The sequence below is a fragment of the Arachis stenosperma genome, chromosome 1, assembly GCF_014773155.1.
Source record: "Arachis stenosperma cultivar V10309 chromosome 1, arast.V10309.gnm1.PFL2, whole genome shotgun sequence".
In the NCBI taxonomy this organism is placed as follows: Eukaryota; Viridiplantae; Streptophyta; class Magnoliopsida; order Fabales; family Fabaceae; genus Arachis; species Arachis stenosperma.
This window is the reverse complement of record NC_080377.1, coordinates 120,821,905-120,933,509: the sequence shown is the minus strand read 5'-3', so window position 1 is coordinate 120,933,509 and position 111,605 is coordinate 120,821,905. Positions and strand designations below refer to the sequence as shown.

General features: G+C 31.7%; 6 protein-coding genes, 3 long non-coding RNA genes and 1 pseudogene across 19 annotated transcripts; 4 read left to right on the top strand and 6 right to left on the bottom strand.

The window, feature by feature from the left end:
* The first annotated feature begins 6,953 nt into the window (after positions 1 to 6,953).
* On the top strand, positions 6,954 to 17,158 carry LOC130969148 (uncharacterized). Of its 2 annotated transcripts, none has more exons than XR_009081801.1 (7): positions 6,954 to 7,788; positions 8,829 to 8,920; positions 9,014 to 9,182; positions 9,303 to 9,374; positions 9,512 to 9,579; positions 10,304 to 10,421; positions 11,891 to 17,158. It is a non-coding gene; the product is annotated as an uncharacterized LOC130969148 (long non-coding RNA). The 2 variants fall into 2 exon arrangements; XR_009081802.1 differs by having other exon boundaries at positions 9,264 to 9,374.
* A 26,290-nt stretch (positions 17,159 to 43,448) lies between these two features.
* Positions 43,449 to 43,938, bottom strand: LOC130932897 (uncharacterized). Its single transcript, XM_057862353.1, has 2 exons — positions 43,762 to 43,938; positions 43,449 to 43,673 (listed from the first exon to the last, which is right to left on the bottom strand). The coding sequence occupies exons 1-2, from the start codon at positions 43,936 to 43,938 to the stop codon at positions 43,449 to 43,451; spliced, it is 402 nt and encodes a 133-aa protein (XP_057718336.1).
* An 871-nt stretch (positions 43,939 to 44,809) lies between these two features.
* Positions 44,810 to 47,742, bottom strand: LOC130943433 (uncharacterized). Its single transcript, XR_009071816.1, has 3 exons — positions 47,360 to 47,742; positions 47,113 to 47,256; positions 44,810 to 45,204 (listed from the first exon to the last, which is right to left on the bottom strand). It is a non-coding gene; the product is annotated as an uncharacterized LOC130943433 (long non-coding RNA).
* Positions 47,743 to 54,553: 6,811 nt separating this feature from the next.
* Positions 54,554 to 57,072, top strand: LOC130932888 (uncharacterized). Its single transcript, XM_057862347.1, has 3 exons — positions 54,554 to 54,664; positions 56,415 to 56,642; positions 56,992 to 57,072. The coding sequence occupies exons 1-3, from the start codon at positions 54,554 to 54,556 to the stop codon at positions 57,070 to 57,072; spliced, it is 420 nt and encodes a 139-aa protein (XP_057718330.1).
* LOC130932878 (uncharacterized) lies at positions 56,016 to 60,568 on the top strand. The gene is made up of 4 exons (XM_057862339.1): positions 56,016 to 56,642; positions 57,744 to 57,987; positions 59,689 to 59,932; positions 60,204 to 60,568. The coding sequence occupies exons 2-4, from the start codon at positions 57,985 to 57,987 to the stop codon at positions 60,566 to 60,568; spliced, it is 612 nt and encodes a 203-aa protein (XP_057718322.1). The 5' UTR covers positions 56,016 to 56,642; positions 57,744 to 57,984.
* A 3,944-nt stretch (positions 60,569 to 64,512) lies between these two features.
* LOC130972608 (uncharacterized) lies at positions 64,513 to 73,932 on the bottom strand. Of its 8 annotated transcripts, XR_009083790.1 has the most exons (6): positions 73,531 to 73,932; positions 73,219 to 73,351; positions 72,985 to 73,135; positions 72,823 to 72,890; positions 72,055 to 72,153; positions 64,513 to 70,250 (listed from the first exon to the last, which is right to left on the bottom strand). It is a non-coding gene; the product is annotated as an uncharacterized LOC130972608 (long non-coding RNA). The 8 variants fall into 8 exon arrangements; XR_009083784.1 differs by having other exon boundaries at positions 64,513 to 64,719; positions 69,915 to 70,250; positions 72,055 to 73,135; XR_009083808.1 differs by having other exon boundaries at positions 64,513 to 70,005; positions 70,204 to 70,250; positions 72,055 to 73,135.
* Positions 73,933 to 77,236: 3,304 nt separating this feature from the next.
* LOC130932873 (uncharacterized) lies at positions 77,237 to 80,088 on the bottom strand (annotated as a pseudogene).
* Positions 80,089 to 86,869: 6,781 nt separating this feature from the next.
* On the top strand, positions 86,870 to 88,448 carry LOC130945656 (uncharacterized). Its single transcript, XM_057874360.1, has 3 exons — positions 86,870 to 87,442; positions 87,560 to 87,732; positions 88,020 to 88,448. The coding sequence occupies exons 1-3, from the start codon at positions 86,963 to 86,965 to the stop codon at positions 88,165 to 88,167; spliced, it is 801 nt and encodes a 266-aa protein (XP_057730343.1). The 5' UTR covers positions 86,870 to 86,962; the 3' UTR covers positions 88,168 to 88,448.
* Positions 88,449 to 88,672: 224 nt separating this feature from the next.
* Positions 88,673 to 91,110, bottom strand: LOC130981758 (equilibrative nucleotide transporter 8). 2 transcript variants are annotated; one of them, XM_057905555.1, is made up of 3 exons: positions 90,272 to 91,109; positions 89,433 to 89,769; positions 88,673 to 89,343 (listed from the first exon to the last, which is right to left on the bottom strand). In XM_057905555.1, exons 1-3 carry the CDS (start codon positions 90,765 to 90,767, stop codon positions 89,217 to 89,219), a joined length of 960 nt encoding a protein of 319 aa, XP_057761538.1. In that variant the 5' UTR covers positions 90,768 to 91,109; the 3' UTR covers positions 88,673 to 89,216. The 2 variants fall into 2 exon arrangements, with proteins under 2 accessions (XP_057761538.1, XP_057761462.1); XM_057905479.1 differs by having other exon boundaries at positions 88,673 to 89,769; positions 90,272 to 91,110.
* Positions 91,111 to 106,616: 15,506 nt separating this feature from the next.
* Positions 106,617 to 109,840, bottom strand: LOC130941286 (axial regulator YABBY 5). Of its 2 annotated transcripts, none has more exons than XM_057869731.1 (7): positions 109,421 to 109,840; positions 108,829 to 108,948; positions 107,991 to 108,147; positions 107,522 to 107,570; positions 107,316 to 107,391; positions 106,993 to 107,064; positions 106,617 to 106,894 (listed from the first exon to the last, which is right to left on the bottom strand). In XM_057869731.1, exons 1-7 carry the CDS (start codon positions 109,499 to 109,501, stop codon positions 106,841 to 106,843), a joined length of 609 nt encoding a protein of 202 aa, XP_057725714.1. In that variant the 5' UTR covers positions 109,502 to 109,840; the 3' UTR covers positions 106,617 to 106,840. The 2 variants fall into 2 exon arrangements, with proteins under 2 accessions (XP_057725714.1, XP_057725722.1); XM_057869739.1 differs by having other exon boundaries at positions 107,997 to 108,147.
* Between the last annotated feature and the right edge of the window lie 1,765 nt (positions 109,841 to 111,605).

Genomic DNA, 111,605 nt, shown 5'->3' with positions numbered 1-111,605 from the left:
CAGAACTATTCGCCTAGAAGGGTAAGAGCAGGGGAGCAATTTCCGTCTTTCGTCTTCTCCGGAGAGCTGGAGCGAACTAGGTCTCCGCCTTTGGTCAACCTGATTCAGAGATATCCTCTTTTTCTCAAGACGTTATCTATTGAACTTGCTTATGCTGGTTTAGTGCGTTAGGTGAGAGTGGTTGGTTGAGAGAGAGAGGTAATCTGTTGTTTGAATTAGGATAGTTAGGCGGGTCTGGGTCACAGTTCTGTTAGTGTGTGGACCGGGTATCCGGCCTACACCAGGTCCAAAAAATAAAACAAAACCAAAAAAATAACAACAACACGACTCGGCTACAAATGAAGGACCTAAGTTAGGAAAATCCACTACAGTAAAGCCTGCTCCCTCATGGGAGACACCACACGTGTCTCTGTACATCTATACAATGTTGCATCTTTACAGTAGAAATCATATCTTATATTTGTTAACATCTTGAATTTTTAACTAAATTAAGTTAGTCTAATAATTAATTTATTAGTCAATTTAAATAAGTGTTGGAAGTTCAAATCTTACCTTATGCATACAATAATTTATTAGCCAGTGATAAACTCCTAAACGGAGATCTGATCTACGATAGATTAGTCCTTGCCAACGACAAACTCTTAAATAAAAATCTGATCTGCAATAGATTAATCTTTGACTTACCAACTCAAAAAATACCATGAAAAACAAAAAAAAACATCCTGAAATTTTTTTTAAATAGTTTCATTTATTTAATAAATTTGTCAGTATTTTTATACTTTTATATAAAAATAATAGTTTTTTTTTCAGTTCTTACTAAATGTGATGTAAGGACATATTTTAAATATTCTAAAATAATTGATAAATTAAATTTTTTAAATTTCAATACTTTAAATTATATCCATTTTTTATTATTATACTATTAAAATATGTATCTAGCATGCTAAATCATTTTTTATTTGATAATTTTATTTTATTTTGTTTCGGATAATATTTTAAATTAGTTTTAAAAAATTTTTAAGTTGTTCAATTTAATTCTCAATTAATTTTAACTACCAAAATAATTTGACGTAAAAAGTAAATTATCTAACAAAATAAATTTTTGAAAATTAATTTAGTGATTAAAATTTATAGAGATTAAAATATATAACTAAAAATTTTTTAGAGATTAATTTGGAGTATTGATCTTTTGTATAAAAGAAAAACAGAAGTGGAGTTTGGACAATTACCAAACAAGTCATTGCATACATGAAAAAAGAATAATATTTTTTTAGTAAAGTGACAGATATGTTTTTGAAAATTTCAACCTCAAACTAATTAGTTTTTGAAGAATAAAAAATACTAAATTAGATCTTTCATATATGATAGTAAACAGTGGACATATTATGTAGGGTTGGCAAAATTTTTCAACAGGGTGGGGACCCGTGAAAAATTATCCACTAGGGGCGGATATGGGGACGGTTTTCTACTCGAAGGAGGAGGGGGCGGGGACCCGTTTAATAAACGGCGTGGTGCGAGGGTAGAGGTCTCTGTCCCGTGGAGAACCGTATATTACCGTATATATAAAATGACTGAAATACCATTGATATAAGTGTTACCAACTTCGTCGCATCAGAAGATTGGAGCTTCGCCATTAGAGCCTCTTCGCGTTAGAGCCTCGTCACCGTTTCATCGTCCCCTCTTCGTCATCGGAAAAGAATCCTGTTGCTGTAATTAATCTGTCACCATTTTCAACAAGATCAATAAGTCAGCCTATGTGATTTCTGTTATTTTCATCTATCTCGAAGCATTTATGTGAATATGATTTTTATGATTTCTTTCATTAATTATTATAATTTTGTTGAATGTATTTTCTCATTTTCTGTGAATGTATTATAACTTTGTTGAATGGACAAAATTGAAAAAACTTCAAATTTTATGAGTTACATACAATGTTGGTTGTTGTTTAAGCATTAAATATTTTGGATTATTTTTCTTTTTTTTTTCAATATTTTATAGTTTTTTCAATTTTTTGAATTTTTGTTTAAAATCTATAGATATTCGCGGATATCCAAATTTTCAGTAAATACGGTAGCAAAAATAGGATAGAGATCGGGGCGGATTATGGTGGTGGGGCGAGGGTGCCCTCATGGACCTGTTAATAATATGACATTCCATCCATTTATCATGTAAAGCTTAACAATATTGTTTATGTGTACTATTAATTATATTGACATGCGTGTTTGTGAAAAAATTGTCACAAAAATAACAACTTTTAGAATAAAATTTACTTATTTTGTTAAGATTTATAAATTGAGAGAAGTTGATGCGGGTTATATTAAAAGATGAGTGCTAGGAGGTCAGTAGATTTTGTAAATTGTAGTTATTAATTAATTATTATTAATATTTTTAATGGTGTTAGATTATTTTTTTTTTTTTGTTGGTTAAGTACTGACCAAATTTTAATAAAAGTACTAACCCATAAACCCTTAGATATAAAAATTTAGTAAATAACAAATATATTACTATCTAAAATGACATCATTCTTATATTCATGTGATAATAATAATAAGACATATCGCTATAGATAATAAAATACATGTAAAATTCAATTTATTTTATCCTATCCATAAATAAAAGGATATGACATGTCCAAGGTTTACTTTTCTGATTCTAAACTTTTAATTAGTATGTTTTTGTTTGAAAAGTTTATTAGTGTAAGGTTAAAATTTTTGAAGGTTTATTTGTTTTTGGAATAAAGGATAAATAGGTCTCTGACCTTTTTTTTTTGACATTTTTGTTCCTAATAATTGAAAAATACTTCTAAGTCCCTAATGTCTTTAAAAGTTAGCTGGATCAGTCCCTCCGTCCAAATGCTTCCGTCAGACCCGACGGAAAAGGCTAACGTGGCTCCCATAATGCTTGTCACGCGTACGCGTGGGTCATGCGTACGCATCGCCTAGTAGACTTCCCTCTCACGCGTAGTACGTGTGACACACGCGTACGTGTCGCAATGAATTCAGCAAATCCACGTTTCTTTATAAATTCTTCACTTTGCGTGTTTTTTTTTCTATTTCTTTCAAGTCATTCTTACCTTCAAAATTTTAAATCACTCGAACAAACATATCAAAGTATCGAATGGGAGAAAAGTAAATTAAATTTAGCCCTAACCCCATTACAACCCTTGAAAAGAACTCTTGATATGTGTATCCATGCATTGAATATATGTTGATTGGTAGAAGAAGAGCAAGCCTTAGAAAGTAAGATTAGTAGAGAATTTAGAGAATCGACCCTCAAACACTAGAGAGATTAGAGTGCAAATACTTCCGATAAGGGCTCGATGCTCAATCCCTTGTTTTTTGCTTTCACGAGATTTTTTCTTACAAGTATATTTATACTTCATTTTGATATTTGAATTAATGGAATTCATAAATAATCATACTATCTTAGCCCTACTTGTTCATATATGTTATCGGAGATTGATTCACTTTTAACCAAGTAGGTAGACGCATTTTGCATATTAGTTGATAAACCACAAGAGTTTAGCATGAGGACATGCTAATGTTTAAGTGTGAAAAAGTTGATGAACCACAATTTTATGGTTTATATTATATTGAATTTGGTGAATTTTATCAATTTTTTTCACATTTATTCACAAAAATAGCATGATTTTGTGAATTTCTCCTAAATGTGCTTAATGATTGAAAACATGCTTTTTAGGCTATTAAATTGCTAAATTTAATTTACTTTTCTCCTATTCGATGTCTTGATATGTTTGTTTGAGTAATTTAAAGTTTTGAAGGCAATAATGACTTGAAAGAAATGGAAAAAAGCATTGAAAGTGGAGAATTCATGAAGAAATGAGGATTTGCTGAATTCATGGCGACACGTACGCGTGATAAGCATTACGGGAGTCACATAAGACTTTTCCGTTGGGTTTGACGGAGGCATTTGGACAGAGGGACTGATTCGTCCAACTTTTAGGTAGTGTTTGGTGGAAAGACAGAGACAAAAAAACTGAGACTGAGAGACAGAGACTAAGAGACAGATATTGAAACAAATTTCAGTATTATATTTGGTGAAAAGTGGGAGACAGAAATTAAAACAAAAATGAAACTCTAATTTAATTTGTACAAAGGATAAAATTGGAATTAATTAATTGAAATGAAGGTAATTTAAGTATAAAATGTTATTAAAGTTTCAGTCTTCATCTCTAAAAGTCTTAGTCCCTTGTGTCTCCCACTTTTTAGAAGTACTGAAATACTTAAATTTTGAGGATAGAGACAGAAATTTTAGTACCAGCCTCTGAACCAATAAACATGATACTGAGTCTCAGTCTTCCCACCTCTAACTCAGTACCTCAAAACAAACACTATACGCCAGAAACTTAAAAATATTTTTTAATGGTCAAGACAAAAATATCTAGGCAAAAAAATGTTTGAAACCTATTTGTCCTTTATTCTTGTTTTTGTTTTTGTTTATGTTTCTGTTTCTTTTTTGTTTTCAAATAAGCCCTGTAAATTTCCATTACCAAAAGGATGACTTTGTTGTAATGCAAATTGTAGAGTGAGAGAAAGACACACATCATCATCGTTTCTGATCCCCTGTCCCTCACGGCCTCACCCTTCAATCTCTATACTCAAAACACACACTTCTCATTTCTCATTTCTCCTTCGTTAACGCACCCTTTTATAACTCCATCATCCACATTACATTCCTCACTCCTCAGATCACCATTCTCCCTGACAAGAACAAACACTAGAGTTCCTCTCTTTTTTCTTTTATTTGTTTTATTTTATTTCCGATATTGTCCCTTCATTGGAGCTGTTGAAACGCGGTCGTCTCGGGGCCATCACTGCTGAGTTTGAGATTGGAAATGGTGGGAAGAGGGGGCAGGAGGGAGGAGGCGCCGGTCATAAACAGCCCCAACGTGTTCGCAGCGCTCGGAAGCCTCAAGAAGAAGAAGAAGCCTGAGATTCTAAGAAGGAACATGCTTCATCCAAGGAGAGAGCCTCCTCGTCCTCTTCCACCGCCGCTTCCTCCGCCGCACAACAGTAGGAGAAAAATGAGGTTTTCTGGGCCCCGGCGCCACTCACGTCGAAGTCATGGGCTGACGTTGACGACGAAGATGATGACGACTACTACGTCATCACCGCTCCACCTCAATCCCTTTGGGGCGCTCTTGTTCGTTGCTGCTGCAGCTGAATCCGAGGCCCATGCTGAGGTGAATATAAAACTTTGAACATTATTTCTTTTTTAATTGGATTATTCTATTTATGTGTGTTGGATCACAACTGTTGAAACTTGATATGCAATGCTCTTGAATTGTTTATTTTTTAACTATGGATGGTGATGATCGTTGCCTTGATGCAGAGAGTGTGTAATTTTTTTCTTTTATTATTGTATTTTTTATTTTTGAATCCATTAGTCATGTGGCATGGATAGCGACTAGACTTGGAAAAGGTGGATTAGCTGAGCTGTTCATGTTCTCACATTTATTTGCCACGAGGTGAACCGAACTGGAATGGATGTTATTCAGTAGGTGTTCTGATTGTGTTGTCTGTGTTCTATTAGTTGGATGTGTTAGGCAATGCTGTTTTCAAGGTTGGATTGCGTTGAATGTTATTGCAAGCATGATTGGAAAGAAAGCTGAGTGTTGCTTGGAGAAAAAGGGTTTCCGATTTTCTTTGTATATTTTTTTGTTTTGTTTTCATGATTCTGTAGAGATTACTTGGGTTAGCACTACTTGGCTGATGAAAGCTACGATGAGTTTTAGTCAAATTCAGATTTGGTAAAAATCTGGATTTGTTTCAGATAGAATTGGGTAGATCCTATTCAAAACATTGGTATATGTAATTCAGCGAAAAAGCTAGTCAAATTCCATTAAGTTTGTGATGGAGACTGGATGTAGTTCATATTACATCTAGTAGTTGAATCAGGATATATCTTGGTGATATTTATACTGCTCTACTCCATTTCTGTTTCTGTAGCTCGAGAGACAAAAAAAAGTATCTCTCAACGCAACACAAGACAAAAATAAAAAATATCTTCCAACTTCCTTTGAAAATGCAACAAGTAAGATTAAGAAGAAATGGAGGCTAACATAAAGCCCCGCTTCTCTTAAGCACTGATAGCCATCAGAGTTTAATTTTAATACACTGATAATGTAAAATATTTTGTATAGTCGTTCAATTACATTCTTACATTTACATGACTATTCATACTATTAACGTAAAACGTAATTATTTTTCCTGACATATCGCTATATAATTGGATGCACATGTAAAACTATTAATCATAAAACACTACTATTTTAATCTTTTAGAATTAAATAAAAGATTATTTTAATATTGTTAATATTAAATTTGAATTCATAATTGTTAACACAATCAATAAACCTCAGTAATAATTTAGTATTTTTAAATTAATTCTTAACAGAATTTGTTAGTGCTTTAGGAATAAACTAAAAGCTATATTAATTTTTTAAAATTCAATCTTCGAATATTATTTTTGTATTTTCAAAAATAATTATCAAGGTGTTGTAATATTTTTAAAAAATAAAATTTAATATTTTTATAGGCATGTTTTTGAAATATGTTTCATGTGACATTTTCATATTGCCGGTTTTCTGTATTATTTGTTATCATGAGAAACTATATACGACAACATTTTTTCTATCATTGGAAAAGAATCAATTTTCTCAAAACAATTACCTAATTAGATCAATCTATTATTTTTTGGGGCCTATCCCTAACATTGAAATGGAAGTTTTGAGTTTAATATCCAATTTCGTCTCTTTTATTTCCGATTACAGTTCACTATATCAAAAAACCTAAGCAATCCAACAACTCACGGCCCAATAATAACATTTCAGGAATGAAACAAGGCCCAACAACGACAAGCCCATTCATCACATCCCTTCAACGGGATTCTCATGCTGATCTGGTCTCCCCATCCACCGGCTTAGCTACAATGTGGAGCCTTTGTAAACCAGTCCTGCAATCTCTGCAATCATCGGTGGTGACGACAGGTGGCAGAAAAGAGCAGTATTTCCTCCAGTGTGCCTTGAAGCGGGAATTTTCCCGCTCAAATCCATCTCAAACTCAAATTCTCTCTCTTCACTTTTACCTCAAAAAAAAAAAAAGCAAAGAAAACTAAGCTTCAGGGGTCTTCATCGTATCTTTTATGAGGGAGATTTGCTACTTGCAACTGAAGAAGAGGCTATTTTAGCACGAGATATCTCCACCATTTCAAATTCATTCCCTTTTCTCCTCTTTACTCTCAAGTCTCACCGGATTTCAACCCCCCAAAATCGTACCATCCACTTCAAAACAAACCCTAAACCCCTTGATACTCCAATTCTTGCTCCGCCATTTCACTCGGCACCTACAAACTCAACATCTTCCTCCGCCCTTTATCTTCCTGTGACCTTGATTGGTGACTCTATTCATGCTATGTAGCCAAACATGGGTCAAGGAGAAGCTGTACCTACATCTCATTGTTGCATAAAAATCTAATATAGGATCTGTACTCTGAGGCTCCTAGAAAGAAATCTGACTTTGGAGATCATTGGAAGCTGGTGCGAAGCCTCATGTGTACAATGAAGAGCATGAGAAGCTGTTATCTGCTGTGGCTGGGGTGGTAGACAGTCGCGGTGGTGGCGGCGCTGAACGGGTCGTTTTGGTTCATAGTGGTGCCACAGATTGTGTACATCCTGAGCAGCACAAACGGGGTTGTGTGGAGTGGGTTCTCAATAAAGGCCTTTGAGAATCTCTGGGGATTCGTTCGTCTCTCCCTTATTATGCTCTGGTATCAAAATTTAAATTTATGTTTTTTGTATTTTTGTAAAAAAACTCTCTTGGTGATCTGATGCATGATGCATATGAGGGACAACACTCATGTTTCGTATTAGTAGATCAGAGCCAAATTCTTTAAGAGGAGATAGTATTGTCTCTTCCTTAAGAAATTATGCTTTCTATATGTTAAGGAGATGCAACAGGATTCGGATCTTTTGATGTTTTAAGTTGTGTTTCAATCTTTACCATTAAAAGATAAACATTCAATTTTAATGGCAAAGATTGAAACATGACCAACAACATGGAAAGATAATAGCATGAGAAGATCCAAATGCAGCAACAAAGAAAGGAAAGGAAACAATAATGTGTACTAGAGTGTTCTGAGTGTAGCACCTGTGATGCACGAACATGATAGTTGCGAAATCATTGAAAACTTTTGAAATGGTTATCTGGTCATCTTTGACATTTGCTTGATTTCCAGCATTTTGATTATTATTCCTCCCACAATTTAGGACTAAAGAGGTGTCTTTTAGTGTTATTTTAATTATTACTCCAATGCATGTTGGCATGTGTGGATTAGAATGAAAAAAATGAGATACTATAATGGGGAAAATGGTAAACCCATAACCATTTATAAATTTTTTAACTGAAGCTTTGTTCTTTGCTTTAGAAATTAATGTAAAATGTTGTTGTCAAAGTTGTCTCCCCCTGTTCCAATTTGTTCTTTGTTATTTTTTTTTCGGTCTCATGTTAATGAATTTGAATTCTAAAACAATTTCAAGCATAGAAAACTCCATCTTTTATGAGCAGCAAGTGGAACATTGACTGTGCTACTTGAACTATTTGTAGTTGCAAAGAAGAATAGAGATAGAGCTTCTTTGATTACTTTGCTTTTTGGTGTTACTTTTAGTGCTAAGGTTTCACATGGATTAAGGGCTACTTTAGCTGTTTGCTTACACATTTACTCCCTCTGGAATGTTAATTTCCTAACCGAGGTTTTACTTTATTCGGAATTTGATGGAAAAATTTTCTTTTTATTTTTTTGAAAGTTAGGCTTGACAATGGGATTATCTGCAAAGATATCTATGAAGATGTGAAAAAGTGACAATGTTTTGGATGACTACAGTGATATGGAGCTTGACGAGGTAAGTATTGGTGATGCAAGATTTCTAAATGTTTTGCAAGTATAATGGTTTATTGTTTTCTATTTGTGATTGACTGTTGTTTTTGTGATGCAGATATGGAGCATGCAAAAGATGATTTTGATGTCAATGATTATGGTGAGGAGGATGAGAAAGAACAAGGAGAAGAGGAAGAAGATGGAGAGGAAAGAACAATTGAGGAAGACCAAAGTGGATGGAATAATGATGAGATGGAACAACTTGAGATACAAATGTTCCAAATCAGGTTAGATACAGATGTTTGTCTATCCTATATTTAGATTGAAATACCAATATAATTTTCTAACTTGCTTTAATGATTCTGTAGCTCACTATTTAATGTGAAATAGTTCATGTCAACTTACAGAGAGAGAAAGAGATGTACTTGACAAGTTTGGCCACACTTATCAGAATAGAGAACAGAATAATGAATATATAGGTAAAGTTTGATTTTTGCTATTATCTGAATTTGGTGGTTTATGGAAGGACTTAAAGCCAAGATCTATCTAATTGATTTCACCTCGAGGGATTCACCCTTGACTTAAAGCTAAGATCAAAGGTGTATTTGTGCTGCAGTTTAATGACAAGACTATTTTATGTTGTATTATCTGGCAAGGGTTTACACTATTGACACAATCTTAAAGGTGACTTTTCTATCTTTATTCTTTAATCTCTGATTCATTTTTAAATCTGTCTATAGGATTTGACTGAGAAATAAGGAAGAAGAAAAGGGTAGAATAGTACTATGAAAAAGAACTAAAAATCTATAACAATAACGATTAATTATTAGTCACACTTTGAGCTTAGAAGAGATGCATTTTCCAAGTAATTGATAGATTGGATAGTTGTGTTAAATAAGAAGTTTCTTCTATCCATAGGTTGGCTCATGTGATAGTGTCAATGCTGTCGAATTTGGAAAAGCTATAGCCAAAGACATTTCCTAACTGTTGAACTGTTATAAAAAAATTGTGGCAGATTACATAACCCTATTTTTTCATATTTGGAGACTTACGTGGCATCAAGTAGCTCATTGGACTTCAATCAATTCCATTAATCTGTTAATCCTTTTAAGTACTAATTGTATTTCTTGATTATCTTTAGATGAAAATATAATTGGAGATAAACTGTATTCAATCATCCTTATGCTTTGTGCCGCCGTTATGCTTTAGAAGAGGTGGATCTCAACAATGATGCTCAGTTAATTTATCTGTATACTTCGTCCCAAGTGTCATAATGTCATTCATGTTTTTCCTTTCATAAATCTTAAATAATAAGAGACAAAGAAGCAATAGATCTGTTTTTCTTGGTTTCACTAAAAGCGATTAGGAAAAAAAAACCTTTCTTAACGAATGTTTTTGCATTCTTTAGAGTGAGTCAACCTTATGGAAGTTGAAAAGGAGGCTTCAGAAGAATTCAAGAGGCACCGGTGGCAATGAAAACCATAACAACAAAAGCAAGCATAATGCATCCAAAAAAAGAAAAAGGGGTAAATAAATGAAAATTTTATTTTTTAAGAGATAGTATATATAATTAATCAGGTTTAAGCTCTTTTGGTTGAATTTTATATACTGATAGAACTAATAAATTTTTTAATGATAATTTTTGCTGCATTTTTTCCGAGGAAAATCAATTGGGTGTTCATTATTTGAATGCAAATTAAGATTTCAAAGATCAATAATTTGCTTATATATTTTTAGAGTAATTTAGTAAAAATTAGATATGCTCTTTTGCAGCAAAATATAGGCTCTTACTTTATTTTACTTTTTAAGTAGCTTAATCAGCACCTTATTGCTGAAGCTACAAATGCAAATGCTGAATGTGCATTGTTTATTATTTTTATTATGCATAACACTTTTAAATATGGGTAGCACTCTTGCATATGTTTTAGAAATAAACTCATTTGTACTACCTCATTATTGATTTCACAAATATTCTTACTTGATGAACCCAACTATTTTCTTGCTTGATGAACCAACCAATCACCTTGGCAATCCTTCTCTCCCTTATGAAAAGCCTTTTATTTGTTGAGCTGCTGTTTTATTTGATGGATTTCTCTATTGGCTCACCTATAATTTTGACTTAAAAGATATGTGTATCAATTATTAGGAAATCAAAGTTGAAATTGACCTCAAAGACCACAAGGTTCATTTATATTGCCTATTTGATATTTATCTTATGTGGTTGATGTTCTGATGGGTGAGTTATTCTTATAAAATAGTTGAACTTGAAATATTGTAATCTTAGTTTGATTTTCTTTTCAATGATTGATGTGGTTATGTTCTTAGTTAAACTATATTGTTATAAAATTAGTTTGCTATGGTCTTATTAGATTTCATTTGGTTGCTAAAGCTCATTGTTTTGTTTTAATGAAACATTAGATCACAACCTTCACATTTAAATATTTAACCGGCCAAGAAAGATAACCAAATGAGCACAATCAGTTAGCAGTTAATGCAATCTTTGCAAATAAGTCCAGTTGCTTTTTTGTTTTTAATTTTCGTTCTTATACATCCTTTTCTCTGAATAAGTTTATAGATCTTTAATTTTTTTTTCATGGTTCTTAGTTTTTTGCATTCTTGAGTTTCTTTCCCAATTTATTTTTTCTGAAAAATGAAGTATTGCTTTAGGAAGATTGATAATGAAGATGTTCAATTCTCTTAAGCTTCTCTTCGGTGCAAGTGTTATATATGCTAATACTATAATTTGCCATTTCTACGAATTTGCATCAATTCTGGCTGCAAAATAGTTTTTGTTAATAGGATAACTCTTAGTAGTAATTTCAGTGACTAAATAGTGGAGCTCCAAATGTAGAAGTGTTATAGTATGCAAGAGTTGTAATTGATGTAAATGTCATAATTCATTGTATTTTTTTTTTCACTATGACTTAAGTTTTGTGAATTTATCTGTTGGGTTCAACATTAACTTTTAAAAGTTGTGCTCTTGATTGTATTGCAGTGTGTCACTGCTGAGCCTGATAGCCGTAAGAGATCCCTTCTCATTGGAGTTTGCATTGCAAACTTTACTGTTTTATCCGCCACGTTTAGTGGAATTATTCGAGCCATGAAAGTGAAGGTTTGTTGTTTGTATGTGATCTTTTACAACAAGGCTTTTTGTTTCCTTTTTCAATTCAATAAAGTTGTTTTTTGTTTTAAATATTCTGACTATTATAGTCCTATTTAATTATTTAAATTTCATACAAGTTACTAATTACTCAATATACTTCTTGATACAAATATAAAAGAGAAAGTATTGTATATTTTCTATTTTAAAGTAAAAGTTTTTAATAACAAACATAAGATATAACTCCTGAATTGGTCTTTTATTACTTTTATTATTACTGATACTTTTTTTTTTGAATGTGTTAGTTTTTTCTATCTATATTTGCAATTTATCTACGTGTCTCCTTGAGTAAAACAAAAGAAAAATACAATTATAAAGTGAATGTAAACCATATTTAAATTGTTAATTAGTGTGAAAAATAAAAGAGCACTATTAATGTTTAGAAAAATAATATAATGTAATTTAATATAAATTACGTATTATTTTAATTTCTAATATTTGGGTTAAATAGTAGAAAATTTAAAACATCATTGAATCACTTATAAATAACAATGTAACATAATATTTTATAGCATATTTTTAATAGTTATCTTTTTTGCTTGCTTAAAAATTTTCATATACTTTTTCGACTAAAATCAATGCTTTTTTATTTTTGTACCAAATAATATCCCAAATATATTTTATATTCTTGTTATTATAGTCTTCATTTGTCTTGCCCGTGCATTGTGCGGATATCTTGCTAGTATCAATTAATTTGTGTGTTTTGTTGCTGAGCTCCACCCTCGTTTGTTCCGCATTTGCTGTGCTCTTCCTTCCTCTCCTGCATGCCACCTCTTGCCGCTCTTTTACCCCACCTCTGTACTCTAGAAGGTACTTTTTACTGTGATTATTGTTTTAATTCGTTTACTATTGCTAAGTTGTTATTACTTTGATTATTCTTGTTCAATTATTTTTGTTATTACTGTGGTTTAGGATTCTTGATCACGTTCTTGTTGATTCTATTATGATGTTGTTTTGTTGTCATTTTTTGGGTAAATTATATTCTTTGTCGTTAATGTTTTTCAAATATTTTGAAATTAATCTTAACGTTTAATTTGTTTTAACTAGAATTAGTATCAATGAAGAACTATAATTGTTAGGTTGTTATTACTGTGATTTTCCTCCTTCAATTATTGTTATTACTGTGTTTTAATATTCTTGATCATGTTCTTGTTGATTCTGTTATGTTGTTGTTCTGTTGTCCTTTTTTTTTGGGTAAATTATATTTTTTTGACATTAATATTTTTGAAATTTTTTAAAATTGATCGTTTAATTTGTTTCAACTGAAATTAGTATAAATAGAGAACTATAATTGGTATATTGATAAGGTTGAACTCAAAAGAGTAGAAAATGACGGTTGTTAAATGATTAAAATTTTGGAAGAGTTGAGAGACAGAAACGTAATTTTCAGACTTCTTTAATACTCTCATCGAAACTTTTTCTATAAAGACTTTTTTGTTTTTCCAAAAATAATTGGGAGATATGGATTTTTATTACAAGAATTATTACATAGATTTAGCAGATGTTTAGACTCAGAATTGGAACAAATTTCAAGGTTTATCTCAAATAATTTTTATGAGCTCAGTCAAATTTATACAAAGAAAAGAACATGTGTCATAGAAAAATAGGCTAATATAATTTTGTAATAAATGAGAATATAGTACTCGTTATCAAAGTCGAGAAAAATCTTTGGTCTGATTTCATGGAGAAGATGCCATTATTACGAATGACATGTGGCATTTACATAACATTTTATTTTTTTTTACTGAATCACGGTCTATTTCCGAAAGAATTCGGTATGTCTTTAAATTTTTTACTATAGTGAGTTAATCTATTCTTTTAATTAGTGTATGATTTTTATTTGACTTTTGTATATATTTTATAATTTATTTCTATTATCTTAGGTGTGGATAATAGAAGCGGGCGTTATGTCATTCGTTTTTTCTTAGATTTTCAATACATTATTTATTTTGCCCAACAGATATTTAAATGAATATTTAAGAAAATTTTGGCATGGCATCGATTTGAGAGACATAATTGAAAAACAACTTCAATACTAGATATATATGATAAATTGGTAAGATGGAATGAATAGAGTGAACTATCCAATAATGATACAAAATTTGAATAGTGTAAATGCAAATTATGGTTATTGTGCCAGAGAGTTTTTTTCGATTTGCAAGAAATGGTGCAGCTTACCTTAATATTTTAGTCAATTATTTTTTTATTTATACTTTTGAATTTAATTTAATTATAGTAATTTGATATTTTTACAAGAAGAAATATTATTTAAATATTATATTTTTAAAATTATATATTAAATATTTTATTTTTTATATATATTTTTTAACCGCTTAATGTTGACTGAAATTTTAGCGAAAATAATTACGTTAATTTTCCATATTCAGTGCATCGCAATACATCGTGTGTTTATCGCAGGAAAAATTATATTTTAGATATACCCCAATAGCTGAATCCAAGATTGTACGTTTTGGATTAGCATATCAAAATATTAATTTACTGCCACAAACGATGTAGTGCGACGTTCATATAGAAAAGTAGGGTAGGAATTCTCAATTATTCTCACTAAAGTTTCAGCTTGTTGATACACCTTAACATTAGGCTATTAATAAAGAATTATATAAAAAAAATAAAATAATATTTATTATATAATTTTAAAAAATATAATAATATTTAGATAATATTTATTCTTGTAAAAATATCAAAATACTATAATTAAATTAAATTCAAAAGTATAAATATAAAAAAAATTGATCACAATGTTAGGGTGAGGTGCACCGTTTTTTACAAATCGAAAAAACTCACCAAAATCATAACTATAATTTGCATTTACACCGTTTAAAATTTGCATCATTATCGGATAATTGTCAGTTCACTCTATCATGCCAATTTATTATATATCTGATAGTATCGAAGTTGCTTTTCAATTGCGTGTTTCAAATGGCACAGCAAAATTTTCTTAAATAGTCATTTAAAAATCAGTTGGCCAAAAGAAAATAATAACATGAGTGTTGAAAGTCTAAGAAAAACGGATGACAAAATAACAACTTCCATGATCAACATCTGAAATATTGGTAATAAATTATAAAATATATACGAAATTCAAATAATAATCATATACTAATTAAAAGAATGGATTAACTCAACATAGTAAAAAATCTAAGAACATATCGAGTTCTTTTAGAGATGGACCGAGATTCACCGCATCTCGTCCGTAACAATGGCATGTTTGCCCATGAAATCAGTAAAAATATTCTCAAGGTTTGTATAAGTTTTATTTTATAATAAACATTTAAAATTGGATTCATAGAGTTTGATGAGGTTGACTTAAATTTCAAACTATAAAGTTGGCAAGGCTGTACTAGGTAAGCATTCTCTAACTCATTGATTCACAAGAACGTTTTCATGTTCTTTTGAAGATTTTTTTTTCAAGTTTTTGAATATTAAGGATTTGGATCCTTTAAATTTTGAATTTTTACTTTAGAGGGTAAAGTATGATCTTCTACTTTTGAATGGTTTCTTTCTCATATTTACTCTTGGCTCCCATCTATAAAATAAATGGTGAGAGATCATACTTTATTCTCTAAGGTGAAATTCAAACTTTAGAGGATCTAAATTCGAATATTAATTATCTGGATTAAACTGTCCTTTTCCATTCCTTCTTTGAGTTTATGTTCATTTGAAGCATTAAAAGATTCAGTAGCAGTGTAGTGTGGCCAATTGTAGAGCTAAGATGTGATGTTTTTATTAATATTCTTAATTAAGGCCGCTATCATAAGAATAGTTATTATTGGAAGCTTTTAAGATTTTTCAAAAAGGATGCACATAAATGGAAGCTTTTTAGATCCTTTATGCATACAATTTCATTAATAACATGATCGGGGTCATGAATTATTTGTTAAAGTAATTGCAAAGATTTTTTTTATTTTGCTATAAAATACAAATTATTTGTTAAAGTAATAGAAATTTAAGCAATTATAATAATTTATTAGGTTTATAATTAAAAATATATATTTTAAAATATAGAATTTTATCTTCAGTTGGCCAAATCTACAAAGAAGTAGGAACAGTTAGCATTTTATTTATGAATTCTCTCATTTATTTTCTATTGTAATTCATTAGACATATTAGTTGGATGAGTTTAGTTGCAAGTCATACAATCTTCACTTCAATGGCTATTTTTTGTCAATTTCAAAGACTTTAGGAAATGTTACAATAGATCCAGAGTCAAAGTTGATAGGAGGGATTAATTTGACAGTTCACTTAGATCCTTGATTGATCTGTTTTTTTCATGTTAGACCAAGAAAAAAATTTTTGTTTAAGTAACATGATTGTTTACAAGTCGCAAAAATGAACTATTGGTTATTTTCAGGACTAAATTTATTGATAGAAAGTTATTGTTTAACTAAATCTTTTTAAAGTTAGGATTTTAAGTGATCGTCACAAAATTTAGGCACCAATTCATAAGCACCATAGAATTGGCCAAGACAAATATTCTTGTAAAAGAGCATTGTAATTCCTCTATGGCTCTATATCTTAGTAAAGGAGATTTTTCAAAGACTATAATTTTGGAGAAAGTTTAAGGAGAAATGTCCTTTTTCAGCATATGACACCAAAAGAAAATATATGAAGAATACTACCAAAAACGCGTCCTTTATACAAAAAAAATGTAAATGGATAGATATATCTTTTTATTAGTAGCTATGATTTTTTTTTTATTTTTAATTTAAATTTATTTTCTAGATGATGTATTTGTTTGAGATCATGGAAACACTTGATTTATTCTGGCCAAATCCTATTTCAAAAACAACAAGGCTTTTTGTTTCCTTTTTCAATTCAATAAAGTTGTTTTTTGTTTTAAATATTCTGTCTATTATAGTCCTATTTAATTATTTAAATTTCATACAAGTTACTAATTACTCAATATACTTCTTGATACAAATATAAAAGAGAAAGTATTGTATATTTTTTATTTTAAAGTAAAAGTTTTTAATAACAAACATAAGATATAACTGCTAAATTGGTCATTTTTATTACTTTTATTATTACTGATACTTTTTTTTTGAATGTGTTAGTTTTTTCTATCTATATTTGCAATTTATCTACGTGTCTCCTTGAGTAAAACAAAAGAAAAATGCAATTATAAAGTGAATGTAAACCATATTTAAATTGTTAATTGGTGTGAAAAATAAAAGAGCACTATTAATGTTTGGAAAAATAATATAATGTAATTTAATATAAATTACGTACTATTTTAATTTCTAATATTTGGGTTAAATAGCAGAAAATTTAAAACATCATTGAATCACTTATAAATAACAACGTAACATAATATTTTATAGCATATTTTTAATAGTTATCTTTTTTGCTTGCTTAAAAACTTTCATATACTTTTTTGACTAATATCAATGCTTTTTTATTTTTGTACCAAATAATATCCCAAATATATTTTATATTCTTGTTATTATAGTCTTCATTTGTCTTCCTGTGTATTGTGTGGATATCTTCCTAGTATCAATTAATTTTTGTGTTTTGTTGCTGAGCTCCACCCTCGTTTGTTCCGGTTTCGCTGTGCTCGTCCTTCCTCTCCTCTGCATGCCACCTCTTGCCGTCCTGTTACCCCACCTCTATACTCTAGAAGGTACCTTTTACTGTGATTATTGTTTTAATTCGTTTACTATTACTAAGTTGTTATTATTTTGATTATTCTTCTTCAATTATTTTTGTTATTACTGTGGTTTAGGATTTTTGATCACGCTCTTGTTGATTCTATTATGATGTTGTTATTACTGTGTTTTAAGATTCTTGATCATGTTGTTGTTCTGTTGTCCTTATTTTTTTGGATAAATTATATTTTTTTGACATTAATATTTTTGAAATTTTAAAAAATTGATCGTTTAATTTGTTTCAACTGAAATTAGTATAAATAGAGAACTATAATTGGTATATTGATAATGTTGAACTCAAAAGAGTAAAAAATAACGATTGTTATTTCGGATACATTATTGGCAGTACCAAAAAAAAGATTAAAATTTTAGAAGTATCAAGTAATAACAGTGAAAGAGTTGAGAGACAGAAACGCAATTTTCGGACTTCTTTAATACTCTCATCAAAACTTTTTCTACAAAGACTTTTTTGTTTTTCCGAAAATAATTGGGAGATATGGATTTTTATTACGAGAATTATCACATAGATTTAGCAGATGTTTAGGCTCAGGATTGGAACGAATTTTAAGGTCTATCTCAAACAATTTTTATGAGCTCAGTCAAATTTATTCAAAGAAAAAAACATGTGTCATGGGAAAATAGACTAATATAATTTTGTAATAAATAGGAATATAGCACTCATTATCAAAGTCGAGGAAAATCTTTGGTCTGATTTCAAGGAGAAGATGCCATTATTACGAATGACATGCGTCATTTACATAACATTTTATTTTCTGTACTGAATCTTGGTCTATTTTCGAAAGAATTCGGTATGTCTTTAGATTTTTTACTATAGTGAGTTAATCTATTCTTTTAATTAGTATATGATTTTTATTTGATTTTTGTATATATTTTATAATTTATTTCTATTATCTTAGGTGTGGATAATGGAAGCGGGCGTTATGTCATTCGTTTTTTCTTGGATTTTCAACACATTATTTTTTTGCTCAACAGATATTTAAATGAATATTTAAGAAAATTTTGGCATGGCATCGGTTTGAGAGACGCAATTGGAAAGCAACTTCAATGTTAGATATATATGATAAATTGACAAGATGGAATGGATAGAGTGAATCGTCCAATAATGATGCAAAATTTGAATAGTGTAAGTGCAAATTATGGTTAATGTACTGGTGAGTTTCTTCGATTTGCCAGAAATGGTGTAGCTCACCTTAACATTTTGGTTAATTATTTTTTTATTTATACTTTTGAATTTAATTTAACTATTGTATTTTAATATTTTTACAAGAATAAATATTATTTAAATATTATATTTTTAAAATTATATATTAAGTTTTATTTTATTTTTTTTATATATAATTTTTAACCGCTTAATGTTGAGGTGTGTTAACAAGCTGAAACTTTAGCGAAAATAATTACGTTGTTTTTCTACATTCAATGCATCGCAATACATCGTGTGTTTATCGCAGGAAAAAATTATATTTTAGATATACCCCAATGGCTGAATCCAAGATTTTACGTTTTGGATTAGCATATCAAAATATAAATTCACTGCCACACAAACGATGTAGTGCGACGTTCACATAGAAAAGTAGGGTAGGAATTCTCAATTATTTTCGTTAAAGTTTTAGTTTGTTGACACACCTTAATATTAGGCTGTTAATAAAAAATTATATAAATGAAAATAAAATAATACTTGGTATATAATTTTAAAAAATATAACAATATTTAGATAATATTTATTCTTGTAAAAATATCAAGATACCATAGTTAAATTAAATTCAATCGTATAAGTATAAAAAAAATTGATCACAATGTTAAGGTGAGCTACACAATTTTTTACAAATCGAAAAAAGTTACCAAAATCATAACTATAATTTGCACTTATACCGTTTAAAATTTGCATCATTATCGGATAGTTGTCAGTTCACTCTACTTTGCCAATTTATTATATATCTGATAGTATCGAAGTTGCTTTTCAATTGCGTGTTTCAAATGGCACATCAAAATTTTCTTAAATAGTCATTTAAATATCGGTTGGCCAAAAGAAAATGATAACATGAGTGTTGAAAGTCTAAGAAAAACGGATGACAAAATAACAACTTCCATGATCCACATCTGAAATATTGGTAATAAATCATAAAATATTTACGAAATTCAAATAAGAATGATATACTAATTAAAAGAATAGATTAACTCACCATAATAAAAAATCTAAGAACATATCGAGTTCTTTTAGAGATGGACCGAATTGAAGTGTTTGAATGTATTGTGTTATAAAATGTACAGGGAATCAGCCTCTTTACAGAGGAATTACAGAAATAGAAATAACTAGAAAATAGGAAAGAAAGGAAAAATACTAGCCTAAAATAAAGAAAAGATTTCTAATCATAAAATCCCTAAAATTAAGCTAAACCTAAAAAGGAAAAGATTTATAATTAATTCTATTTACATAAAAGATTCAAGAAAGGAATTAGCGATCTGATTTTGATTTGATCTAGTCAACACTCCCCCTCAAGCTGGCTTGAAGATATCATTCATTGACAGCTTGCTTATTATGCTATCAAAAGTCTTCTTGGGTAATCCTTTAGTTAGAACATCTGCTAATTGTTCCGTAGTTGGAACATAGGAGATGCAAATCTGTCCTCTCTCAATCTTTTCCCTGATAAAATGATTGTCAACTTCAACATGTTTAGTTCTATCATGCAACACTGGATTATGAGAAATGGAAATTGCAGATTTGTTGTCACAACACAACCCTTTCAAGTACCTTAGGATTCTAAAGACAGCATCCATGTGTTCTTGACCAGGTGAATGCATAAACTGGCTTACCATGCTCACAGCAAAGGCTATATCCGGGCGTGTATGGGATAAATAGATTAGCCTCCCTACCAACCGTTGATATCTCCCTTTGTCCATTACATTTTCTGGTTCAGCTGGCTTCAATTTTAAGTTGGGCTCTATAGGTGTTTCAGCAGCTTTACAACCAAGTAATCCCGTCTCTTTTAAAAGATCTAGGATGTACTTTCGTTGGTTCATAAAAATGCCTTCCTTAGACCTTGCAAATTCAATTCCAAGGAAGTATTTTAATGAGCCAAGTTCTTTGATTTCAAATGCTTTGGCAAGATTCTCCTTCAAGTCTTTTAGCTCCCAAAAATCACCTGTCAGAATAATGTCATCCACATATACAATTAAGATGGCAGTTTTATTAGCTGCTGAATACTTATAGAAAAGTGTATGGTCAGCTTGGCTTTGAGTATAACCAAGTCCCTTCACCACCATTCCAAGTCGTTCAAACCAAGCTCTTGGGGATTGTTTCAATCCATAGAGAGATTTCTTTAGTTTGCACACTTTGTTCCTCCCTAGTTCAGCTTCAAATCCAGGTGGAAGTTTCATGAACACCTCTTCCTCTAGTTCCCCATTCAGGAAAGCATTCTTTATATCAAATTGATGTAAAGGCCAATTGTAATTCGCAGCAAGAGATAAGAGAATCCGCACAGAACTGAGTTTGGCAACTGGAGCAAAAGTCTCTCGATAGTCTACTCCATATGTTTGTGTATATCCCCTAGCTACTAACCTAGCCTTATACCTCTCTATGCTTCCATCAGCATTGCACTTAACGGTAAAAACCCACCTGCAGCCAACCAATTTTGTATTCTGTGGCAGATCTACAATCTCCCAAGTTTCATTTTTCTTGAGTGCATGCCACTCTTCCATCACTGCTAATTTCCAGTTGGGATCATTTAATGCTTCCTCTTTATTCCTAGGCTCAAACAGATTTATAATTTTAGAAGTAAAAGCTCGATGTTTTTGAGAGAGATTTTGGTAAGAGACATAATTGGAAATAGGATAGTTGGTGCTGTTTTTGAGTACTTTTTTGGTGCAGGTTCTGGTTTCTTTCGTAAGGGCTATTGGCAAATTATTATTAGAAGTGACAATTTCAGATTTACCTGGAAGTTCCTGAAGTACTATAGTTGGGCCGTCTTCCGGGTTTTCAGATTGGGTTGGTACAGAGATGATGGGCTGTTCTCTAGTCTTCTTGGGATATTTCCGAACATAACACCGAAGCTCCTTTTCTTGTGGTATTTTTTTTCCTGTTTGGATTCCAACTAATTCTGGCACAATTTCAGAATTGGTTTTCACATCTTGTTTTGCAATTGTTTCAGAATTTACTTGATTAGTGGAAGTTGTATCCTCAATATGTAAGATAGGAGTGGGTAAAGGTTCATGCAAAAAATTTTCTTTCCTTAGACTCTCCCCCTGAAGAGAATTCTTTTGAAAAAAGGTTTCATGTTCCAAAAAAGTAACATCCATACTTACATGAAATTTCTTGGTGTGTGGATTGAAACATTTATAACCCTTTTGACTTGGGGAATAGCCAATAAAAATGCATTTTTCTGCCCTTGGATCAAGTTTACTTCGATATGAAGGTGTATGTAAAAACACAGTGCAACCAAATACTTTTAAAGGTAAGTCAGAATTCAACCTACATGCTGGAAAATTCTTTTTGAAAGTATCCAACGGTGTGCAGTAATTTAACACACGTGTGGGCATTCGATTTATGAGATAGGCTGCTGTTAGAACAGCATCTCCCCATAAATACTTTGGAACATTACCCTCAAACATAATGGCACGTGCTACTTCAAGAAGGTGTTTATTCTTCCTTTCAGCAATGCCATTTTGTTGGGGTGTATTGGGGCATGTAGATTGATGTTGAATACCTTTCTTTTGAAGAAATTCACCAAGATTTTTATTAAAGTATTCAGTGCCATTATCACTTCTTAATATTGAAATTTTTGTGTCAAATTGTGTTTCTACCATTGTTGAAAAATACTGAAAAATTTTAGAAACCTCAGATTTTTCATGCATGAGATAGATCCAACATAGTCGTGTGTGGTCATCGATAAAAGTTACAAACCATTTTTTTCCAAATTGAGTTGTTATTTTTGATGGACCCCATACATCACTATGAATCAAGTGGAAAGGTTTAGATGCATGATAAGGTTGAGAGTAATAAGGAGCTCTATGGCTTTTTGAACGAATACAACTTTCACATTTAAGTAAGGAAGAATCAATATTTTTAAACAAACTTGGAAACAAATGTTTGAGATATGAAAAACTAGGGTGTCCTAGTCTATTGTGCCAGAGAATTATTTAGTCCTTTATAGGCATAGAACTTATACCACTAAATCCTTGAGCTATTTTATCCTCCGAAATATCCTCAAAGTGATAAAGCCCATCCATCATCTTAGCACTGCCAATCATCTTCCCCGAAGTCCGGTCTTGAAAAATACCATGAGTGTCAAAGAATGTCACAGCACAATTGGAATCCTTGCAGATCTTACTAATAGAGAGAAGATTACAAGAAAGCTTTGGTACATGTAGGACATTTCTTAGGTCAATATTTTTGGACAGTTTAATTGTACCTTTTCCAGCAATAGATGAAAAACTACCATCAGCAACTCTAATTTTTTCATTTTCAAAGCAAGGAGAATAAGTTTTAAATATGGTCAGATGCACCTGAATCGACAATCCATGGTGCATTCAAGTTTGAGGTGCAGTTAAGGGACATAGGAATACTAAAATTACCTGTTTGAGCCAAAGAACCACTAGGAGTACTAGACACAGAACTGGAGTTTAACAGCCTTATGAGCTGCTCAACCTGTTCCTTACTCAATGATGATTTTTCAGCCTCATGAGCAGTTGGGGTAGAGCGTATTTTGGGACCAGGTTTGCTGCCTTTAAGATGTGCTTGTTTTCCATGAATCTTCCAGCAGGTTTCTCGGGTGTGACGAGGTTTATTGCAGTGGTCACACCAAAGATTGGAGGGGTGTTTCTGATTTGATGAACTTTTAAGTGCAGCAGGTGCCACTAAAAGTGCATTAGACTCCAAAGAGGTCTGTTCAGTCTTGCATTTTCCCATCATCACAGCTCTACGAGTTTCCTCTCTTCTAACTTCAGCAAATACTTCTCCAATTGAGGGTAGGATTGCTCTTCCAATAATTCTGCCACGAACTTCATCTAGCTCCACGTTGAGGCCTGCAAGAAACTGGAATATCCTCCCTTCTTCCACTGTTTGTTGGTGGTGTTTGGCATCAGCGGCTGAATTCCACTTGTAGTTATTGAAGTGGTCAAGATCCTGCCACACCCGCTTCAATGTGTGGAAATATTTGGTGACATTGTCACTCCCTTGTTGAATTTCTCTAGCTTTTAGAGTAAGTTCATAAATCTGGGATTTATTCCCAAGATCAGAGTACATCTCCTTGACACTATCCCACAATTCTTTGGCTGTGGTATAGTACATGTAGTTACTGCTGATATCCTCCTCCATTGAGTTCACTAGTGAGATATCCAATCTTCCCTCTTCCACGGATATACATCTGAACTGATTGAGACCACCTAAGGTAATTTGACCCATTGAGTCGAAATGTGGTGATCTGAACTGAATGGGAGTCACCACTAACTAGTACCCGTTGCTCAGATTTTAAATCTGATGGAGTAGGAGTGGTGTTCTCCTTCTGTTCAGGATTAATGATTGAGGAACTGTCAGCCATAGCTATAAATCAGAGGCACAGTGCAGAGATCCTGCTCTGATACCAAATTGAAGTGTTTGAATGTATTGTGTTATAAAATGTACAGGGAATTAGCCTCTTTATAGAGGAATTACAGAAATAGAAATAACTAGAAAATAGGAAAGAAAGGAAAAATACTAGCCTAAAATAAAGAAAAGATTTCTAATCATAAAATCCCTAAAATTAAGCTAAACCTAAAAAGGAAAAGATTTATAATTAATTCTATTTACATAAAAGATTCAAGAAAGGAATTAGGGATCTGATTTTGATTTGATCTAGTCAACAGACCGAGATTCACCGCATCTTGTCCGTAACAATGGCATCTTTGCCCATGAATTCAGTAAAAGATTTTTATGGGTAACGAGTGCTCTATCCCCATTTATTACAAAATTATATTGGCTTATTTTTCCATAACACATTTTCTTCTCTCCATATAAACTTGATAGAGCTCATCAAAATTGTTTGAGATAAACTTTGAAATTTTTCCAATCCTGAATCCAAACATCTGCTAAATCTATATGATAATTCTCGTAATAAAAGCCCATCTCTCCCCATTATTCTCGAAAAAAAACAAAAAAGTCCTTGTAAAAAAAAAGTTACAATAAGAGTGTCAAAGAAGTCTAAAAACAGTGTTTCTATCTTTTAACTTCTTCGTTGTCATTACTTGATACTTCTAAAATTTTAATCTTTTTTTCGCTACTGCCCAATGATACATCTAAAATGATAGCTTTGCTCTTTTCTACTCTTTTGAGTTCAACCTTGTCAATATACCAATTATAGTTTTTCATTGATACTAATCCACAGTCGAAATATTTTAAACGTTAAGAACAATTTTGAAAAATTTTAAAAAATTTCGAAAACATTAACGAAAAAAATATATTTTACCCAAAGAGTAAAGTATCGTTTTTGTCCCCAACATTTGAGGTAAGTTCCAAAGTTGTATCTAACGTTTCAATCGTCCTATTTAAGTTCATAACGTTTCAAAATTGACTCAATGTTGTCCTGCTGTTAGGGATCCGGTAACAGAATTGACGGTGGACAAAATTGAGACTATTTTGAAACGTTAAAGACTTAAATAGGACGAAAACGTTAGGGACAAAAATGATTCATAAAAATAAATTTTAATTTGATTTTATCTTTCAATAATATTAATTTTGTACTGTACATAGTATTTAAGTATTTTTAATTACATTTAAATAAATTACACTTAATCACATTACTTTCATTTTAAATAAATTTATTTTTTTATAATTTTAAAGAATTTTGATACATTAGAGACAAAAGGTATAATTTATATTTTATTGTATATATAGATATATATATAATTTTTTTATTTTTTGCAAGTTTATATACTAGTTATTCTACAAACATTTCATGATAACTAAAAATTTTTAAGAGTAAAATTATAAAAAAATTAATTTATTTAAAATCAAAGTAATATAATTAAGTGTGATTTACATGATTAAAAAATAATTGAATACTATGTATAGGAAAAAATTGATATTATTGTAGGATAAAATTAAAATTTATTTCTATATATCATTTTTGTCCCTAACGTTTTTAATAAGAAATGGTAATTGGCCCCTTTTGCCATTGATACAAACATTCATATATATACACTCTTATCAACAAATCACATCTAATCTTTTCCTAATATAGCGGCTTGATTTGTTATCCTAATTTATTCCTACCAAAAATATATGTGACAAATTGCTATATACATAAATAACCAAACCTTCTAATTGATATTTCTATATATAACTTATGTTGACCGTTGTTACCCCCTCAAGTTAGCGTGTGTAAATTTCGAATGCCCAACTTGACTAAGAGCTTCCCAAACTGTTTTGTCCAGAAAGCCTTGGTAAAAATATCAGCGAGTTGGAAATGAGTAGGAACGTAAGAAGGTAATAGTCGATTGTGTATGATTTCATCCTGGACAAAATGACAGTCGACTTCGATGTGCTTGGTACTTTCGTGGAAGACTGGTGTGAAGCGCCGCTTGACTATCGCAGTGCAAGCGAATGGGAGTAGGATGCAATACGTGCAGCAAGGATAGTATATCCTTTATCCATATTAATTACCTGGTTGTCTTGGCCATTGAGCGGTACTCAACTTCAGCAGAAGAGGCGAAGACCGTTTGTTGTTTATGTGTTTTCCACGAGATAGGGGCGGTACCGAATTGAATGAACCACCCTGTAAGAGACTGGCGCATTAGCAGATAGCCAGCCCAATAACAAGAACAAGAACAAGACCTGAATAGAAAATTCAACAACCCAATAACAAGAAACAAGAACAATCTTAGTCTCAATCTCAATCCAGCAAATTGAAGCACAACCCAATAATTAGCAAATTGACATAGCAACCCAATAATTTAGCAAAATAACAACGGAACAAGATCAAGAATAGACGTTCATGGTAAAAAAAATAAGAACAACGGAACAACACCGTAATAGAGTTCACAAAAACATGATCAAGAATCTTAAACCCTAGTAATAACAACAATAATTGTAAAAGAATAATCACAGTAATAATAATTTAACCATCGTAAACGAATTAAAACAATAATCATAGTAAAAAGTACATTCCAGGGCACGCGAGACGAGCATAGAAGAGCGTAATGGGGACGACAGCTTCGACCAGATGCGACGAAGGCGATGACGCGGCGGTGACACAGCGGTGGCTGGATAGAGCAAAATGGCAGAAGAGAAGATTTTGCTTTACTGAGGAAGTGAGGGTCGAAGGAGATGCTGAGAAGGTGCGATTGTCGAATGAGGAAGAAGAGCAGACGACTAAACGATGACTGTGGTGCCTGAGCCAGACGGATGGCGGCAGTCCTTGCAGCATTGTTGGAGAAGCTAGGGTTCAGGGTTTCTTTCTTCGATTTCTTTCAGGGAATCAGTGTTTCCTTTTTTGAATTTGAGTGAACAGAAGGGGAAGGAAATCACACGATGTGCGATTCTTTCTGTTTCTAGGAAATCTGGCCGTGTTTTGCTTCCGTCCAACCGGCCGGTGAAACAGGTCATGTATGGTTTTTAGAATTGTGGTTTTTCCATTTGAGTCAAACTGCAAATGCGTTCGGTTTGTGGTTGGACCGATCCGACCGGTCAATCTGGCTCGATTTCTAGAACCATGATATTTTAAGCAACAAATTATTCAAGGTTCAATCAGTAACAAATTCATACCAGTGATGATTTTCAGCAACAAAAATACTAGTTCAGTGATAATTTCAATAACAAAATCAAAGTGTAGTAATGTATTACACAATAAAACTGAAAAAGAAAGAACATAAAAATTTATTGGAACTCACCAAATTGGGGACCGACTTTTGGTTGTGTGAAGGAAAATTGACGGTAAGACTTGAAGTAAGGAGACGACAATGACGACCAACCCCGGAACCTGTTGCTTCTGTCGCTAGCGACTATGAGCGAAAAGAGGGGGCGCGATTGAGTGAGAGACGGTAACAAGAGAAAGAGCGACAACGACAATCAATCCTAGGACTTGCTACTTTTGCCACCGGTGATTACAAGCGCAGGAAAGGTTCACGTGCGCAATTGAGTACAAGACGGTGATGATTAACGACAACCGTGAGTGTGAGAGCTAGTGAGCCATAGTGAGAGAAATGAGAGAAATTGAGTTTTAGTGAGATAGTGATGAGAGGAAGTACACGTTTAGGGCATAAGAGAGTAATGTTCCATACTATTTTATAATTAAGTTAATTCTAAAAAAAATATCTTTGTTAACTATGCATTTTTTTAAAATGTATGTAACTTGTTTATGTCTGTTATATTATTTATCGTTAAAAAGCATTTATTCGTAATTTAAAAAGTTTGTACTTTTTTTTACATAAAATGCATTTAAACAAGAGCTCTTAATTAAAAAGTCTTATTCAAAAATTTAGTAAGATGCAAAATGAAATTTGTTCATTTGATGTTTTTACGTGATCATTCACTTATCTTACATTTTTCTTTCTCTGTACTAGTTCATCCTATGAATTTTTAATTATATACAAAAATATTTAGTGCTAAAATTGGGGATTAAAGATAGTCATGACTTGTTCCCTTTGGCTTTTATTTGTATTTATTAATTATCGTTTAAATAAATATATAATATTAAATATAATAAATATATAATTATAAATATTGTATATATAAAATTAGATTTTTTTATTTAGATATTATAAATATTAAGTTAAATAAGATAATTTTGCTCAACTTAACACGTACAATAATTTAATTTTGCTCAGTATAATACTCAATGTTATACCATATTTTTAGTTTTGACATGGAAATATAAAAGTATGGATTTAATTTTGATGCATTGATAGTGTAAAATATTTTATACAGTCGTGCAATTATACCCGTTTTTTTGGATGACAATTCATGCGATCAATGAAAATAGTAGTTATTTTTCATGATGTGATATTACGGTCATTAAATGCACGTATAAAACTGTTTTATAATGATAGTGCATCAAAATTAAATTCATAAAAGTATATATACTAAATAATAATGCTCTACAGTCAATTCCAAGTAAATTATATACCCAAGTTCAACTAAGTTGTTATAATCATTTTTCACATCACGCGCCACTTACTAAGAACTAAGATCAAAAACATCTTTTTTCTTTTTTCTTTCACAAGATCAAAAACATCATATTACCATGGGAGTCAGCCTGGCTTCCGGGTTCTTTTTGCAATCCTAGCTCTGCTAAAACAGCTTCAAGCTCCTCAAGCTCTTTTTTCTTCAATTCCTTCTTTGAAAGTTGCTCTTCAGTTTCCTTGGTAGACAACGAAGGCTCACGAGGCTTCTTAACAACAGTTTCAGGTTCTATTGGCGCTTCTAAATCATTTTCATGTTCATCCTCAGCATCATCAAAGCCTTCTATCTCACTATAGCTTTCCTGCTATTAAATCATTCACACGTCTTGCAGTTAGTCAATGTGAAGCTCAATGTCTCAATGAAACAATAATAACCATCTTCTATGTTATTAATTTGCCATTAAGGCCAAAACAAATTAACAATTAAGTGCCCAGTTATGCAGCTTTCAGCTTTCACTACTCCAAATGGGACGTGAAGGGCAAGTCTATGAAGAATAAATGCTACATTACATCATCTACGTTAAACATTATAGTTATGGGTGAAGACACAATCATTTTAACTATGCAAGATTGAACTTTATTGAACTTTATATATGTGTTAAATGATTAATTCAAAGTTTCCAGAGAACTTTAATTTATTAGTTTTTCAATCAGGATATTAATCTGTTTTTAGAAATTAGATATTTGTTAGACTTTAGAGGTTTCTAAATTTTTAAATAGTTAAAATTTTTCTACTGGTGAAGACATTGATGATTGTCTATGTTATCAAGCTTTGAATGGGTTAAAAAATATGCTTTATTTAAGGATCAATTTTTTAAGCGGATCAAATATGTAGATTTTGTTAGATTTCTTTTGGTTTCATAATAAAAAGAAGAAAAAAGACGCGAGAATTTGAGTTGGGGTTCTTCTTTTATACTATATCTTTATTTTTATTACCGATGTATAATTTTGTGTTGTAACCAACATTTTGGTGAACATATATCTTTTTTGCGATAAATAATCTAATTTGGGGATCATTGCTATGCAAAAAGAAAAAGTGTCTAAAGACATCTACTATAGCATGAACTGTTGAAAAATTGTTTCTATTTTGTTAGTTTGTCCTATACTTTAAAGCTCAAGTCTTGTATTCATATTTATTTGGCTACCCTTTTTGTATCATGGAAACTTTGACTATTTTAAAAGAAGTTTTTTATATTTCTATATGGTTTTTCTCTAGGCAGAATTTTTCGCTTCCAAATGTTATCAAATTTTGGTTTTTCATGTATTATTTCTATTCATTTGAAGTTTACTAATCATATTTTAGATTTAGTTACTGTTCTGAATAATTGGTGTTTAATTAATTTTCTACATCTTATTTGATTCTTATTTTTGTTTAACGTGTGATCCATGATGGGGTTGTTGAACATTTTAAGAGTGTGGTTTAGTGGCAGCAACTGAAAGAAGTCATTGGAAAAGGTGCAAAAACTTGTTTTTGGAAGGTAAGCAACATTAACAAGAAAGGTAAGCAAAAACGTTCTAGACTCTACTTTTTATAACATATAAATGTGTTAACTGATTGGAACTTGTTTTTGGAATGAAACTTGTTTTTGGAATGAAACTTGGTTTTCAATAAGGGTCAAGTGCGCATTAAGTTACAAAGCTTTTTAGTAGTTGAAATTCCTGAGAATTGGTGATCCTTTTCTACTAACTCCTATGCTTTCGATTGTAGTTGTGAGATGTAAACAATTTGCACAAGTCCTAGGTAATGGTTACTACAGGTGCCAATCAGGTGATCAATCCTCATAAGATATAAATGTGTTTTATAATTTTATAATTTTTTCATGACATAAAAATATAACACACGGTTAGCGAAGATAATGCACTTTATAAGCATTTCTGTTTCCATTTCATACCTTTATGTTTATGTGTATAATGTATTTTTTCTTCTTGGCTTCTCTCCGTTTGAACTTGGAAAGGAGCATTGTTGGGGAGAGATTTTCGGTGGTAATGAATTGGTGGTCAAATCCAGCGCCAATGAGATAATTTATGTTAAGAAAGGCAACGACTTCCCATGGTTTCTTTTCACGGATTCGCATAATTTGTGTCTTTGAGGTGGGTAATTCCCAATAGTTTTGAATAATTTTAATTCTTTGTTGAATTCCGTCTCCATGAAGAGAGATTGTTATTCGATTTTCTGTTAGAGTTTTTGATAGGGTACTAGGATAATAAACATCTCATGTCATATTGATTTTGGGGTTCACCAAGAATCGAACTCTGTTGACCTTTCGGATATAGAGTTTTAATATCATGTCATGAAACCGTTCATCCCAAAAACTTAACCTAATAAGAAAATATAACACTAATGGTTATATGTCTAATACTTTCTAAACCTTCGTTGTACACATTGTACAAAATTTCCATTAGCTCCCTATACTTTCTCTTAATGAAATGCTCATACACACTTGATTTTGGTTACATTGTCGATGCTTCAAATTTTGTAGGCTTCATTTCGTGTTAAGGTGATAAGATCTGCTCAAGGGGCGCCAATATACCAAGTAGTATGATTCTGTTTATAACTTTATATACAAATACATATGGTAGAAACTCAGATGCAATCGACTTCACGTGAAGTTGATCACTGAGAACGGTTAGATAATTTGATTGATTTGACTAAATTTTCATCTAACGACTTTCAACTATCAACTTCACATGAAGTCGACTGCACCTGAGTTTTCACCAATACATATATACTTTTATATTTCTCATGTTACAGAAAGTTGTGTCACAATATTAGAAGTCATTTATAACATGTTCACGTTCATTAATTTGGATATTAACATTAAAATATTACAAACAACTCTTTTGATTGTCATTTACAGAAATAAATTATACAATACGAGCAAAGAAAAATTGAGTTGTGATAGATATATTTTTACTGTTACGATGGATTGATGTCTTCTTGTGTTTCAAGTTCGGATGGTTCCTCAACTTAATTTTTTCCGTAATATAATTGTTTCTTATATCATGAGCAAACTTTGCAAGTAAGTTTCATAAATCATAATTGGATAAAGACACGTGGTACCTAGCATGAGATGAGATATCATTGTTTATAGAATGCGTATTTTCTTAGATTATGTTTCTATCATATGTTTTTTTTAATTATTTTTTTGTCGTATTTATTGTATAAAATTGAAGTGGAATTATACTTCGCTTGAATAAATGAGTTGGGTCAAGTAATGTAGCAAACAAAGACTAATAATTACTATGCTTAAATTTATGTTTGAAAATAAGAAAATTATATGGTACAGATCTAAATCTGTACAGATTTAAAGATATAATGATGTGGCAAAATCTAAACCACAAATCCTAAAGCTACACTTTTCACTCAAAACTGTAACTCTTCACAAAGAAAAGCGTCACCTAATGGAAAAAAGTAAATTAGAATATTTAAGAGAAGAAATAATTAAGTTATCAAAATTAATAGATCAAAAATTAATGATTTTAACTAATGTTAATTGTAATGACACCGAATTCTTAAAATCAATACAAAATGATTTTTCTCAAAATCTTTATTTTACTATAAGTTTTATTGAAGGACTTCAAAAACCTGAAAAAACTTATTTTTCACACGGAATTTCTAAAAAATGTTACCATGTAAATGATTCCCCACATCTTTATCATACCTTCAACCCACAATTAAATTCTATAGTAGATATGCTTGAAGAAATATTAGTATCCATAAAATTTCAAAGGGATAAGGAAAAAGAGAATCCCAAAGAAGAAAAATTTCAAAATATAATCAACATAACATATCTAAAAGTAAAACCACCATTGAAATTATGAATATTGAAGAAAAATTAGAAGAAGTTACAATGCTTTTTAAACAATTAAAAATGGCTCAAGAAAATAATATTATGGAACATGGTTTTCAAATAGAAGAAGTTAGTTAATTCTGAAAATATAGAAAATGAAGAACACATTCTAGATTATTCAAGTGACGAAGAACCAGCAATTCCAATACAAGTAAAAATGAAGCTGGAACATCTAAGGATAATCAATCTCAATTTAAATGGGAAACAGGTTTTGATAATTATGCTTTCAAAAAAGGGTTTATAAATAAAGATTCAAAATATACAAAAATACCATCAAAATACGTTCCTAAAATCCAGGAAATGGAAGGAGAAAGAATGCTTGACTTAGACTGTAAAAAGAATGAAAAGGAAATTTTCGAAAATTGGTTGAATTCCTTTTTATTAGAAGCCTTTACTAATCCAAAACTTAGTGAATTGTCTGGAAGAGATATTTGGAATTACATAGGGTTTCATACTAAAGGAACTATAAGAGATTATATGACATCAATAGAGAACCAAATAATAGAAGAATTAGCAACAAAAACAACAGCTTATGATAAAATATTATATATAAGGGATAAGTACTTTTTTCGTCCCCAAGGTCTGGGGTCGAAATCAAAATCATCCCCGATCTTTTTTTTTTATTAAAATCATCCTCAACGTTTAAAAACGCTTTAAAATCATCCTTTCCCGAATTTTTGGACTAAAATACCCTTATCATCATCATTCTCCTACCACCACCACCACCACCCTCCCTTCCCTAACCCCCCTCCCACCCCTCACCCCACCCCCACCTCCACCCCCACCGCCGGTCTCCCCTCCCCGCCTCCTCCCCCCCCCCCCCCCCGCCTCCCCACCCCTGCCCCCACCCCATCCCACACCCGGTTTCCCCCCCCTCCTCCTCCCCCCCCCCCTCCCCCCTTCCGCCATCCCCACCCTGCCCCCCCCTCATCATCATTCTCCTCTTCACCTTCACCACCACCACCACAGACACCACCACCACCTTCACCACCACCCCCACCCCCACCCCCACCACCCCCACCCCTCAACCCTCACCCCCAACCCTCACCCCTAACCTCACCTCACCCGCCACCCCTCACTGCCTCCCCTCCCACCCTCAACACCTCACCCCCACCCTCACCTCACCCGCCACCCCTCACTGCCTCCTCCCCCACCCCACCCCTCAACACCTCACCCCCACCCTCACCTCACCCACTCCTTCACCCCCAACCCCTCACCCACTCTTCACGGTCATCATCATCATCAACAGAAAATTCACAGATTTTAACAAAAATTTCACAGATTTCACAGAAAATTCACAGATTTCACATAACAAGAAGAAGAAAGAAGAAGAAGAAGTGGTGGTTGATGTGGTGCGGTGCGGCGGCGAAGCAGCGGTGACCGGCGCAGCTCGTGGCTCCATGGGTGACGGCGTGAGGCGCGGATCTGGCGGCGAGGCGCGGTGGGGCGCGGCGGGATGAGCACGGCGCGACGGCGGTGCGACCGGACGGCGTGGAGCGCGGCCCCCCTTCCCCTCCGATTTTTTTTCCCCCTCCTCCCCCTCCCCTTTTCTCGCGGACTCCCCCCACCCCCTTTTCTTCTTTTTATTATTTATTTTATAATTATTTATTTTATAAATTTTTAATAATAAAGGGTAATTTGGTAAAAACAAAAAAATAAAAGTAGAAAAGGACGATTTTATAACATTTTGTAACGTTGAGGATGATTTTAATAACAAAAAAAGATCAGGGACGATTTTGATTTTGACCCCAGACCTTGGGGACGAAAAAAGTACTTATCCCTATATATAATGATGATTCTATATAAAGAATTTTTTGGAAAAAATATTATAGATCATAGGCAAAAAGTCTATAATAAAGAATATCAAGAAGCAAAAAACCATCTAGCTAATATTCAGATATATGATCTATGTAATGTAGAGTCCTATATATGTGAATATAGAATACATTATTACAAATTAAAAGAAGAAGATAAAAATTATTATCTTAGTATGTATATAACAAAACTTCCATATCCGGCTAATGAATTTATAATGGGAAGATTTATAAGAGACATAAATAGAGGGACAATTGAAAATAATTTTGGTGGAGCAACCTCTGCAATAAGAGAGGAAATAAAAGAACGTTGTATGCAAGAAGCAACTCAAAAAAGATTTGCAAATATAATCAGAATTTGCTGTCAGGATAACGAGGAGATACCTCAAAAATATGGTCTTAATAAAAATTTTCAAAGAAAAAGAAAATATCAATTTAGAAAAAGAAAATACTATTCAAACTGGAGAAAAAAGAGATATTTTAGAAAAGAAAATAACAATAAAAACAAAAAACAAAGAAATAACTATTGCCCGAATAAAAAAGAAAATTGTAAATGTTGGTATTGCCAAGAAGAAGGACACTACGCAAATGAATGCCCGAAAAAGAAGGATAAAAAGGATCTTACTAAACAAATAGAAATTGCTAAGTCTTGTTTAATGGAACCATTAGAAGAATCTGATGATAACTTAGACTATATTTTTGAATATGTCTCGGAAACAGACTCAGAGACTGAGTAATAATGCTACATTTATTACTATAAAAATAACAGAAAAGTTTATAAATGCTTTCATAGATTCTGGGGCAACACAATGCTTTGCTAGTTCAAATATAAAACTTGATTGGAAAAAATTAAAGAAACCGTTAAGAGTTAGAATAGCTGACAAATCAATACATAAAATTGACCAAAAAGTAGAGATGGTTGAAATTTTTATTCAAAATTATAGATTCATTGTTCCATCTATATATATGTTAGATTCTGGAATGGATTTTATCATAGGAAATAACTTTTTAAAGCTATATCATCCATTCATTCAAGAATTAACCTATATAGTTTTAAAAGCTCCACACGATTCTTCAATAAATCAAAAATCAAAACGTATAAAAATACCAATTACTACTATAGAAAAGATCTTAAAATTTAAAATATTTTCTATATTAGAGACATGTTATTTAAATTTATATTTTCAGATAAATATTCCAAAAAATAATCTTGAAATAAAGATAGAAGAACTTTTGGATAAAATTTGTGCTGAAAATCCTTTAGATATTAAAAATACAAATAACGAATTAGTAAGCATTAAATTAAAAGATCCTACAAAAGAAATAAATGTTCCAAATAAAATTCCTTATTCCGCAAGAGATAGAGAAGAGTTTTCATTAGAATGTAAAGATCTTTTGGAAAAAGAAATTATAAGATTAAGTAAAAGTCCTTATGCGGCTCCAGCCTTTTACGTCGAAAACAATAATGAAATTAAAAGGGGAAAACGAAGGATGGTTATTAACTATAAGAAAATGAATGAAGCAACTATTGGTGATGCTCATAAACTTCCAAGAAAAGATTCTATTTTAGAAAAAATCAAAGGAGCAACGTGGTTTTCATCTCTTGATGCAAAATCAGGATATTGACAACTTCGTTTAGACGAAGAAACAAAGAAATTAACTGCTTTTACTTGCCCAACAAAAGAATCAACAAGTGTGTTGCTCTATGAATGAAATGTATTACCATTCGGATTAAAACAAGCCCCAGGTATTTATCAAAGATTTATGGAAGAAAATCTAAAAGAGTTAAATGAATTTGTTTTAGTATACATTGATGATATACTAATTTTTACAAAACAGGATAAAGAAGATCATCTTCAAAAATTATTAATTATTTTAGAAAGATGTAAAGAAAAAGGATTAGTTCTTAGCAAAAAGAAAGCAAGAATAGCAAAACAAGAAATAGAGTTTCTTGGATTAATTCTATCCACTCAAGGAAAGCTAAAACTTCAGCCAATGTCCTAGAAAAGGTAAATTTATTTCCTAATAAAATAAAGATAGAAAACAATTACAAAGATTTTTAGGGTGTATAAATTATATTTCTGATCAAGGATTTTTAAAGAATATAACAGAATACCTAAAAGCTTATTTCCAAAAATAAGTACTAAAAAGAATGGAAATGGGATGAAAAAGACAGTATGCAAATTCAAAGGATTAAAGAATTATGTGAAAAACTTCCAGAACTTTATATTCCAGAAGAAAATGACTACTTAATAGTAGAAACAGATGCTTCAGACATAACTTGGTCAGGATGTCTAAAAGCTAAGAAAGCTATAAAAAGTTGGGAACAAGAAAAAGAATCACTAGATTCTAAATATTCCCCAAAGAAATTACTTTGCAGGTATATTTCAGGGACTTTTACTCCAACAGAACAGAGATATACCACTCATGAAAAGAAAACTCTAGCAGCAATTAAATCTCTTAAGAAATGGAAAATTGATTTACTACCCAGAGAGTTTACATTAAAGACAGATTCAAGTTACCTAACAGGTTTCATACGATATAATTTAAAAGTTGATTATAATCATGGACGATTGGTAAGATGGCAATTATTTTTGTTACAATATCCAATAAAATTTGAATATATTAAGGGTGACAAAAATGTTATTGCAGATACATTAACAAGAGAATGGAGTTCGTCTACAACGCATTAGATCAAGAAATTCAAAAATATGAGCAAGAACTCGAAAAATGCAAGCATTGCCAGCAACTAAGGACACAGATCCAATCTCTCAAGAAGGCCATTGAAGCAATGAAATCAACACAACAAGCAAAACCATCAGAGTTCAGCCAGCTAAGCATGGTGGACAAATCAGGTGAAGAAAAAATTTCAGAAAATAAAACAATTGCTGAAATCATTAAAAAATCCACCCAAGATAAAAAATATTATGTAATTTATAATGGCCCCATGAAAGGAATATATGATGCCTGGAAAAAAGCAGCACCATTCACACACCAGTCAAGGATAATTCATAAAGGAGGATTTTCAACACTAGAAGAGGCAAAGGAATCCTTCAGGGAATATGAAACTCTTCATCCAGAACAAACTCCAAAAAGAGCAGATAAAGCTCCAATTCAAGCCCAGAGAACAGGAATAATGAGAAATATTCCTACAAGAGCTGAAATCAGGGAAAAGAAAAGGGTCTGTAGATCAAATCTCAGAGAAACCCTCAACATAGTCCTAAATTGGACTGAAGAAAAAAGGGCAATTTTGGGATATTATTCTATTGCCAAATAACAGCTAACAAAGCTGGTTATATTTCCAGATGCTTCCCCATCGGACACATATCAATTTTTCCAGTATGGATTAATTGATACAATTTTAATTTTTAATGATCTAAAAATTATTAGTGAGTTTCCTGCAGGATTCGTTGATGCAGTAAAGAGATTTAAAAATATGATTGACAATGTACATCCAAGGGATATATCCCTAAAATTTACGAATAGTCAACCTATTTTTAATAAAGAAGAAGAATGCTTGGTTCCAGCACATCAAGTAATATTCATGTCCGTCTTCCCAGGAAATTTTCAACCAATTGATCAAGTTCAAGATTTAACAATCTACAGTCATGAAGGTAGACTAGCTAGCACACTAGCAAGGATCTTCGAAAGAACTCAAAAGATAACAAGAGAATCTCACACAAGAATCAATTATAAAAGCAGAAATATTGTGCTTGTGTCCAGTAAAAGGACTCTTAGAAGAAGGGATAAAAAGGAATCTCTGCTATTTGATAAAAAACAGAGAAGACCACAAGTGCCAGCTGTGTGTCTCAGAAATATCTGAAGAAAGCAATAATGAAATGGGATCCACCCACATGATAAAAGAAGAGGACAGCTCATCCACCCACATAAAAGAAGAGGACAGCGCATCTGAAGCATCTCTCGACATTATTGCATAATGACGTAAGTGCTTAGGTCATAGAGCACCAACAATGTAGCTGGTGCAAGATAATAAACAATGACGTAAGCAATGACGTCATAAGAAGGGTAAGGATGGGAATTGTCCATCAGACCCAACCATTATAAATAGGTTGCTTAGACAATTGTAGAAGGCATCAGACAATGGAAAGCAGGAGGCTAAGAGTACTCATATGCTAGGAGAGCAAGGAGGAAGCTGCCGAGGCGATTCTATAGTCCGAAGAAGAATCCCCTTAGGGAAAAATAATTCTAAACTCCCATCTGGAGCTAGTATCTACAATCTCCCCTCTGGAGATAAAAACATCTTATGTAAAATATACTAAATAAAGGAAGTTTTTCTCCAGAAAGGTACGCCTTTATCCTAATTTCTTAGTTATGAATTATTTAGAAAGCTTAGAATTAACGGAAGAATCTGATTATTATAGATTATCTGCTTTATTAGATAATGAAAAACAGGCCGTTCTAAAAACAGAACTAAATCTCAAATCAAATGAAAATTTTAATAAACAAAATCTTTTAAAAGAAGTTTTTAATAGAAAAATATAATACTATGGAAAAATTCAACTTGAAGCCCCTATAAAGATAAAATCCGCCAATGGAGAACTTGAAATAGCTTTGATAAATGATGAAGAATTGAGTAAACAGATTGAGAAAATTAAGGATCAACAAAAAAGATCTAAAATGGATGGATTCATATTAGTACTATACAAGTCCTAATCAAATCTACTATATGAAAGGAATTAATTCACCAATAAGCTAGCAATCTGTGACAAAGAATTACTGATGACCCAATAGATCAAATAATTGGAATTGTTCATGGAAACTTGGCAAACGTAAATGTTAAATTCAATGCCCGTCTTGGATATGCTATACCTTTATCAACTGAAAATCTTGGAAGATCTATAAGTTTGGCTTATAAATTTCACAGAAAAAATCTAATGGAACAAGACGATGAACCATTTTCAATTACATATGCAATAAATTATGCTTTAACAAATAGCCATCATAGTATAATATTTAAAAACAGAGAAAGAATTTATGTTGATGAATTATTTCAGAAAATTGTAAAAACAGAAATACCAAAATATAAAGCTATTGAAAACCCAGTTCTATTATTAAAAGAACCATCAGGCAAATTAGTTTCATCGAATTTTCAAATAAGAGAATCTAAAATTAATAACCCCTTAAGTTTATCTAAGTTAAAAATTAAAGAAGAAAATTTTGAAATAAAAGAACTAACAAAAAAGGTCGAAAAGTTAAATGAAACCCTAAACACTAAATTATGACAATAAATAAGGAAGAAATATATGTAACTTATCAAGACAAGAAACAAGAGCTATTTGAAAGAAAAATTTGTTTGAATTATTTACAGTTTTCTGAAATAAATCAAAGAGCATTTGAAGCCCTAAAAATAATCTATGACAAGTTGAAAAGAGAAGTTGAAGAGCTAGAGAATTAATAGAATCTTTAGAAAATAATGATGAATCAATGATAGAGTTTGCAGAAATTTTAAAATAAATAATGAAGCATAAAAAGATTGAAAAACCAGAAAATAAAATAAAAAAAAAATAGGACGAGAAAATTAAAAGGTAAAATAAAGGAGTATAAAAGGGAATTAAACAATCTTCAGATTGAAATTGATGATCTTATAATAAAAATGATAGAAATAAGAATAAATATAAACAAGTTGGAATTAAACTTAAAAAATTTATAAATGCCTGGAAAACCATATTATGACTTAAAAGAATTAAAGCTGTTAAAAGAAAAAATGGAGAATGAAATTGAAAAATTAAACAGATATTTAGAAACAGGAGAAAGTGTAGAAATAAAAGAAGTTATTGAAGAATTGAGAAATTATAAAGACAAACAGATAAAAAATTTTATATACAATAATCCATGCAAAAAAGAATATTATAAATTAAAACAAGATTGAAAAGTTATGAATCAAAACATCAAAGACTAGTAATAACTGCAAGAGAAATAGTAGAAATGGTCAATACTTTTTATTAAAATCCTTTAAATAAAGCACCTATACAAATTATAAACTTGTTCAAAGTAAAATATGAAGAATTAATAGAAATTTCGAAAAAGAAATTAAAAGAAAAGCCAGAAATTAAAAATTGGTATCAGAGCCAAGTTAACGATTAAGGGTAACACTTTTTTCTTTAAGCAACACTTTTAGTGATACACTTTTAAATCAATAAAAAACAAAAATCTGTAAATCTGTACCAAAATACATCTGTACACTAGATGGACCCTTGAAAATATAGAATCATGATTGTATACTAATAACGAATAAACATATTATGATTTGTTTTTGTTAAATGTTGGAAGGTGTTTGAATATAAGTAACATGTGTTGGCACGATAATTTTTTTTCAGTTTTGTAACAAGAATTATTCTATTAGGCTCACCGTCATAGAGTGAGTGTATGTCAGGTGAATGTTGAGCCTCCTAACATAAATCTTTTTGGTAAATTTTAAGATCTACAAACCAATTGTTAATTACTTGTCCAATGTCTATATCACTTAAAATTTTTAGAGTAAAGTATCATTTATGTCCCCAACGTTTGGGGTAAGTCTCAAACCTATCCCTAACGTTTTAAACGTCCTATTTGTATCCCAAACGTTTCTAAATGTAGTCAATGTTGTCCTAATGTCAAAATGGTAAAAATTTCGCTAACACCGTTACCTACGTGGACGCTGAGGTTGTAAGCCCAAAGGTTTAGAGAGACACGTCTGCCTCTTCGTGCCCATTATACCATTCACTGAAGGAAATACGAAACGTTGAAGAAACAGAGCACCTCAACGCAAGTTTGTTCAGTCCAGTTTTCCTCACCACACACGTCTGACACTTCTTCGAGGATGATCGCAGGGGCTACAAGGTAGTTGGCGGGTTGCTATTGCTTGTGTTGCATGAAAGATCACACCTTTGGTCTGGCGACAGAGAGGTTTTCTTCGACAAGGTATGTACGAGGAAGAAATTTTGTTTGTTGGGTTTTTATTTAGTAGTTCGATGAAGAACAAAGGTCATATAGGAGCTTGTTTACACTTTAGGGTTTATTTGAATTTATGTATTCCCAGAGAAATGTTCGTTGCGAATGTTAGTTAGGGCATGAATTGACTTGTTTTTGGTGACTTAATCAGTGCTTATGAATTTACTAGTTTCACTTTGCTGATCTGATGTAACAGGGTCTGCCGTTTAGGATGAGTTATTTTAGTGTCAAAGTTTACCACCATGGAAACTTTGGTCTTGAAGGTGGGCTTTTGAAGTATTTGGGTGGGGAGACAACTGTGATAGACTACTGTAATGAAGATGAGTGGAGTCTGATTGAGGTTCATGACATAGTGAGCAGACAAGGGTATCTGAAAAAAGGCATTGCAGCAATGTGGTACAAATCACTGGGAGGGAGTACAGAAGAAGGCTTAAGGATGCTGCGAACCGACAAAGATGCAATGGATATGGCTAATATTGGGGTTAGGAAAGATATGGTGGAGCTGTATGTAGTTCATAAAACTAGTGATATCCATGAAGAGGTTGAGGATGTACACATGTTAGGGAGTACTGAAACTACCATGCAAGAGCAGGCTGGTGGATCTAATGGGCCAGGCCCAATGGTAACATTTGAGGCCCATTCAGCAAGACAAGTGGAGAGGAATTCTGGCCCAAATGTGGAGGAAGAAAATGTGGGTGAGCAAGATGAAAATGATGAATCAGATGAGGAAGAAGAGGGTAGTGATGGCAGCGAGGACGAGGACTATACTCCCAAGGGTAGTGTAGTTGACAGTAGTGATTCATGAAGTTCTGATTCCATAAATGGTTATTGCTCAGAAGATAGTTCTGCTGAGGTTGTGTTTGGTGACAGTGATGATGAGAAAGAATGGGCTGAGGGGTTAGTTGATGTCGACATCAGGGTAGGGGATACATTTGAGGCTGGCACAACTGAAACCCAAACTGATGCAAGAAAAGAGAGTAGGAGACTAGGAGTGACAATGACAGAGGTAAGGAGAAGATTGCTGCAGGTTTAGGGGATGAGGAAGAAGGATATGAATATGAAGATTTTCTTGATGTGCCTATTGTTGGTGATGATCAGGATGATAACAATGTTGCCAAGAGGTATCCTTTGCACAAGCAGCTAAAGGACATGAGTGAGTACAAGTGGGAGGTTGGTACTCTTTATGTATCAAGAGAGGAGTTTAAGAATTGTGCTACTGCCTAAGCTGTTTCAAAGAAGACCACAGTCACAAGGCTAAAGAGAAAATCATCTGCCAATGATGTGAGTTCACAACACTCTCAAGCTACTTCAAAAAAGGCTAAGCTGACTCCGTCCACCACAAATATAAGGGTGCTGCCAAGCCCATCGAAGAACATCAGCAAATCCCAACTAAAGTTCATGGCTAGGACACCTCCCAAAGCATGGAAAAAGATGTGACAACAATGATGTCTGCTGTTTTATATTTTAAGGCTACTTATTTATGAGTAAAGGATTTGTGTTTAGTATCTTTATAATGTTTGGAAACTAGTTTTAAGACAATAGTTTGTTATTGCAGACCATTATTGTGGAGCAAACTGTGTTGCTCTTGTTTTGTTATTTTGCTTTCAATCTTTTGTGCTTGTATCCAATGACAGCTTTATGGTTAATCATTAAGTAACATTTTACAGAAATGATTGTTCCCATCCTATTGACTTGCTTGATTTAAATAGATTGCAAAACCCAAAATTTGATTTCATTCAACTCTTTCACTGGAACAACATTGCATCTGCACAAAACCAGCCTTTCTTCAACCAAAACTCACAAAAACATCATTGCTTTACAATATCATTGAGTTCAACAAAACAGCAACTACTTTAACATCACTACTATTTCTAAGCCAACATACAGAACACAATTTAGCTATCTAACAATTTTCTCCTATAACTTATCATAACCAGCAACATCATTCTAGTGACAGTCTCCCAAATTTGGTTGCTGTTGTTTTTTCAAACACCAATATCAGTGCAAGTGTCCATCTAACTAAAGCAACTCCCACTGCAACCATGAACCTGAACTCCACCATATCCACTTTGCCCTTCAAATTTCTGACCTTCAATCTTAACCTAGAAACTTGGGAGGGATCTTCCTCTGGTTCTGCCCATACAAAGTAGCCGCATTCTTCTCCAACCTAGATAAAACATGAGACAGCCGAGTCACACCCATTGATGGTCAAAACACATAACTCAACAACAAATAAAGACATGGCTAAAGCTCACCCCGAAGTTAACGCAACCCCAAAACCTTCGCCCAGGATTTTCTGTCGTCGACGACGTTGCGAGCACAAGCCGTTCCCCACAGTAACATGTTGTCCTCCTTCGACGTGCTAGGTTTCTACTTCTATTGGCTTGCTTGCTGCCTTGGGTTGCTTCAGATTGGCATGCTTCATGCTCCATCTTTTCTCACGCAGACAGAATCGCCCTTCAGAGGCAGCGCAGCAGCAACAAGAAGCAAAGATTTGGGGATTAGGGTTTCGAAGAGGACCCTCTGCTTCACATTTATTTTTTTTAATTCAATAACGGTAACAACATATGCCCTGCCACCATGTCACATAACGTCCACGTAGGCTACGCCGTTAACGAAATGTTTACCATTTTGACGGTAGGACAACATTGACTACATTTAGAAACGTTTGGAATACAAATAGGTCATTTAAAATGTTAGAGATAGATTTGAGACTTACCCCAAATGTTGGGAATATAAATGATACTTTACTCAAATTTTTACTTAGATCAAGCCAACATATGAAGTAAATATAAACAAAAAAGAAAAAAATAAATAAATTAAGAACAATGTTATCTTAACGTATAGTAGTATTGTTGTTTATTTAATAGAATTTTAAATTATTTTTTACTTCAGCAACTGGAGAGAAATATTAGTACAAGAATATTTTTCAAGTTCATATAATTTTAGTATTTTAGGTTTATGATTAATCCAATATAATCAGTCAATCAAGTTCGATTTTTAGAATCTTGAAAAATACACATAAAATAATTTGATTTATAATTTAATTTCATTGAAAATTGATGTAAAAATTACATACAATGTAACACCCCAACTTTCGACACGTCATGACCAATGCCAAATGTTCAGGTGTTACTCGTCGTGCAGCTTACTTAGCTCTAGACTCAGATTTTTATAAATTAATATCAATAAAAGCCTTTATCGGTTTAATCGTGAATAAATTATTATTCGTGGATTAGCGTTTAGTTGCTCGCAAGGTCAGTTTCTTTAAAGTTATCATGTAAGAAAACACATGGCAACAAAAATAACATATATAAACATATATACAATATACACGAGTTAAGTTCAAGGATACGTGTCATCTATCAAAGCCGAGTATCACACCAAGTTATATGTACAGATACAAAAAAAGAAAATCAATCCCAACCCTCACACGGGTTTCCTAAACTGGAACCGAACTACTAAGACGTCCTACCCCTCTAAAAGTACTACAAAAGCGAGGGAAAGTAATACTAAGGTCATCAAAAAGGAGCGAAAGATTCACTGCGGCTAACTCTGGAGTGATCTCTGGAGTGATCTCCGAACATTGTGCAAGAAAGAGGTCCAAAACGTGCTCCATATGAAGACTCCGCCGCGCGCCGGATCCTCATAGCTCAGCGGTTAGAACGAAATTCAAAGAGTTCCTCTGTCGGACCCGTCTGGGGAGGGGGAAAAGAAAGAAAAAAAGGGTGAGAACCTACAGTTCTCAGTAAGGTAAAAGGGGAACCTAGAGTTTTTATCTCTAAGTTATCGCGAAACAGAAAAAGAAAAAACACAGAGACTTAAGGAACAAACATATATATAACAAGTAAGTAGCATGAACAAGAAAGAAATGGCAGTAAATAATTCACAAGAAGTTCATATGCGCAAACAATATGATGCATGCCTGTTCCTAGCGCAGGCCATGAGCTCATGCGTCGGTTGTCTACCCGCAACCCGACGTTACTCGGAGTGAACCCCGAATATGGTCCCTTTACTGTGTCAGTTAGACACCTTGGCATCACGGTTACCCGTGTCAATTAGGCCTCATTATAATAACATTTCAATGTGTATCACAGTAAGGAACAGTGCTATCAGTTAGGCGAACATTCCCGCATTAGCAATCTCAGGCTATCCGTTAGGCGGACACTTTCGCATTAGCAGTTTGGCACAAGGCCCATTCAACATACACTTTTCAATTTACTTATTCATTTCAATTATCTCTTTCAAACATGGTTTCTCATTACTTTCTCTTTATCATGCCTCCGCATCACCACACTAAAAACATACCTTCGCACCACGCCTAAATATACATATCTCCACACCACCGTCTAATTATACATACCTCTGCATCACCCATTAACCTTAAACCTTCTTGGGGACAACTTACACATTACATTTAACTAAGTTCCTGAACTTTTATAGAAATTCGGACATAATCTCCTCTAAAATAGCACTAAAACCACCCCTACGGGTTCCCTCAGCTTTAACAACGTTCAAACTTTCCTTAACAATTTATCAGGTAAACATTCTTAATTGGTCATTATACTCTCTTTAATCCCTTTAGTTATTGTAAAAACACGGGTTTAGAAAATAAAACTTGGTTTTGGGGCATTCCTACCATAATTGAAATTTGTACAAATCTTTCAAAAATTCTACTATCATTGCAGAAAAAAAACAGCAGCGAGTAGTAAATTTGTTAAATTCACTAAAAATCCAATTCTCACCCATTGCCTTTCAAAATTCATGTACTTGAACAAGACTCTTCCAGCTTTCTAGAAAACTAAATTTCAGACTATTACCATGTCACATGTAAAAGTTATGAGGTTAGGAACACAGCCCTGCCTTATACAAATCTTTTTTCAAAACCCAGCAAGCAACTCACACTTTTTGCAACATATCTAGTTGGTTAAAAAGAGTTTTGACATGAAATTTAAACTGGATATTTTAAACACATAAAGCTTGAGACGGCCGTTGGTTATAGCCCAAATACTCATCAGAATTATAAATTAAGTGAATTGGAAGTTGGTGTTTCTGCAGTAAAGAAACAAAATTTTCTGCTGAAACCATCAATCTTCAAAAATTCCTTTCTCCCAATCCACTTATCAATTAATTCTGAAATTTTTACCAGATATTAAAAACACATTAATTTTCATAGAAAAATAATTTTATCAAAAATTATGATCTGAAATGCTCCCAGAAATTCGTTCATGTCGCTGCCAATTATACAGAAATTGCAGAAATTCTGCATAATGCACTTCCAACAACCTCACAAGCCAAATCTTGTGTTCAAGCCTAGAATTCATCTAAAACTATAATTTTACTTTTATTTTAACTAACTAAAGTTGCTAGAATGGTCAGAACATCTCCAAGAAAACAAATTCAATAAATTTCACAATTTCAATTACTTAACCATAATCAAACTTCCACTTTTCAGCACTATATCAAACATAACAATTCATATAACCTAACCATCATTCAAACACATAATAGAGCCATATTTATCATAAATCAAGCATATAATAGTTTATCTATTCTCATCACAGGCACATCCACAAGAATAATAGTCTAATTGTCCTAACCCTTACCTCTTTTGAAGTTGAAAATTCTATTTTTACTTCTTTCCGGAATCAGAACCCTAACCGTATAGAATTGGAGCTTTGGCCTCTCTTTCAAAAACAAATGGCTGACCTCACCTCAAGCAAGGGAAGAGTTCTTGCCTACGGTCACTACTGTTCTAACAAGAATTGGAATTAGAATGGCAGAGGTGGAATAAAAGGGAAGAACAGAATTTGAATCTGAAGAAGAGGAAGAAGGAGAGTTGTTGGTTCTCACCCAACAAAGAAGCTTCGAAGATTCAGAGTGATGAGAGGTGGGGTGGCTTCCTTCTTGCTGCGGATGGCTTCTTCCTTCCTCTTCAGTTTCGTTTTGCTTTCCTTCTCTGTTCTTCTTCTACGTTGTGCGTGTTTTGTTTCAAAGAAAATGAGAAGCACTATTAACAAGAGATAGAAGAAAAGGAAGTGGGTGAGGCAGTGCATAAGGCTTCGTGGCTTCTCCTCACCTCAACACAACATCAATGCATGCTTGAAGAGGTGTGACCATGGTTCCAAACGGCGCTGAGAAGAGAGGTGATCAGGGTTAGATTTGAGTAGGGAAAGTTTGGTTTAGTTGAACCGGAAAAAGGAAAAGAAAACCGTGCTTTTGAAAAAGAGGAAGGATAGACCGAGTTAATGGTTAGCACCGCTTTTAGGCTAATTTCTCAATTAATTCATTATCTACGCTTTATATTTTCATATATCTAATCCTATGCGCACCATTGAACGCTGTAGAGAATCAGAAATCACAGGCCTCATAGGATAGGGTGGTTATATACAATACATTACTCAATAACATATTAAAATGTACAAATAATTTAAAATGTCAAAATACAAAAAAAAAATTAGTAAAATTTTAATAACTCATAAAAATTGACCAAAGATTATAGTTTAAAGTAATAGAAAACATTAATAATTAATTATGATCTGATGAAAAAAAAGTGAAAGAAGAAAACGAAAAAAAAAAGACAATATAAATTAATAATTTTAAAAATAATAATAAAATTAAAGATAATTTAAAAAATTAAATATAAAATTAAAAAATAAAATATTTTTTATTTATTAAAATTATGCATGAAAATAACAAGTGTTTTGTTTTAAATGAAATATTATTAAAAAAATAAATTTAATAATGCTTATAAATAATTAATTTGTAATTAACGTTTATAAATATTTATTTTTATTTTGTTACACATAATTTTTTTAATATATTATTTAATTTAAATTTATAAATTTTATACAATTTAAAATTAAATAAATATTAAAATTTTTATATGTTTTTAAATATTTTTTATTTTAAATTATTTCATCAAATTTATAATTTTAAAAATAAAAATATAAAAATTAAGCTAATATATATAGAGAGAATAAGTTGATATTTGAAACCCGGTCCCTCAGCTTCATCTTTCATCTTTTAACTAGAGGTGTTTATAGATTGGATCGTATTCGCAGATTCGCGATAAATAATTACGTCCGATCCAAAAATTGCGGATACGATCTAATCCACAGATTGATCGGATCGGATTGTAGATATTTATTTTACATTCGCGTATCCGATCTATCATCCGCACAATAATAATTAAAAAATAAATAAATATATATATATTTTTAGTATTATATTTACTTGTTTATATGTTTTAGTTAGTAATTATTATTCATATATTGTATTATTTTATTTTTGTTATTCAAAAATAGTTTGATTAAAAATATTTTAAAAATAAATAAATTTAAAAGTTTAAAAAAAATATTTTTATTATATTTTTTACATAAAAATATATGATTAAAAAGTTTAATTACGTGATATCTCCCATCCGACCCTAGAAAATACAGATATCATGTCCGATCCGTACCCTAATGCTAGCTTTTTGCTGCCGCAGCACCACCGATCTCGTTCGATCGGAGAGAGTGATGGCGGAATTGGATGCTGCTGAGTCAAAAAGACGAGAAACTGAGCAGGTTGAAATGGCGAAGGAAGCGTGCCTTTGCCTTATGACGTATGGAAAGTTGATGGTGATCAAACTGAGCAATTTAAAGGAAGAAGTTGATGTCAAAGATTGGTCTTGTTTGCCTCCACCACCGTTCGAGATGTTTTTGGATCTTCCAGGTCATGATATGTGTCCCTTCGAGTTCGACTCCAAGATCTATATGGCGCCGTCCGACAAGTTGAGCCTGCCCCGTGAAATTGGCAGAGCCAAAGCCGTTTCCATGGGGAAGGTGGTCCCCTGGCCAATCTACGAAATCAAATTTGAGGAGGGCAGAATTGACCCTACGCTGGATGGTGCACCCTTTCCTTTTCACAAATCATACATCGCAAACACGCCAGGCTCAGGCGATGTTTACTTCTATATAAATGTGAGGCAACGGGTCAAAGATGAATCTAGATTTTACGTTCTTCGTTCTGGTTCTAGAGTTTGGAAACCCTTGATGGCTCCTGGGGCCGCCATCATTAGCGAGCCACATGTCGAGAATACCATGTTCGTCCTCGACAACAACCTCTTTTTTTCATCGTCCAGGGAGTTGGAGAGAGACTCCTATTTGGCCCGCTTCGACCCCATAAAAGAGACTTGGATGGATATGTCTGCCGCTGATAACACTCTTTCGAACTTCAGAACGGGTAGACTCATTAGCGGCGGTAGACTCTTTGGCCGCAGTGACCAATGTCGTAATACTTTTTTCCCACACATTTCTGTGTCCCTTCCCGGTCTTGGAAGCAGCAACTACACCGTTTGCCTTACACATGAGTATGTGGAGGAACCTCCTCATACACCTTTGGACAAGGTCCTTGCCATTCTCGTTAACCACCTGAATGGCCTAGTCGCATTATATCAATACCTTGATGTGGCTTTTGAGGGTATTCTACCACCGATGGAAGGACCCGGCAGATTCAATTTTGTTGACCTTGGCAACGGGAAGCTGTGTGCAATATGCTCTAGCCAGTTATTGGGTTCCGTTCCCCGTTCATCCGCGCACTGCTTCTCCATTTTCACACTGTCCGTGTTGAAGGACTTTGCAGCATTGCAACTTGACAGTGGGGCTCCTCCCATGGAGCGAGATTTCTTACAAGTTACTGTCCATAGGAAGAGTGTCTTCACCATGGAGAACGGTGGGATTACTGGGATTACTAATTGTATGCGCCATGCGTTTGTTTGGCCACCTACTAAGGGAGGAAGATTTCAGCACAGGACAACTCTATTTTAGTAACATTTCTTGTTATTTCTTGTGGCCTATTATCCTCCTTAGTCGTTTTCAATAGGATTATGAATGAACAATGAATTAAATATTAATGTCTTTCAGGAATATGATCTTGCTTTGAGTTGTGTCTATATTCTCTTCAATTCGTACAAAATTATCTGTGCATTTTGAGATATTTGCATTATTGCTGCTGGTCATATTAAATTATCAACTTACTGCTTTCTATTTCAAAATACATGATGCATTTTAAATAATTAATTCAACTGATAGCCCGCACATATTATGTCAAAAGAAACATTTTGAAGTTTCACATAAAGTTAGAATGATTCTTGTTTGAAAAATTTAGTTTAAAAATTTGATTTGAGTCATATTTATAATATTATCGATTGATTGCTTTATTCATTAGATTAAGGAAATAAGAAAATAATAAGAATGATGATGAAGGGAAACTGGGTTACAAAAATTCAAATCTAAGTTTCTAAATGACTAAAGAAAAATAATGATGTTATTTTTATAATGTCATTCTGTATGAATTTAGGGAGAAAAGTAACATTATCAGAATAGGTCATGTTCCTAAACAAAATAACCTAATGTGATGATCAGTTTTAACTGAAGTGCTATAAAGGGGTTCTATGAGTCTATTCTTTCAAGAGATGATTATTTCTACAAAATATAATGATACATGCATATGGAGTAAAGAAATTTACAAGTCTCGTTCATATATGATAATGTCATGCTCTGTACAGAGCCCCAAACTAAAACAAAACATAGGGGAGCAAAAAGTTAAAAACAAGAAGTGGAAACCTAAAATCTAATGGGTGACTTCATCAATATTTTACAAGCAACATAGTTTAGTGTAGCCAGTTCTACTCAATCTATTATTTGTTGTACAATGGATTTCAGCTTCAAAACGGCATTTGTGTCATCACAGGTGAATTCCCCATGTAAGCACATCTGGTTAATACTACAGGGAAACTTCTGCATGTAGACATCAACATTTAAGTTCCTATTCACTTGCCACTGGCCATGTATCTGTGAAAATGGAAATCCATTTTGCATATCTCACAAGTCATGACCGAGAGAGCCGTTTTCGGTCAGGCTGATGTTCCGACTTCCGACCTATCCACGTTATCACATCTTCTGACAAACTGGTCAAGAGTTCTCTGCTTTGAAGGGCTCTATGCCCAATAGTAGTATGCTTTGCAGGGCTACTCAATGGATGATTATTTGACACAGCTAAGGTGTTCTCATGGCCATCTAACATCTGATTTTTCAATAACTAAAATTCAGAATGGTTTCTCAAAAACATCAAAAAGTAACTCTCAAATTCTGCTTGAGTATAGATCTTGACAAAATATAAATATAGACCAGAATAGAAACCTTGAAACTAAGCAGTATGTACATTTTGCATTACATATGATAGTTCAAGAAGATGTAGAAATGTACCTGCCCCAAATTATCCAGTTTGAATTGCACCACATCCCTAAGGCGTAAAAACTTAGATCATCAATGCATAATAAATGTTAAGTCAATGCTATACCAAGCAGAAGACTGCAGAAATAACAGAACCTACCAAATGATGTCATCAACCATATCATTTGCCAACTAGTATATATTTACTGATGAGACCTGTAAACAAGAACTAACTAGTCAAAAAAACAGAAGAGCGCATGTTGTCTCTGCTACTCAAAAATTTAGATATGAGAGTTCTTTTCATTTGAGATTATCTGTTTTCTTAATGTTGTCATGCAACTAGTAACAACTCTCTCCTTTCTACTTAATGAGTGTGAGAATACCTGGCCAATTCTATGCGCACGATCTTTGGCCTGAATTAGGTCACCTGGAGTCCAGGATTGTTCTGCAAAGATAACTGTGCTTGCAGCAGTTAAAGTTAATCCAACTCCTTCCACTTTATAATGGATAGCTGCATGATAACGTGTCACATGAAATCATTATCTCAAGCACAAATACTAACCAGGACAACAGAAAAAATGCTTATAATGGAAACACATGGAAGAAATACACAACCAAAAATACCACCATAGCACAGCTGCCTTGATATAATCCTTTTCCTGGAAATCTGTAACCAATTGTTGCCTTGAGGCAACGGGTGTACCTCCATCAATCCGGATGCAACCCACTTTTTTCTTCTGGAAATTTTCAACAGTTTTGGTAAGTGCTATGATTTCCAATATAAAAAAAAAATGAGTAAAATTGAACTGGTCTTCGCATCTATCATTGACTGATGGTGCGCAAATATAAGAAACTTGCAACCTGCCGGAAGTGATCACAACATATTACACGTGACAATCACCGATAGCCCAAATGAAATAGAAAGATGGAAGCAAGAGAGAAAAAAAAAATTGAAGCAATCAAACTTTCAAATTAAGCATACACAACGATTTGGGGCGCTGGAAGATGGATGAAATATAAGAATTAACACATAATCTAAACCACTCAGATCAGCCAACGTTGACACCAATAATAGTTGTGGCATACGTATTAACATGTCATATGCTGACATTTTCACTACACTGGTCAGCCAATTTAATTCGTTCAACTTAGGGTCCTACACTAAGGGGTACCGGTTGCAACAAAAGCAATTAGAAAAGAGTAAAGACCAATTTAACCATGCATCATGCAAGCACCCCAATCAAAGGAGATGGGTGAGAAACTAGAGAAGTTGAGAACCTAACTTGACTTTCTTGTAGTACATACAGATGCAGTCACTAAATTCTTTGTTGACATTTTATTGCTTTGAAGCAGTGGAGGGGAACAATACCTCAATGAAAGTTCCGAGATACTCAAGAGCAGCAGGATCTTGGCATCTGCAGAATTAGTATATATCTGGAATCGAATATATCATGATTCAGTTTTGATCATATACCAGTCAAAATGATTTAAACTACTCCAATATTGGCCATGGCCTGAGAAAAGACAAATATAAAAGAAAGATAAAATGTTGAAGAAAAGATAAAAACCGAAGAAAAAGTCGGTAAAGTTTTAATGGCAAAAATAAATGATGATTAGTGAAGTGATTGCTAATTTGGGGAATATTTTTGCTCTTGAAGATAAAAACTATAGACCTATCATAGTTCTAGGTAATCAGAAAAACATCCAAACAACTTGTACAAGTCAAGATAATGTTCAGGGCTTCTTCCATGCAAACCTTATTAACCAGATTCTTTTGAGTAAATTTAAGAGATTCAGACTCATCTTTTGATTTAGCAGACTTGATTTTGGCTTTTACCACCTCCAATATTGATTAGATTTTACCACCTCAGAAGCAAACCAAAGATGGTGAGCACATATTACCATCTCCAAGTCAAATAACCTAATTTTAGAAAGAAAACTTGCCACAATCTTACCAATAAAAATTGGTGAGCAAATTTTTGAACCATTTTCAAAGTGGAAGTTTTAGGAAAATACTTATAATCTAAACAACAATCACATAGTTCAAATAAATGAAATCCACAGTCCACTTTTTTGAATATCAATAATCCCTATAAAATGTAAATAGAAAATAATTTTATATGCCCAAAATAAGCATATTATCCGAATCTGATTCGAAAATTGGAGATCCGCAAGGCTATTGGATCGGATCCGATCGCACACTAATATGATCAGATTGCGGATTTTATGTTGGTATACACATATCCACAAAAATAAACAAATAAATAAGTAATTATTTTTTCAAAAATGTTATTTGTATACCAAAATCAGTCTCTCAAATCAGCCCAATGTATTTGTGTATAAATAAATGTGTAATTTATTTTTAATGGATATTTGTAATCCAGCGTGTATTTTATACTTTGGTAGTTGATTTTAGTGTACATGTAGCATAACTCTTATTTTTTTATGTTTTATTTCAACTAATAATTATCATATATTTTATTATTTAAGAAAACATATGTTTAATATTATTTTAAGAATAAATATATTTAAAAGAGTAAGAAAAAAGAATTTTATTGATAGTTTTTAATAAAAATAAACTTTTAAAAATATTTTTATATTTTGTAGATATATCTAATATTCGATTTCGATCAGCAAATATGCGGATCGAATTCAATAACTGATCTGATGATTTTAGTATGGATCAGATAAGATTTTCATCAATCCAATCCGCATTCACCTCTAATTTGACTAAGTTAAGTTAGAAGTGTTCTTTAAGATTGACTTGAACTTTCGGTTTAGTAGTAGTGAGAATGAGTCAAAGCAAAGTAACGCAGAAGAGTTTTGTGGTATGTCTTCTTCGAGGGGGGACAACGACGAAGACGCCATTGGAAATGGCTCTGAGATGGATGAATTGGGTGACAAAGTCAGTGGAAATGGCGTCGGCCGGGTTTTTGTTAGGGTATGGAGAAGTTTGGCCGTTGGAATTGATGAATTGATTTTTAATGGAATCCTTATAAGTAGTGTAAAATTTTATAATAGTGGTGTAAACAGCAGTGATATGAGTGTTTTATTTGGAGTATTTAGGGCGTAGTGTTTAAGACTAAAAGATTTTTTTCCAACATCAAGTGAAGGTCTTAAGTTGTTGAAGTTGAATGAGAATAGAGTGAAAAAATGTCTTGCTAAGGGAAAGCGATGGGTGAAGAAAAATAGGATCAAGTATCTAAGTGTAATTGAAGCAGAAAAGGTTGTGAAGAATAAGATGTTCTCAAATTGAAGTTTTTTTTGCTTTGTTTTCTGATGTTTTAAAACTTAAAAAAAATTTTATATTTTTTATATGTTACTTGAACTACTATTTCATATAAATTATGTGTCTTATCAATTATATTTTATTTAAAATATTTAATTTATATAAAATATAGCATTTTTAAATAAAAATATAAAAAATTACATCATATATTAATATGTTTATAACTAAATTCTTTAAACAATATAAAAAAAATAAAAAAGAAAGTAGTTTTATATCTCTCACTTAATTAAAAGATTTATTTTTGTTATAATATTTATGATATAAAAAAAGTTTATTTTTTTATTTTCTTTCTTCTAGAAAATTAATTTTTATTTTGTTATAATATTCATCTTTTTCTTTCTTAGTTAAATGTCTACACACAAAACATATATATATATATATATATATTACACCACATCACTATTAATTAAAAAACAACACATCACTGTTAATTAAAAAAAATTGTTATAAAAAATCACAACTTTTAAAAAAATTAATCGAGATAATTCAATTCGGTTTAAATAATAACTATTTCAATGTCTCATCTCATTTCATTATAAAATTAATATTATAAAAAATTATTAAATTAAAAGACACATTCCTTCGAAAAGTATATAGTTCTATTTTAACTAAATTCAAAAATTAAATTATCGATATATTTTTTTTTGAAATATATGTAAATTCAATTGTATTTTACATATATAATAAAATAAAAAAAATCATATATAAGAGTATATTTAACATTTTTTTATAAAAAAAATAGATCTTGTTATTAAATAAATGTAAAAAAATATTTTTATCCGATACTTATGTAACTGAAAAAGATTAAAAAAATCGATAAAATGAAAATAAAAAATTACCTAATTTTGCTTGAAAAGCTTATTAGTGTAAGGTTAAAATCCTTGAAGGCCTATTTGTTTTTATTTTTGTTTTTGTTTTTTTTTTCTGTTTCTTTTTTGTTTTCAAATAAGCCCTATAAATTAACAAAAGGATGACACTCTTGTAATGTAAATTTTAGAGTGAGAGAAAGACACACATCATCATCGTTTCCGATCCCCCGCCCCTCATGGCCTCACCCTTCAATCTCTATGCTCAAATTAACGCACCCTTTCATAACTCCATCATCCACATTACATTCCTCACTTCTCAGATCACCATTCTCCCGGACAAGGAACAAACAAAAACAAACCCTAGAGTTTCTCTCTCTTTCTTTTATTTATTTGATTTTATTTCCGATCTTGTCCCTTCACTGGAGCTGTTGAAACGCGGTCGTTTCGGGGCCATCGCTGCTGAGTTTGAGATTGGAAATGGTGGGAGGAGGGAGCAGTAGGGAGGAGGCGCCGGTCATAAACAGCTTCAACGTGTTCGCAGCGCTCGGAAGCCTCAAGAAGAATAAGAAGCCTGAGATTCTGAGAAGGAACAGGCTTCATCCAAGGGGAGAGCCTCCTCGTCCTCTTCCACCGCCGCTTCCTCCGCCGCACAACAGCAGGAGAAAAAGGAGGTTTTCTGGGCCCCGGCGCCACTCACGTCGAAGTCATGGGCTGACGTTGACGACGAGGATGATGACGACTACTACGCCATCACCGCTCCACCTCAATCCGTTTGGGGCGCTCCTGTTGCTGCTGCAGCTGAATTCGAGGCCCATGCTGAGGTGAACATAAAACTTTGAGCATTATTTCTTTTTTAATTGGATTATTCTATTTATGTGTGTTGGATCATTACTGCTGAAACTTGATATGCAATGGCTTGAATCGTTTATTTTTTAACTGTGGATGGTGATGATCGTTGGCTTGAAGCCGAGAGTGTGTAATTTTTTTCTTTTATTATTGTGTTTTTTATTTTTGAATCCGTTAGTCCTGTGGCATGGATAGCGACTAGACTTGGAAAAGGTGGATTAGTTGAGCTGTTCATGTTCTCACATTTATTTGCCATGAGGTGAACTGAACTGGAATGGATGTTATCCAGTAGGTGTTTTGATTGTGTTCTCTGTGTTCTGTTAGTTGGATGTGTTAGGCAATGCTGTTTTGAAGGTTGGATTGGATGGGTTTAATGGTGTCTTTGAGGAGAAAGAGTTGCGTTGAATGTTATTGCATGCATGATTGGAAAGAAAGCTGAGTGTTTCTTTTTATATCTTAAAGATATAATGTTGGATATTCTGTTTGATAATGAGGATCCTGGATTCTGGTCTTGTTCTGGATATCTAGCTCTGGGAAGGTATTTATGATCCTTGTTGAATTGTCATTTATGTGATTTGTGTTAACGGTCTAACGATCTGTAATCTGGTATGCTTGGATTTGATGACGTTGTGCTTGTCGGTTTGCTAATTCGAATATCTATGTTCTTGTTGAGTTGTCATTTATTCGGTTTAATGATTTGGAATCTGATTAATATGCATTTGATGGCTATTTGTCGGTTTGCCGATTTGTTATTCTCATTTCCGGATTTGCAATTTGGTTCTTCAAGCTCAAGTTTCCACGTGTTCAATCTTGCATAGTTAAAATGATTGTGTAGACCCATAACTATAAGGTTTAACTTGACGTAGATGATATAATGTAGCCTTTATTCTTCATGGACTTGCCCTTCACGTCCCATTTGGAGTAGTGAAAGCTGAAAGCTGCATAACTGGGCACTTAATTGTTAATTTGTTTTGGCCTTAATGGCAAATTAATAACATAGAAGATGGTTATTATTGTTTCATTGAGACATTGAGCTTCACATTGACTAACTGCAAGACGTGTGAATGATTTAATAGCAGGAAAGCTATAGTGAGATAGAAGGCTTTGATGATGCTGAGGATGAACATGAAAATGATTTAGAAGCGCCAATAGAACCTGAAACTGTTGTTAAGAAGCCTCGTGAGCCTTCGTTGTCTACCAAGGAAACTGAAGAGCAACTTTCAAAGAAGGAATTGAAGAAAAAAGAGCTTGAGGAGCTTGAAGCTGTTTTAGCAGAGCTAGGATTGCAAAAAGAACCCGGAAGCCAGGCTGACTCCCATGGTAATATGATGTTTTTGATCTTGTGAAAGAAAAAAGAAAAGATGTTTTTGATCTTAGTCTTAGTAAGTGGCGCGTGATGTGAAAAATGATTATAACAACTTAGTTGAACTTGGGTATATAATTTACTTGGAATTGACTGTAGAGCATTATTATTTAGTATATATACTTTTATGAATTTAATTTTGATGCACTATCATTATAAAACAGTTTTATACGTGCATTTAATGACCCTAAATTATTGGGAAAATTATTGGGAAAATTATTGTAAAGGACGTTAGGAAGATTTAATTATTAAAAAGGACTTTTGATATTAAAATTATTAAGAAGGACCAAATCTTTTTATAATATTTAAGAAGAAGAACCAAATCTTTCTATAAAGAGACAAATATATCTTTAATTATTTTTTATTTATTTTTTATAATTTTTATATTAACAATTTTTTTTCTAAAATTTAGTAATTTTTATTATTTATTTATGTATTTTTACTTTTCTGATTTTTTAGCTTTATTTTCTTGTTGGGTAAGATCACAAAATTAAAAAATAATAAAAATTATTAAAATTTTAAGAAAAATAAAATTTATCAACATAAAGATTATAATTTTTAGAGACCCTGCATTTTATATTTTCTTTGGGGTATAGCATTCATGTTAATTTTTTTAAGAGGTCTCCCCATATTCAATTAAGAAGTCGCGGATTCGAGTCTTCTATCTTTGGGAAAAAAAAAAGCATTCATGTTAATTTAGCCATTGAATTATAATAATAAAACATGATATAAATTCAAAGAAAATTTACGTTAATAAATAGAGATTAAAGTTATACAGATGTCCTACATAAAATTATTTGATTACACATCTGTTTTAAATATATCTATATAAATTAAATTAGATAAATTTAATTATTAATAAGATAAAATATCTAAATAAATCGAATTAGGCCATTTCAATTTATTAAAACAAGTGAAAAATTATATCTGCACTAAATTCTTTAATAAATCTAATCAATCCAATTTAATTTATTATTATAGAAAATACATGATAAATTGAATCAGTTCATAAACTCAATTAACTATAATACATAACACGAAATAAGTATTATTGTGTAAGTATTGAAGAATAATTATTAATTTAAAATTTTAGATGACCAATTTTAGAAAATAATATTTAGTAAAACTGTTATTAAAATTTTATTTTTTATTATTATTTTAGTAATTTTAATTATTTAAGGGAAAATTATAAAAAATAAATAAAAAATAATTAAAGATATATTTATCTCTTTATAGAAAGATTTGGTTCTTCTTCTTAAATATTATAAGAAGATTTGGTCCTTTTTAATAATTTTAATATTAAAGATCTTTTTTAATAATTAAATCTTCCTAGCGGTCCTTTACAATAATTTTCCCTAAATTATTTATCGCAAAAAAGAGATATATTCTCTAAAATATTGATTACAATACAAAATTATACATAGTAATAAAAATAAAGTTATGGTATAAAAGAAAAACCCCAACTCAAATTCTCGCGTCTTTTTTCTTCACGTCCCATTTGGAGTAGTGAAAGCTGAAAGCTGCATAACTGGGCACTTAATTGTTAATTTGTTTTGGCTTTAATGGCAAATTAATAACATAGAAGATGGTTATTATTGTTTCATTGAGACATTGAGCTTCACATTGACTAACTGCAAGACGTGTGAATGATTTAATAGCAGGAAAGCTATAGTGAGATAGAAGGCTTTGATGATGCTGAGGATGAACATGAAAATGATTTAGAAGCGCCAATAGAACCTGAAACTGTTGTTAAGAAGCCTCGTGAGCCTTCGTTGTCTACCAAGGAAACTGAAGAGCAACTTTCAAAGAAGGAATTGAAGAAAAAAGAGCTTGAGGAGCTTGAAGCTGTTTTAGCAGAGCTAGGATTGCAAAAAGAACCCGGAAGCCAGGCTGACTCCCATGGTAATATGATGTTTTTGATCTTGTGAAAGAAAAAAAGAAAAAAGATATTATAATTATCTTAGTTCTTTCAAGGAGGTATCTATCCTTTCAGAATTTGTTATTGATTTAACCATGTTGGCTACAAGAATGCTATTTAAATATCTAAAATATTAAGTTGAGACCTGAACTTGCTCATGCAAACGTTTGCCAATACATTTGCAAGCCCTGCTAAGATGACTGATTATATAGAAATTTCTTACTTGGAATCTTTTACCTGTCCTGGAAAATTCAGGTGCTGAGAAGAAGGTCGAGGATCGCAATGGTGAGTTAGAAAAGAAGGAGAATGCCACCAGTGAAAACAAAAATGCAAGAAGAAGAAGAAGGACAAATCTTCAAAGGAGCAGAAAATTGCAAGACCTGCCTGATTCTGTGGCTGATGGAAAGACTACAGAAACTGCTGGAACGGGGAAGGCAGAGGATGCACCTGTAACTGACGTGAAAGAGCGGCATAAGAAATTTGCATCTGTGAAGAAGAAGAAAAAATCAAGGAGATGGATGCTGCTGTTAGTGAGGCTGCTGCTAGGAGTGCAAGGCTTGCCGTGGCAAAGAGAAAAGATAAGGCGACTCACTACAATCAGCAGCCTGTGCGGTAAATAGGCTGGCAAGTGGCAAAGTACTTGTATCTTCTCTTTGTTTATCCTTTTGTTTTGCCCTTTATATTTTCAGTCTTTCCATTATCATATATGGGCATATGATCTTTGTTCATTTGCAAATGCAAAATAAACATCGATAGCGGCTTTAGATAAATTGACTATGAGCAAATTTATAATTTTACATGAGGGAAAATAGGAGTATATGAATCTTTTACTCTGGTACTCTATGTGTACTTATCAAAGTTTTAAAGCAAGAAGGTATAATCCATTTTTCTGTCCCATTTGTTTCATTGTATGCGCATCTCTGAGAAAATTCTTGATGATGTTCATCTGATGTATCAGATGCCGTTAGAAAACATCAACGCATTTTTTGAATTGGGGTTGCCTATAATTCCCTTTGGTCTCTCGGAATTTAAGAGAATTAGTAGCATGGTGCAATGTGAGCGTATCATTCTTGTCAAATCAAACTTCTTTTAAGATCCGGTGACGTTGATATGGAGTTTGAAATGAATGGGCAAGATGTGATACTTATAGCAAGTAAAGTACCAAATACTACAACCTTATCTAACCTATTAATTGGTTGAAGACATACTTATAGTAAGTAAAGTACCAAATACTACAATCTTATCTAACCTATTAATTGGTTGAAGACATTATAAACGAGAAAGAGAAAAATTATAGGAGAAAAGTTCAATTAATTATTTAAAGGGAAAAATATAAAATATAAAATTTTTTTCTTTACTTTTGACAAAAATTTTAAAAAACTCTTAAATTTTATTTTGTTTCAATTTTGTTCCTAAAATTTTCAATTTGCATCAAGTATATCTAGAGTAAATTTTTGGAAAGTTTATAACAAATCAGTAATAATGCATGACAACTATGTCTGATTTGTTTATGTTGAAGCTTGTTCTTGTGAAATTATTGCTAAATTAATTTAAAAGTTTTTAAAAAATTAGTCACCAGTCACTTGAAGTATATATGATGCAAATTGAAAACTTTTAGAATGAAACTAAAATAAAATAAAACTTAGAGATATTTTTTAAATTTTTAACAAATTTTAAGGACAAAAAATATATTTTATCCTTGTTTAAAATACATCGTGTATTTTAAAATAGAAAGTACTAAATTGTTCATTTATAAATTAGCATGAATAAAAGTATCAAAATATAAACTTTTATTTTCTTAGTCAATTAATTGAGTTCAAATATTGAATTAAAAAAAATAAAAACTATGATGTGAATTGAACAAAACAAATAGTATCAAAATACAATGATACAATATGTAGAAAATAAATTGAATACTAAAGATCATATTGATAGCACCAAAATGACTTAAAATTAACATAAGATGTTCAATAACACGACGCAGTAAAATATTGAATCTTTCTAAAAAACCATTACACATTTAATAAATTGAATAATTATTTCATATAATAAACAAAATATAAAAATCTAAAAAAGAACACTGAAATGTCTTCGCTCTAACTCCAAAATTTCTAATTAAATGATATGATAAAACAAAAAACTTATTTCATGAAGATTTGAGTTCAGATTCACAAATTTTAATAGAAAAGAGAATAAGTGAAAAATTATATATATAATGTAGCGAAATTAAGTAGAACAAGTGCAAAAATTTGAAAGAGAATAAAAGTGGCATTTACTTATAAAAAGAAGACGACAAATCTGATAAAACAACACATAAATTTCTAAAGAATAACAACGAAATGTCTTCACTTTAACACCAAAATTTTCAACTTAATGATGTGATGGTACTAAGAATTTATTTTATGAAGAAATGAGTTGCATATTTACAAATTTTAATAGAAAAAAATAAGTGAAAAATAAGTAGATAACGCAGCGACATTAAACTGAACAAGTTCAAAAATTCGAAAGAGAATGAACAGTGTCATTTACGTATAAAAAAAGTCAACGATGACGATAACAATGACGTGACGATGATGGAGGAGGAGGAGGAGGAGGAGGAGGAGGAAAATGAAAGAAAAGAAGAAATTAAATGAAAAAAGAAGACGGAGGCAGAGAAGGTGGTAATGACAACGACAATAAGAAAAGAGAAAGATTAGAAAAAGAAGGAGGAGGACAATAAGAAGAAGAAGTAGCAAGAGGGGAATGGATCCTCTCAATTGTTGAAAAAAAATTGAGGGAGTAAAGTGTGATCCATAACCCTTCAATACACTCTCTCTCATGTTTTCTCGTGGTCCGACTTATAACAATTAATGGAGAGATCACATTTTACTCCCTCAATTGTTAAAAAAAATTGAGAGGATCCATTTCCTTCATGTGTAAGTGAGATGAAGAAGAACCACGATGAAAAAAAGTGCATTCACAGTATGTGGCGCGTGATGTGAAAAACGATTATAACAACTCAGTTGAACTTGGGTATATAATTCACTTGGAATTGATTGTAGGGCATTATTATTTAGTATATATACTCTTATGAATTTAATTTTGATGCACTATTATTATAAAATAGTTTTACACGTGCATCTAATGACGTAATGTCACATTATGAAAAATAACTACTATTTTCATTGATCGCATGAATGGTCATCCAAAAAAACGGGTGTGATTGCACGACTGTATAAAATATTTTACCCTATTAGTGCATCAAAATTAAACCTATACTCTTATATTTCTATGTCAAAAGTAAAAAAATATGGTATAATATTGAGGATTATACTGAGCTAAATTAAATTATTGTACGTGTTAAGTTGAGCAAAAGTATCTTATTTAACTTAATATTTATAATATCTAAATAAAAAAATCTAATTTTATGCATATAATATTTATAATTATATATTTATTACATTTAATATTATATATTTATTTAAATGATAATTAATAAATATAAATAAAAGCCAAAGGAAACAAGTCATGACTATCTTTAATTCCCAATTTTAACACTAAATATTTTCGTATATAATTAAAAATGCATAGGATAAACTAGTACAAAGGAAGAAAAATGTAAGATAAGTGAATGATCTCGTAAAAGCATAAAATGAACAAATTTCATTTTGCATCTTACTAAATTTTTGAATAAGACTTTTTAGTTAAGAGCTCTTGGTTAAATACATTTATGTAAAAAAAAGGAGAATCTTTTTAAATTATGAATAAATGCTTTTTAAAGACAAATAATATAATAGACATAAACAAGTTACACATATTTTAAAAAAATGTTTAATTAAAAAGATATTTTTATTAGAATTAACAAGTCATTACTCTCCTTTCTTTCTTTTTTTTCTTTTTAATTTAGTCTGAAAAAAATTGGTAATTGTATTAATTCCAATGTTTAATATAAAATTTTGGTTTTGGAATATGTGATTCTAAGTAAATTATGGCACTTGTTAACATAAACAACTGTGATAGTAATAGTATACTATGAACAGATTAAAAAGCTCATACTTATGGCTATTTTTTTTGTTGTAGATTGAAGAATGGTGTAATTCATTGTTATGGATTGATTGCGTGTTTTTTTTATAGATTTCGATCTTTTTTTTTTGTTGAAAGTGCAAATTAAAGGGTCGATTTTTGGGTGAGAAGAAAACGGAGACTCTGATTTTGTATTTGAAAAATTAAAATTTTGAGCTATCACAAATTGGAGTCTCTGATTTGTGTGTTAGGTGAAATTTTTTTATTTTGCACAAATTCGGTGAATTGGTTTTGTATTAAAAAAAATTTGAAAATCCAAATTGGTGAGTAGATTTTGTGAATTAAAAAAAAAAATTAGAAAAACTCAAATTTAAATTTCCGATTTCTTCTCTAACCCTTCTTTCACACTCGGAAATTACACACAAAGCTCCAATAATGGTGAAAAATACCAATATCGAGTCAATATGAAAATTAAAAAGCACATACTTATAAGAGACGTGTCTTTTTTTTTATATTGATTGGTGAATGTAATAAATAAATAAATAAATAAATTGAAGACAAATTGTAAGGACAAAGAATGACAAACTATTTTTATTATTTGAATTATTAGATGTAAAACGAAATCAAACTATTCATATCAATACATTACACTCATCTTAATGAATGACCGACCTTATCTATCAATACATTACACTCATCTTAATGAATGACCGACCTGGTGTGATAAGGTAGACGTTGGAGGAGCTCTCTCTATTAATCTCTTGTGATGCTACAAAACATAATTATCAGTCAACCCAATCAGTTTTACCGAAAACTCAATCACCCGGTCACTTGGCCAGGTTGAGCCGTACCGTCTAAACATCGAATCTGATAAAAAACAATTTAACCCGTCCAGTTTTTATCAAAACCAGTGACATGACTTGGACCGGATCATGCTTAATGTTTGTTTTTTAAATTTCAAAAAACGTCGTTTTTCTTAATTAAAACCCTTATGTCCTAAACGTGTACTTCCTCTCATCACTATCTCACTATGGCTTACTGGCTCTCGCACTCAAGGTTGTCGTTAGTCATTACCGTCTTGCATTCAATCGCACACGTGCACCTTTCCGCACTTGTCATCACCGGTGGCAAAAGCAGCAGGTCCTAGGATTGATTGTCGTTGTTGCTCTCTCTCTTGTTACCGTCTCTCACTCAATCGCACCCCCTCCTTTCGCTCATAGTCGCTAGCGACAGAAGCAGCAATTTCCGGGGCTGGTCGTCGTTGTCGTCTTCTTGCTTCGAGTCTTACTGTCAACTTCCTTCACGCAACCAAAAGCCGGTCCCCAATTTGGTGAGTTTCAACAAAATTTTCTGTTCTTTCATTTTCAGTTTTATTACATTACTACACTTTGATTTTGTTGTTGAAAATATCACTGAACTAGTATTTTTGTTCTTGAAAATCATCACTGGTATGAATTTGTTACTGATTGAACCTTGAATAATTTGTTGCTTAAAAGATCATGGCTCTAGAAATCGGGCCAGACTGACTAGTCTAATGGGTCCAACCACAAACCGAACGCATTTGCAATTGGACTCGACCAAGCATGACCTGTTGAATCGGCCAGTTGGACATAACCAAAACCCGGCCAGTTTTCCTAGAAGTAGAAAAAGAATAGCACATCGCGTGACTTCCCCTTCTGTTCACTCAAATTCAAAGAAGGAAACCCTAAGAAGGAAACCCTAATTCCCTGAAAGAAATCAAAGAAAGAAACCTTGAAACCCTAGCTTCTCGAACACCACCGCAAGGACTGTTGCCGTTCGTCGGGCTCAGGCACCACAATCGTCCTTTAGTCGTCTGCTCTTCTTCCTCATTCGACAATCGCACCTTCTCAGCATCTCCTTCGACCCTCACTTCCTCAGCAAAGCAAAATCTTCTCTTCTGCCATTCTGCTCCGTCCAGCCACCACAGTGTCACCTCCTTCGTTGCATCTGGTCGAAGCCGTCGTCCCCATTGCGCTCTTCTATGCTCGTCTTGCATGCCTTGGAATGTACTTTTTACTGTGATTATTGTTTTAATTCGTTTACTATGGTTAAATTGTTATTACTGTGATTATTCTTCTTCAATTATTGTTGTTATTCAATTATTGTTATTATTATTGGGGTTTAAGATTCTTGATCATGTTTCTATTAACTCTGTTATGTTGTCCTTATTTTTTTACCGTGAATGTATTCTTGATCTTGTTCCGTTGTTATTTTGCTAATTATTGGGTTGTTTCAATTTGTTGGATTGAGATTGAGATTGTTCTTATTTTTGGTTATTGGGTTACTAAATTTTCTATTCAGGCCTTGTTCTTGTTCTTGATAATTTGCTGGATTGAGATTGAGATTGCTCGTCTCTTGATATCGGGTTGCTGATTTTCTATTCAATTCTTATTCTTGTTAAATTGCTAAATTGTTGTTGCTAATCCTTAAGCTTGAAAATGCTCTGTTTCTTGTTATTGGGTTGCAAACCTTGAATATTACTGTCTTGTTCAAATAATTACTTAGCTAAATTCTTTTGTTGTTGAGCTCCACCCCCTTTGCTCCAGTTCTCCCATGCTCCTCTTTTCTCTATTCCAAGCCACCTCTTCTCTAGTTTTGCTATATCTAGCCCTGAAAGGTACTTTTTACTGTGATTATTGTTTCAAATGGTTTACAAATTGTTGGGTTGTTATTATTATGATTCTCCTCCTTCAATTATTGTTGTTATTAGTGTGGTTTAGGATTCTTGATCATGTTCTTGTTAATTCTGTTATGTTATTATTCTGTTGTCCTTATTTTTTTTGGTAAATTATATTCTTTGTCGTTAATGTTTTCGAAATTGATCTTAACGTTTAATTTGTGTCAATTGGGATTAGTATCAATGGAGAACCATAATTGTTAGGTTGTTATTTCTGTGTGATTCTCCTCCTTCAATCAATTATTGTTAATTCTGTTATGTTATTATTCTGTTGTCCTTATTTTTTTTGGTAAATTATATTCTTTGTCGTTAATGTTTTCGAAATTGATCTTAACGTTTAATTTGTGTCAATTGGGATTAGTATCAATGGAGAACCATAATTGTTAGGTTGTTATTTCTGTGTGATTCTCCTCCTTCAATCAATTATTGTTATTACTGTGGTTTAGGTTTCTTACTGATTCTGTTATGTTGTCCTTGTTTTTTGGGTAAATTATATTTTCTGTTGTCAATGTTTTCAAAATTTTTCGAAATTTTTCAAAATTGATCTTAACGTTTAAAATGTTCTAACTGTGAATTAGTATCAATGGAGAACTATAATTGGTATATTGACAAGGTTGAACTCAAAAAGAGTAGAAAAGTGCAGAGTTATCATTTTTCATGCATCATTGCGTAGTAGCAGAAGGGTTAAAATTTTAGAAGTATCAACTAATGACAGCGAAGAAGTTGAAAGATAGAAACGCTATTTTCAAACTTCTTTGACAATCTCATCAGAACTTTTTTTCTTACGACGACTTTTATTTTTTTCGAGAACAATGGAAAAAGATGATTTTTACAACGAGAATTATCATATGAATTTAGCAGATGTTTTGTCTCAAATAATTTTTACGAGCTCTGTCAAGTTTAAATGAAGAGAAGAACATGTGTCATGGAAAAATAAACCAGTATAATTTTGTAATAAATGGGGATAAAACACTCGTTACCGGAGAGTCGAGAGAAATTTTTTTATCTTTTATGGGCAAAAATGCCATTCTTACGAATAAAATGCGGCGTCTACGTAACATTTTATTTTCTTCATTAAATCTCGGTCCATCTTTAAAAGAACTCGATATGTTCTTAGATTTTTTACTATGGTGAGTTAATCTATTCTTTTAATTAGTATACAATTTTTATTTGAATTTCGTATATATTTTACGATTTATTACTATTATTTCAGGTGTGGATCATAGAACCTGTTTTGTCATCCGTTTTTCTTCTTGAATTTTCAACACGTTATTATTTTCTTTTGGCCAACCAATATATAAATAAATATTTAAGAAAATTTTGGCGTGCCATCGGTCTGAAAGACAATTGGAAAGCAACTTCAATACTATTAGATATATATGATAAATTGGCAAGATGGAGTGTACAGAGAACTATCCGGAGATGATGCAAATTTTGAACGGTGCGAGTACAAATTATGGTTACGGTTCTGGTGAGTTTCTTCGATTTGCAAGAAACTGTGTAACTCACCTTAACATTGTGATCAATTATTTTTTATATTTATATTTTTTAATTTAATTTAACCATAGCATTTTGATATTTTTACAAAAATAAGTATTATCTAAATATTGTTATATTTTTTTATATTATATACTAAATATTATTTTATTTTTTTATATAATTTTTTTCTAGCAGCCTATTGTTGGAATGTGTCAACAAGCTAAAACTTTGACGAAAATAGTTGAAGATTCATACTCTACTTTTCTATGCACAGGATATCACAGTACATAGTGTGTGTTTGAGGCAAATTTATATCTTTGATATGCTCTAATGGCTGAATCCAAACACACGAAGTACAATCTTGGATTCAACCGTTAGGCATATCAAAAATATAAATTTTCACCGACACACGATGCATATAAAAAAAATAAGGGTACAAATCCTCAATCATTCTCGTCAAAGTTTCAACTTGTTGACACACCCCAACATTAGGCTGTTAGAAAAAAATTATATAAAAAAATAAAATAATATTTAATATATAATTTTAAAAAATATAACAATATTTAGATAATATTTATTCTTGTGAAAATATCAAAATACTATGTTAAATTAAATTCAAAAGTATAAATAAAAAAATAATTAACTACAATGTTAAGGTGAGCTACACAGTTTCTTGCAAAGCGAAAAAACTCACAAGAATCATAACCATAATTTGCACTTACACCGTTCAAAATTTGCATCATTCTGTTCCCTCCATCTTGCTAATTTTTCATATATATCTAATATCAAAGTTGCTTTCCAATTGCGTCTCTCATACTGATGGCACGCCAAAATTTTCTTAAATATTCATTTAAATATCAGTTGACCAAAAGAAAATAATGTGTGAAAATCCAAGAAAAAATGAATGACAAAACACCAGCATCCATGATCCACACCGGAATAATAGTAATAAATCATAAAATATATACGACATTCAAATAAAAATCATATACTAATTAAAAGAATAGATTAACTCACCATAGTAAAAAAATCTAAGGACATATCAAGTTCTTTAAAAGATGGACTAAGATTCGGTTAAGAAAACAAAATGTTATGTAGATGCTGCATCTCATCCGTAACGATGGCATCTTTACCCATAAAATCAGGAAAAAGATTTCCCTCGACTCCAGTAACAAGTGTTCTATCCCTATTATAAAATTATACTGACTTATTGACTTATTTTCCCATGACACGTATTCTTCTCTTCATATAAACTTGAAAGAGCTCGTAAAAATTGTTTGAAATAAACTTTGAATTTGTTCCAATCTTGAGCCCTGCTAAATTCATGTGATAATTCTCATAATAAAAACACATCTCTCCCCATTATTCTCGAAAAAATAAAAAAATTCTTGTAAAAAAAAATTCGATGAGAGTGTCAAAAAAGTCTGAAAACAACGTTCGTCTCTCAACTTTGTCGCTGTCATTACTTGATATTCCCAAAATTTTAACCCTATTTTCACTACTGCGCAATAATGTATCTAAAATGATAACTCTGTCATTTTCTACTCTTTTGAGTTCAATCTTGCCAATGTACCAATTACAGTTCTTCATTGATACAAATTCCAATTGAAACAAATTAAACGATCAATTTTGAAAAAATTTCGAAAACATTAACGACAAAATATAATTTACGCAAAAAAATAAGAACAAAACAACATAACAGAATCAACATGATCAAGAATCCTAAATTACAATAATAACAACCTAACAATCCGTAAACCAATTAAAATAATCACAGTAAAAAGTACCTTTCAAGGCACAGAGGTACGACGGAGGGCTAGATGCAGCAAAACCAGAGAGGAAGTGGCCTGGAGCAGAGGTGCGGAGAGCACGGCAATACTAACAACAAATACAAGGTTCAGTGATGGCAACCGAATAACAAGAAACAAGGGCAGTCTCAATCTCAAGGATCGCAACAACAAATTAGCAAATTAACCAGAACAAGACTTGAATAGAAAATCAGCAACCCAATATCAAGAGACGAGCAATCTCAATTTCAATCTCAATCTCAATCCAGCAAATTATCAAGAACAAAACCTGAATAGAAAATTCAGCAACCCAACTCCAACCCCAATCTCAGCAAACTGAAACAACCCAATAATTTCAAAAATTAAAACACAGTAACCCAACAATTTAGCAAAATAAAAACGGAACAAGATTAAGAGTAGGCAATCACAGTAAAAAAAATAAATAAAGACAACAGAACAACAACATAACAAAATCAACAAGAACATTATCAAGAATTTTAAACCATAGTAATAACAACAATAATTGAAGAAGAAGAATCACAGTTATAACAACCTAACAGTCGTAAACCAATTAAAACAATAATCATAGTAAGAAGTACCTTCCAGGGCACAAAGGTGAGATCAAGAATAGACAATCGCAGTTAAAAAAAGGATAAAGTATATTTTTCGTCCCTAACGTTTCCGAAATTTTTCAAAATTACCCCTAACGTTTAATTTGATTCAATTTTGTTCCAAATGTTAAAAAAATCAATTTTATCTTTACCGTTAATTTTTTAATCGTCAGCTATCAATCAAATTATTTTTTGCCAACCTAACCTCAATCCAAACTCCAACCTAACTTTCACCTATACGCCGCTTCCACTGGCCTCCACCAAAAATCAGAACCAGTTCGCACATCAGGCATCAATCAGAACAGCATGCTTGCCAGGGCCATCAGAGGACACCGTTCAATTTGCAGGGATGACTGACGCCTTTGATGAAGCAGGAGCATCCTGGAGTTCAGTATGGCGGAGGAAAAGAAGTGCCGAACCAACCAACAATAGACAAAGGCGGACAACAAGCGACAAGATTGGATAGTCGGAGCACAGCAAATTCGAGAACGACAGTCGTCCAGGCGCGTTCTTCATTTCAGCAACGATCATGGAGGATGAGCAAGCACAAGAGTAGTTGGAAGGGTATATTCGGAAAAACCAATATCAGAACCTCCGTTTTCTTCCCACCCCAAAAATCGACCATTTAATTTGCAATTTCAAAAAAAAAGATCCATATCTATAAAAAAAAACACGCAATCAATCCATAACAATGGATTACACAATTCTTCAATCCATAACAAAAAAAAATAGCCATAAATATGAGCTTTTTAATGTGTTAATAGTATACTATTACTAGGACAGTTGTTTATGTTAATGAGTGCCATAATTTACTTAGAATCACAGATTCCAAAACCAAAATTTTATATTAAACATTGCAACTAATACAATTACCAATTTTTTCAAACTGAATTATAAAGAAAAAAGAAAGAAAGAAAGAGAGTAATGTTCCATACTATTTTATAATTAAGTTAATTCTAATAAAAATATCTTTGTTAACTATGCAATTTTTAAAATGTGTGTAACTTGTTTATGTCCATTATATTATTTGTCTTTAAAAAGCATTTATTCGTAATTTAAAAAGTTTGTACTTGTTTTACATAAGATGCATTTAAGCAAGAGCTCTTAATTAAAAAGTCTTATTCAAAAATTTAGTAAGATGCAAAAATGAAATTTGTTCATTTTATGCTTTTACAAGATCATTCACTTATCTTACATTTTTCTTCCTTTGTACTAGTTCATCATATGCATTTTTAATTATATACGAAAATATTTAATACTAAAATTGGGGATTAAAGACAATCATAACTTGTCCCATTTGGCTTTTATTTATATTTATTAATTATCGTTTAAATAAATATATAATATTAAATGTAATAAATATATAATTATCGTTTAATAATTTTATGTAGATATTATAAATATTAAGTTAAATAAGATAATTTTGCTCAACTTAACACATACAATAACTTAATTTAGCTCGGTATAAATATTTTATTTATCTTTTTTTTTTGGTCGGGAAAAAGGAGAAGAGGAAGGGGGACCCTCACCTGTTTCTCAAGCTTCCTAGCTCTGGCCTCCACTTTGTTAGGCCAGAAGAGCACCACCTTTTCTAATATAACCTCATTCTCCTCTTGTAGCATATCCAGCTGCAAAATAAAAGATGAAGCAGCTTCAAAGCACATACTATATGGATTACCAAATCAGCACCAGTATAAAGATTATAAGATTCACTTGTAATCCACTTGACAAAAAAAAATGAAAAGGAAAAGAATAGCCGACAGTCAACAAAAGATAAGTGAGTTATGGCTTGACCTCTTTTTTAATCCCAAGTGTACAAGGAGGCAAAACTAGTAAGAGAATTCTTCATTTCATCCTTGATAAAAATAACATTGAGTCATTATGGAGTGGCCTCCTTTGTTTCTCAACAAAAGTTTACAGCCTTAAATGCCATCTTTTCAAAGCGATCATAATTTAGTATATATGATTAAGCTTGTCTAATGACATATCTATCATTTATCTATATGCCTAACTAGTTCTTAAGGTAGCCGTATTTTAAATTTTTTACTGATGTTTTAATAACTAGATGCTGCATCTAATTCTATTTTAACACTTCCAAATATTTTATGGATCCAATTTTCAAATTTATCAAAGACTACAAAAGCAATGTCAAACCTAATGAAATGTAATGTATTATTGATAATTCCTTGTCATCAGGAAACCCGAGACACAAAACTCAATTTATAGCACTCTAAATACTGGGCATTGCAGAACAAAATAGCTGCAGAATCAAACTAGCCCTGCAGCTGCAGCCTTACCCATAGTTACTGAAATCCTCGTCCAGGAACAAGTATGCAGCTCATTGCATCACACAACATGCTACTTTCTATTAGAGACATAGAACAGTCTGAAACATCAAAAACTACCTACTTGGAAACTATATATATTATCAAAGGAAGTTAGAAAGTTCAGAAACTTACTTGCTAGGGAAGTTGGCAGTTGGCACCATTAAAGTCTGAATAGAAGTGCCACTGAAGTATTAGAAGAGTCTTAGCCCACTAGTTCTTTAAAATTTATGATGATTCAGCTTTATAGTATTAATTAATGGCCAAACCTGGAAATGCTACAAGCCTACAAGACGTATAAAACTTTGTTTAATTCCAATAGCTGCAAATCATAATTAGTACGGCTGGGGAAATTAAAGTAATGCTTACAACGTTTTCTCTCGGTTCCGATTGGAAGGAGGATCAATTGGAGGAACAGCCATAGGTGTTCGGATTGTGGATTTGCTCGGCGGAGGTACTACTGCTACTGAGTGCTACCGCAGTGCGAACCGAAACTGCCGGCCTTCGTCAGTTAATCAACAGATTTAAATAGTTAATCCAATTGAATTTTTTTTTTTTTTTACAATTACAACAATCAGAATCCAGAATATAAAAAACAGCAAATCATAATCATTATAATTAACAAAATAAAAAAATAAATTGAACTACCGAAGAACTCAAGAAACAGGGAGAGCAACATACTCAAACTCTGTAATTTTCTACGGCGGCAGATTGAGCGAAAAGTCCACGGCGGCAGAAAGTAACGTTCGAACTTCGCCGTGAGCTCGACAGAGAAAGGGATCGAAGACAAAGACGGGGAAAGACGACGAGTACAGAGACCAGTTCATGGAGGCCGACGACGACAAGGACAGAAGTGGCTTGACGACACCAACAACAGCTCCGAGCAGACCCGGCGATGCGAGGGGAAGGGATCCAGGAGGAGAAGAGGGACGGCCAACAACGACGAGGACAGAGGCGGATTTGACGACACCACGATGACAGAGAAGCTGAGAAGGTGACGCTACTGTTGATGGTGACGGCGCTGGAACTCAGAGGGGTGGTGGCGGCGCTGGAACTCAGAGAGGGAGAGAGAGGGGTATTAGGGTTTTCTTCTGAGAGAGTGGGGGTAACTGGGTAGTGGGAGCTTTTATATGGGGTTTTTTACTTTTTTTTTTTTTTACCTTTGAAAACCGTTAAAAAAAACCAACCGGTTTTACCGGTTCGACTGACTTTTTCATCGGTTTTTTGTTAAACGGTTTTTTCATCACCTGAACCGGCCAAAGAATTGGTTCTCAGTCAACTCAGTTGAACCAATCGGTCTAGTTCAGCTTTTAGAACAATGGATAAACCTAAAATTGGCACAGAAAAATTGAGCCCTAAGCAACAGAACCATAAAATCAGAGTATACCTCTTTATAGTCGTGGAGCGTTGTCCGGGGGAGCCTGGCGGTTGCTCCGAGGAGAATCTCACAGATGACGATGTTGGTCACGGTGGCGAAGAGGTGGAAGAAAAATGCCGATGGTGGCCAAAGGAGGAGGAGAAGCGCATGGGGACGAGGGGAGGCTCCGGGAGGAAAGTTGGCATTGGTGTATGAAGCGAATGGGTAGGAAAAGGAGCGCGAGGAGGACAACGTCTGGTTTCTGGAGGAAGGTAAAGCCACGGCGGCCATTGTTGAATTGATTCGAATTGGATGTGACTGAAACTCGTGCGATGAGGAGACGCAACACAAGCGACGGCAGCAGCGGGGGAAGAAGAATATCGTGGACGGAGAGAGGAAGAAGCTCGTTCTAATTGAGTGGAGTGTGAATGGAGCTCGAGAGAGTGGGGTAGAATTAGGTTTAATCTAATATTTTTTACAGAATATTTTAAATTACAGAAATTTGTCTGTAATAATTTAATAAAATACAGCATTTTTTATTATTTAAATATAGATGAATTTTCTATCGATAACTATTTCTCACGAAAAAAATATTTTTTTGACGAAATTATCGACAGATTCTCTTTTCTGTCTATAATTTATGCTAATTTATTTTTCTTCCTTTCCGACATAAATTTTCTCGCAAAATCTGTCTGTATTTCTGTGGAATAAAATCTGTCGGAAATATCCATCTGTAATAAATAGTTTTCTAGTAGTGATAATCCTCAATGTTATACCATATTTCTACTTTTGACATAGAAATATAAGAATATGGGTTTAATTTTGATGCATTAACAGTGTAAAATATTTTATACAGTCATGCAATCACACCCTTTTTTTGGATGACCATTCATGCGATCAATGAAAATAGTAGTTATTTTTACGTCATTAGATGCACATGTAAAACTGTTTTATAATAATAGTACATCAAAATTAAATTCATAAAAGTATATATACTAAATAATAATGCTCTACAATCAATTCCAAAACATATCCAAGTTCAACTAAGTTATTATAATCGTTTTTCACATCAAGCGTCACTTACCGTGAATGCACTTTTTTTTATCGTGGTTCTTCTTCATCTCACTTACAAACTCTTGCTACTTCTTCTTTTTTTGTCCTCCTCCTTTTTTTTCCTAATATTTCTCTTTTCTTATTGTCATTGTCATTACCACCTCCTCCTCTTCCGTCTTCTTCTTTTTTTCATTCAATTTCTTCTTTTCTTTACTTTTCCTTCTCCTCTTATTTTTCTTCTTCATCTTCTTCTTCCTCCAATCCTCCTCCTCCTCCTCCATCATCACCACGTCATTGTCATCGTCATCGTTGACTTCTTCTTATACATAAATAACATTGTTCATTCTCTTTCGAGTTTTTGGACTTGTTCAGCTTAATATAGCTGCGTTATCTACTTATTTTTTCACTTATTTTTTTTATTAAAATTTGTAAATATGCAACTCATTTTTTCATGAAATAAATTTTTAGTACCATCACATCATTAAGTTGAAAATTTTGGTGTTAAAGTGAAGATATTTCATTGTTATTCTTCGGAAATTTATGTGTTGTTTTATCAGATATGTCGTCTTCTTTTTATACGTAAATGCCACTGTTTAATCTCTTTCAAATTTTTGCACTTGTTCTACTTAATTTCGCTATATTATATACATAATTTTCCTCTTATTCTCTTTTCTATTAAAATTTGTGAATCTGACTCAAATCTTCATGAAATAAGTTTTTTGTTTTATCATATCATTTAATTAGAAATTTTGGAGTTAGAGTGAAGACATTTCAGTGTTCTTTTTTAGATTTTTATATTTTGTTTTATATATGAGATAATTATTCAATTCATTAAATGTGTAATTTTTTTTAGAAAGATTCAATATTTTATTGCATCGTGTTGTTAAACTTCTTATATCAATTTTAAGTCATTTTGGTGCTATCATTATGATCTTTAGTATTCGATTTATTTTCTACATATTGTATCATTGTATTTTGATACTATTTGTTTTGTTCAATTCACATCATAGTTTTTATTTTTTTTAATTCAATATTTGAACTCAATTAATTGACTAAGAAAATAAAAGTTTATATTTTGATACTTTTATTCATGCTAATTTATAAATGAATAATTTAGTGCTTTCTATTTTAAAATATACGATGTATTTTAAACAAAGATAAAATATATCTTTTATCCTTTAAATTTTTAAAAATTTTAAAAATATTTTTTAAGTTTTATTTTATTTTAATTTCATTCTAAAAATTTTCAATTTGCATCATATATACTCTAGGTGAGTGGTGACTAATTTTTCAAAAACTTTTAAATTAACTTAGCAATAATTTTACAAGAACAACCTTTAACATAGACAAATCAGACATACTTGAGTCACAAAATAAAGAATCAGACATAGTTGTCATGCATTATTACTGATTTGTTCTAAACTTTCCAAAAATTTACTAGAGATATACTTAATGCAAATTGAAAATTATAGGAACAAAATTGAAACAAAATAAAATTTAAAAATATTTTTAAAATAAAATTTAGAAAAAAAAATTATATTTTATATTTTTCCCTTTAAACAAATTGAACTTTTCTCCTATAATTTTCCTCTTTTTCGTTTATACTGTCTTCAACCAATTATTACGTTAGATAAGGTTGTAGTATTTGGTACTTTACTTGCTATAAGTATCACATCTTGCCCATTCATTTCAAACTCCATATCAACGTCACCGGATCTTAAAAGAAGTTTGATTTGACAAGAATGATACGCTCACATTGCACCATGCTACTAATTCTCTTAAATTCCGAGAGACCAAAGGGAATTATAGGCAACCCCAATTCAAAAAATGCGTTGATGTTTTCTAACGGCATCTGATACATCAGATGAACATCATCAAGAATTTTCTCAGAGATGCGCATACAATGAAACAAATGGGACAGAAAAATGGATTATACCTTCTTGCTTTAAAACTTTGATAAGTACACATAGAGTACCAGAGTAAAAGATTCATATACTCCTATTTTCCCTCATGTAAAATTATAAATTTGCTCATAGTCAATTTATCTAAAGCCGCTATCGATGTTTATTTTGCATTTGCAAATGAACAAAGATCATATGCCCATATATGATAATGGAAAGACTGAAAATATAAAGGGCAAAACAAAAGGATAAACAAAGAGAAGATACAAGTACTTTGCCACTTGCCAGCCTATTTACCGCACAGGCTGCTGATTGTAGTGAGTCGCCTTATCTTTTCTCTTTGCCACGGCAAGCCTTGCACTCCTAGCAGCAGCCTCACTAACAGCAGCATCCATCTCCTTGATTTTTTCTTCTTCACAGATGCAAATTTCTTATGCCGCTCTTTCACGTCAGTTACAGGTGCATCCTCTGCCTTCCCCGTTCCAGCAGTTTCTGTAGTTGTCTTTCCATCAGCCACAGAATCAGGCAGGTCTTGCAATTCTTTCTGCTCCTTTGAAGATTTGTCCTTCTTCTTCTTCTTTGCATTTTTGTTTTCACTGGTGGCATTCTCCTTCTTTTCTAACTCACCATTGCGATCCTCGACCTTCTTCTCAGCACCTGAATTTTCCAGGACAGGTAAAAGATTCCAAGTAAGAAATTTCTATATAATCAGTCATCTTAGCAGGGCTTGCAAATGTATTGGCAAACGTTTGCATGAGCAAGTTCAGGTCTCAACTTAATATTTTAGATATTTAAATAGCATTCTTGTAGCCAACATGGTTAAATCAATAACAAATTCTGAAAGGATAGATACCTCCTTGAAAGAACTAAGATAATTATAATATCTTTTTTCTTTTTTTCTTTCACAAGATCAAAAACATCATATTACCATGGGAGTCAGCCTGGCTTCCGGGTTCTTTTTGCAATCCTAGCTCTGCTAAAACAGCTTCAAGCTCCTCAAGCTCTTTTTTCTTCAATTCCTTCTTTGAAAGTTGCTCTTCAGTTTCCTTGGTAGACAACGAAGGCTCACGAGGCTTCTTAACAACAGTTTCAGGTTCTATTGGCGCTTCTAAATCATTTCATGTTCATCCAGCATCATCAAAGCCTTCTATCTCACTATAGCTTTCCTGCTATTAAATCATTCACACGTCTTGCAGTTAGTCAATGTGAAGCTCAATGTCTCAATGAAACAATAATAACCATCTTCTATGTTATTAATTTGCCATTAAAGCCAAAACAAATTAACAATTAAGTGCCCAGTTATGCAGCTTTCAGCTTTCACTACTCCAAATGGGACGTGAAGAAAAAAGACGCGAGAATTTGAGTTGGGGTTTTTCTTTTATACCATAACTTTATTTTTATTACTATGTATAATTTTGTATTGTAATCAATATTTTAGAGAATATATCTCTTTTTTGCGATAAATAATTTAGGGAAAATTATTGTAAAGGACCGCTAGGAAGATTTAATTATTAAAAAAGATCTTTAATATTAAAATTATTAAAAAGGACCAAATCTTCTTATAATATTTAAGAAGAAAAACCAAATCTTTCTAAAGAGATAAATATATCTTAATTATTTTATTATTTTTATATTTTCCCTTAAATAATTAAAATTACTAAATAATAATAAAAAATAAAATTTTAATAACAGTTTTACTAATATATTTTCTAAAATGGTCATCTAAAATTTTAAATTAATAATTATTCTCAATACTTACACAATAATACTTATTTCGTGTTATGTTTATAGTTAATTGAGTTTATGAACTGATTCAATTTATCATGTATTTTCTATAATAATAAATTAAATTGGATTGATTAGATTTATTAAAGAATTTAGTGCAGATATAATTTTTCACTTGTTTTAATAAATTGAAATGGCCTAATTCGATTTATTTAGATATTTTATCTTATTAATAATTAAATTTATCTAATTAATTTATATAGATATTTTAAAACAGATGTGTAATCAAATATTTTATGTAGGACATCTGTATAACTTTAATCTCTATTATTAACGTAAATTCTTTGAATTTATATCATGTTTTATTATTATAATTCAATGGCTAAATTAACATGAATGCTTTTTTTTTTCCCAAAGATAGAAGACTCGAATCCGCGACTTCTTAATTGAATATGGGGAGACCTCTTAAAAAAATTAACATGAATGCTATACCCCAAAGAAAATATAAAATGCAGGGTCTCTAAAAATTATAATCTTTATGTTGATAAATTTTATTTTTCTTAAAATTTTAATAATTTTTATTTATTTTTTTAATTTTGTGATCTTTACCCAACAAGAAAAATAAAGCTAAAAAATCAGAAAAGTAAAAAAATACATAAATAAATAATAAAAATTACTAAAATTTTAGAAAAAAAATTGTTAATATAAAATTATAAAAAAAAAAAAAATAATTAAAGATATATTTCTCTTTATAGAAAGATTTGGTTCTTCTCTTAAATATATAAAAAGATTTGGTCCTTCTTAATAATTTTAATATCAAAAGTCCTTTTTAATAATTAAATCTTCCTAACGTCCTTTACAATAATTTTCCCAATAATTTAATTTAGGGATCACTGCTATGCAAAAAAAAAAAAAAGTATATAAAGACATCTACTGTAGCATGAAGTGTTAGAAAATTGTTTCTACTTTGTTAGTTTGTCTTATACTTTAAAGTTCAAGTCATGTATTCATATTTATTTAACTATCCTTTTTGTATCAAGATTATACTTTAAAGTTCAAGTCATGTATTCATATTTATTTAACTACCCTTTTTATATCAAGAAATGGAATATAGGTATGTGTTCTTTAATCTCATTAAAGAACTTGGGACAATGGCATTAAAAAATTTTTACTTTCAAAGGCTATCAAATTTTGATTCTTCATGTATTACTTATTTCTATTCATTTGAAGTTTACTAATCATATTTTGGATTTAGTGATTATTTGGGTGCCATTATTTTGTTAAAAAAATATTTTTTTATTTTTTAGTGTGTTTGGCAAATTTTTAATAGTAAAAGTAAAAACACTAAAAAAAATCTTTTTTAAAAAGCTGTAATTTATATCTTTTTTTAAAAGATCTTTTTTCCTTAAAAAAATATATTTTTCATGTAATAAATAAATAAAAAAATACTTTTATATTATTATACCAAAACATAATTGATAAATAAAAAAATCTTTTTGCAGAAGATTTTCAAAACATAAAATTACTTTTACTTTTTTATCAGATCTTTTTAAAAAAAAAATAACTCGAAAAAAAATTTTTTTCTTAAAAGTTTACCCAAACAAATACTAATGACTCGTCAAGAGGCCCATCTTTCTTTCTGCTTTTAACTTTCCAGTGCTTTATCCTAATCCTAGCTTTTTGCTGCCGCAGCACCACCGATCTCGTTCGATCGGAGAGAGTGATGGCGGAATCGGATGCTGCTGAGTCAAAAAGACGAAAAACTGAGCAGGTTGAAATGGCGAAGGAAGCGTGCCTTTGCCTTATGACGTATGGAAAGTTGATGGTGATCAAACTGAGCAATTTAAAGGAAGAAGTTGATGTCAAAGATTGGACTTGTTTGCCTCCACCACCGTTCGAGATGTATTTGGATCTTCCAGGTCATGATATGTGTCCCTTCGAGTTCGACTCCAAGATCTATATGGCGCCGTCCGACAAGTTGAGCCTGCCCCGTGAAATTGGCAGAGCCAAATCCCTTTCCATGGGGAATCTGGTCCCCTGGCCAATCTACGAAATCAAATTTGAGGAGCGCAGAATTGCCCCTACGAGATCACTGGATGGTGCACCCTTTCCTTTTCGCAAATCATACATCGCAAACACGCCAGGCTCAGGCGATGTTTACTTGTATATAAATCTGAGGCGACGGCTCAAAGATGAATCTAGATTTTACGTTCTTTGTTCTGGTTCTAGAGTTTGGAAACCCTTAATGGCTCCTGGGGCCGCCATCATTAGCGAGCGACATGTCCACAATACCATGTTCGTCCTCGACAACAACCTCTTTTTTTCATCGTCCAGGGAGTTGGAGAGAGACTCCTATTTGGGCCGCTTCGACCCCATAAAAGAGACTTGGATGGATATGTCTGCCGCTGATAACAATCTTTCGAACTTCAGAAAGAGTAGGCTCATTAGCGGGGGCCAATGTCGTATTACTTATTTCCCACACATTTCTGTGTCCCTTCCGGGTCTTGGCAGCAGCAACTACACCGTTTGCCTTACACATGAGTATGTGAAGAAACCTCCTCATGCACCTTTGGACAAGGTCTTTGCCATTCTCGTTAACCACCAGAATGGCCTAGTCGCATTATATCAATACCTTGATGTGGGTTTTGAGGATATTCAACCCCCGATGGAAGGACCGGGCAGATTCAATTTTGTTGACCTTGGCAACGGGATGCTGTGTGCAGTACGCTCTGCGGACCTATTGCTTTTTGAACCCGATTCATCGACGCACTGCATCTCAGTTTTCACACTGTCCATGTTGAAGGACTTTGCAGCATTGCAACTTGACAGTGGGGCTCCTCCCATGGAGCGAGATTTCTTACAAGTGACTGTCCATAGGAAGAGTGTCTTCACCATGGAGAACTGTGGGCTTACTAATTATATGGGCCATGCGTTTATTTGGCCACCCACTAAGGGAGGAAGATTTCATCAAAGGACAACTCCATTTTAGTAACATTTCTTGTGGCTTATTATCATCCTTAGTCGTTTTTAATAGGATTATGAATGAACAATGAATTGAATATTGATGTCTTTCAGGAATATGATTTTGTTTGAATTTTGTTTACATTCTCTTTAGCTCATACAAAATTTACCTGTGCTTTTTTGAGATATTTGCATTATTGCTGCCGATCATATTAAATGATCAACTCACTGCTTTCTATTTCAAAGTACATGATGCATTTTAAATAATTAATTCAACTAATAATCCACACATATCATGTCAAAAGAAACATTTTGACGTTTCACATAAAGTTAGAATGATTCTTGTTTAAAAAATGTAGCTTAAAAATTTGATTTGAGTCATATTAATATGGTGAATTCTATTTTAAAGATGCAACATTGTATATATATGTGAGCATTATTGGTGGAGAGACAGAGACGGAAACTGAGACTAAGAGACAATGATTGAACTAAATCTCAGTATTCTATTTGGTGCAAAATGAGAGACAGGAATTGAAACAAGAATGAAACTCTAATTTAATTTGCACAAAGGATAAAATTAGAATTAATTAATTGAAATGAAAGTATTTTAGGTATAAAATGTTATTAAAGTTTCAATCTCCATCTCTAAAAATTTCAGTCCCTTATGTCTCTACTTTTTGGAGGTATTGAAATATTGAAATTTTAGAGACAGAGACAAATTTTAGTACCAGTCTCTGAACTAACAAACACGATACTAAATCTCAGTCTTTATAACGCTACCTAAATGTACAAAAATGGTCCTGAGAATGACAGGAGCCTCTGGTGTCTTCCGTGAGGGAGCGAGCTCTGTTGTAGTGGAGGCATGCATCATCTTTTATTTGTAGTTGAGCCGTGTTGTTGTGTCTTCCGTGAGGGAGCGAGCTCTGTTGTAGTGGAGGCATGCATCATCTTTTATTTGTAGTTGAGCCGTGTTGTTGTCAACACAGTACGATGTGCATAGGCCCCTTAATGCTATTGGGTTGGGCTTCACTTTTTGCAATATCAGTGAAGTATTCCTTTTAAAAGAAGTGGAACTAACCAATGCAAGTTGGCACAGATGGATGAGGGTCTGTGTCCCTTAACCATTTCTCTCGGGTTTGATACTCATTAGAGGATGGGAATGGAGCTTGTTTGCTTGGGAGTGTCGCCCACTTTGTGTGCCTCTGCAGTACCCGAGGAATTAGTCATTGGGCTTCCGACCTGATGGATATCCTGGTGCAAACCAAAAAAAAAAAAAAAGAGAAGGGGAACTAATTCGAACTAGATTAGAAGATTTGATTTTTTCTTAGTATTTATGTATGTGGACTTGCAATGAAGGAATTCTTTGTTAATAAAACTAGGTGGAGAAATAAAATCTTAAAGATGAAGGATTTTTACCAAAAAAGGATAAAAAAGAGTTTGTAGTAGTAAAAGCATATTTAGGTTAATTTTGTCATTTTTACTCTTTTAGAATATATTGAAGTGAATTACAATTTTAAGTTAAAATTGGAGAAAGGTAATTTTTTTTGTTTTATTTTATGAATTTTTTTCAGTTACACAAGTATCGGACAAAAATATTTTTTTAGATTTATTTTTTTATAAAAAAAATGTTAAATATACTCTTATATATAATTTTTTTTATTTTATTATATGTGTAATATAATTAAATTTACATATACTTCAAAAAAAAATATCAATAATTTAGTTTTTAAATTAAGTTGGAATAGAACTATATACTTTTCGTCGTGGGGGATGAGTCTTTTGATTTAATAATTTTTAAGATATTAATTTTATATGAAATAAAATGAGGCATTGATACTTGATAAAGATGAAATAATATATTTAGCAATATCTTTTTTAAGATTGTTTTTGTTATGAAGTTTATTTTAATTTTATTAAAAATTTGTTAATAACTTTGAAGCAAAATTCTAAATCTATCATAAAGATAACGTGTTTTAAAAAAAAGTTACGTGCATATGAAATATAAAAGATAATTTATCTTAAGTTCTTAACATATGATTGGAATTCAAATAAAATTACACATATTTTTTATTAGAGTTTGATTACAGTTTGATTACGTCTGTCCTATTTGATTTTTTGTAAATCCAATAAGTTAGGCTCAATTTGCACATATATACATAAATCAAATCATACAAATTCTATTTATGCTCAAAAGTTCGAATTTATGTAAAATGAATTAAGTCAATTTAATTTAGTAGCGTGGAAGAGATAGTACTTCACTTTTGAAAATCTAAGATTTTGGTCGTAAAAATTAAAATCGAAACAATTCAATAAATCGAATTGTCTCCATTTGATTTACTAAGATGAATCTACATTATAAATCAAACCACCCTAATTCAACATAGTTTTTCATTGTTTATTTAAAATTCGACTTGGGAGTATCTAAGAGAAAAATAAGACTAAAGACTCTTTCACTAATTATAGAAATTTGAATCAATCCTTTAAATATTTAAAGGTATTAATCATATTAATAATTTAAAATATTAAAGTATTTAATAAATTTTAATTTTTTTATATAAAAAATATTTTAAATACTATTTACATATATAAATTAATTTTAATATATAGTTAATTTTGAACATATCAATAATATATTAATATGATTGAAATAGTTATTATTTAAATTGAATTGAATTATCTCGATTAATTTTTTTTTAAGTTTTGAATTTTGATAAGAATCTTATTTCTCAATTAATAGTTATGTGGTATATATATATATATATATATATATATATATATATATATATATATATATATATATATATATATATATATATATATATATATGAGCATTTAACCAAAAAAAAGGAGATTAATATTAACAAAAATAAAAGTTAATTTTCTAAAATAAAAAAGACAGAAAAATAAACTTATTTTTTATGTCATAAATATTATGACAAAAATAAACTTTTTAATTGAGTGAAAAATATAAAACTATTTTTTGTTTTATTTTTTTATATTGTTTAAAGAATTTAGTTATACATATATTAATATATGATATAATTTTTTTATATTTTTATTTAAAAGTGTTATATTTTATATAAATTGATTATTTTAAATAAAATATAATTAACAAGACACATGATTTATATAAAATAGTGATTCAAATAATCAATAGAAAAAAATATTATCTTAACATATAAAAAGTATGAGAATTTTTTTAAAAAAATTTTAAATCATCATAAAGCAAAACAAAAAGGTTTCAACTTGAGAACATTCTATTCTTAACAATCTTTTCTGTTTTAATTACAATCAGATGTCTGATTCCATTTTTCTTCAACCATCTCTTTCCCCTGGCAAGACATTTGATTTTGGAAAAAAAATCTTCTGGTCTCAAACAACATGTCCCAAATACTTCAAATGAAACACCTATATCACTACTGAATTTTTCGGCACCACCATTATGAAATTTTTTACTACTTATAAGAATACTATTAAAAATCAGTTGATTAATTTCAGTTGCCAAACTTCTCTATGCCCCAACAAAATCTCCGTCGACGCCATTTCTGTGGACTTCGTCACCCAATTCACCCGTCTTGAAGCCATTTCCAACGGCATTTTGGTCGTCATCCCTATTCGAAAAAGATGTGTCACAGTATTCATTTGCACTACTTCAATCTGATTCATCTTTGCCACCACTAAACATAAAGCTTAAGTCTATCTTAAAAAATACGGTAACTCAATCACCTTCAAAATGTTTTATTGGCAATATTTGATGAATAATTAATTAATATGCATGTTGTTTTCGTTTTAATTACCGTGTTTATTAAAATTTTTACTCTAATATAGTGAAATGCTATGTACAATTCATTTTGTGTATAATTATTGTATTTTCTATCCCAAAATTTGAATTTGTTTGTTTGATATAATATATATGGTTAAAGAAATATTAACCTAATGTTGCTAAAAAAATATTGTTGTTCTCGAATAATAATTAACGTAGTATTAAACAAGAAGGATAATGTGATAATTTGAGATGATATAAAAGTAAGGGTTAAAATTCAAAAATTACACCAATTTAGTTCCTTGACTTATTAATTGCACTGTTTTATATCTCTGAATTTGTAAAGAATTCACCAAGTTAGTCCTCCACTACATCTCTGGCCAATTTATCTACCGCCGACAATCCCACACTGTCGTTTCACTTTTGGCACTAAAATGAAACCTCCCTAAAATGATGGCGTTTTACGAATCATCCCTTCGACCGTATCTTCCACCTTATGACCACCGCGTCGGCTCCTACTCCCCCTCCACTAACTCTCTCTGGCACACCGGCGGCTTCCTCATCAACCGCTACAGCCTCAAGAAGTTCCTCTCTCGCAACAAGAAGCTCTTCAGCCCCATTCAGCCCCCCGACTGCATCTTCATCTTCGACACCGATTCCAAGTCCTCTGTCATCAACGAAACTCACAATCTTCACATCCCCGTCGTCGCCATTGTCGACTCCTCCATGCCCCTCCATTCATTTTATCCTGATCCTGCCAATCCTTTCTATCCAGTTTGGCTATTTGTTCTGCAACCCCGTCACCAAGACCCTCCTTCTTGAGAAAGAGAATGGCAAGCTAAAAGAACCGGCACCTCTCCAAATTCAAGCAGGTAAGGCTGCGAAGATGGACTTGCCAAACCTCAACATACCATCTATTTTTTCTATACAGTCTCTTAAAAATTAGAGCTCAGCAATTTTCTCGTTAATAGCAGATAAATTGGCTGGAGATGTGGTGAGAAACTAATTTAGTGCACTTTTTACAAACTTGGGACATAAACAGTATAATTGGAAAGTTGGGGTCAAATGAATACAATCCCTGAATTTAAGAGACTACTTTGAGATTTAACTCTTGAAAATAAAAATAAAAAATAAAGAAAACTCAAGAAAACCAAATTAACGGGTGTACCAAATACGAAGGTGACCGAGTCAGGTGAACCGAAGAGTGTGGTTCAAACTCGCGCCTTTTTTCATTCTGCTCCGAACAAGGCCGCGATTTTTAGGGCTCCAGAGAGAGAAAAAGACAACCAACTTTTCTTTCTTTCTTTCTTCGTTTCTTCCTTCCTTCCCTTGGTTCTTTCTTGTTCTTCTTTCATGACAAGCACAACAACTATGCTTCTTCGAAGCTCATCATCTTCGTCCACGCTCAATTCATGGCTTCCCCATTCCAATCACTCTTCTGCCGAACCCGAAATCATTCACCAGATTCCACGAATAACTCGATCCATCACGTTATCCGCATCGTCCTCGCCCAAAGGAGTCGCATTGCCGCGTGTTCTCTCTGATTCTGATCTCTCCTCCTCCGTACACATGCCTTGGGTTCGTCCTCCTTCCAGAACGACGTCGTTGGGCCCCGCATTGTTTTCGTTCTCCGAGTTGACAGAAGGCGATGGTGCAGGTTGTGGTGGTGGTGTTGGAGGAGGTGGTATTGGCATTGGTGGCGGTCGCGGTGGTTGGGGATTCTGGGATTCCAATTACGACAATGATCCAACTGACGAATATTACCGAGCCATGATCGCAGCTAATCCCGGGAATCCACTTTTTCTTAGCAACTACGCAAGGTACTTGAAAGAGGTACGTCAATGAAGTTCTTCCATTGATGTTTTTTTTTTTTCCTTTTAAGTCTATGCTCAAAAGACTGAAACATGTTCAGTTACGATTGTGCATTGATCTAATTTGTGGTGATGGCAGGTTTGTGGAGATTATGTTAGAGCAGAAGAGTATTGTGCAAGAGCAATTTTGGCTGACCAGAATGATGGGAAGGTGTTATCCATGTATGCAGATTTGATATGGGAGAGCCACAAGGATGCTCCTCGTGCTGAGTGTTACTATGATCAAGCCGTTAAAGCTGCTCCAGATGATTGGTAAGAACCATTCACAATTTTATTCTTGGATTATAATTTTGTTTGAGATTCTTCTGGTATGTATCTTGATTTACTTTCTTCAAATAATCAAACCTTACATCATTTGATTGTAAAGTTCAAGGGTGCAAATTGCAATTAACTTAATTTCGAGAACACGCTGGTATGCTTTAGCCAGATTAGAAGATATTAGTTGGGATGGGGTAGGTCTAGATCAGAAATTCTGTTTGCTGTCAAATGTAATTGTAGAAACTATAATAAACTAATTATTGTTTAACTTGTTATTGTAGTTATGTTCTAGCATCCTATGCTCATTTTCTTTGGGATGCCACGGAAGCGGGTGAGCTAGGGGAAGAAGATTCCTCTCAAAATTCTCCTAGTTTCTTCCATGGAGGTATTCCACCAGCTCCCCCTTCTCCTCTAGCCACAGCTGCTTAAGCTTCATGTTCTGGTGCTGGCTTTCATACAAGTTTCTAACATTTGCTTATGTTACCTTTTACCTCGTAAAATTTTGGTCCATGAAAATAGTTGCCATTATTCAAATGTAGATTCATGTATAGGAGAATGAAAGATGAGAGACAAGAGAGAGAAAGTTAGAAGAGAGGGATATCTCTTTTTCCCATTTGATTCGTGTGCATTCAGATCTCTCTTCTAGCAACCTTGTATGGTGGAAATATTGTAATAATGGTAGCAAAACATTTTTGGAGTTATATCATTCACACGTGCACCTATTGGCGGTCATTTATTTGTAGACAGAAATCAAAATCCGTAGGTATATAAAGATATGTTTGCAACTAGCCAAATACGAAGTGAAACTACCTTTTAATAACTGAATGGTTCACATCTTAATAATTCAAAAAACTTTGAGTACGGAGTAGTTTTTTAACATCTAAAGCTACTTTAGGGACTAATGCTTTTGAGATTTTCCTGTGAGAGATTAATCTTTTAACGACCAATAATTTCGGAGACTAATATGCATTTTGCTCTAGTAAATAGCCAAACACAGATTTTTAATGTCATTTACTATCTGTGGATACTGGATACCATATATTACATATTACTTGCCTAGATATCTACTAATGGTCTCTACGGTTTCTCATATTCTGGAATGGTGAAGTTTGATGCTTGATGCTGCAGAGCTATTCCTTTATTGCCCAGTGTGCATTGCCCTAAGGTGTATTTGCAAATTGAGATCTTGGAATAGAAGGGAGGAATGTGAACGGCTTGATGAGAAAAGTAGAGTCCATTTACTCATAGAGCTCCCTTCCCTCCCTTTCCTTCCAAGACACAACTCACAAACACACCTTTAGGATCATTTTATTACACAATGGAACTAAGACCTTTATAAGATCCAGAACCAGCCTAGGACTGAACCACCAACCAAACCAAATCCAAGGAACACTATCATCACAATAGCAGATAACTCTGATTCTGAAAAGGGCACTGACTTGGGTGTTTGAATCATAAGGACACTGGTGAGGTAACCATTAGTAACACCAAGCAGAAAGGTAAGAGCTATCATTGGCACTTCTGATTTCAGCCACTTTGGTCCATGAAGACAAAGGATAAAGAGTGGATAGAATAGTAACCTTATTATGGAGGCCCATATTGCCCCTGTGATAGATTGTATGACATAGAAGGCAGTTAATGACTTCCCAATAAGATCAGCAAGATTATAAACTGTTATCAGTAAAATAGGATACCAATCCATTAGAAGCTTGGATTCCAGATCTTCTGCAATGAATCCTGGGAAGATAGACAGAGTCACTACGTAGATTATGAGAATTGCGAAAGCTGGCCCCTTGATTTTCCCCGCAACTGCCCAAAATCTTGTCCCAGAGCATAAGGTGTTGTCGTGTTGAAGGCTCTGATAATACTCCTGCATGACTGGTAACTTGTACTGCAAATTGCTGAAGATTATGCAGCATAGTAGGAAAACAGTAGCAACCATAAAGTACAAGTGAGCACTTATTTGTAGTCCCTTTGGTGTTTGTGGAAGTGATGCTTTTGTTATTATCCTCAACACTGAAATTATAATACCTGTCCCCCAAGAAAAGACTCTGATTAGTTGTTTAAGCGTCAACTATGTAACTGGATTTTCCCTATATAGATATCATATTTGAGATTCATTTGTACCTTAGCTACAGCTTTAGTTGTTGCTCTATCTATATATATATAAGAAAAATGGTTGAGTGTCCTTAGTTGTAGCATGGTTTTTTGTAGAAGGAAATGGTTACCTAGATATGAAGGAATATGCTAGGCAGTGTTATGCATGCACGCACACAAACAATATGTTGTCGCATAACTAGGATACACATACACTGCACAATTAAAAACCAAGAAAACTAGACTCTGGAATCTACTAGTTTTTAATACCTTTAAATTCAAAAGCTTGTATATCCCTAAAAGAATAAAATACGCACTATGGTTTTATTCAGAGTTGCTTTACTTCATTTATGCCTCATATTTATGTAGAATTTTTATAGACAAGAGGCTCTCTTAATCTCATTAGATCACTTAACATTCAGATATAGAAAAACACCTGATGATGCAGTTCCGGCGAAAACAGCTTGCATGTACTGTTTTGGGAGCTTGCCGGCCGATCCTATCAAGCTTCCACCCACCAAGCCATCTGCTAAACCACAAATCACCACTGCTGCAACAGTCAAACCATAGGCGCCGCTTGGTCTGTCTTCTAACTTGGTGCTGCTGGAGGCCCAGTCAATGACAGGAGGTACCATGAGAGACATAACAAACATTGAATACCCGACGTTCATTCGCAACCTCAATGTTGTTCTGCTCCAACCTCCCCAGCTCATCATCATGAGAAGTACTAGAACTGATGAAATCATGTAAGCCACTGAGAAAACCTTCTCTATGTGTTTGGTTGGATAGAGGTACGCAAAATAATCCACTGCAGTGATTAAAGCATTCCAAGGAAGCAAGTTGCCAGCACCAAGCAAGAAATGGATTATGTAAGCAACTCTGCATGTGTCTCTTCTCTCATCTTGATCAATTGAGACCTTGACTGCTTCCATTTTATTTTATGTTTTGCGCTTTGCTAAAAACTCTAGCTTAAAAGTTCCCTGCAGAAGTTGTTAACATTGTCAAACAAGTGACTTTACAAGTAGCTTTACTTATATGCTAGTGCTAGTTTGGGTCATTGGGGCTAGTTGACACCTTGCATATTCAAATATATATATAGACACACACACAGAGTCTTACACATAAGTGATTGATGGGCTTGGAATCGATTTGCTTAATGTACGAAGAAGAAAAATTGTGCTGTGTGGGGACAGCAATGGATGGGTGATATTAGATATACCATTTGGTCATATACAGTAACAGTTCACACATGTGAATGCTGTCTTACAATCACTCACAAGTACTTGATTGATTAACACAAAATTGGAAGATAGATATCCATGATAATGATCCTTTCTGTATAAATAAGTCTTGTCTTGAACCCTATTAGTTTATCTGTATACCAGAAACAAAAAAGGGTCTTTAGAAACCAATTAAAAGGTAGAGTAAATCCATAATAATATTAAGCCACCAATCAGTGGCTGTGTTAGTGAGAGTAGTCAATGGAGTCATGGAGAGAAGCACAGACACAAATGGGCTTGTCAACATGACCTTTCAAACAAGAAAAGAGGCCCCCTTGGTCATTTACCGGTTTACCTTGGGAAAAACCAACCTTTTTTCGATTGAACTACTGACATCAAGGTTCTTGTTATATATATTTACATCCAATTAACCCTACCTGACCTAAATGAAGTCACATAAATGGTTAAGTGGTCTCCATATGAGGAATTTCTTTCAATTCCTATGACTTGAAGTTGAAACTTTCGGTTAAAAGACTAAAGCACGTATCACCTGGACTAATTTCACATTGTACCTCGATAGAATTTGATACTGTTTTCAGAGAATTTATACAGTAGTGGTTATCATGTACCTCGGCTTGACATATGTCATGTTGATTATCAGTTGCCGTTATTCTAGGCTTTTTTTTTCCTTCACATAATGGTAGGTTTTTAAGGTCCATATTCACCAATAAGCACTAGAAGCATAAAGTCTTTAAAGCACTACTGTCTGAAGACAGCAGTGTAAAGTAATTAAGAAAGGTTCATGGGATGAAGTGGCAAAGCTGAAATCACTAAAAACTAGCAGGCATAACATTTTTATGGAGCTTCTCTGTATGTCAGCTTGTCAAGTTGAGGAGACACACACAAGTTCCCCCAGTGACAGTGATTGCCATGAGGCTCAAACCTGCCAAAGTAATACGTAGTGGATGGACAGAAATCATGGTTTTAAAAAGCAGTAACATATTGCAGTTATCTGACATGAGTTAAGATTTTAAATTCATTTTGTTTTTCTTCGCCCCTCCCTGCCCTGTCCCGCCCCCTCCTCTAAAATTAAAATCAGATAGGCTATTTATAGTAGATGCAGAATGAAGTGAAAATAAGATATAGCAGCAAGGAAATCTTACGTTTCCTTCTCAGTCTCATCAGTCATGTTTTTGTCACTTAGAACATAATACACAACAATAGACATAATTGGTAAATCTTGAATGAGGAAACAAGAAAAGGGACAGAATTTTGGCGTAAAGATTTACATTATCTACAATAGAATGCCTCCCCAAAATGTTTACAACCATTATCTAGGGTCTACCACACTTCTTGGTACCAATATCAAATTCTAATAATTACAATCTCAAATCCCTAGTGATGGTCGTTTTTTATTTTTTTATTTTTTGGGTCTATTTATAAATTAATGTATGTAGATACTTTTTTTCTTTATAGATATATAAAGAAAAAGTAAAAAACAATTATCATTAGGGAATGAAGTAATTTATTTGTATTTTGCTTAATGGTAAGATAGAAAGGTATAATTATGAAGCATACACAAGTCCTTAAAATGGAGGCCATGTAGATATTTTGTTTTTTTTAAAGAGCCAAGTTGAACTTCATAATTGATTTGAATAAGATCATCAACTAGTATTGATAGTCCGGGGTGAGAAGATGACAAGAGTGGTAGTCATTCATAGTTGTTCTGTGAATATATTCTCAAATCAATGAGGAAGGACAATGATACATAGGTAAATATTAAAAAAAAATTACTAGATTTTCTCACAAAGGGGGATCTGCTATCTTTAGTTGGTTGGCTGGAGGTTATGTTTGGAGGGTAATAGGGTATAGCTTTTTTACCATGTCTCTTTCCTTCAACCATTTAAAGTTATAAAAAGCTGAGAAAGGACATAGGAAAAGACTTAAATGAGCTTTAAGGTTTTGGTTTTTGTGTTGCCGTGATTCTAGTTTATCAGTTCCTGATTCTGATTATGACTTGACTGATATTAATATCTAATTAGCCTTGTTTTGTTTGCTTCTAATCCTTATCATAAACATAATAAGTCCAAGATTATGGTAATATCTGAAAAATAGTAAGATATGCAATTATGCATAACTTAAGGATAAGCTATTCATGATTATTTGTTAGAACCATTTGCACAAGGCAGCATCAATGGTAGAAGGAAAAGTTTCTGTTCTAAGCTGTGTTGTCAAAAGGAACTTCCCCTTGGTCCTTTAGATGCCAAGGATCCTTATCTCATACTCATAGTATCAAACATTTCTGCCAAGACATCATTGGCCAGTGAAATAGAATATTCTTTCCTACAACATTATTGGTTCCCTTGGAATGATGTCCAATGTTAGAAGTAAGCAAAGTCCATTGCCCTCAAAAGAAATAGGTAAAAAAGTATTGTATAGAGTTAGTATAAGGTCACATTAGATTTCATTCTTGTGATTTTGAGTTTAAAAGGTTGTTCGATGTACAAGCGTCTCGCCTTAACCCAAGATATGAAAAATGGCCATACTCCAAAAGGTGTAATGTAGGCAGCCTATCCTAATAATTATCTCGATGGCTGATTCCATGACTTAAACATATAATCTTAAAATTACACAGAGACAACTCAACTGTTGTTTTAAGACTCTTCTTCAAACTTTGAACAATATTGATAAAAAAAAAAGGATAATAATAATAACAACAAGAAAAGTCACATTACCAAAAAGAGAGGGGTAGCCAACCACTTCTTAAGAATCATTAGGATTTGTGGCCTTACTTAGGAGCTTTGTGGATAGTGGATACCCACTTTGTTTATTTGAAAAAGCCATGTCATTTTTGTTTGGCTGCTAAAATATTCATTTTCTTAATATATATGGAGGATCAAATTCTTGCATCTCATGATAACAAACTTGTAAGTGCTTGGCACATTTTACAAAAAAATATGAATTTCGATTCATGAATGTAGGATGTCATGGGGTGCCAAATTCAATGCCTACTTCCCTAATCATACCAATGTTTCTAAAGCTTCCACTCAACTGATTGCAAAGTGTTCTCAGTCAACTCTCCCTCTACACACAATATTTATTTTCTTAGTTTCTTTTATTACTTTAGCTTTGTACACAGCCGGTATGTTCCTACTTCCTAAGCATTTTAGTGGATGGAATTAGGCATGTTCAATATCACTAAATATTCAAATAATAAGCACTAAACAATATTGTGCACCTTAAAGGTCAAAAAAAGAGAGGATCTTTGGACTTAATTTAGACAAACTAGGTTAAATTAAAATTTATTTTTGATAGATTATATAGTATTGCTAATTGCTATTACTAGGGAAAAAAAAACATGGAGAGATTCAAGTTCTAAAATTCCTACATGAAACAAAACATACACCCACCAAGATTTTATTCCCTATTTGTCTTATTTATCATTGCCATTAGTCTTAGTGATACTATTTTCTCATTTCTCAAGGTATCTGCAAGCATAGTATAGAACTGAAAGGAACAAATCTTCCACTTTGCCTCAATTGACCATAACCAACTATTTGATTGATTTATTTATATACACTGTTGACAAAGCTATAGTTTCAACTACTTTTCACAAAGCTTATGCACATTATAATGCATTCTTAGGTGTATGTAGCAGTCATAATTAGTCCTGCTTTAAGGTTTAAAGTCGTAGCATATATATATATATATATATATATATATATATATATATATATATATATATAATAAATAATTCTTCTGTTGCTGTGATAGTTGATAGTTGAGTCTGCTACATATTAACACGTAGGTGCATCAATTAATGTTGATAGTTGATATTGTCTGAAACTATATGGAATTTGGGTATGAATAGAGAGATTACTATGCATCATGGTCATTCTTATTGGTGCAATTGAAAGTTGACCACTAATTATTTTAGGGTTTTATGAGTATATACACCACCTTTGATGTTTCTGTGCTTAAGTGGAAATAATGATGTCAGGGCATGAAAACTTTGGCATTTGTTAACTGCTTTAATCAACCCTTAAGATATTGTTGTATTCTCCACTTCCCTCTGTAGATTTTGTCCACTGAATTCTTTCAATAGTAATCGGCACAGATAGTTAGTTAGAACTTAGAACAGTGAATAACAGTTTTGTTAGAGTTGTTGCAGAGTTAGTTACAGGGAGGGTTAGTTATGAGTTGATTCAGTTCTGCTGATTGAAGTATCCAGGGTTAGTTTTTGGTTCTGTTTTTTCCGGTATGGTAGTTATAAAGAGCATTTGTGCTTGGAAAATTGAAACCTGTGTGAATGTTGTTGAGTTTTTGAAGTCATTGACAAGTTCACTGATTTTTTTATTTTTTGAATTAAATACAATAATAACTTTTGTGCATATGCACCAAATAATGCCTCTGCTGAATGTATATATAGAATTATGGATAAATCGTGTAAAAATAAAAATAAAAAATTGCTTTAAGAGACAATATCTCATTTGCTATTATGACAACTTTTTTAATAAGTAATCTGTAAAAGTTTCTTATAAGTGTTCATTGAATTTAAAAATATTCCTTAATTTGGATGAGCTGATTGATTCTAAATTCATGTAAAGGAAAAGGATGCAATGGTCCTTGCTATTGATGAACAATGAAAAGAATAATAATACAGAAGACACAGCTAATATTCACACACAAACACATGTGGGCTTCAAAAAATTGTCGAATAAAGAAAAAGATACATAATAATTAACCTTATAAATTTCCTATTTCCTATAGTCATATTACTGTGATTGTGATTCACCCTTCAATTATTCACTGTTTTAAAATACTTTTTTATGTGATGTGCAAGCCAACAACATCATCAATCCACTTTGGGACCAACATGAATATCAAATTATCAATCCTACATACATGGATATGCTAAACTATTTTATATTATGATTTATGATAGAAAAATAAAAAACAAGCTAAGGGTGGGTCAAGTCACAATTCATGAATCATGATGCTGCTGCTGAGTGTTGACATAAAGTCATCAACTTTGATTCAAATCATCACAAGGAGTTAATCCCCTCAAACATTATCAATTTGTGTTCCTAAGCTTATTTATATATCCCTTTAATCTAATTATTATTAAATTTTTATTATTTAATTTGAGAGTCAAATAAATAAAAATATGTAGATCATCTAATTATTTTTTACTTTTATTAACTCTTGCTCTCCTCATGCCACTTTTTTAATTTAAAAAAAAAAACTTTCTATACCTCTTCCAAGTGCCAATGATTTGGTTGTGTTTGTTGTCATTTTCATATAACAATGGAACCTAATTAGTATGGCAAAAAAATACAATAGACCTAAATTGACATGTTATTGGTTTTTTTTTTTTCTGTTTCCAAATTTCAATGACTAATTTGTTATAAATTTGAGAGATTTTCTTTTAAAAATAATAGTAATATTTTATTTAATATAAAAACAAATATAATGTCCAAAGTCAAGATAAAAAAATAAAAATTCAAATATTCACAATATAAGAAAAAAATAACATAAAAAAATAAATTTAAGATATTACGCATAAGACAAAATAAATAGCTTTTAATTTAACTTAAACGATACTATTAAATCTGAGTTCTAAATAAAGTTTATTACTGATTAATAAATTGCATTATAGACAAAGCGACATTTAAATCCTAACATCTAGTTAAATAAACAAATAAGTTGAACACAACCAATACAAGTTGATTACTAACATGTTATTGTTATTCATATTAATTAGGATGCTATATTAGGCCATCAGCCCGGGGGGCCTATATTGTTACTGTCGGGGACCGTGTCCAACGTTTTAGAAGCCTCCTTTTTGGTTTGTGGCTTAGGCCCAACACACATTAGTACATTCTCTAATTCTCAACATGTGATTTCCTCTGTTTTTATCCGAACCAAAAAAAAAAAAATTCAGAGATCATGGCTAATTTTTTGTTTTTCCATTCGAATGGGATAAGACATGTATGAGTGGCTTTTTTAAGAAGAAAATTGTTGACTTACAAATTAAAATATATATGATACTTTGTTCTACAAGTTTTCTATTTTAATTCGATTACTAATTAATCGATGTAGATTGGTTGAAGAAAAATCGTGAAAAAGAATTTGCTCGTCATGCACTAATCATAATACATTAATACTGATGATTAGCACTTAGTAATTATTAGCTGGTTTCGATTGAATATATGTCCTAACTAAATATGCAATTATATTATAAGTTAAAAAGAAAAAAATGATATATTTTACATTTAGCTAATAAAAATAGTGAACTTAATTAAGTTTAAATTTAAATTTTATAATAAAGATTCGAGTTTGATTTTCATTGAAGCGAATATAAAAATCATTTAATAGGTGGTTCTGTAATATATATTAGCGTCAATTAAACGTATTTTTATTGATTTTTAAATAATATAATAAAAATAAAAATAATTATAATTTATTGGTTAATTAAAGATCAAAGAATCTGAAAATAATAAATTTAAAAAGATCAAATTCAATATGGAGATATCAAGTTTAATTTAAAATTAATGAAAAATATTATATACATTATTTTTGTGTATATTTTTATTTTTAGTATTAAAATTAAAAAATATATTATTATGTAAATAAATTAGTTATTAAAATATAAAATATATGTTGAAATATAAAAAATAATAAATATATTTATACGCAAAGTATGATAATCAATTTGATAATTATTTTTTACGTAACATAATATTTTTGTAAAGATAACGGATAAGAAGAAAGATAAAATATTTTTTTATATAATAAAAGAGAAATATAAAAATACATATAAGAAAAAGATACTAATTTGACAAGATTATTTTTGAAGGGTAAAAATTTAAATACAATCAATTTTATATGAAATTAATAATTAAAAATTATTAAATAAAAATTTAGTCAAATTAATTAAATTATTTTACAAATTTTAACTATTAATTATCTAAGTTTTTATTAAAAAATAATTTATATTTTGGCGGTGGAAAGAGGAGTAAGAATGTAGTGCCACGTGTTTAAAATGGGAATCACAAAATGAGAGGAATTATTGTAAGCCTGGATGGAATTAAAGCAAAGTTGCGGTTTGAACGGAAGGGAATAGTGACATACCAAAACCATATATAACCATTGGAATCACGTGCACATCGATCCTTAGAGAGTTAGAGAGATTGAGGGCCCAACCATAACCATTACAAGTTACAAGGTATCATATCATCCAATTAAGTTGGGTTAATCTAATTACTAATCTATTTAAACAACTATCGAGATTTAAATTTTATTTTACGTATACAGTAACTTTTTTTAAATAAAATTTTAGTTCTATAACACAATAATTCTTAACTTATCAAATTGAAAAATACGAAACAAACAAAAAATCATGTCATCTATTTTAAGATCTCAATTATTGGCGTATTCAACGTATTTATAATAAGAATCAAGTATTAGATTATGTTTATCAATGAATTAAATGGATTATAATTATTGTTTAAGAGAGAGGGAGAGGGGTGGGTTCTGAGTGTGTACAGTGAGGGAGCTGAGTAGAAAGTCAGAGAGATGAAATGACATTCACATTCACATTCACAAACAAAGAAATCAATGCTCTTAACAGACATGATTTTGACGTTTCAGATTCTCATTGTCAGAAATATTTAATAATTATTAATTAATAACTTCAATTTACAAATCATAAAAACATTATATATATATATTCTTAAATAAATATCTAATTACTTATAAAAAAAATTCTCTCATCATTATTTTTTTTCTTCACCATAATATATACCTTCTTTTTTTTCTCTTCATCTTTTAAAAAATAAAATAAAATTATTCTTTCTCTTTTTATCCTAATTTTTTTAAAAAATTTACAATATAAGTCATTTAATAGAATTTTTAATAAATAAAATAAATAATAAAATTATACTAACAAATATATTATAAGTTATTTATATTTTTATACTTTATTACATATATCGTCTTTAGCATAGACAAAATCAATAAATAACGAAGAACTAGCAATATATTTTGTTGATGTCAAAAATAAAATATATTCATAACTAACTCGTCTATGTTGAGGACGAAATACATATTTAAAATCTACTATATATATATAAACTCTTTGACAGACGAGTTCATTCTTTATATTTTACTAAATTTCTCTGCATACTTTTTTCTATAGATATCTCATTAGTTTTAGCCTATTAACGATGACGCAGCAAACACGAATCATAGACATCAACTAGTTGAATGTGACTACACACATTGTCGCAATACTCGACTGAGATTAATAATTGAATTAGTCGATTATTTTAATATTATTGATATTTTACTAATTTTATTAATTACACTACTTTAGATTAGATAATATTGATTAATTATTTCATATGTTTGTACCCAAAAGTGCTTCATTTTAGATGAAATTCTCACATCATGACTCCTCTAGATATTCTATTATCGTCGTACTTCAGAGAGATCGGATTTGAGCATGCAGCAAGACTTAAGAATTTTTGTATCGACAACATCCTTATATTGAATGTATAATTTGAAATTATATTTATATTAAATGTATAATTTGAGACCATGCCTATTTGTATTAATGAATTTTATTGTGCTTGAATTAAGTATGTTTATACAGTTGAAAATTATCATCTCATATGTAAAAAATGTATCTCGTCCTTATCATAGACGAATTAATTATAAATATATCTTATTTCTGACACAGACAAAAATATTCATAAAGATTACAGTATTCTCTGTAAATTAGATATAATGTTAATTAATTATTTATTATTTATCTCGTTTATACCAAAAACGAAATACGTTAACTAATTCATCCATACGAAGATGGGATATGTAATAAAATATATAAATATAAATAAATCCTAATATGTCTATTAGTATCATTTTAATATTTATTTTATTTATTTAAAAAACCATCATTCAATTATATGTGATTAAAACAAAAAATAAAGTTTTTGAAAATTAATCAACTATATTTTTAAAATTGTAGAAAATTTAATAATAATAATAATAATAATAATAATAATAATAATAATAATAATAATAATAATAATAATAATAATAATAATAACTAGCTTTTAACTATTGGAAATTGAATAAGTAGTATGATCACAATCCAATCAATCATGTATCAACTAATATATTATTGTTATTATATTAAAATGTTAATATAATAAAGTTCTTGATTAAATTTAGAGATTTATCATTGTGATAGTGATAATAATATTGAGAAATAAATCTTTTATAATTTAATCTAAATTGTTCTTGGTCATAAGATTATTAAAAAGGACATTAATAACCCGGAAAGATTAATATATATATATATATAATGGTCTTCGTTGGATGAAGATTAATAGATCTCATTTATTAAATTATATATATATATATGATGCATATAGAGATATGACCATTGAACTGACTCACTTTGAGAATTCCTAATGATTATAATTACCGTATATTTGTCAATAGGATATCCTCAAGATGAACATAGTAATAGAGTTTCCTATAACCTGCAACTATCATAGTAATTAACAATGTATTTATTATACTTTGATTCCGGACACCTAATACCCTAGGGTGCTAGTTGAATGGATATTGGGTATGATTTAAATACTTGTAGAATTATTGATTAGTCAATAAGGAATCCGTCAACTCTCGGTAAAGAGTTTGAACTCTATGATTATAATGATTGAGATGAATAAAACATTGGTCAAGGGGATTGAATGAATGAAGAAATGAGTTTCTTAAATCATTCACAGTTCATTATAATAATGGTAACAAGTTAGAGTTTGACAATTAAACCATACTCTAAGGGTTAACCAAGAGCTTAAAAGATAGAAGAAATTATACTTTGTTCTTCTAAGGTTCTTATAGGGATGGCAATACCACCCGAATCCGCGGGTACCCATCCCGTCCCTACCCGCTCGGAACGGGTAATTACCCGCCCCGTATCGGGGCGGGTTTTTAACGGGGCGGGTATTTGAGAGGGGCGGGGACGGGGGCGGGTTTAGGTAATACCCGCCCCACTATATATATAATATATATAATTTTAATATATAATATATGTAAAATAATTAGTAAATAATTAATAATATTGTATCATATTTAAATTTTTACTTTAATTTATGTTATATATGTGATGATGGTTATATAAATTTTGAAATTTAATTTTATTTATTGGATTTTAGTAATTATAGGGGCGAGTAGGGGCGGGACGGGGAGGGTACCCGCAGGGGCGGGTTAGGGTTCAACGTTTTACTATCCGTGGGTAGAAGCGGGGCGGATTCTATGTGAGTTGTTGTACGGCGGGGCATGGGACGGGGTTGGGTGGAGCAAAAACCCGCTCCTATCCGCTCCGTTGCCACCCCTAGGTTTTTAGTAAAAATATATTACTTCATACTGTTAGGTCGTTGAGGAGTGTTGCTAGACGCCAACATTGATTAGTAAATTTAGTATGACTAATTTACTACCCGCTTAGTGTTGAACCTATGAGGTCACACACTAACGAGTGTTCTAATCTTTGCTATAGAATTATTTAACTATTATTTTGATTTGATCAAATAAATAATTATATTAATTCAAATAAAATATTATTATATTCTTTGCTAGCACTAAGAATATAATAATAATATGATAATTAAGAATATTAAATGAGATTTGAGAATAATTGGTTATTTTATTTCTAAATTTGGATAAGATCCTAACTAATTTTGTTTTAAATTAAGTTATGATATGATTCATAAATTTGAAGGATTCAGATTTGGAATTTGAAGATATGATTTAAATTTGAATTGAGAATCAAATTTAAAATCAGTAACAAATCTCATACTATATATATGTATGCCAAGAGTAGAGAAAACGTAAGAGAATAAAAACAAGAGTTTTATTCCTTCACCTCTACACACATAAACGTATGTGAGCCTAATTCTTAGAGAAGAATTTTATGACGTGCAAAAAGTTACAAGAGGTTTCTCAATTTAGATCAGATGTCTATTAGTCAAAGAGTTGACAGCAAAGGTTGGTCTCAGTGTGTATACGCATAGCGCATTCGTACCATCGAATGAGAGAAAGATTTTTACTAACGTACTCATACATTTAGATCTGATCTACTATATATTTATTATTAGAATAAAATTTAAACACAAAATAAATCTTTAACGATTACTTTCTTTTCTTTCGTGGCGTGTTATAAACACACGGTAATCCTTCCTTAACATGTTATATCTAAATAGCCATTAAAAAAAGTGAATTTGATTAAACAATAGACACTACGGTAACATTAAACAATTCTTTAAATAGTTAAGAACTAGGCACTTTATACAAAAGAAAACGAACTAAAGCTTTTTCCCCTCAATTTCTGTTAATTGTTGTAAACAATTCTCTTGAGATTCTAGGTCATTTTAAAAGTTTATCAAAGATGTGAAAGTAAAAGGGACGACTTTATATTTTAAAAAATAAAATAAAATATCCCATAAAAACTAATGTCATCAATAAACATACCCAAAATATATTTATCTGAGAACAATAAAAACTAAGGGACAGCAGCACATTTAAGATGGCCAATAATCAATAGTATATATAGTAAGCAATTTTTATAGTAACATTTTTTAATACAATATTATATATTCAAAAAATTAGTTATTATATATTTATGCATAAATATATATATATTATTTAATTTATTTTTAATATATATTTTAAATAAATAACTAATTTAATAATTAATTTTTTATATATACGTCGCATATTTATTTTTTCAAACAAAATATATAATAATGATCTGCAAAAGTGGCTGCTTCATTTTTAGTGCTTTATTTCATCAAAGATTCCTGTGCATATGTTGTAATATATATAATGGAAGATGCCATAATGCCAAAATGGTGGTCCATGAATTCCTTTTCTAAAAGGCATTCGTTAATTTATGAGTTGGAGTCTATCTACTTGTACTCAGTAGGATCCAATCTTTTCTTTGGATATTTTACTTTAATTTCAAAAGTAGATTTCATGAAAAATATAATAATTATATGTATAAATTAATAAAGAGAATATACCAAAGAAATTAAAATAAAGAATTCCCTCTCCCTCGCATGCACTGAGAACTGCTCCAATAAATTGATCAACAATCACACTTTTATGACAAAATGTTCAAACTCAATAAAACAGTATATGTATAGTACATCGATTGGTTGGAAATTAAAGCTATCATCCCTTCAAACGAAGAATGTTTGTCTCACCAAAAATGGAACAACGTTTCATGTCTTTTAGCTTCCACATATATTATTCTTAATTTATTATATCTCAAGCTTGTGTAAATTAATAGTAAACCGTATAAGCATTTCATTTATCCATCATTAAGAAATTCCATTAATTAATTAGATTACCCTTATGAAGGTTTAGGAGTTCCATTTTATTTTGAAGTTATATATACGCCTTCCCGAATTTTAGTTAAGAGTGCGTTTGCATCTGGCACTACAGGACGCACGGAGATTAGCGGCGGTTTAATTGCCGAATTGCGGCGGTTTCAAACCGCCGCTAAACAGATTGGCAGCGAAACGGGAACCGCAAGGCATAAAGGCGCGGCAATTACTCTTTGCGGCGGTTTCCAGCAACCGCTGGCATAACCGCAGCAAATCATGAATTTTGCGGCTAATGGTTTTGCGGCGGTTTATAACCGCCGCTATATCATACAAAGGTGATTTCTCAAGAATCTTTGCGACCACTACCAACCGCCGCAAATTTAAAACGGTTATTTATTCGCAGCGGTTTAAAACCGCCGCTAGTTGCTATTTTTTTTTTAAAAAACTTTATTCGCGGCACTTTAAAACCGCAGCTAGTCTGATTTATTTTATTTAATAATTTACTTTGCTTGATTTTACAAACCTGGATAATTTTTTTATATATTTGAATTTATCTAAACAGTGTTATCGTTATGTAATTTTTTTAAACTTTTTATTTATATTTTATTAATTTTATCTTTCATCCTTTTTATTTAAATATGATTATACCTTTTTTTATATCTAAAATTCTGCACTATGGAAAAATAGCTCATGAATATTAAACTGCGAAACAAATTAACATATATATTTTAATAATGTCAATAGAGTATTTTAATAGTCACCCAAAAAGTAAAGTACTTGGCTAATAATTAATGCGGCATACTTAACATAAACTAAACATATACTGAAAGACAGAGTATCATATATAGCCTAATCTCTATTTTCTGCCATGTCCGTCCAAACAATTCATCCGTGCAGCGATGTCCGGAGGCAGCTCCCCACAATGTTGTTGGACCAGATAACTCAGCACACTCTCTATTGCCTGCCTCTTCGTTTTCTCAGCTGCTAATTCATCCTCCATTGCTTTTCGCTTCAAGTTTGCGGTTGTCACCTCCGCCTGTAATTCACACAGCATCCTTTGGGTCTCTTCTTGTTGAGCTCTATCCACCGGCGGCTGCGAACTCGGACGGAAGAGTTGACTTGGTGTTGGCCCGTGTCCCATCCCACGCACTCTACCCGGGTGCTCTTTACCGAGAGCTTGGGCAAGGGAATCATTTTGTGACAATAATCTTGTAGATTCATCCAGCTGCTCAATCTCATGTATTTTTTCCTGCCAGCATAAATAAAATTACACAATCTCACTAGGCTAATAGCATTCTCAAGACATTCTAATAAATAAACCCAACATGATACACCATAAATGATTAACTGTACTTACACCAATCTTCCGAGCTTCTTCATGTATATAACGTCCATCAGATCTTTTGTGCTTTAGGATAAATATTTCTCCTCTACCAACTTTCCTCCCTTGCTTTTCTGACTGTGACAATACAATCTATGCCATGAATCTCACTTCTTTAGAGTTTTCCAATAATTCTATGTTGTTTTACTATATAAATAAATGAACACTAAATGCCAGTTATGTACTTGACTACAAATTTATATTACCTCTTCTTCTCTTGCCCTAGCCAAGCTTTTAGAACCGCCAGTGTGCGTGTAAAGTTGCTTCTTTCGATTCAGCCTGTTTTGCTTGCACTTCGCCTATTAAAAATCAACAATAAGCTGCTGTTCACTAAAGTAATAAATATAATTATGTAGCATATATGCATGCGGGCCCTATTTACATATAAGAAGTTAACAATGTTATTATATTTCTAATATGCAAATACAACCTCTATAAAAAAAGCTTTACCAGGCATCTGTGACAGCCCAATAACAATTATAATATTGCATAAATTATAATAATAGGGGTACTCACATTAATACAAAAGTCCTATACGGTAACATACAAACAACAAGGTTGTACTAATGAAATTTGGTGTACATCAATCTCATCATCATGCAAGTGTATATTATGATTTTATCCAAATATTCTTACTGGACCGTGACATGTGCTGAGTATATATGTTTATATTAAATTTAATTAAACATGTATATTAAATAACAGGGTTCAAATTTAAATCAATTGTAATAAAAACTATTTATATATATCAGATCAGATCAAAAAATGATCAAAATTGCATGTTCAGACTTGAAAGAATTTCATCATAATTAAATTAATGGGGTACCTTTGTCGCAGGATCATTACGATAGTCAATGAACCACTTCCAGTGCTCTCTAGGAATTCAACCTATTTTATTAAATTAATGGGTATTTTATTTAACCTATTTCTTTACATATTTATAAATAACAAAAAATATTTTCAGTTTCTTTTATTAAAAAAAAAGATAGCTTTTGATTAAAATTAAATTTCAGTATTTTTCAACTAAATGAAAAATCAAACTGTAATAGCTTTTCTCTAAAAAATAAGAAAATAAATAAACAAACTCTAAGATGCTTTTGGACTGTGATTTCATTATTTTCTGTTTTTATTTTTAACATTTTTCTATAATTTTGTAGAAAACAGAAATAATAAATAAAACAAAAAACATAATTTTTATTTTTTTATTATTATATATTTTTACAAAATCCTAAAAAATTCAAAAAGAAAACATAAATAAAAACATAAACCAGCCTAAATCTTCTATGATCATGCATACTACCATTGTTTTGAATATAATTTTTGATAATATTGCTTTATCTTTATATATGTATATACTATATAATGCTTTAGTTTTAACAAACAATATAAGAGCCTCTTTTCTTCATATCCTCCCATCTCCTGACATAGAAGCACATTTATAATTGAAAGATTTAACAAATAATCAAGCAACTTTTTATTTTCTCGTAAATTGAGAAATAGAGTTTGTTATATTTATTTTCTGAAAAAAATAATGAGCCAGTGTGATAATGATATATACAGTAAGATTGCTCATTTTCCTTTATAATTATAAAGTTTACGTGATAATAATGATATTGTTTGAAATCTGTTTACTCTTATAATTATAATCGAAACGTTTATTTTTTTTTTATCGAAATAGAGATAAATTCCAAGAAATAATGAATTATTTGAACATGTAATCAGCTATAACAAGAAGGTTGAAGTTGTAATATATAGTAAAATATATATGATGACAAGGGGAAATTAAATAGCATTCAAACTTGAAATTAAGTAAAATCATCTTGAACAAGTGGAGTAAATAGTACATACACTACTAACAAGAAGAAGAAAACAACAACGAGTTAATTAAATATAATATTGTCCTTAAGTATCATAATAAGTCAGGACCACATGAAACTGAAATCCTTCATCACCCTCCATCATAAATAATATATTGAAGATCATAGCCTTATATTATATATGTAGATTCATTTATTCAACAGTGCAGGTGCAGCCCTTGACATCAAATGCTTCTCAGAGGCCTGAAATAATAATAATAATAATAATAATAATAATAATAATAATAATAATAATAATAATAATAATAATAATAATATGTATAGTTTGGTTTAGTACTTACATTATCCATCTTATTAGCTTGATTGTTGCTCTCCAGCATTAGCCCAAAATGAATATGAGGAAAATGTGCCCACTGTATGTAAAAAGAAATAATTTTCAGGTTAATTATTATGCATATATATAAGAATTAATCTTAATGCAATTCTTTTATATATACATTGCCAATATAGTTCTATATATTATATAAAATCTAATAATCTAATTATCAAATTACACGTATAACTTTTAAAATAGTAATCATTTTTGTATGATGAATGTAATAATTAAGCAAATAATTGTATATGTGATGATAATTATATAATAATTTAATCTTGTTATTCGTACGTTCTTTGCTGCAGTACTGAATGCTTCTCTGTGACTGATATCAGGATTATTAGCCTTAATCCTCTGGATCTCTTCCCTGAATATCAACAAAGACATTTCAAAGATGCTTTAGTTAACGTTGCAAATATATTATTATTATTATTCAATGGAAATATTATCACGGTAAATTATTATTATTATTTGTAAATGAATAAAGCATTAGTTACTTTATGAACTGATTATAAGCAGAAGGTACGCGCTGCCTCTTCTCGGGTGCTGGAAAAAGAAAATAACAATTCATCATAATCACGACCCCAATTTATTAAAAAAAAATACATATATACAAAAAAAATGCAGTTATTAAATTAATTATTATGTATATTTAATATAAATAACTGATTTGATGACTAATTTTTAATAATATACTGTATAACATAAAAAATGTTTTACACAGTTATGTATTTATTTGTGTAATTAATATAAAAAATATTTACTTTTATTAATATGACGTTATATAATTAAATACACCATATAAAATTGATAGTTGAGAATTATTAAATGAAAATTTAGTCCAAATAGTTAAATTATCTAACGATTCTTAGTTATCAATTTTACGTGAAGTCAGTTTCTGACAAAGTGGGTATACATAATAAAACGAAAATTTACAAAAATAGTAAATGGGTAAATAGTAAATACACTCACGGCGGTTGACAGCCCTTTCCTGAGTAACATGATTGGTAGGTGCACGCATTGATGCAAGCCTACTACTATTGTTGCATTTGGAAGAGGAGCCACCATTATTCATATTAATATTTGTGTCAATCCTATACTCCTGATTGCACTGCCCAGGGCCCTGCATCACAAAATTATTTTTATTTTCTTATTTATTCCAATCACCCCCTCTTCAATTTTAATTTGCAACTAGGGTGTGGTAGAGAATAGGTAGATAGGTATCTGTGGCTGAGATTGGTGAAGAAATGAAAACAGAAACAAAGCAGCTTTAAAATCACTGAGCATTGTTGGACAAAGAATACAACTCATCAAACAAAAACCCCTCATTTAGGGATCTACACCATATTATTAAAAAAATGAAAAACCTAGCTAGGGATTCGAAATTTGGAATCAGATGAAACGAGATTATTATAATAAATTAGGATCCTTTTTGTATATACGTGATAGTATATGGAGGGTTAGGGTTTAGGAGAGGAGTGTAGATAGTAAAAAGTGTGAAAAAGAGAAAGAGAAAAAGTGTGTAGGTTCCTTGGTTATGGCGGCTGCAGGTATAGTAATAGCTTCCACCACTAGTGAAGCTAGCTAGGACCAATTCAATTCGATTTTGTTACACACAAAGACAAAAACTTATCTACCTGAGAGAAAGAGAAAGAGAAAGAGAGAGGGCTTCGATTTTCTCAAAAGGAATAAATAACAACATCGCAGAAACCCTAGAAAGTTAGGTAGCTAGGAATTAGGATCCTGAATTGAAATCAAATCAAGAGAAATTGAATTAAAAGCAGGTTTCATTGAATGAAGAGACCTGAAGATCTTGCCATGAGAGTGATTGAAAGGCCGCAGCCATGTTTACGGACCAGAGATTGGTGCAGTGACCGCATCGAACCGTTACCATGTCGAACAAGCTGGTGCATGGAACGCTCACCTGAATTCAATGAAGAAGATGATGATTAAGATTTAAGAAGATTCGGAGGTTTTAATTTTCTTCATGACTTTTCTTTGACTGCAAAAAAGGAAAAGTCCATAACAATAGATGGAGACCTCACTCTATCTATCATAAACACCCCCCCCAGAAATAATAATAATAATAATAAATAAACTCTTTTTAATTAATTATTTAATTATTATTAATAATAACTACTGGTTCACAAAAAAATAAAAATATATATTTTACAAAGCTAAGGATCTTAATTTCCTTTTAGTCCTTGTATGTGTATATAAATGAACAAGAAAAAAAATAAATTAAATAGGGAAATAATGAATGAAAATATGTATGTATGTATGTATGTATATGAATGAAGAAGGTAAGGAAATTAATGTGAGGATGAAATAAATAATCAGATCTATAAGATGAAGTAAAAGAGAGAGGATGAAATTAAAGTAATATATATATATACCGCAAGAACAATGTTGCAAAAGTTGCAGGGTATGTAGCACAGTTGCTCAGGTCCAGCATCCATGCTGCAGCTCGACATCATGATGATGATGATGATGATGATGATGATGTTGATGATGATGTGTCTCTGATCTACTCTTCTCTATGGAAAGAACAAGAAGAGAATAAGAAGAAGATGAAGCAAGCTAAGGTATTTCTCTCTCACACACAGGAAATTAAAGTTGAAGAGGGCAAAGGGCTTTTTATTCTTCTTCTTTGCTTAGATACCGGGGATATTTATATACATCAATAATAATATTATTAATTAATACTGGAAAGAAAGAAAGAAAGAAAGAAAGAAAGAAAGAAAGAAAGAAAGAATTAAGTGATGTTCTGAGAAGAATTTGGATGGAAAGGAAGAGGGCACAAGGCAGAGAGGGAATGCTGGGGCCGACCGCTAAACCAAAACAAAACTGCTTTTTAGTTTATATTTCTACCATATTAGAATCACTTATCAAAATTAACTATTAATATAAAATATATATTAAAATATAAATAAATATTAAAAATAAATTAATTTATATATATTTATATATAATAATATATAAATAATATTTTTATTATTTAAATACATAAAATGATACTCGTCACATACTAAAATTAATTATTAACTAAAATATATATATTAAAAATAAATTAAATTATTTATATATTTATATACAAATATATAGTAATTGATTTAATACGTAAATAATATCTCTGTTTAAAATAAACCTCAATGTATAATTCTTCCATTTACATATGTACTATTTTTTTTTTGGGCTTCCAAAATATTTATATCAAAAAATAACATTTGTAATATTTTTTGTAAATATTTATCTTGTATATTTTTTCATAATATAAAAGATAAAATTTTTATTTGTTCTTATATTTTATTAATTATTTCTAATATAGAAAATAAAAAATATATTTACAAAGATAATATATATACACGCTACTCCACGCCACAATTTTCTTTTCTTCTTTTTTTTTTTGTTGGAAACGGAAAAACTTAACTGATATTCAATCAATTTTATATATTTTTATTAATTAGTGATTGATTAAAAAAATTAATTCTCAATTTCTAGTCGATGATTTATATGTTAGAATAGTTTAATTTCCGGTCCTATCTTTGGTAACAGTAACTCTTCAATTGTGATGAAATGATAAATTGTATTCATATCCTCACTCTAATTTTGTTAGGGCTACATCTTTTAAAATACATACTATTTTAATATTAATATTTTTTAAATAATTAAATAAACAATTTTATATTATTAATTAACAAATAATTTAAATACATAATTAATTAATAATAACTATTTTTTATATAAATATAAAAATATTTAATATATAAATATTAGAGTATATACCCATTTTGGTCCTCAAAGAATTTCAAACTGGACACTTTAGTCCCCAACTAAAATTAATTACTCGATTGGTCCCTAACAATTAACTCCGTCAGTCACTTAAGTCCTTTATTCCGTTAATTCTAACGGAGGACAAAATAGTCCCTGACAACTCTAATAGCAGATAAAATGGTCCCTGATCTCCTCTGTTCGGAAACGACACTGTTCTCTTCCAAATTCCATCATATCTCGCATAACACTAACAGTCTAACATTGTAACTTCAAACTACACAATGCACACTCTTTAAATTTAATGTTCACAAGAAAAAAAATCCTCCACGGGTTGAGTTGCTGATGTGGTTTGTAATTTTAGAAAGATTGAATACTAGAGATAGATTATGTAAGTTTAAGATTGTACCAGAAGTGGAATCCTTTTGTGTCTTATGTAAGGATAGATTGGAGACGGTACATCACTTGTTTTTTTCATGTGATCGTATATGGAAGTTGTGGGGATCAATCTTGGTGGATTGGAGTGTGATTTGGGTTTGACCAGGAACCACCAAAGAATGCTTTGAGGTGTGGATGGATAGAAAGATAAGGAAAGATATGAAGGAAGTGTGGATGGTGTTATTTTTTTTCTGTAATATGGTGCACATGGAGATGTAGAAATAACATTGTCTTTAATAATGGAGTGTTGGTATTAGAGAAGTTAAAAGAGGAAGTTGTAGAATGCACAAATCGATGGTGTCAAGATTGACAATATAGGAGTAATGAATGTACTTATGAGTGCAAATATAAAGTTTAAGGTGAATAAGAAGA

Bases quoted from the DNA above. Each gene is read 5' to 3' on its own strand.
- LOC130932897 (XM_057862353.1), bottom strand. From the start codon at position 43,938: ATGGAGCATGAAGCATGCCAATCTGAAGCAACCCAAGGCAGCAAGCAA. The intron at 43,674-43,761 runs GTGAGCTTTAGC...TGTTTTATCTAG, and splicing joins GGGGTTGCGTTAACTTCGGG to GTTGGAGAAGAATGCGGCTA.
- LOC130932888 (XM_057862347.1), top strand. From the start codon at position 54,554: ATGTCTTCTTCGAGGGGGGACAACGACGAAGACGCCATTGGAAATGGC. The intron at 54,665-56,414 runs GTATGGAGAAGT...GAGAAGGAACAG, and splicing joins TCGGCCGGGTTTTTGTTAGG to GCTTCATCCAAGGGGAGAGC. The intron at 56,643-56,991 runs GTGAACATAAAA...GTGTTCTGTTAG, and splicing joins AATTCGAGGCCCATGCTGAG to TTGGATGTGTTAGGCAATGC.
- LOC130932878 (XM_057862339.1), top strand. The intron at 59,933-60,203 runs GTAATATGATGT...TGGAAAATTCAG, and splicing joins AAGCCAGGCTGACTCCCATG to GTGCTGAGAAGAAGGTCGAG.
- LOC130945656 (XM_057874360.1), top strand. From the start codon at position 86,963: ATGACAAGCACAACAACTATGCTTCTTCGAAGCTCATCATCTTCGTCC. The intron at 87,443-87,559 runs GTACGTCAATGA...TGGTGATGGCAG, and splicing joins ACGCAAGGTACTTGAAAGAG to GTTTGTGGAGATTATGTTAG. The intron at 87,733-88,019 runs GTAAGAACCATT...TTGTTATTGTAG, and splicing joins AAAGCTGCTCCAGATGATTG to TTATGTTCTAGCATCCTATG.
- LOC130981758 (XM_057905479.1), bottom strand. From the start codon at position 90,767: ATGGAAGCAGTCAAGGTCTCAATTGATCAAGATGAGAGAAGAGACACA. The intron at 89,770-90,271 runs GTGTTTTTCTAT...CTTGGGGGACAG, and splicing joins CGCCGGAACTGCATCATCAG to GTATTATAATTTCAGTGTTG.
- LOC130941286 (XM_057869731.1), bottom strand. From the start codon at position 109,501: ATGATGTCGAGCTGCAGCATGGATGCTGGACCTGAGCAACTGTGCTAC. The intron at 108,949-109,420 runs GTATATATATAT...CATTGAATTCAG, and splicing joins TTTGCAACATTGTTCTTGCG to GTGAGCGTTCCATGCACCAG. The intron at 107,392-107,521 runs GTAACTAATGCT...GTTGATATTCAG, and splicing joins GCTTATAATCAGTTCATAAA to GGAAGAGATCCAGAGGATTA.